The 119,986-nt window shown below is 36.8% G+C and overlaps 1 protein-coding gene across 1 annotated transcript; it reads left to right on the top strand.

The window, feature by feature from the left end:
- Positions 1 to 1,946: 1,946 nt before the first annotated feature.
- LOC109107916 (conserved oligomeric Golgi complex subunit 6-like) lies at positions 1,947 to 78,708 on the top strand. The gene is made up of 20 exons (XM_042739024.1): positions 1,947 to 2,166; positions 4,130 to 4,273; positions 5,202 to 5,273; positions 5,485 to 5,543; positions 36,616 to 36,727; positions 37,072 to 37,154; positions 37,305 to 37,375; positions 37,657 to 37,750; positions 49,983 to 50,111; positions 54,250 to 54,341; positions 55,402 to 55,466; positions 56,137 to 56,228; positions 56,421 to 56,538; positions 57,741 to 57,872; positions 58,327 to 58,494; positions 58,615 to 58,722; positions 71,870 to 71,923; positions 72,353 to 72,432; positions 78,014 to 78,140; positions 78,354 to 78,708. The coding sequence occupies exons 1-20, from the start codon at positions 2,014 to 2,016 to the stop codon at positions 78,372 to 78,374; spliced, it is 1,974 nt and encodes a 657-aa protein (XP_042594958.1). The 5' UTR covers positions 1,947 to 2,013; the 3' UTR covers positions 78,375 to 78,708.
- The last annotated feature ends 41,278 nt before the right edge of the window (positions 78,709 to 119,986 follow it).

Genomic DNA, 119,986 nt, shown 5'->3' with positions numbered 1-119,986 from the left:
AAGCAACGGGAACACTTTTTGTAAGCGAAGAAAACAAAAATAATGACTTTATTCAACACTTCTCTGTGTCTCTCCACATCACCGTATGCTGCGTATGCTCTTCTGTATCATCCACACCACAAGGATGCGCTGTTTCTATGTGTATTTAGCTTTGATTTTAAAGAAAACAGCGCATCCTTGTGGCACGAATGATGCAGAAGAGCATACGCAGCATACAGTGATATAGAGAGTCTAATAACTATTTTTTTTTATTTGCCTTTTTTGAAGCTGCTGTATATATATATATATATATATATATATATATATATATATATGTATGTATGTGTGTGTGTGTGTGTGTGTGTGTGTGTGTGGTGTGTGTGTGTGTGTGTGTGTGTGTGTGTAAAACACAAGGTGGCTGGATTTGCATGCTATTTAGATGAATCTTATAGATGTCCATTACTTTCACTCAATTTAATTTGTGAAGCCCCTCCATAACATCCCCAACAAAATACTCCTGGAGCCGCCACTGACCCCCAGGGGACACAAAGGAGTTCTAGGGGATCAGTAGAAAAGTTTAGTGAAGAAAAAGTAAAATCAAATAAGTAATAAATAAATAATATTGAACTAACTAATTAAATATACTAAACCAACTAACCAACTTTAAATGATAAATAATACAACTAACATAGTTGTGAATTAAAAAAAAGAAAAGAAAAAAACATGATAATGTAATGTGATAAAAATAAACAATAAATATAATGTCATTAAACGTAAGAAACTACATTATTTTCCAAATAATACTTTACACATATTTACATATTTAAATTTTTCAGATAGAAGTTATAATAAATTCACTAAATTAGGACTTGACTAATGAGTGCAAAATAAGCTATTGACTAAAAAGCAGCTTAGGGAGAGTTGTGATAGGGCTGATACAATGGAGGAGCATGTGTAAAGCTCAAGAGATGCTGCTGCAAAGTGGTGCATGCTGGAGGAGTGACCACAGCTGTGAATAATTCACAAAGGCTTCACATCCAGAAACACCACAGAGAGCGTAACCCTGTGACTCACCCCCTTTTTCCATTTAATCCCTCTGAAGAGAAATGGGCTGAAATTCAATTGTTTTTGCCCTCTTGGGTGCAATATCTGTAGTTGTTGTGATTATTCATTGTCAAGGTAACTCCCCCTTTCCCTCTGGCAAGGTGAAGTTAATGCCAAGGCACTGGTTTGAAGTGATTTGTTGCATTTTAACAGCAGTTATAGGTGCCATTGGTTTGGGAATTAAATTGACAGCAAGTTGTGTCACCTCAAAAGACCACTGTTTTTATTGTGTTTGCTAACTTAAGAGTTCAGGTGGTTAATGTTGATGTTTGAGACCTTCTGTTGACTTTTACTGCTATCTCATAAGAATCATTAGCTTCTCCCCACAATGTAGGCAATTTCAGGTTTTATCTTTATGGGGAAAATATTAGCCTATCTTTATGCACATTATTTGGTCCCTTCATGTATGCAAAACCTGACCCACATGCTTACGCATTTATATGGTATCTAACTAAATGAGGATTTACCATATGTTTTAAAGTATAACGTTATCTATAGTTACAAACTTAAAACTCCCAAACCAAACCAACCTTTATTTTTTTATTTACAATATAATTAATAATAGGCTATAAACAATATAAAATATAAAATAATTATTATAATAATATTATATCATTGTCATTATCATATATATCAGATATATATATATATATATATATATATATATATATATATATATATATATATATATATATATATATATATATATATATATAGCCTACATTATTTTATAAGATATGTTTTATTCAAATATATTAAAATGCTTAAATCATTAATGTTCTATTTAGAACATTAGAACATGAAACGTTTCACTTCACTTTTTCCGCAAACGTCAACAGCTCGAGGCCCGGAACTAATGTGTCAACCTCTTGTTGTTGCAGTGGGACGTTTTTCTGGTTACTCAAAACAGCTTCCTGGAGGTTGACGTGGATGTTGATAATGGCAGACACTAAAGCAGAGCTGTCAATTGATGCTTCAAACCTTCACACCTCTAACAGCAGCGGGAATGCGTCCTCACAGCCCAACAACCCTCTATCCAGAAAACTCAACAAGATCCTGGAGACCAGGCTGGATAATGACAAGGTTTGTGACAGTCTGTTCGTATTTGCTAACTTCTTAGATCGCAGTGCACCTGGCACTATAAATAGTTTTCACGTAATTTATAATAATAATAATATAAAACAGACAAACAAATAAACATAATTTCCGAGTAACGTACACTTAATTTTCATTAAAATGTTTTGCAATGATGTGTGTCTGATTCAAACATGGATGATAAAACTGTCCTCAATTAGAGATAGTGCCAAAATGTACCATGATATTATATATTAACGTACACGGTAAATAATATTTCAGTAGCGGGGTGTTCTGCATGTCAAACCCTTAAAGATAAGTACATTTGTATGTTACGTTATAACATGGTGAATCTTCAGGGGTTGGACAAAGTAATATGAACAGTAATTATTGTAAGGGTAAACATAATTTGTGTAGGTTATAGTGAAAAAACAAATGTTTCAATATTATTATTTTTAATTAACTTCTCCTTGTCTATATTCTCTAGGTTGTATTTCAGTGTAGTAAAGGTTGTTTGGGAGTGCTTAGTAAAAGCCATTTGTGAAATAGGGAACCTGTCAGACTTCCACAAAAAAAATAAAAAATTAAAAAAAGCCAATTCTTGGAAACCCGTTTAGCATTAGCATCTTTAACCTTACCAGCCCAATTGTTTGGTGTTTTAAGAATGCGATTAAGTCTATGTACACAAACCTTGGCAAGACTTCATCATTAGTGAGGAATAGTGGGCGAAATGTAAATGATAAGGATTGTGTCACAACACAGAACTACTGCAGCAAAGTGACAGCAAACCTCAGTAATCACATTGACGAGAAGACCCCCCCCCCCAAAAAAAAAAAAACACAAAAAACGAACAAAACGCATAGAACAATGTAAATTTAATATCCAAGAAAGAACACTAATTGCTAGACATGTAATCACAGACATTAATGCTAAAGTGGAAAATAGATGATGTCATGAAAATAAAACCTGGACATTTGGAGCACCAAGATGAACTTCATCATCTACCCAGGCCAGCTCAATCACTGGGTTTGGCTGTTATCAAACCGCAGTTGATAGATTTGGAAGGAAAATTCAAAAATTAAAAATTGTATGAATCTATTCTAAGAAGGTTGGAATTAAATAATAAATAAATATTGCATATTTCCCAGTTGTTGACAATTTTGTCTAACCCATTTATAATTATTGTAAGTAAAAAATACTGAAATTCTCGTACTAGGTATTTGTATGGTACTTCAAGGTACTAAAATAAAGAATACTATGGTACTACCATGTTTCATGTCTAAAAAATATTTTTAGTTTGTTTTGTTTTTTAGTACGTGGAGAAGCATGGTATTATGATGTTTTTTTTTTAGACATTGTACAATGGTAATGTGATGTGTTTATTTTTATTTTTTTCCAAACATAAATCATGGTGCCATATAATGTTGCCTATGGTAAGGGTCAGTAAAGTTTTTTTGTTGTTGTTGTTGTTTTTCTTATGTTTCTTGAGCATCAGATCAGCATATTAGACTTATTTCTGAAGGGTCGTGTGACACTGAGGACTGGAGTAATGGCCGCTGAAAATTCAGCTTTGCCATCACAAGAATAAATTAAAATTTAAACTACAATAAATTAGAAAACAGTTATTTAAAATTTAAATAATGTTTCATGATATTACTGTTTTTACTGTATCTTTGATTGGATAAAAGAGACTTCTTTCAAAAACATTAAAATAATCTTATCAGCTTTTGAACATTAGTCTATAATGAAAAAAATTGCCATACCATCGCTGTACTGTACCATTGTACTACTATAGTACATTTGTGGGTGAAGGTGTTTGGAGTAATATTATTTTGATTAAAACATGCATTATAAATTTTGTAACTGCAGTTTTATCATCTGATGTTCATAGGCAATATGCAGTTGATGAACAAGCAGTGCAGCAGTAAAGATCTTGTTGCTTCACTTATTTCCTTTTTTTGTTTCTTTCTAGGAGATGCTGGAAGCATTGAAATCTCTCTCTGTGTTTTTCACTGAGAACAGTCTGAGAACCAGGAGGAACCTCAGAGGAGACATAGAGAGACGCAGCCTTTCTATCAATGAAGAGTTTGTACGGATATTTAAAGAAGTGAAGGAGGTAAATTCACAGCGACGGTTCTATACAGGAGCTCAAAAATGTTTAATTAAAAAGCATTATATATGTATAATTAAAATCATCCTTTTATATTACATACCATGCCTGTGAGACTTTTTTTAATGATCAAAAATTACTATTATGTTTTGAATTAGTTTATTTTTATATTTTTTATTTTAATTTTAGTTGAAGTCTTAATTTTGTTGTGAGTTTTTTAAAGTTTTTTTTTTTTTTTTTTTTTATGTTTCTATTTAGCTTTCATTTATAATTATTTCAGTTTTAGTAATTTTAGTACTTGTCTACATCTTACAAGGTACATTATATTTAAATTACAAAGTGTATTTATGCATTTCACTTCTGTACTCTAGCAAACACTGAAAATGATTTGGTTTGGGTTGGCAATTAATAGCTTATTTCACTAAGGACATATTAAATTGATCCAAAGTGACAGTAAAGACTTTTACATTGTTACAATAAATGTGTACATTTAAAAAAAAATATGTTCTTTTGATCACCCTGTTCATCAACAACTCCAGAAAAAAAAAATGTATCAAGAAATAAATAACATTTTACAATATATTAAAATAGAAAACAGACAAGTTGAAGTACTAAAATTACTAAAACTGAAATAAATATAAATGAAAGCTAAAGAGAAATATATATAAAAAACAACAAAATTAATCAAGACTTTAACTAAAATTCAAATTAAAACTATAAAAATAAAAAAAATTCAACATATTAACAAAAGCTATAATAGTATATCAATGATAATAAAATAATGCTGATATGTGGCTTTGTAGAAAAGCATCTAAATAAATGTAAAGAAGATGCTATTGAGGTGGTTTACACAATAAACATTTTGCATACAACCTCTGTAGCACTAGTGAACTTCTACTGCAATATAGGACTAGAGTGTGTCTTTCCTCTTCAGGAACTAGAGAGTGTTCATGAAGATGTTCAGGCCATGAGCTCCTGCTGTGAAGAAATGACCAACAGGTTGAAGGTAATTATGCATGTTTGCATTTATTTAGCATATTTCCCTTTTGGAAAATCATAATTTCTTTACTGCAATTATTAGCAGCCTACCAAAGATTATAAACTTAAAAAGCTTGAAAAGCATTTCAAGGGACTGAAGAATATATTTTAATTTATATAGTTTAAGGGCCAACATGCTCTTTGCCCATAACTCAGCTTCCTGTTTTGTGTGTCAACAGGCAGCCAAAGAACAAACCCAGGATTTGATTGTGAAAACCAACAAACTTCAGGGAGAGAAGTGAGTCTGATATAACGATCTAAGGTGTTTGAGTGATAGGAGGTTTTCAGAGCTGATCTGGAGAGTGGGTTTGCTTATGGCATGAATTTAAGCAACATCAAAAGTCCCATTGCTGTTGCACTAAATATCACATGGAATACCACTTGGCCAATCAAATTTGATGAACTAACTGTTACATGTATACAAAGCTAAATGTACAGCAATTGAAATGTACACAACATTGTTATTAGTTAATTTAAATGAATTTTTAAATTAAATTAAAAGAGCATTGCGTTTTTAACACATTTATAATAAATTGAAATATCTGCTGTTAATTTTTAATGAGCAAAGCTGGAAATACCAAAATATACAAAATATTGTATAAATTTTATATTTAGCAAGGATGCATTAAATTGATCAAAAGTGACAGAACATTTATACATTTATAATGTTACAATAGATTTCTATATCAAATCAATGGAGTTTATCACACTGAGAATCTACAATGGCACAAAACCTGTATCCCTGGTAGGCGGAAATTTATATTCTAAAACTTTAACTTGATTTTGCTTCTCTGTTTGCGATCAGACTCGGTGCAGTTATGTGTAAGTATGTATTATATATGGACCAAGTTATTTTAGTGCATTAAAGGGATACTCCACCCCAAAATGAAAATTTTGTCATTAATCACTTAGCCCCATGTCGTTCCAAACCTGTAAAAGCTCCGTTCGTCTTCAGAACACAATTTAAGATATTTTGGATGAAAACCTGGAGGCTTGAGACTGTCCCATAGACTGCCAAGTAAGTTACACTGTCAAGGTCCAGAAAAGGAATGAAAGTCGTCGTCAGAATACTCCATCTGCCTCCAGACGTGCGATCTGGGTTATATGAAGCGACGGGAACAGTTTTCATAAGTGAACAAAACAAAAATAATGACTTTATTCAATAATTCCTCTATTCCTTTATTTATTCAATAAATCATCCGCGCCACAAGGATGCGCTGTTTCTACGTGTATTTAGCTTTGATTTTAAATAAAACAGCACGTCCTTGTGGCGCGGATGATACAGTAGAGCATACTCAGCATATGGTGATATAGAGATACACAGAGGAGACCGTTGACAAAGGAATTATTGAATAAAGTCGTTATTTTTGTTTTCTTCGCTTACAAAAAGTGTTCCCGTAGCTTCATATAACCCAGATTGCATGTCTGATGGCAGATGGAGTATTCTGACGATGACTTTCATACCTTTTATGGACCTTGACACTGTTATTTACTTGGCAGTCTATGGGACAGTCTCAAGCCTCCCAGGTTTTCATCCAAATAACCTAAAATTTTTTCCCGAAGACGAGCATCGCTTTTATGAGTTTGGAACGACATGGGGGTAAGTGATTAATGACAAAATTTTCATTTTGGGGTGGAGTATCACTTTAAAGGGGGTGCTGTGCCCTCTTGGGCTTTGGCGCTTATAATAATCCTTAGGAAAACTAAAGGATCCTGCGCCCTAGTATCAAATCAGCATATTAGAATGATTTCTGAAGGATCATGTGACACTGAAGAATTTCTGCTTTGCCATCACATTAATAAATTAAATTTTTTAATTAGACTAGAAAACTGTTATTTTAAATGGTAACATTTTTATCAAAATTTTTATCAAATAAGAACATTTAAAAAACTGAAAAAAATCATACTGACCCCAAATTGTTGAACGGTAGTGTGTGTGTGTGTATATATATATTTGTGTATACAGTGTGTGTTACTGACCGCAGTAAGATTTTGCTTTATTCTGATGTTTGTGCCTAGATGAAATGAGAATTTTTTTAATTTAATTTAAGAGCTTCTGTCTGCAATTAATGACTATCCAGCACTTCTTCCAGAATGTAACAGTGTCATATTTCTAGTAAACATCACAATGTTTGATTATTTTTAGCAGTACAGCAGAAATAGACATTGTTCTGTTTCACAGCACTGTCAGCAGGTCAGCCTTTCAGAGCAGATGACAACGTATCTCATTTCCATTTATACATAAGAGAAATTGTGCACGTTTACCATTGAGCATCTTTTGATGAGGTCAATGAATCATTCATCATCTTCTGCTGGACACATTTTATCCCTGCTATACTTTAGTATTGCATTTCCAATTAATATTGTCTTATCTGTTTTGGTTCTTGTTGTGAATGCAGCTGATTACAAGCTAGCTGCTGATGATAAGACAATGTGATAAACAAAATTTAATAATGACACTAAGAGAAGAGGATTCTTGTATATGCGACTAGGTTTCTTTTTGACTTGCTTGGTTGAACCAAATTCTATAGGGAAATTTGGGTTTAGTCAGAGACACAAAGTAAAGGCACAGAATGAAAAATGAAGGCTCTAGCTTCAGGGTATCTTGTACTTTCTGCCACCCACAGATCAGGTTTATGGCCCTCACTGGTGAAATGTGCTTGTTTATAGCCATTGAGAGGCTGCCAGTGAAAGTCATTTGGGTGGAAGTGATTGAAAAGAGGGCTGATAGGGCATTGACACTGCTGGGCTGTGGTGTGCCATGTGGTGAACCAATGAGATGCAAAGAAAGACAAATAGCTCTGTTCCAAAACCCAGTGAGCTGCCTTGGTGTCTGCTTTCTATGGGCAGCTGCCTTATAGGCAGCATTTATGTGTCCACTGGTTTGGAGCTGAATGGGTGTTCAGTTTAATCTCTATGGGAGATGCAGGGAAGGCTAATGCAGGGAATTGGGGGATTGACAGCGGATTGTAGCATGCGTTTGAAAAGTTGAGAAATGTAAACATTATTTAAATGTTTGTGTGTGTGTGTGTGTGTGTGTGTATGTATATGTACAGATCCAGGCCTTTTTATGTTGCTGAGCTCACCAGTGTGTTCTTTTTTTTTTTTTTTCTTTTTTTTTTCTCAGAATGTACTAAACTGTTGATTTGGCCACTACTAATGTTACTGCTATCTCTCTAATGTATTTGTTTTATTTTTGAAGCCTAACAATTGTCTGTTTCACTTTTTCTTCGTCTGTTGTGAATGCGACTGCTGTGACTGTTGACGTACGACGCTGCTGACGTGTTCTCTGGTGCGCCCAATAACGAAGAAAACACGTCAGCAGCGTCGTACATCAACAGTCACAGCAGTCGTGTTCACAACAGACCCGGAAGAGAAGAAAAAGCAGAATAAAGTCGTAATTTTTGTTATTTTTGGACCAAAAAGTATTTTCGATGCTTCTATAAATTCCAACGGACCCTCTGATGTCACATGGACTACTTTGAAGATGTTTTTATTACCTTTCTGGACGTGGACAGTATACCGTACATACATTTTCAATGGAGGGACAGAAAGCTCTCGGACTAAATCTAAAATATCTTAAACTGTGTTCCGAAGATGAACGGAGGTCTTACGGGTTTGGAACGACATGAGGGTGAGTCATTAATGACATAATTTCGATTTTTGGCTGAACTAACCCTTTAAAGCTTAGAGTGCACTTTATGACCATATTCATTATATAACTGTAACTTGAAAATGTTTTGGTCAGCAGCTAAAATATTCAAATTTGTGCCTGTATCCAAATATATATGGACCTAACTTTATATATATATATATATATATATATATTATATATATATATATATATATATATATATACGTGCACGCACTCACACACACACACACACACATACACACACACAACAATGCATTTTTTAAAATGCTCACAAAACCAGTAATTGGGAAATATTATTTACATTTAAAATAAAAAGGTTTCTATTTTAACGACTAAAAAATACATAATTTATTCCATTGAGGGAAAAGCTGAATCAGCTATTCAGCAGCCATTACACCAGTCTTCAGTGTCACATGATCCCTTTTGAAATCATTTTATAGAAATCATTATCAATGTTGAAAAGGGTTGTGTTGCTTAATTTTTGTGGAAGCATATTTTGATGAATATACCATTTAAAGAACAGCATTAAAATAATAATTTCTATTTTTTACTCAAACTTAACTTACACTTTTAAGCTGTAGTGTATAAAAAAAAATAATGTAGCACTGAACTATATATATTCAAAATTGACATGTAGTTATTTAATCTGTCCATATTTTGTTTTTTAGTTGAGTTTACTGCAATATATTGTGGGATTGCATTCTTATGAGAGATACAGTGTTGCAGCCTTAGAACCTGGCTTACAGAGTGGTGTTAGAAGGCAACATAACCTTTGGAACAAATGACAGGCATGTATCTATGATGTCTGGGTAGGTTTTTAGGTAGGTTTTCTGATTAGGTTTTGGAACAGATGTGCAGACTTCAATGAGGTAGGAAACATTGTGATGACTCAGAACAACATCTTTTGATTAAGAGATGAACTGAAATGAAAGTTCAGAGATTTGAGTGATTAAACAAGTCTGAGATTGGAAGAGGAATTAGTCCTGTTGTCCACTGTATCTATGACCTTGTGGAACGGCCCCTGATTTTGGCACCAGAACAGATGCTGACAGCTGTGATGGACAGTTGGCATTTCTAGGCTCTATTGCCATCAACCATGTTGTGTACTCATCCAGCAGAAATGTTTGACTAAATCCACAGAGAGACACACAAAGACAGACAGGTGGGAGAGGAGAGAGAGAGAAAGAGAAAGAGACATTGATGAAACTATGATGGGGTCATTTTTCTGGATTGTATTGTAATGGAGCGCTGTCAGGAAATATTTGTCCAGGCCAATAAAAATGCTTAGCATTTGTTTTGTGCAATTCCCTGAGGTTTCAAATTCATTCATGTCATGGGGACATGCCATGAAAAACCAAAATTCCATTCCTCTTTTTTCTGAAATAAAAGTGTGGTCTAATGAATGCAAAAGCTTTCTCTTCGAAAAATTGCTTGTTTATGATGCCACAACCATTATGTATTAATCATTACTGAAATTTGCATAGTAACAACTATTTCACATTCAGCTTGGTCCTCTCAGATCAAGGGTTGTCCAGTTCTGCTCTTGCAGGGCCAATGTCCTGTAGAGTTCCCTATCTGTCGGTCACTACAAGTTATGTCGTGATGACATAGGGGTTTCACTTGGGAGCCCCAATCCTCTCTGACTTCAAGAGAAAACGGCAATGAAATTTGGCTAGTGGATTTTGCATACCTGAGCCACTCCCCATGCATACGGGTATAAATAGGTGACAAGTGCATCCACTCTTCAGATTTTTGCTTCGGAGCCGAGTGGATGATAGTGCTTGATCTCCACAAAGCCCTTTACTCATCTGACTGGAAGAAGCTGTTCCACGTTGGCATTACGGTGCAAACAGCGGTTACCCTGTCATCAGCGATTCCCCAGGAAACTTCAACTAAAAAGTTCTCTAAAAGAGCAAATCACGGTCAGTTCACATCTTTTAAAGATGCTGTTCTGTCTGTGTTCTCTTGGTTGCGGTCATTACCTGTCCTCTGTTGACAGACAAGATTGTTGTCTTCAGTATCTGGGCATCCAACATGCTGAAGCTGTGTTCGTGGATGATTCATGCATTCATTGTGAGTGAATGAGCATGGTTTCGCAGCAATCTTGCCTCTCTCTCCTTACGGGAAATGGAGCTGCACCCTCAGCCTCTACCTGTCCTGGTTTCCCTGTCATGAGCAAGGGACCGCCGGCTAGAGCTCTGGAAGATCTTAAGGTCACAGTGAGAGCTTCTCCACCGGGCATGTCTCTGTGGACCTCTCACTCCTCCTGCAGCGAAAGTCCCATGCGGCTTCCGAGTGATTTTGCTGCCCAGGCTCATGATGGTCCCAGCATTTTGTTCGGTGCGCCGCCGGAGGATTAGATGACGCTCACGGCATCGGGGGATAGGCTGTCATGCTCCGACGATGAAGATTCGTGGGGCTGCCCCCTCAGGTGTTCTCACCACCACCGAATCGGACCCGGAGCTGACGGCCTTGCTTGCCCGGGCAGCCATGAGAATCTTGGCTGGATGATTGGTAGGTGACACCCAAAAATCCAAATACTATACTCCTATACTAAAAGCCTGATTTGACTACCAATCTGACAGTCGAATATTCGCGGGGTTTTATGATTATGCCATTTTGACTATATGAGGGAGCTCAAATGTCTGATTTCACATAGAACTACCTGTTTTCTCCCAATAAGTAAATACAGCCTATTATGATATAGCTGTAAATAAGAATCTGAAAAGAAAGAATCTTCAATTAAATTTTTTAAAGTACTTGAATAAATCCAACCACCCCTACCGATTTATGTTTCACTTTCCATAATCCGTGACCGACAGAGGAGCATCTTGGTGGCAGGGATTTAAAACTTTAACAAGACTCAAACTGACACAGGCAGAGACTGGACTGGACTGGCTTCGGGTCAACTGGGAAAAGAGCAAACTCTCTCCCATGCAGAGGATCTCTTTTCTTGATGTGGAGTTAGACTCGGGGCCACCAGTGAGAGTGCCCAGTCAGTTACTTCAGAGTCAGAAAATGGTATCTCTGAAACACTTTCAGAGGCTCCTGGGGCATATGGCATCCGCAGCCGCAGTCACGCTGCTCAGATTAATTCATATGAGACCACTTCAACTCTGGTTACACTCCCGAGTCCCAAGATGGGCATGGCGTCACGGTCCACTCCACGTGACCGTCACGCCAATGTGTCGCCACTCATTTAGCCCCTGGACAGACTTTGCTTTTCTACAGGCTGGGGTGCCCTTAGAACAAGTGTCCCAGCATGTCGTTGCTACGATGGAACCTTTGACTGCTTTGGCACATCAACTGCCTTGAGCTGTTGGCAGTGCATCTTGCCTTACGGCAGTTCTGGCCATTGCTACAGGACAAGCATGTGTTGGTCCGCACGGACAAAACTGCGGCAGTGTCGTACTTCAACCGGCAGGAAGGTCTATCTTCATGTCGCATGTCGCAGCTTGCTCGTCATCTCCTCCTCTGGAGTCAGACGCGGCTCAAGTCACTGCGTGCCGTCCACATTCCAGGGGAGCTCAATCGTGCAGCCGATGCATTCTAACGACAGCTTACGTTCCCTGGACAGCTCACGTTCCCTGAGGGAATGGCGACTCCATCCCGAGACCATCCGGCTGACCTGGAGACGATTTGGGGAACCCCAGGTAAACCTTTTTGCTTCCTCCAGTGAGTTTTCTCGCACAGACACTGTGCAAGGTCAGGGAGGATGAGGAACAGCTTTTGCTGGTTGGGCCGTACAGGCACAATCTCATCGTCAAGTTCCAGAGGGGTGCCAGAAGTTTAACCCTCTGAGGTCTAGGGGGTTTTGGGGGCCTGGAGAAATTTTGACATCCCCTGACTTTTGTGCTTTTTTCAGTTGCTTATAAATAGATACATGGCTAAAATCTAATAACACTGTATTCAGTACAAACTATGCTACAATAATATGTAAATAGCATGTATGTACATGATTGTGTTTTTGAGAATACGTTTATGCGTGGTTAGTAAAAAACTAAAATTTTGAAGTCACTGAAATAAGGTCATAAAACACTTTGAGAACATTTGTTCACAAGACTGTCAAACCTGGAGCTTGTAGCCTAGAATTTTTGCTTCAAAATGATGTGAAAATCATCTTGTTTACTCACTCATAGAAAACAATAGATTGATTTAAAATTTCGAAGACACTTTTTGTTTCAAAAGGGCATATGTGAGTAGGCGTCAACTATCATGAATATTAGTGTGATTCACACCTGAGAAGACAAAGTCCCACATAATGAGCTGCATAATGAGCCTTTCAGTCAGGTTAGTGACTGAGAGGGAAGAGTTACAAGAAAGAATGTGAGGACAACATAAATGTATATATTTTTATGTTTGTAGTTTGTTTAGAATATATTTAATTATCCCACAAAATAACTTGAGATTCACTTGTGAGTGCAGTTAATTAGGAACAATCAAAGCTGACTTTCATCATTACTCCAGTCACACAATCTTTCAGAAATCATTCTAATATTCTGATTTGTTACTCAAAAAAAAAAACATTTATTATTATTATTATTATTAATAATTTTGAAAAGAGATGATTTTTTTTTATTAATTGAAAGAACAGCATAGTTTCTAACATGATTATTGTATTTATTATCACTTGTGTGCTAAATAAGTTATAGCTAATATAAGTCAGTATATATATATATATATATATATATATTGTGACGGGACGAGCCAACGACAGACACAGTGGGCGTGGCGTCAGGCCTCGGAGAGGTTTTTATTTAACAAAAAAAACCAAAACAAGGGGGAATAAAGTGTCCAAAAGGGGAACAGTGTCCAAAACAACAGGGAATCTGGTGTCCTCGTCGTGCTGCGGGGTTCGTGGGGGTCTGGCAGTGTTCATGGAGGAAGGGTCCAGGTAAGGGGCGGAGTCCGGCGGCCGCACGCGCTCCCCTCTTCGGTCCGGGGCGCGAGGGGCGCGGCGGCTTCTTCTAGCGGCTTCATCCTCCTCGCTGGCCGCGGCGCTTCCAGGGGATGGACGGCCCGGCATCCTTGCCCGACGGCCGTGTAGACGGGTGCGGTTCTCGACCGGACCGCGGGTCCCGGCAGCTCACGTCTCTGGTGGCGCGGGAGTCCCTCAACGCACCCTTCCTGGACCCACGAGGACACCAGCTGTGCATGCACGGGGAAGAGACCGGTCTCCCGAGGAGAGGCGCATTGGGCTTTTAAACAGCGGCGGTGATGAGGCTCCATTTCCTTCAGGTGTGCCCCATCACACGCCGCCAGCCCTGACTCGTCCAGCGCCCCTCCTCTCTCCCACACCCACTCCTATCGGGAGCCTGGTGAAGGGCGGCGATTTAGGACGGGGTGCCGGTGATTATCAGGGAGGAGGCAGCTGACTCGTCACATTCCCCCCCCCCAAGCGACATCCCCGTCCTCAGGGCGCCGCCCACACGGGGAGTGCTACCTTCCTCAACCAGGCCCCAAAACGGTCGGAGTGGGCGGGGCGGGGATTCCTCTCCGGGCAGTCCTCCCTCTCGCAGCGCGCCGGAACAGGGACAGAGAAAACGGGATTTAGTCGACAGCCTCAACCAACCACAGGGTAAAATGACCGTAAAAGAGAAGTCACTTACCCCTTTGTGTGGTTGGGAGGCCGTCTCCTCCGTTCCTCCGTCCCAGTCCGGGTTACGCGAACTTTTTGCAAACGAGAGGGAGTGACGTCATCAGGTGTTTCCCAACTGCGCTGTCTAGGCTCCGCCTTGCCCGCATTCTCCACCACTGTGACGGGACGAGCCAACGACAGACACAGTGGGCGTGGCGTCAGGCCTCGGAGAGGTTTTTATTTAACAGAAAAAACCAAAACAAGGGGGAATAAAGTGTCCAAAAGGGGAACAGTGTCCAAAACAACAGGGAATCTGGTGTCCTCGTCGTGCTGCGGGGTTCGTGAGGGTCTGGCAGTGTTCATGGAGGAAGGGTCCAGGTAAGGGGCGGAGAGTCCGGCGGGCCGCACGCGCTCCCCCTCTTCGGTCCGGGGCGCGAGGGGCGGCGGCTTCTTCTAGCGGCTTCATCCTCCTCGCTGGCCGCGGCGCTTGCAGGGGATGGACGGCCCGGCATCCTTGCCCGACGGCCGTGTAGACGGGTGCGGTTCTCGACCGGACCGCGGGTCCGGCAGCTCACGTCTCTGGTGGCGCGGGAGTCCCTCAACGCACCCTTCCTGGACCCACGAGGACACCAGTGTGCATGCACGGGGAAGAGACCGGTCTCCCGAGGAGAGGCGCGTTGGGCTTTTAAACAGCGGCGGTGATGAGGCTCCATTTCCTTCAGGTGTGCCCCATCACACGCCGCCAGCCCTGACTCGTCCAGCGCCCCTCCTCTCTCCCACACCCACTCCTATCGGGAGCCAGAAAAATGAAATCAATTTACAACGGATTAAAAAAAATAATCAGTAAAAAATAAATACACACACCACATAATATATATATATATATATATATATATATATATATATATATATATATATATATATATATATATATATATATATATATATACTTACTGACTCCCAGCTTTTAAATGGTATAGTGTATATTGTTACACTTGGAGTAAGACTGGAGTAATGATGCTGAAAATGTAGCTTTGATCACAGGAATAAATTAAATTTTAAAATATATTCAAATAGAAAGCAGTTATTTTAAATAGTAAAAATATTTCACAATATTACTGCTTTAGCAAATGCAACTTTCTGTATTTTGGATCAAATAAATGCAGGCTCATGCGTCATGTTGAAATATATAAAGGAACATCACATACCTTGCATTTCCAAAATGTATATTGTTTATGTGCTCTGTAGGACATACTTTTTGAACAGACTTTGAAGAGATGGGAGTGTGTGCCTCGCTTGGTCTTAGCTGTGTTCCAGGTTCCTGAGTGGGCTGCTTATTTGCATTGACTCGCTTTGCAACAGGTTATTATTTATCTGAAATAAAAAAGTAAGCATGCTGTTTACGCAAATAAACTGCATTATTAACATTATTGTGATGGTCACTGATACTATTAGTAATTTACAGGAAAAAAAAGAACACAATTACCACATTGTTAGTGATTTACAGCTTACTTGATACACTTTTTTTTTATTTATACTAGGGCTGTCAAATGATTAATCACGATTAATCACATCCAAAATAAAAGTTTTGTTTACATAATATATGTGTGTATACTGTGTATATTTATTATGTATATATAAATACACACACATGCATGTATATATTTAAGAAGAATATGTTATGTTTATATATTAAATATATTTATATATAATATAAAATATAAGAATATAAATATATAAATGTATATACATGTAAATATTTTCTAAATATATAATTTATGTGTGTGTATTTATATATACATAATAAATATACCCTGTACACATACATATATTATGTAAACAAAACTTTTATTTTGGATGTGATTAATCGTGATTAATCATTTGACAGCCCTAATTTATACCAGAGCAGATACTGATGAACAGAAGCTTAGTTACATTCTTGAAAACACAAGCATGGTTTGTATGAAGGCCTGTACAATATATATAGTTCAAAACATATATGGCTATATTCGTGAACAGAGAATAGCCTAACTCAGTAAAGTTTTGTCTAATCATTTTTACTGACATTAAGCTAGCAACATTATAACTCATTACTTTTATATCGTATTGCTGTCTATGTTATAGAACATAAAAAAAAATGAAAACATCCTGGCATCGTGAAACATTGAGATGATGTAAATGAAACTTCATAATGTTTCACCTGATTATACATTTAGTCAGGAATTATAGTCTGGAAAAAGTCTAACTAGTAAAATGTGTACAAGTTATATGAAAACTAATACAAGTAGATTAATAATAAAAAAGACTTACTCATGTTTATCTCTGCTGGGTCTTCTTTCTGAGGTGATCCAAATTTTATTCCTCTCAGCGGTCTTATTGAGTTGAATTATGTCTTATTCCTCTCAGCGCGAAGCGAACAGTAACATTTAAAAAAACGTGAAGTACAGTCTCGTTGCTTTGTTTGCTCTGATGAGGGCGGTTACCAGCACAAGCTTCAAGATTATAATAACAATAGCGCGCTTGGCGTGTGGGCGTGGTCGCATTAGATATAATGAAGGGAGACACGAAAGACGGACATTGCGTTGTTTTCATATGGATTACTTTATCACAGAATATTTGTTTTTGATAGCACTTGCTTAGTTTAAAAGTAGACATGTCAAGTTTTCTATAGATCTATCTCTCATGTCTCTGTGTTGAGTATTCACTGAGTTACAGTTCATTTTATTGACGCGTTTCTAAATTAAGATCACCGCAGACCAAGGCTGCAGACAGCGCACCTTGTTTGTTTTCTTTATTTTATAAATGCACAAAGTTTTGTTGTTATTATGTGTGGATACAAATAAAAGAAGACCCTTTACAGATTCGATTGATGTATTGCTCTTATCTGTACGATCAAAACTGAAAGTGTAATTTAAGTTCTTTTCGGGGTTATCAGGAGAAAATGCCTCAAAACACGTATCCGCGTTAATCGACTTCAGAGGGTTAAATCCTCCTAGGCCACCCCTGGTGCCCTCCTGGGATCTCTCTACTGTCCTGGCTGGCCTTCAGAGGGATCCTTTTGAGCTGCTGGACTCAAATTAGCTTATGTTCCTGTATGCTAAGACAGTGTTCCTGACTGCGCTCACTTAAATCAAGAGGGTCGGGGACCTCCAAGAATTTTCAGTGAGTGAAGAGTGCCTTGTGTTTCGGGCTGGCCTACTCTCACATTGTTCTGAGACCCCGGCCTGGATACATGCCCAAGGTTCCCACCATGCCCTTTTGCAATCAGGTGTTGAGGAGGCAGATCCAGCCTTGGCGTTGCTGTGTCTCGTTAAGATCATTGCGCATATACGTGGACCACACAACGGAGATGTTATGTCCCCATGCCACAAACTTGAACCACCGCTGTTTGCCAGGGAAAAGTTCTCAGTTCCTCAGCATAAAACCTGAAGAGTGGATGCACCTGTCGCCTATTTATACCCGTATGCACAGGGAGTGGCTCCGGTATGCAAAATCCACTAGAAAAATTTCATTGGCGTTTTCATTCAAGTCAGAGAGGATTGGGCTCCCAAGTGAACCCCCTATGTCGTCACGACATAATGTCTCCATTCCCTCCATCAGGGAATGAGGGTTGCATACGTAAACTCTGTGCTTTGATGTTGCACTCATGTCTTGTGGTTGACAATGTATTGCCAAGGTCGATATATGGTCGATGTATTTTTTTTTTTTTTATTAGCATCAGACGATTTTTTTGGGGGCTGGGGGGCTGATTGTGTCAGTTGCGGACCATTTATTTTGACAGCTCTGTGAACAGAAATGTCTGAGCACACAGAGCTCACATTCTCCATCTTCATTAGTAGGCTATACTGTCTCTGTTGAACAGTTCTGTCTAATAAATTATTAGTCGTTGATGTAAACATTATCAGTATCCGAAAAAACAATTATAGCATTTGCTTTTCTATTATAAGTAATAGAAAGGCAAACATTTAAATTCTTTTCATTTACCATCAGCAATCATCAAATACAGATTTATATTATTTAAACAATTCTTTGAATATCTAATAAACCTTTCAAACTTTGTCGATTAGAGCTGTGGGATCTTCTGAAGTGTGCAATTGTAGCCTGCCTAAAAACGTGTGTGTGTGACGGTCCGTCTGTCCATGCAAATTGGATGGAAACAGGAGGTTTGTGCTGTTACTAGACATGCATGATCGACAAACATTAAACCCTTGATGCTCTATAACCAGTTGGCCATTATATATTCATGTCATATTCACCATGTGCTGTATGTGAAACTAGCACTATCTTGTCTTTATTTATTATTTTTATTTTTTATTTTTTTGTGAAAATACTACAATACGATTACAGAATTCTTTTTATAGAGTTCAATTATTTTTTTTTCCAAGTATTCATTTTTAAATTATTTATTTCTCATTTAGTAAATGTTACATAAATATATATTCAATTTCAAACATTATGCAGGTATTCTGTCCTGCGTTCTGAACAAAGCTTACTGAAATGAAGCTCCATCATTCATTTGTGTGTACTTAATGCGATTCACTTTAACTTTACTGCGTAACAGAAAAAAATTAAATAAAAAATACAAATTTTAAAGTGATTAACCAAATTCACTGATATTTTCACATTCACAAGCAATAACTTACACATTTGAATAACTAGGCTTTTATCACACTTCTGCATTTAAAAAGGGGAAGCTTCAAATAGTAGAAATGCAATATTTCCCATTAATTATTTGAAAGTAGCTGATTTAATTATCTTAAACGAGTCATATCCTCTGGGTTTGAGTGCATTGATTGGAGATCAACCAAAACAAACATGCCGCACCAATAAAAACAATAACATTAAAAATAACTTTTAAAAAGTGTATTCCGATTACTCCGCCGAGAGTACATTGAGCAGATCCTTATTTATCTCATGACTGTTGTGACACTGGCAGTGCTGATGGTCAGTGTTGGGCAGTGCTGATGGTCAGTGTTGGGCATCACATTACTTAGTGATGCATTACTGTAATTTGATGACTTTTTTAGTAACGGAGTAATTTAACGCGTTATAATTTTCAAAATAGTAATTAGGGTATAGTTACAAGCCGAGGTCTCTATACGTTACTGCCACGTTACATTGCTGACAGAATAGAGCGTTTTATAATCTAGAGATTGTAAAAAGGATGTAGCACACGTACTGTGAGTCAAGTGCCAGTGGATTAGAGACCTGCCCCTGCGAGACCCGATGCAACATCTGCGCGGGACAAGATGGGCGAGTGCTGGTGCGAGCGGGTAGACACTCTTGTGTGTGCGGGATGCGGGAGATTTTTGACTGCCGCAAAATAGAAATATCTAAACACAAAATATCTAAAACAAATAAATTGTTATTCATTTATTGCACAAAAACAACATGAACTAATATAAAATATAAACAATTAACAGATGCGAGCGTATGCAGAGTTTCTATTTAGGCTATAACACGTGTTTGCAGCATTGAGCAATGCAGTGCTGAAATTTGCGTGCTCACGAATCCTCTCATTATAACACACGAATTGTTTGACAAAGATTCATTAAGATTCATTATGCATATATTTATTGTGTTATAACAGATATTTGTGAGATTGTGTTGAACTGAGATGTCTTTTAGAGATTATAAATGCAGCGCTCTTTGCTGACATTCTGCCAAACCATGCACGCAGCCGCTTACTTTAGCTAAAAATAACTTTTCTGTGTTCTGTGAATGTTGATGCTTTAATAACAAATATTTATCAGGAGCATGTATGCTGTGATTTAATAAATTTCATGGAGAAAAAGTAATGTAACTAGTAATGTAACTAATTACTAATTACTTTTGAAATAAAGTAATCAGAACATTAATGTGATTACTTTTAAAAGGAGTAATCAGTAATTTGATTACATTTTCAGAGTAACTTGCCCAACACTGCTGATGGTTGCCTTGCTCACATAATGTTGCACATTTAAAATGTAAGATTATGCATTTGGTAAGCTTTTGTGTAAGGCTAAATACACAGTTTGAAATATTGATGTTTATTGTCAAGTTCAACCATGTTAGTATAATTTTATTAAACAGCAGGTCAGATGGTATTTTAAAGTGTCCCAATATTGTATTGGAATCCCCTACATCAGGTTTAAATGCATCTAAGGTCAGAAAACATTGTAATTTTCTCAGAATATACATTTAATATTAGAGTCATTTGCCAATGATTAGGAAATGATTCGTTTCAAGCAAGTTCGGAGCAAGCCCCTCCCTTCCTCAAGCCTACTCTGCTCTGATTGGTCAGCTGGCCAAACCTGTTGTGATTGGCACAGAGATGAGTCCTTGAGCCAGTTAGCCAGCATTACCATTGACAAAGCACCTTTACATAAAACAATAATATAGTCAATCCGTTCTTATAATGACATAAAATACAAAAACACTTATGCAAGCTAATCGTGCCCACAGCTAAAGTTTAGCTGCTAAACTGTGAACACTAGGTGGATACGTTAGCCGAGTGCTAACGTGACTAACTGATTAAAAAATACAGTTTGTAAAACAAAATATGTCTACTGTAATGTTTGAAGAACGACAGACAAAACACGCTTGGTCTTAACTTTTAATCAGAATGCAGAACAGTTGTATCACAGGAGCACCAGCCGAAATCACTCATCTCTCCCGCATTAACCCTGTAACTGCCAGTGCAGCACAATAAACAGCAGTTTCACAATTATTATAAAGTCTGTGTGCTACACTACATTCTTTATTATTAAACAGTAATTAGAACAACGTCAGTCTACAATAATCAACATATTCTTAGGTTCACTGCGAATTTTTAGAACTACTTCAGTAAGACAGTAATATCGTGCTTTACCTGGAAACCTAAAGCTGCACTAGGTATACATCACATATTGGCACAAAAAAAATTATATTTTGAGCACTCAATTGAAAATGTACACCTAACGTATCAATCGTACTACTTACAGGTCGTGGTTCAGACAGCTTGTTAGTCCAAATTAAGAAGATTAGAAGCCAACGAAGATAAAAACCCAGATTAGAGAAGCAGTTCTTGATAAAATGACAAGCACACAACAAAAGGCTCGAATTGTATTTCTGTGGTATCCTTGAACACCGAGTCTTCTCAAAATGAAGAAAATACACTAATAGCAAAAGTGTTTGTGGGCAGATCACACTCTGTTTGTATTTCGCGGGCAGGCGGGGATTATGCAAATGTGTACCCAGTGACGTACAGGCAAACAGGCAAAAGAGTCGAAAATATAACGACTCGTTACGGCGATTCAGAACCGACTCTCTCTTTTGAGAGACAATATCTTTATTTATCATGCATTTTTTTGATTAACAACTTTGCAGATTGTTTTCATTTAAGGATAGCTACGTTATAAACTGCAAAAGAGAGATTTTTCAAAAACCCATCTGACCTGCTCTTTAAAATTGCTGACTGGCCATTGACAATAATGCAGGCAGAAATTTGATTATGCTACTAATCTAAGCCAGATGTGACAAAACAGGCTGTGTAAAAAGCATGAAAACAACCCATATGCCTTAACAATATGCACTTGCATAGAGAAAGCGATTGCACAGCTCTGATAGCATAGTTATATCGCATCAGCCTACCACAAGAGAATGTTACACTTCTTTTTTTACCGTTGTTATAACTTACGGTCATATCTACTCTAAGAGTTAGGCAGTTAAAAACAAAATGGCATGCTTTTACAGACTAAGCTCCTTTATGGCAAGTCATTTTCACATCTTTGAAACTTCTTTCAGGAAGCTATTTCAGTCATATTAGTACATCTTCCATGTCTTTGAATAGGAAAATACAAAAAATGTAAATCTCCAAAGCTGTTCACCAAGCCTACTAATAAAATGTCATATGATTTTTCTTATATTTCATGACTATCCAATGTGCTTGTGCAGTCCTAAGCGTGTCACACCGACTGTTTTTATAGCAACCAGAGCTTCTGTCGGCAGCTGCAGTGACACGATGACTTTACCGATAGTGAATGGTTCTTTTATTTAGAAGACGGAACTGTTTTGTGTTGTCCCATTCATAAGTAATATGACTGCACCGTCTTTGTACAGGTATATCTAAAATCACTTACACATCACAGATGTCAAGCCTGTTCTTTTACTGATTTCCAGTTATGTTCTTTTACACTGTGCAGTTTTTACATCTTAATACAATAGGAAACAAATAAACACTGTACAGAACAGCATGTTTTTACCTTTTTAAATTAAATAGTGTGATATCATATATCACCTTTATATCGACTATCAAAAAATAAATATTGGTTGACCACTGTGTTTTGCAGCACCTCACACATGACACTGATATCTTAAAAAGTAGTTCTCAAAGTAATCTCCAGCATGTGAATAGTACAGGAGTGAAAAACTGCCCAGTTTTCAGGGTCAGCAAGAGAGTGGAAAATTATGATTATGAAATCATAGATTTCATAGATTATGAAAAACTTAATTGTGACTGTGATTGAATAACATTAGGTGGACTAAAATGCTAAAAAGTGTAGGATGAACTTACTTTACATCTAAAAGTATCTGTTTTAATGCACTGTCCCTATGGAATCACATTTGGTATTCTATGAATATAGACTGTCCCTTCTCCTTATGTTGTCCTACTGTTCTGTTGGGGCATTGCCTGTCTTAGTGACATTTTCATCAGACAGATGGGATTGTGCCTTCTTGTCCGCCTGCTTTTTAACCCCAGAGGGACAACTGTGCAAGGGACAGGTCAGGACATGGCTTGTCATGCTTTCATAGAGGACAATAGTAGGATCTCAAATATTAATACACACCTGCTGGTGCACAGTTTTCTAAATCTGGAGATCACCCTGCCAGATGTCCTTTCTGTATCTGATATTAAAAGAGAAAATTGTGTTGCAAAAGTACCTGTAAAAAGAGTTGAGTATTGCAACATGCATTAACTTATTAGCTTTTATAGCTCTTCTAACTAAAATAATGAATTGATGTTGAGGCTGAAGTTTGTGAGAGAAATGATAAATTAATGAAGTTTTGATTCTTTATTCTGGAGTGCTTTGCTGCATATTATGTATAATGTCATCCCGCACAAGCCCCCACTTTTTGGCATCTTACAGTGTGCTGTACCAAGTCATCTTTATTTATCTAGCGCTTTAAACAAAAAAGATTGCGTCAAAGCAACTGAACAACATTAATTAGGAAAACAGTGTGTCAATAAGGCAAAAAAAAAAATAACATGATGTTTTTTTTTTTTTTTTGTACCAAAGATGTCGGAAGTACTTTGATGTCAGTGGAAAAGTGAGTGTCATTGTTTGACTGTTTTTGACTGTTGCATTTTAAAATAACTACAAATACCTAATAGGTTGTGATGGCAGACATGGGTTTGCGACAGCAATAAAAGCTCCAACTCAAGGTCAAGCAAACAGACCAACACCTGGCTGAATTGTTTATCCACAACCTTCATCACTACCTCTCATTGTCACTTCCTCATATCATTTAATCTTTAGTGGTGTTGAGAGACATTCTCAGCAAGAGGCAGGAAGTGATAATTCTGAAGGCTGTAGCCTGTCACCTGTTTAAAGTCTGAAGTGACATGTGATGCATCATATGTAATGCCCCCAACTAAAGATTTATCTAGTCTACTATTAGTCCTTCATTTTAAGTCCTTAGTTCACTAGTTGCACATTTATGATATTAATTTAATGTGCCATCATATTTATGTTCTACGCTTTCAGAATTCTGTGGGACACAAGCAGGACAGAAACCATATCTTGTCTAATATCTTTGTCTTCTCCTGATGTTCTAAAGGAATAAACGTCTAAAAACCCTGAAAAAACTGTGAACATGGGTGAGACATGAGTGAAGATTTGAGAAAAGAAATTGTGTCGTAATGTTAATGAAAAATAGCATTCAGAAACACACACACACACACACACACACACACACACACACACACACAGAAAATAACTAACTAACTAACTAAAATAAATAAGAACAAAATAATCCAACAAATAAACAAACAAAAAAGGTCATGTCACCATATATGGTACTGGGGCAGGGGCAGTGGCACAGCCCTACTATGTAAAAATAAAACAAACAAACAAAAAAAAAATATATATATATATAGCAGCTGTGTTAATGATCTGACGGTCACAGACTGTGTGACTTTGCTAATTCCTGTTGACCAATCGACAAATTAAAATTTAGTCGACTAAGCCTTTTCCCGTCAGCTAGCGTTAAACCCTATCTACAGTAGGTAGACATCCAAAATGGGTAGTACCGCCGCGCGTACCGCCGCCGCAGGGCCGCGGCGTTAACTGCAAATCAGTCGCGTGTTAAAATCATTCGCGAAACTACCGCCAGGTGGCGCAAAGGGACGGATTGCGAACTGAATGTAATTGTAAAATGAAAGGAAGACGTTAAACAACAATAACATTATAATATACATTATAACATCCTTAAACGGCATTAAATAAATAGGATAGTCTTAGACTACGGTCTACTCGTCAAAAATTTAAAGAAAGGCCTTTACACAAAGGCTCTTATGCATGCTATTGTTTTTAAACAGTCATTATATATATATATATATATATATATATATAATATGGATTTAAATTTTTCAATTCGGTTCAGTCTTGGTTAAAATAATAATAATAATAATAATCTTCAGGTTCCATTTGCAGAGCGAAATGAGAACGGTCCAGCATTTACAAATAATTCTTATTAACTCTGTTATAATTCTTGATTTTTCAAACTGCTAACACTTTGCATTTTTGAATTATGCCTTTACTGTGTGACCAATAATTGTGAATTGTGACTTTGATCGCGCTGGTGCCGTTCACCGAGCCATGCGGCGCGAGCAGCGGGCCACTTTGGCATAATTTTGCTAATTATGATTTTTTTCCCATCGATACTGAAACACGTGTGAAATCCAAAGCCTATTTTACCTAATAAATAAGAGTTTAGCTTCAAATGGGCAACATGTTTGGATTTGTCCCGAATGAGAGAGATAAGCCCAACCTTACATTATGTATCGCTTTAAATTATTTTAATTATTAGTTTTTGTTGTTGTTTATAAGCCTATATTATTATATGGCCTGCTGCAATTATATTTATCCATTAGAATTATATATTTGTAATTCTTGTTCTGTTCTGATAATTTTTTACATTTAAAGGATTTGTTGTAAAGTGAAGGGAACTAAAAAGTCATGTTGGTACATTAGCCTATACAGCATTATTAGGCCTGCCGTTATTATTTCTGAATGTAATAAAATGCAACTCTCACAAATGTAATTTATTTTTTAGCGTGTTTTCGTGTATGTTTTTATCCAGCTTTATTTTTCCATTGCATCTAAAAATGACTTTGTGCATCACATTCACTTCGTGAACAAAACAAATATAACTTAAGATCCGCCTCTCGCATTGCTCAGCTGTGGACGATTTCAAAATGTTTGATATAAAGGTTGCGGTCACATTTTATACAGGAATTGTTCATTTAAAAAAAAAAATAAATAAAAAATTATATTGTTAGTTTTATGCTAACATGCAATCAAATCTTCGGATACTATATAAGATACAAGTTCATTTAGGCTATTTAACATGCACTGTGACATTTTACCGTGTCATATAAACTCCTTGAGTTTTTTTTAAAGTCAGTTTAATAGTATTGAAGTTCAAGTTGAATCTAGTATAAAAAAGGTTTTAATTGCTTAAATTAATTCTAACAATAAACAAACTATCATGAAAATCTCATCATACAATAATACAATACCATATATCCCTATCTGAAACCAAGCACCCCACTTTTTTCTTTTTTAAATCTATGAATCGCTCGCATATCTCCTACAACCTACAAATAAGGGCTAATAGAGGTTCTTTCTTTATTTATTTATAATGTTTATTCTTGAAGAAAATAAGTATTTATTATTTAATATAATAAGGGACGATCCAAATATTTGTAATGTAGGCCTATATCTGCCTGCAGTTAAAAAGTTATATTTGTTTTGATTCATCCATTTATGTAGGTTACAATTAGCCTATTCTAAAAATAAAAATAAAAATAATGTCATAAAAAATACCATCGGTCTGAATAAATTTTACCATTATAGAATTGGGGTAGTAATTTAGAAGGTGAAAATACAGTGAAATTACAAATGGCATGGGATTTTGAAGCATGACAACTGAAGGTCTATGTAACATTTTCCTTCAGGCAGACTAAATGTTTTCCTGCCTTGCTAAATGTTGGGTTAGTTTGCGCGAGTCCCGCGCGCTGTGAAGCGGGAGCAGCTTACGGAGGATTCCGCTTGGTCTTAAAGCCTTCTGCAAACGCCTACGTTCACAAATAACAATGATTTTGGCAAAAATAATGATTAATTATAAATTGATAATTTGTTATTATTTTGGTCTAGTGAAAATAATAATATGGGCTGCGGGAAAATAATGAATAAAAAGAGTAAGGCTGTTGTGAGTACAGGCATGTTTCAACCCAGTAACATGACAACACAGCGTTCCTCACAGCCAACAAACAGACCGAATTCAGTTCAGCTGGAGGGGGCTGGGGGGTAGTTCTGTATAACTTGTGGGGATCGAGATAAAGGTGTGAATCTCTTGCTCTTTCATATGGACAGTCTTATGAGGGTTTCAAACTTGCAGAACAGGTTTTAGGACAACTTTAAAGAAAGGTTTGATTCACTTCAAATGTTGACTACTGTATAGCGCAATAAAGTGTATTAGTTAGGTATTATAACTTAATTTCAGAGGAGGTTGCCTTAACTTAAAAAAAAAAAAAAAAAAAAAAAAAAAAAACGGTTGCATTAGGGCTGGGCGATAGGCCTATGGCCTAAAAAAAAAAAAAATTTTCACACAAAAAAATCCGATTTACAATTTAAATCGATTTTTTTTTTTGCCTCCCTACTTAAAATCAATATTCAAATGACAAAGGAATTGTTCAAAACAAGTTTTAATATAACAATATATTCGAAGGGTTGTGAGTTCGAGTCTCGGGCCGGCAGGAATTGTGGGTGGGGGGAGTGCATGTACAGTTCTCTCTCCACCTTCAATACCATGACTTAGGTGCCCTTGAGCAAGGCACCGAACCCCCAACTGCTCCCCGGGCCCCGCAGCATAAAAATGGCTGCCCACTGCTCCGGGTGTGTGTTCACAGTGTGTGTGTGTGTGTTCACTGCTCTGTGTGTGTGCACTTCGGATGGGTTAAATGCAGAGCACGAATTCTGAGTATGGGTCACCATACATGGCTGAATGTCACATCACTTTCACTTTCACTTTCTTTTTAATACTAGCCCATCATGCATCCAACCATCCACTCGGCGTTAAGAGCTGTTCAGATTAAAACTGGCAGCTCCGCAGTGAGTCAGTGTCATGGACGGAGGACAGACCAAGTGTAGGCCTAAATCAGTTTTCTAGTCTATATTTTCATCTCGTTATGTCACTGGTTTAGGTTATGTATTTATTTTTATTTCTTATATCAGTTATTTGTAAATATAGCAGACACTGTCTAACCGTGTCTACACCGGACGGCCTTGTTCATATAGGGCGAAACATCTCTCTCACTCGGCAGTACAGTAGGCCTATGTGAGCGGAGTGGAGCAGCAACAATTTCCCTCCACACTCCTAGCATTCAATAATCACTAAGCTCCGCGGTTCATTGATACCAGAAACACTGCTCCGCCTTCACTCCGTGGCTAAAGTTGAAATGTTATGTTGATACTATAAAAAAAAAATAAAATAAAAAAAAAAAAAAAAAAAAAAAAAAAAAAATAAATAAATAAATAAATAAATAAATAAATAAATAAATAAAAAAAATTATAGGAGAGTTTCAAAGGGGATTAGGCTATTGTGTGCAAACTTTTTGTCCTACCAAATGCCAAACTAATAAAATTGTCAGCATTAAAAGGTATAATTGCTGCTTTCTGCTGCGCAAATTGGTTTTGTAATGAAAATAACGATTTTTTTAACATTTCGTCAGTTTATTTATCTACAGATCGATGCATTTGTTACAGATTTCTGCTCATTCAAAATCAGATACAGATGAAGTAGCCTACTGTAAGATTACATTTGTTTGAATGCATTATTGCGACAGCGATTACGTGTGACTGTGCTGTATCTGTTTAAATCATGCTTTAACCCGAAAATAATCAGTAAAAGGAAGACAAATTCCTTGAGAACTAGCCTTTAACATCCCGCTCGACTATTGCCATCATTATAATCTTCTGATCGGAGAGATTATGTGTATCAAGCTATAGCTAGCTAAATATATTCTTGCTAAATATGCAGTTATATTACGGGCTGTTGGCATGACTTGTACTCGTGATGGAGCGGTGCTGGAGCGAGTGAAAACCACGACGCTCCTGACTTTTAAAAAATCCGCTCCTTGCTCCAGTGAGAATCACTCCGCTCCGCTCATACTCTGCTCGGCAGCGTGTCTCAAACACGCGGGGGAGGCTTGAGCCCAATCATTCTCGAAACATAAAATATTTATTTTATTTCAATTTTCGTTTTTGTGTTTCAGAGGAAAAATCTGTGTTAAGGCATCTCTCCATTACAGACCGTTCTGAAAGAGGAATTTATGCAAATGCGTATAAAATTCTTTAAAAATTTTAAGAGATGTCTAGAGGGTATTTAATAGGTCTGCTTCCCACGTAAGATTTTTCTATAGTCGTTCATTTGTCATTATTCAACTAACCGCGTTTATATTAAATTTACAACTATAATCCAGCCTTAATATATTCCACGCTCAAGAATATGCATTAAGTTTGTCACAAAGCACAGGCAGAAGTAGCCTAATAATTATGAAAAAGGAGACATTTTAATTATTTATTAATAAACAAATGTTTTCTTGTCGGCTGCAAGATTAAATTCACAGTGCTGACTCTCTCCACATGGACGCGCTTTTAAAGAGAAATACAACCTTCACAGATTACATAATGCTTTCGTTTTGAATTGATTCGTTTAAAAGACATTTCAAGCTTTCTGTAGATATATTTCTCATGTATGTGAGACACCCAGATTTTCAGTTATTTCATTATTAGGAAAAAAATCACGTGATCGAGAGGGCGCCTCCCTGTCATGCATGCGCATTAATAATTTTTGCACAAACACTTGAATATGAATAATAATTTACATTTTGCATAAGCATTACAAAGTAAATAATTTTTTTACATGCAATTATCCAAAATAAAACCAAACAAGATTTGTAATGAAGATAAAATATGTAGACAAATAAGAATAAATGCTGCACGTGCACTCAGCTGCAGAGCAAATCTTGCACTGATATTTTACGGAATATTATACATTTTATATTATGCATTTAAATGCGGCTGCAATTTATTTATTTATTTTATTTATTTATTTTTACTTTACTTAAATTATATGAAAGCAAGCAAAGAAGACTCATTTAAAATCACTGAAGTTGTCAATTAATGAAGCTCTTTTTTTTACATCGTGTGTACTTTGTTGATAAGTGAGGACGTTGTATTAATCCATCCATTCTTTAGAGTTGCAATGATTTAGTTAAATCGTGCAAGTTTAATTTATTCGTTTCTTGTTTTAATTAGGCCTAAATAATGGGAGCGAAATTATACAGTGCCTTACGTTTTACTAAAATAAAGATAATTTATAAAACACGCAAGCCTAGCTCATAATAGGCTACCACTTTTAATGCTCCGATGCAAAGTAAACCACATTTTCTTTTTTAATAATATAACACATAATTCATATTATATAAATAATACTGCACACTATTTAAATGTGTCTAATCTAAAATATGGTGTAGAGAAAATATAAGCACAGGCTCATAGGCTTGACATTTATCCTGCTTGAATTCGTTCTTAGAAACGCACATATCTTCATAAGGACTAAACTTTCATCTGTGAATATTAAATATATTTTTCTTTCATTTTCTCCCCGACTGCAGTCAAATAAAACACTTCAGTGAGGCAAAGCTGACGTCTATTTGCGAAAATGTGCTTTGATGCGCTTGTTTGAAAACTTGTGATTAAAGCGCCACTCAGCGGTCAAAAGCTGCAAATGCACTTTGCAGACGCCGCGGCGGCGGTAGAAACGACGTTTTGGATGTCCACCTACTGTAGTTACTCAAGATTAGCAGCAGATAGTTCACTACGATATAACTTTTCTGAGAAACAATGCTCTAAACCAGGGTTTCTCAGTGGCAAACCAACATTCCAACCCAATATTCACAAAGCTGCTGAGACAAACTTTTACTAAGGAATAGACAGAAGTCTTAAGCTAAGAGTAAGTGCGGGTTGACCTCGTTGATATGGATGATGTCAGTGTACTTATTAACTATCCACACAGTGATTGGCTGATGGTCTCTGTCAGAGATTTATTCATAAATAAGAAATATTGTAGAGCGCAATATTATGTTTCCATATTCGAATAAAGGTTTTAAAATAAAAATGTTAAATTGGCAAATTCAAATAAAGATTTTAAAATGGAGGCTGACTGTCACTGATTAAACAATTAGGATATACATTCAGCTAGTTGGCAGTCTCTTATATGTATGCTTCTCGTAAACAATTAGTCAATATGCATTAGGGCTGCCCTTGACTAAAGATTTTTCTGGTCAGCTAGTAGTCATTCATTTTAAGCATTAGTCGACTATTAGTTGCACTTTTTTTAATAAACCATATAAATCATAATAATGAGCCTTTATATAGACTAATAAGCACTCAACCGCACGCAAAAAAAGGCTTACGCCAAATCTAATATACATAAATGTTTTAGGGAAAAACAGCAGCAAGTATACTGCATTAACATTTTAATAATTTATTGTTTTAATAATTTATTGTTACATAAGTGCTTTCTGTTTTCAGTTTAAGAGATGAAGTCGGCGACACTGACTCGTCATCTCCGCAGAAGGTGCCTGTATGCATGATTCATACGGATTACATAATCTGAGAATATTTGTTTTCTGTTTGAATTGGTTCATTTAAAAGTTTCACTCTCTATAGATATATTTTCCATGTTCATATGTCTCTATAGATATACGAGTTTCGAAGTGCTCAAGTTCACAGCATCCAAGACGGCAGAAAGCGCATCCTTAATTATTTTACAAAACCGCAACATTTCGTTGTTATTCTGAGTGCACACGAATAAACGTAGCATCTTTACAGATACAAAAGATACATTACTCTTATCTGTATAGCCAAAAATAACAAAGTATTTTAAGAGCAAATGATCGCAGCGGCACCTCCATCTGTCATGCAGTAGCCCAAGCCTGCTACTGTTCAGCTTCCACACTCCACACAAACATGTGACTTGCGCAATTTTTTCTATGCTAAACTTAGATTTGGCTGCCATGTAAAGTTGCTACTACATACATATTTCAGATGATAAGCCATATTTGAGGTCGATGAATGTTAGGTGAGCATATGGATGTCCTGGATTTCGCCACTTCATGTGGATTTTTTTTTCTTTCTGCAACTAAGCGACTAATAAAATTTTGGTAATATGCATATAAACAGCCTTTTAATTAGCAGAGTAGAATAATCATGGCTGATAGTAAGACATGCAAACATGAAAGAAAACCAAACTGGACGTGAGAACAGCTATATATTAAGGAGATAATCAAAAATTTGGAGTTGGGATAACCTCCAAACCAAAGCCGATACCTTTTTAAAAGCTCATTATCGTCAAATGTTTCTAAAATGTTTATATTCCGAGGTAGATTGTTGGCAACAGCCAATTTAGGATAGTTCAGATTTGGTCTTAGTGATTTAGGAGTCCTCTTCACTACTCCTAATGTTTCACAGATTTTTAGTGAAATACTCTTAAAACAAAAATTTAGGATTCCTAAATTTAGGACTGACACACCCATTATTTTTACTGTTTTTTTTCTAAATCGGCGAGTTATGAGCTACTTTTAGCCTTAAAATATTTTGTGAATACGGGCCTTGGTTTCTAAAGGGATAATTTTAAAAGTCATTTGATAAAATGTGGTTTCTAATTTGATGTCCCTTTCTTATGTAGTAATATTACTGGGGATTTGCAATGAAAATTCTGATATCCAGAAGGGCCCGTTATCTGATTGTGATAATTAAGCTGAGACCTTATTACCAACCCACACAAATGTTCTGTCTTTAATACACCCCCATACACAGCAAATAAATGAAAGTCAATAAGTAGGCAAGCCTGCTGCATTGTGTTCTGGGCTTCTGCGGATGTTATTCTGGGTTGAGGCATTGATTAATGTCTTCACCGCTCATTTTCTGTAATATGTTGTGCTTGATAATCAGTAGGTTTGATTGGAGGAGGCGTTAGCCTGAGGAACGAGTCACACTTTGGATGGTTCTTTCAGCGTTAACAGATCAGACATCAATAATTCATAACATCATTTATCAGCCGTTTTTCTCTGTGGTAACAAGGTTATTGTGGTGCATCATAAAGCTTACAAACATTATTAAATAAATGTATTGTATAGTGGTGAAACTATCTATCAACTTTGAGCTCAGTATCAGTGAGAGTGGCTTTGCTTTCAGCCACCAGGCTCAGATGATTGATTTGATTTATTTATCATTTTAATTATTTGTTTTATTTAATGCTTTTCCATTCTAATTTTTAATTGATCAAAATTATAATTACTTTGTATCCAAACTACCGATAATTTTAAAAGCTTCTGTCACATAAACTATCAATTACAGGAAAACCAAGTACAAATACTGGCATTTTCTGTCAGATCAGGTATCGGTCTGACGAACCGATCCAAATCCAATATTGTGCTTATACTATTCTCATATACTATTCTCTATTCTCTTATACTATTATACTAGTCACTGTTAAGCCCCACGAAAGCACAAACACAGTATAGAGCACCATAAACTCAAAGTTCTGGGGCTCATCTAGTTGTCCTGGTCTCCGCTGTCTTTCAAGGCTGTAGAGGTCCTTTCTAGGTGCTGATCCACCATCTAGTCTGGATACGTACTGGATCCGGGTGACTGCAGTGACCATCTGACCTGATCTGGTGACTACAGTGACCTTGGAATAAGAGAGAAACAGACTAATATTAGCGTAGTAGATGCCATTCTTCTAACAATGTAGCAAGTACATCGGGTGTTATGGGAAGTGTTCCCGGTTCCAGTTGACCTAATTAATGCAGCCTAAAAATCCTTTAACGGATTTGGATATTAGAAGCGTGTTAGTGTGTTAGCCAGGTTAAAGAGATGGGTCTTTAAACTAGATTTAAACTAGATGGGTCTTTAAACTAGATTTAACAATGTTAGGTAGGTTATTCCAAAGCTATAATAATAGAAGCTAATATAAAATATTAATAAATATTACAATAGTATATAAATAACACTATGACAGAAGTTTAATCTTTAGCTGAACTGTTCCTTATGGATGCGTACAACTCCAGTTTTCTTTTTCAGCAATCTAGTCTCTTTGTCTTTGGGTTGTAATTTACATCATCTCTGACATTTATGACATCCCTCAGACAAACACACAGCCTGCAGAGGTAATCTGTGTGTAGCAGGGAAATACAGCCATTTAATGCATCTTTCATCATATGTTCTCATTGTTCAAATATTTTAGGTCAGATAATATCTTTCCCCTGACCTAAAGCAAATGTCATATACTTTATTGACACTGGAAACAGGCAATATGATCCCAAAGCAAGCCCACACGACTAAACGCATTCCCTGCATGCTTACATGTTTCCTTTAGCATGTTAAACATTGTTACAAGCTCATAGCCATGGGGAGAGTTAAGGTAGCATAATGTATTTATTAAGGGAACATCGTACAGAGAGAATGATTGAAGATGCCCTCAGACTACAGAGTTTTTGCTAATTATGTGAATATGAAATGAGGGCTCCAATGCTGCCATGTTAATGTTACTTATAAATACAAATACTTTAAATTACTTTAAAAACATTTGCGCTACTATAGCTGTTGGTGTCTTGGGAATAATATGCTTGATGTTTATTGGCGAGGTTTTTGTCAGATTTTAGCAGTTGTCCTTGTCATCAGATTCTTCGCATGTTAACTTTTACATTTTTTTCTTTGCATTTTGTGACTTATCTGCTGTGCATGTGAAACAATTTGAAACTTTAACTGAAGCATTTATTGTGTTGTGAAATATATCAATATAGTCATAAAACAAAAATTAAATGAAATAGGACAAATATACAGTGGTGTGAAAAAGTGCCCCCTTCCTGATTTCTTTTTTTTTTTTTTTTTTTTTTTGATGTTTGTCACACTTTAATGTTTCAGATCATCAAACAAATATAAATATTAGTCAAAGATAACACAAGTAAACACAAAATGCAGTTTTTAAATGAAGGTTTTTATTATTAAGGGACAACTCATCCAAGAGGTCACAAAAGACCCCACAACAACATCCAAAGAACTGCAGAGATAAAAAAAATACATAAAGTTTTTCAGATGCAAAAGGCTTATTTAACATGACATAACTGTGTGTGTGTATTGACCATTCAAGTGCAATAAAAATTTAAACAAAACTGAATTCTCAATCGTATGCTGTCTGAGAGACACATTCTCTGGGTGTGTTATTCATAAAACTTTCACATTCACTCACAAAAGACTTGTAATGTTTTGCAGAAGTTTTGCAAAGTTTTGCATTTCCCTACAAATTTTGAGGTCCACTCACAAGACTGAGATTTTGCGTTCGCTTGCATTGAAATATATATTTTTTTCACCCATCACCATGCCCCTTTAGCAGCTCTGTAGCTTTCCCCAAACAAGGTAGAAAATAGGCAATCTCTATTTTTTTTCTACAACAAATTATCATAAGAATCTATTAGAACAGATGAAGCTTTTCGAAACTTTGAATGGACTAAACCAATTACCTGGCAAAAGGATTCGCTCAAAAATGTTGCACGCTGCAGGTTCAAAATCTCACTAGGTCAAAGGGATGGAGGACTTTTATTGCAAAATGTCAAACTGGCTGTTTTTCTGTTAATCGTATAGTGATGTTTTATGTCATTACATGTATTATGTTTCATTAGTATTACTTTAACATTAACTAAGAGACAGTATCTAATTACCAGCAGCTCCACAAAATAAATGCATGGTCTGAGTACTAGTAGGTGGTGAGAGGAAAGTGAAGAAATGAAGGAGGGCTGAATCAGCAGTGAGTTGCTCTCTGAGGACATGACTGCTATTGTTCTGATGTCATGCTTTATAGATGTTCTTGTTCTAATAATGTTGCCTCGAGCCATCTTTCCTTGTTTTAGTGTTCTATAATTCCTTTTACAGTTCTCTATCCTAATAGTGTTATGATGGGCGATAGACTAGTAATATGTTTATTTCAGGAGTTTGAAGTGTGAGTATGGGTTGTAGTTTTGACAAGAGCTTTGGTGCCATCTAGTGGTTGGCTCAGAAAAGTTGCTTTGGATAAAATTTTCTATCTTTGTATGTATATAAGTATGCTGTTATTTGAATATATATGTTTACATAAATGTAGGCGGTCATATCGCTGAAGCTCAAACCCAAGACTGCTTGCACACTGAAGCTAAGCAGGGCTGAGCCTGGTCAGTACCTGGATGAGAGACCTGGGAAAACTAGGTCACTGCTGGAAGAAGTACTAGTGGTGCCATCAGGGGTGCTCAGCCTGTGGTCTGTGTGGGTCCTAGCACCCCAAAATAGTGACAGGGACAGTATAGTGTCAAAAAGCACCATCCTTTTGATGCAACGTTAAACCGAGGTCCTGACTCTCTGTGGTCAATAAGCTGGTGTGTGGTGGGCGTTCTGGTGCAGTATAACTGCCTTCACATCATCCAGGTGGATGCTCCACATTGGTGGTGGTTGAGTGGTCCTGTGGCTCAATGGTAGAGCATTGCGTTAGCAACGCAAATGGTTGTGGGTTCAATTCCCAGGGAACACGCATACTGGTAAAAAAATTGTATATCCCGAATGCACTGTAAGTCGCTTTGGATAAAAGCGTCTGCTAAATGCATAAATGTAAATGTAAGAGAAGATTCACCCTTTCTATGTAAAGCACTTTGAGTAACCAGAAAAACGCTATATAAATGTAACAAATTATTATTATTATTAAACCTATTAAAATAATTATTAAACCTTCTCTCTTTAGTCAACGGTTGGAGGTTCGAGCTCAGGTGGCCCAGGCATTCCTGACAAAGTTCCAGCTGTCTGCCACTGAGATGGCAACATTACGTTCCGCACGAGATGGTCCCATCACTGAGGTAACCTCATGTTATTCTACAAAAAAACTGCTTGTCATTGCCCACAAAATTTTAATTGAGAACCAACGCACATAAATTAACCATGAGATTTGATTGGCAACATTATGTTCATCTTAAAATATAATTAATAAAGAAATAACAAAAAACATAAGATATTTAATTTTTTAACTTCCCATTAAAAAAAATAAAAATAAATTCTCAGCTCAATATTCAAACTTTTTTGTAGGGTTACATTACACCAGTAAAACTCACAAATTAAATCATCCCATGCCGACTACTTCAAAAATAAGTTCAGACAGAATCATCTCTAGTATTAGTGTATTAACTCTGTGTGTACTGTGCAGGACTTCTTCAGAGCACTGAACCGTGTGAAGAACATCCATGAAGATGTGAAGGTCTTACTGAGGACTAACCAGCAAACGGCAGGGTGAGAGAGAATACACTAGAATAGAATAGAATTAAATAGAACAGAATAGATTAGAAATGATACTAAAAATAAAAGAAAATATAAGTACCATCTTGATTCGCACAGACTTTTTGCATGTAGATGTTCAGTGATGTCTGTGCTTTATTGCAGACTGGAGATCATGGAGCAGATGGCTGTGTTACAGGAGACCGCATACGAGCAGCTCTATCGCTGGGCTCAGAGTGAGTGTGTGCTCTGGACCTTACATAGACACACACAGACACACACACACACAGCGGAGGCGAGAAGTTTCTGAAATATAAGCACAGTTGCTGCTGCCAGAGAATGTGAAACAGAATACTGACTCATAGCTTACAGAATTATTAATGACACTTCTGTTTTACATGATGTACTTTCGTACTATGTTTTAGTTGCATAATAAAAAATGTAATAAGTTATTTATGTGTTTTAGTATTATAGGAGGCCTTATAGATGTTTCTGTGTCTGTCTTTGGTGTCTGTAGATGAGTGCAGAGGGTTGACTCAGGAAACATGTGATATTCCGCCAGTGTTGAGTCAAGCTATGGAATCTCTCCAGGATCGTCCTGTTCTTTATAAGTGAGTTCTGTCCCTTACACACACACTTCTAGTGCCTATAGAGCATAACAATACACATCTTTTTTCAGCAGCGATGAATTTCATTTTCTTAGTGAAATCATTCTAAAATGCTGATTTGTTGCTTTCTTATTATTAGTATGCTGAAAACAGTTGTGCTACTTATTGTTCTTGTGGAAACCATACTCTTAGTCAAACTTACTGACCCCAAACTTTAAATTTGACAACATTAAATTTTAATTAATTCAATTTAAAAACTAAATGAAAGGGAAATTCCTGGTGGAATGACCTGCCTAACTCCATCTGAGCAGCTGAGTCCTTAGCCATCTTCAAGAATCAGCTAAAAACACATCTCTTCCATCTTTATTTCACCCTCTAACTCTAGCACTCTCTATTCTAATTCTATTCTTTAAAAAAAGAAAGAAAAAGATTTAGAATAGATTTGCACTCTATTCATTTACTAACTGCTTGTTTTCTTAAAAAAAGAAACAACAACAATAGCTTCTCTATTCTTTTTGTATTCTATCTACACCAGTGATTTTCAGTCAGGGGGGTGCAGTGACACTCCATGGAGGGCACGATATTCAATTCACAGATTTTATGATTAAAATGTTAAATTAATAATAAAAATAACAGCACCATCTCTCATATGTATTCTGTTTCAAAGGATTCAGTTCGATTTGGTGAACTGGTTCGACAGGTTCACTAACATGATCTGGTTAAATAGAACGGTTCGTTCACGATCCGGACATCACTAGACGAGACAAAAACGAGAAATTTGTTGCATGCAGTGGGGACATAATTACTGATTATAATGACTTATACTGTCTTTTTACACATTGCATTGTGTATCTTTTTACATAAACATAAAACCATATCTGCATTTGCGATCAGAGAAACAACAAGCCTACTCTACAATGCTGGAAACTCACGTTTGAACCATCAGTGGCAAATTATTTAAATATAAAAAACGTAACGTTACTTAAGAAGTGAGTCAGAAGCGCCAGACTGTCCTTGCAAAGTTGGAACTGCCCAACTTTATAGAAACAGCCTTTGTGCCACAGACGCATTGTAGGCTACTGGTTCAGGAAACAGTCCTCATGCAGCTGGTTATATGCAGCACTGAACGTTTTAATTGGAGGGGGCATGTTTAAGTCTATCTTTAATTTGTTTAGTTTGAAAATAATTACGTGGAATTAATAAAATGTAATAACACTAGAATACTAAGGTTTTTTAATAAAAAAAGGTTGGGGAGTAGGGGGACTTGCAGTATTGATACAGAGAGGAGGGGGACCTTGGAGTAAAAAAGGTTGAGAACCACTGATCTACTCTGAGAAAAAAAAAAGATTCAGTGAATTTACTACATTGTTTAATGTAAGTGGTTGCAATCAATTTATTTTAGATACATTTAAATAAACAAATTTAGTTGACTAACTTTCATAAAAATAAAAAATAAATAAATGTAGCTAAAATAAATTGTTTGCAACCACTTATCTTAAAAAACATTTAGTATAATTTTTTTCCCTCACTGTATTTGTTTTCTTTTTATTATACAACTAACAAAAAGCAAAAAAAAAAACAAAACAAACAAAAATAACATCTAATAGTAGTTTGCTCTGTTCTTTTTCTATTATATCTATTTTCTTTTTATTTATTATATAATAAAAAAAAAAAAAAAAATATATATATATATAAGCACTTGCATATTGTTCTGCTAATATATATATATAAAAACCTTGATACGTGTACTGCTTTAGGCTAACTGAGACTTGTCATAGCACTTGCATATTGTTCTTTTGTTGATTTTGATTGCTTCTATTGTCCTCATTTGTAAGTCGCATTGGATAAAAGCGTCTGCTAAATGACTAAATATAAATGTAAATGTAAGGGTGTGTCAGGTATGTATACTGTACCTTTTACCTGCAGTGAATAAGACTGCAGTTCTATCATATATAACACAAGGTGTCAGTCTCTTCCATTCTTTTAGAAGCAGTTTCCTGTGTTTAGTGTATCTTCCTCCAACTGTCTGTACATTATAAATAAAATGTAAAAGAAAACAACTTTGTTGATTAGTGTTTTTGAGCTGAGCCATGTCGATATAATGGAACTTGGTTTGAATGGAAGAACACAGCCAGAAAAATGACATATTCCTACAATGTAAATAAACTGTCTTCAGCATGTTTTGAATTCAGTTTAAATTACATAACATATTTTTGGTGAAGCCCACACAGGTTGTAGATTGTTCATGCTTTTACTATTACTCATACTTAGGGATAGTCATTTGAACAAACCTCTAGCCAAAAATGCTAAATATCAACGTCCCACACAACGCTGGGTTACGAAAATTAATGATACCTCAAATTGTGTAGTGAAGAGGTGATTAGACACATAAAATCAACCTGAACCATATCTAGAGACCTGAAAATCACAGATAGAGACTAACTAACTTAGGCCAGTATCTATCCACCCAGAAGACCCTAGCAACAACTCATAACACCACCATGGAAAAAAGCCACAACATTTTAGCATCATGATGGCCATTTTTGAGCTCATATATATATATATATATATATATATATATATATATATATATATATGTATATATATATGTATATGTGTGTGTGTGTGTGTGTGTGTGTGTGTGTGTGTTTATATACATAGATATATATATATATATATATATATATATATATATATATATATATATATATATATATATTTATATATATGTAACTATGTGAATGGAAATAAAGTGAACTTATTGGGACTTGCATTTTGCAGTCCCAAATGCATGTTAAACAGTACATGCAGAGATGGCATTTGTGTGGAACAGCATACACTGATCAGCCACATCATTAAAACCATTAACAGGTTATATGTTTGTATTGTTATAATGTCACCTATCAAGGGCAAAAAGTAAATAGTCAGTCCTTGAATTTGTTGAAAGAAATGGGCAAGTACAAAGATCGGAGTGACTTTGACAAGGGCCAAATAGAGATGGCTAGACTACTGGGCCACTTAAGTGGAGGCAGTGTTATGCTCTGGGCAATATTCTGCTGGAAAACCTTAGGTCCTGGCATTCATGTGGATGTTACATTTACACGTACCATCTATTTTAAGATTGTTGTACACCCTTCATGGCAGTTGTATTTCCTGATGGCAGTGGCCTCTTTCAGAAGAATAATGCACTCTGCCATACTGTAAAATTTGTTCAGGAATGGTTTGAGGAACATGACAAAGAGATCAATATGTAGCCTTGGCTTTCAAATTCCCGGAATATCTCAATATGATTGAGCATCTATGGGATGTAGGCAAGCATCAGCACTTTGAATTTGATGCGAGTGGCTACTGGTAGCCAGTGTAACCTGGTGAGAAGAGGAGTAACATGAGCTGTTTTTGGCTCATTGAAGACAACCCTCGCTGCTGCATTCTGGATCAGTTGTAGAGGCTTGATAGTACATGCAGGCAGGCCTGCCAGGAGAGCATTACAATAGTCCAGTCTGGAGAGAACAAGAGCTTGGACAAGAAGTTGGGTGACTTGCTCTGACAGGAAGGGTCTAATCTTCCTAATGTTGTAAAAGGCAAATCTGCAGGACCGGATCGTTGTCGCAATATGGTCTGTGAAGCTTAACTGATGATCCATCACAACTCCTAGGTTTCTGGCTGTCCTGGAAGGAGTTACGGTTGACGAACCCAGCTGTATAGAGAAGTTGTGATGTAAATGATGGGTTAGCTGGAACCACCAGCAGTTCAGTCTTAGTAAGGTTGAGCTGAAGGTGATGGTCATTCATCCAGCTAGAAATGTCACTCAGACAGGCTGAAATGCGAGCAACTACCGTCAGGTCATCTGGTTGGAATGAGAAGTAGAGTTGAGTGTCAACAGTCAGCAGTGATAGGAAAAGACATGCTTCTGAATGACAGATCCTAATGACGTCATGTAGATGGAGAAGAGAAGTGGTCCAAGGACTGAGCCTTGAGGAACCCCAGTAGTAAGTTGTTGTGACTTAGAAACTTCACCCCTCCAAGACACCATGAAGGATCTATCAGAAAGGTAGTAGTTAAGCCACTGGAGTGCGGTTCCAGAGATGCCCATCTTTCTGAGGGTGGACAGGAGAATCTGGTGATTAACGGTATCAAAAGCAGCAGACAGGTCCAGCAAAATGAGTACTGAGGATTTTGAAGCTGCTCTTGCCAGTCGCAGGGCTTCAGTAACCGAGAGCAGGGCAGTCTCAGTTGAATGGCCGCTTTTGAAGCCAGATTGGTTTCTGTCCAGGAGGTTGTTCTGTACAAGAAACATAGAGAGCTGGTTGAACACAGCTCGTTCAAGTGTCTTTGCAATGAATGGAAGAAGGGATACCGGTCTGTACTTTTCCAGAAGTGCTGGATTTAGAGATGGTTTCTTCAGCAGTGGGCTTACCCGAGCCTGCTTAAATGCTGAGGGAAATGTTCCAGAGTGAAGAGAGGAGTTGATAATGTGAGTAAGTGAAGGTATGACTGAAGAAGAAATCGCTTGAAGGAGGTGAGTGGGGATCGGATCAAGTGGGCAAGTAGTAGGATGACTGGACAGGATAAGTTTGGAAACATCCGTCTCTGAGAGTGGAGAAAAGGAGGAGAGAGTGTGCATTAGTCGTTGTGAAGTTATCCTCAGTCTGCGGTGTGGAGAATTGGTCACTGCAGTTTTCTTTACAAATAAGACAAGAACCATCAAAGTCGTCAGCTGTAAGAGTCGATGGAGGAGGAGGTGGAGGCGGATTAAGTAGAGAAGAGAAGGTTTTGAAAAGTGTCCGAGTGTCACAACAGTTGTTAATTTTGTCGTGGTAGTATGATGTTTTAGCAGTGAAGACGTTTGCAGAGAAGGAAGAGAGGAGAGACTGATACACACTGAGGTCGGTAGAGTTTCTTGATTTATGCCATTTCCTCTCTGCAGCCCTGAGTTTAGAGCGATGTTCACGGAGAACATCGGACAGCCAGGGGGCAGATGGGGTGGTGCGTGCTGGTCTAGACGACAGTGGGCAGAAGTTGTCCAAGCAAGAGGTAAGAGTGGAGCAAAAAGTGTCCGTAGCACTGTTCGTGTCCAGAGCTGAAAACTGCGAGAGTGAAGGAAGTGAGGATGAAACCACAGAGGATAGGCGAGAGGTGGAGAGAGTGAGCGTAGGTTCCGTCGAAAGGTGACCTGCGTTGGAGCGTGTGCCTCTTCAGGAGTAAGTGCTAGGTTAGCAGTAATGAGGAAGTGGTCTGAGGTGTGCAGTGGAGCAACTAAAGTATTTGTCCACTGAGCAACAGCGCGTGTAGATGAGGTCCAGTTGGTTGCCTGATTTGTGAGTCGCTGTAGTAGACACTCGCTTGAGATCAAATGAGGCGAGCAGAGTGTTGAAGTCAGCAGCCTGGGGTTTATCTAGGTGGATGTTGAAGTCACCAAGCAGTACCAGAGGAGTACCATCTTCAGGATAGTTTAATAGCAGCACGTCCAACTCCTCCAAGAAGTATGATCAAATGCGGCTGTGAAAATGAATCTGCATTGTTAATCCTTTTGATCTTTTATTTAAAAAAAATTCACAAAAATCTAACCTTTCATTGGATAATAAGAATTTAAAATGGGGGGAAATATCATTATGAAATAAATGTTTTTCTCTAATACACATTGGCCACAATTAAGGGCACCCTTTTATTCAATACTTTTTGAAACCTCCAGTTTAATAGCTGTCATTCAGAAACATGGCTTTTCATACCATTGCTATGCTGATGACACTCAACTCTACCTCTCATTCCATCCTGATGATCCATCGGCAGCTGCTCGCATCTCAGCTTGTCTAACAGACATTTCTTGCTGGATGAAGGACCATCACCTTCAACTCAACCTTGCCAAGACAGAACTGCTTGTGGTTCCAGAAAACCCATCGTTTCATCACAATTTCACCATCAAGTTAGGCACATCAACTATAACTCCTTCAAAAACAGCCAGAAACCTTGGAGTTATGATTAATATATATATATATATATATATATGACAATACACTTCACTTAAAGCAGTTTCTTATTAAATAAACTGTATTGAAGTTCTTCAGTCAAGAGCAGTGAGTGATTTTTCTCTTTGTGTTTTGGTGTTTAATTAACATTAAATTAATTGTTCACCCAAAAATGAAAATTCTGTCATCTTTTACTCACTCACTAGTTGTTTTAAGCCTTGAATGAGTTTTTTTTATTCTGTTGAACATCAAAGTTATTTTAAAGAGTGTGGGTATCCAAACAGTTGCTGGTCCCAAGTGACTTCCAAAGGGGTGTTTATTATTATTATTTATTTATTGATTTATTGATTTATTTATTTATTTATTTATTTTTACTGCTATCAAAGTCAGTGGAGACCAGCAACTGTTTGGTTACCCACATTCTTCAAAATATCTTTTTTTTTTTTATGTTCAGCGCAAGAAAGAAATTAATACAGGTTTGGGACAACATGAAAGTGAGTAAATAATGACAGAATTTTAATTTTTGGGAGGGCTATTACTAGTTTGGCTTTAACCCTTTAAACCCCGCACGAAAAAAAAAATCATAATCAAATTACTTAGCAAGCCCTGAATGAATAACACAAAATAGGTATAATTTTGAAGCTTATAATATCAGCTTTTTAATGAATGTCAACTATTAAGGAGCACTGAGCAGTCCCTCTAAACCCCTCTGCGAAAATATTACTAATCCTATTTTTCAAACCACTGCCTTGATCAACAAAAAATGGATATCATTTGAAAGCTTAGAGTCTGCTTTACAATGCATGTAATCGCTTTGATTAACTCCAAAGTAGTGCAGAGTTATTTGCTGATAAATGACAAAAAAATAAAATCGTAATCGTAAACAATATTTTGTTTGTTTTTTTTTTTTTTTTGCCAGTAGCCATAGGCACTGATTTATGTTTCTGCCTGGTTTCTGGCCCACCCCCAACTTGATGTGTTTTCTTTTTTTTCTTCTTATCATTATATAAAACTAATTTTCACCACTGTTTCCATGAATAACTGGGCTAAGTTATCATACACAACATATTTAATATGTTCTAATATTTCATTCTCATTACTCAGTATTAAAGGGGTCATATGATGTTGCTAAAAAGAACATTGTTTTGTGTATTTGTTGTAATGAATTGTGTTATGCGGTTTAAGGTTCAAAAAACACATTATTTTCAACATAATGTACATTATTGTTACTCCTCTATGCCCCACCTTTCTGAAACACGTACATTTTTAAAAAGCTCATTGGTCTGAAAAGCAAGGTGTGCTCTGACTGGCCAGCAGTGCGTTGTGATTGGCCGAATACTTCAAGCGTGTGATGGAAATGTTATGCCCCTTAACATACGGTCATGCCGTGTCCTGGTGTTCTAACAAATAATGCTACCTATCAGATTATGCTACCAATACTGTATTTATCCTACTGTAAGGGTAGGTTTAGGGTTGGGGTAGATCAGCAGTTCTCAATTCCAGTCCTCACGCCCCCCTGCTCTGCACATTTTGTATGTTTCTCTTATCGCTTCAGACGTTTGTTCTATTCGAACGTAAGTGCCCTGCGAAGTGGACATCACAGGATATTCTGCCAGGATTCCAGTTCGAAGTGAACTCTTTTGTAATGGGTTTTATTGTTTTTGTCTTGTCACGCTGATGTTCTGACCGGGACATGCACCACAGTATGGCAAGGGGCTTAACATTTCTGTCACATGCTTGAGGCATTCAGCCAATCACAACGCACTGGATAGGTAGCCATTCAAAGAACACCTAACTTTTCAGAACAATGAACTTTGTTCAGAAAGGCGGGGCATAGAGGAGCAACAATAATGTATATTATGTGGAAAATAATGTGTTTTTTGAACCTTGAACCGCATAAACACGTTGCACTACACCAAATACACAAAATAATGTTATTTTTAGCAACATCATATGACCCATTTAAAATGCCTTCAGGGAGTCAAGGGCTAAACAAAAAGGCCTGTTATGTTACAAAATACTGTAACTTTTGAATACTTTATGCTATCACCACGAAATCGAAACAAATACAGCTAACATGCCGGGGGAACATCATCAAACAATAATTTTCCTCCTACCTTATTTATGTCCTGAGATATTGTCAAATAAGGCAGATATGACACCCAAATTTTTCTTACATTTTGTCAGCTATTTCTCAGCAAGAGAATGTCCAAATGAAATAATCCCCCCCCCCCCCCCCCCCCTGAATGCACAGAAAGTTTTCTATCAAACGATACCAACCTTTTGACTCTCCTTGATACAGTGTTCGAGTTATGAATCATTATTATTGTGTATGTCACTCGAAAAAAACATCAACTTCGGTGAGGCAAAAATGCCCTCAGGGTTAAAGCACATGCAGTAATGTACTTTTGTGATTGCGATAAAGTGCAGTGTCCCGTGAGTTTAACTCAACCGCTGAGTTAACATTTGATGTATGTCGCTTTGTACAGTATATTGGGACGGATGCGCCAGAACTGCAACTGATAGAATGTGCGCTATAGCATGTTACTACAATATTTCTTCAAAAGCAGATCGTGGAAACATTTTAGTCATCCACAATTAAAAATTGTGATATCACACACTAGGTGCATGATTATTCGGTAAAAGGGCACAATCTCGATTCAAACACCCACGCAATCTCATTTCTCAATGACAATGATTTGTCTGTGTCTGTTAAACCTTTGAAAAAGTCTTACCGGAACATTCAAATCCTGCATATATATAAATATACAAATATTTTATGTGTTTACATTTTTATCAATTAAAAATTATGCTAATTGAACACTTTTTAAGGGAAGTCGTGGCCTAATGGTTAGAGAGTCGGACTCCCAATCGAAGGGTTGTGAGTTCGAGTCTCGGGCCGGCAGGAATTGTGGGTGGGGGGAGTGCATGTACAGTTCTCTCTCCACCTTCAATACCATGACTTAGGTGCCCTTGAGCAAGGCATCGACCCCATACTGCTCCCCGGGCGCCGCAGCATAAAATGGCTGCCCACTGCTCTGGGTGTGTGTTCTATGTGTTCACTGCTCTGTGTGTGTGCACTTCGGATGGGTTAAATGCAGAGCACGAATTCTGAGTATGGGTCACCATACTTGGCTGAATGTCACATCACTTTCACTTTCACTTTTAATCCGACTGCAGCAATTAATATTTTGTCACAGCCTTTTGTAAATTACGCATTAATTTGTTATGTTCAGAATCGTGGTAGAATCGTGATCTCTATTTGAGACAAAAAATCATGATTCTCAGTTTATCCAGAACTATGTAGCTCTATCACGGACACCCCTTCTGTGAACTGAGCTGCTCTTTAAACACTGTGTAAATGAACAGTTCCACTCTTTACACTGAAACACACAGCAAAAAGATTGCTTTATAGACTTCTTTAATTAAATTGGAACCTTTGATTTGAAATTTAGAATTTTCATAATATACAGTGCCTTCTGAAAGTATTCATGGCCATTTTTTTCACGTTTTGTTATGTTCCTGCTTTATGTTAAACTGCTTTAAATTACTTTTTCCCCACATCAATCTACACTCCATACACCATAATGGTAAAGCAAAAAAAACTTTTTTTTTTTTTTTTTTTTTGTTTTTTTTTTTTACATCTTTGCAAATTTATAAAAAAAATTAAAACTAAAATTATTCCATTGCATAAGTATTCATACCCTTATCTGGGACAGTTGAAATTAAGCTCAGGAGTATTTATATTGCTTGTAGATGTTACTACACTTAGAGGGAAGTTAACCTGTTCAGAAAAAAATTATGATTCACTGAAGGGTCACAAAATCATGTAGTCTTTGTTACCCTTAATGGAAGAAGTTTGAAACAACCAGGGCTCTTCCTAGAGCTGGCCTCTTGGCCAAACTGAGCAACTGATGGAGAAGGGCTTTGGTTAGTAAGTTGACCAAGAACCTGATGGTCACTCTAGTTGAGCTCCATGATCATATGTGAAGATAGGAAAAATCTACAGAAGGACCAACATCAATGCAACACTCCACAAATCTGGGCTTTATGGCGTTGTGGCAAGACTCAGTCCTCTCTTCAGTTTAGACACATGAAAACACACTTGGAATTTACAAAAAAGCAAATAAGATTCTCTGGTCTGATGAACCTCAATTATATCATGTTTGCATCATGTTTGAAGGAAACCAGCTCTGCTCATCACCTGCAGAGTACCATCCCAAAAGTAAAGTGTGCTGGTAGCAGCCTCATGCTGTGGAGCTGTTTTTCAGGGACAGGGACTGTGGGACGCTTCAAGTCAAGTCAAGTCTGCTTTGTTGTCAATTCTTCCACATGTACAGTACATACATACAGAGAATTGAAATTGCGTTACTCTCAGACCCTTGGTGCATACAGGTAACACTAACAGTAGAACATTAAATAAAGATAATAAAATATAAAGTACAACTATACAAATATACAAATAGGTCATGTAAAAAAGAAAGATAAATAAAGCAGCACAAGGCACATGGTAGATAGAGTGCAAACCAGTAAAGTAAACAGTGCAGATATAATGATTGTAGTGCAAAAGAGCTTATTCAGTCTGATTAAAGACAGTCTGATTCAGAGTAGAAGGAACACTCAGTGCAGCAAAATATAGAGAGAGCCTTAATGAAAACCCAGCCCAGAGCATTCAGAACCTCATATAAGGCAGAAGTTTCACCTTCCAATGGGACAATGACCGTAAGCACACAGCAAGAGTGGCTTATAGACAACTCTGTGAATGTCCTTGAGTGGCCCAGCCACAGCCTGGGATTGAACCCAATCAAATATTTATGGAGAAACCTTAAAATGTGCATCTGCCCCCATCCAACCCGTCAGAGCTAGAGAGGTGAAGAGATGAAGAGAAGAATTGCAGATAATTGCCAAATGCTGATGAGCAAAGCTTGTCGCATTAAATAAAAAAGACTTGAGACTGTAAAGCTGCTTCAGCTAAATATTTAGTTAAGGGTATGAATACTTATGCAATGTACTTTTTAGTTTTAATTTAAATAATTGTGCAGTGCCATTTGTTTATTTTAATGGGAAACCCTGCTTTAGACAAAGTAAATATTTAGTGTCACATTTTTGCAAAGTTACACAGTTGTCATGTTTCATCTCATTTCCTTGTCGATACTTCCTGTGCTGACAATTTGTGAAAGCATCATTCAGTAGATCCAAAATATTCAGTTTCTCTCACTGTTTGGTATTTCTACCATTTGTAACACTTCAGTTTATCTTTTCATAGACCATACTGTTAACCAAGGTGCCGCAGTACCGTCATACATTTAAACATTGGCTTGCGCATTTCCTTTCCGTGTTTCTGAGTTTTTTTCCTCACACACTTTTATGTTTTCTTGTTCTCTCTCTCTTTGTGTTTGTGTGCCCATGTCTTTTGTCCTGCACTCTTACTCCCCCCTTTTATCTATGGGAGTCCAAGGCCAGAGGAGAAAGAGTGAAAGGACAGGGCCTCCAGAGTTCCTGGAATCCATGCCAAACTTCTACATCCCTCCCCTCCTCCCTTTTTCTCTGGCTGCTGCAGTCAGTACTGTTTAGTCTGCACAGGGCCATTCTCAGCCCGTAGATCAAAACACAGCCACGTTTCCTAACTGCAAACGGCCCCTCCATTGTTTTTGTCTCTGTGTGTGTGACCCTGGATGTATCTAACGTAAAGTATTTTTCTCTTTCTGATTTCAGTGGCTGTTCCGAAGGTCTTGCAATATCTGTTTTGTTTCATGGCCCATTTAATCTTATTTTTACTAGAGATGTACAAAATGAAACTTTTTAAAATCAACTAGTCTTTCCGACTAGTTGGTCTTAAGGATGTCCTGCAACATTTTAGGATTATGATCATATGCATGTGCTATTGTGTTCAAAGTTGTTGCATCTCTAAAGTCATTCAAGGAGGTCTGCAGTAGGACCCTCAGAAGTGCAAGATTTGAAATCTTGCAATCTTTGCTTATGAGACCTCAGAACTCACAGCACACTGGTCCTCACCCAGGGTGCCTTAAGATGACTTGACAAAATAAGCATTTAAATAAGATAGAACTAGGAATAAAAATCAGGAAAACCTGGATATATATTAGTAATAAATAATAAACGAATACATTTGGTTTTTTTTTATGAATTTATTTAAGAAATGTGTTTTGCTGGCCTAGACTGCATTTATTTTAAAAGTAAAAAAAAAAAAAATATATATATATATATATATTTTCATATTTAATTCTCACTCTTTATTTTCATTCTCTCAGGTACACACTGGATGAGTTTGGAACAGCTCGGCGGTCTGCCGTGGTCCGAGGCTTTATCGACGCCCTGACCCGCGGAGGAATGGGCGGCACCCCAAGACCCATAGAGATGCACTCTCATGATCCAATGAGGTAGAGTCTACAACAAGTGCACATCCCAACCCTCCCACCCAATAATTCCATTCAAAAGCTTGCAGAAAGACAATAGATGACATTTTCTCTTCTGTCCGCTAAAAATAATCACTTCAAACTGGCTATAATTGGTGGGTCATTTTGAGGGCCACGCCATTGTTAGCAGCTAAAAGCCTCTCCACTGCTGATTAACATCTTCACACGCAGAGCCGCCATGCTCCTCTGTGTGCCACATCTCCTGAAGCTGAAAATTCAATTCAGTGTCTAAGCACATTAAACCCAACCTGATTCTTTCAGGGAAGTGCTTCCTCTTTCAGAGAATTACTTAGTGCTGGTTCAACGAAAGGTCGGCTGTTGAAATCTATGGATTGACACACGCGCTCCAGGCCAGCACCCCGTCAAGCTTTCGAACGCCCTCCTGCCCCATCCCTTTGGAACCTGAGGAGAGAACATGAGGTTCTTGGCAGAACGTCGATAAAAGTGGGAAGCGTGGGTTCTTAGAACAGCACTTTCCCCCGCTGTCTGGTATTAAAGGATATGGACCCGACGTAATGATAGCTGACTGTGTGATGGCCTCAAATCTCAGGTTATCTATAACTCTATTAGATGTAACTACAAATCTAGAAGACAATCCAAATAATTGCCATTCAGTTTCTGACTGTGCAATTCAGCACAGTACAGTTTTTTTTAATTATGTTTGCATCACATTAAATGCTCAAAATATACGCTATTTGATGTGCACATTAACAAAGGCACTCAACACGTGCACTAGAGTTCAAAATGGCTTTGTATTTGATTAAACTAGAGTTGCAAGTATCTTTTAGTTCCCTCAAATAAGCACTTATCCATGTGGGTGTCTATTGTTGTCTTCAGTAGTTTGTTGAACGTACATTGTATGTATACAGGGGCGCAACTGCACATTAGCCAAAGGGTATGCAAGATTAGTGTTTGCCCATTTACCATTTCCACTTTGTAATGTAGTTCCTTTCACATGTTTTGCTAATGGATTTCTATTTAGACATTATAAAATCACAATTATAGCATTTAAAAATCTCTTTTTTGTCAAAACTCAGCTTTGTTTTGTATTGAAGTTAGGGATATGCCAGTATCAAATTTTCGTGTTGCGATTAATTGATAATGCTTTTATCACAATACACGGTATTATCATGATATTGAAATTTAGTTGCAAAAAAAGTGTTGTCATACAGTTTAACAGGTTTAATTACTTTTTTCTTATATCAAAAATAACTGAACATTAAAAGCTGCAGTCCGTAACCTTTTTTTGGTTAAAGATTATACGAAATCGATATTTGAGCAAGTACATAACCAGTCAGTGTTCAAAACTATCGCCTTAATTTAGCCCGATTCACAACGGTTATCTTATAATAATGTTTTCTGTTTTGAGTGGTACTGGTAGGTTTTCAAGGGAAATTTGGGCATTCTGCCATGTCATTACGTCACGTCTGTAAACCTGAAGAAGTTGTCCCGGCTACTAGGCTATCGCATTTGAGGATCCTGCAGGTGGCAGATTGTTTATAGCCTTTTCTCACAGCAGCTAGAATAATTAAATGTATAATTTTGATGGCGGATTGTAATCCAGAAAGGATTATGTATTTATGAAACACATGTGAATGAAATGAAATTATATTCCAGTTTTAAATGTGCTTCTGATTACAGATAGCCTGGGATTACACAAGATTTGTATTTTAAAGACAACCAGTTCAAAGGGAGCATAATTAGCTTTTGGGGTTAAAAGAATTTATTAATATGAAATTCGAATGGTATGACAATTAGAGATTAATGTTAGACTGTACAGAAATTGAAAAGTCACGCAATGCTGATGTTGTTAACATTAATAATTTTGAGAATAAAGTATAACAATGATAATTTGCACGGTTTGATGTGATATGATCTAACCTATCTTTAGATTAAACCACCATAGGTAGCACGATTTATAGTAATGCTTTTTTCCTCAGTTGGTCAGAACAAACGTGGCAGACTTTTTAATAACTTGTTCAGATGAGAATATATGGTGAAAATTCTTATTTGGGTCATATATTCCAAGATGTAGGCTAGAATCTCTGATTGCAAAGTACAGTAAATATCCACATTGGTGCGGTGACTGACTGCCACACATACTCCTCAAAATATCCGCGCTGGAGCCGTGCCGGAGCACAACCCACATTAGGAAGATAATTTCGCAAAAAGCTGCAATTGCAGGTTTTCAAACAGAGATGGCGATAAAGAGGCAAAACTTAAGGACTGCAGCTTTAAAGGGGTCATATGACATTGCTAAAAAGAACATTATGTTTTGTATTTGGTGTAATGCAAAGTGTTTATCTAGTTTAAGGTTCAAAAAAATACATTATTTTCCACATAATATGCATTATTGTTGCTCCTCTATGCCTTTCTGAAATACGTTGATTTTTACTAAGCTCATCATTCTGAAAAGCAAGGTGTACGCTGATTGGCCAGTTGTCCAGTGCATTGTGATTGGCCTAATACCTCAAGCGTGTGGCAGAAATGTTTATCCCCTCACCATACTGTGATGCCGTGTCATGGGCAAGACAAAACCAAAAAAAACCTTTACAAACGAGGCATTTTTTGCATCCAGTGGGGACATAATTACTGATTATAATGACTTATGCTGTCTTTTTACGTGTTGCTTGCTTATCACGCGGCGTAAACATAAAACCATGTCTGCATTTGTAATCGGAGAAACGACAAACAACAAGCACTACTCTGCACTGCTTAAAACTCGCGTTTGAATCATCAGTGGCAAATTCTTTAAATATGAAAACGTACTTACAGGCTGTGAGTCATAAGCGCCAGACTGTCCTTGCAAAGTTGGAATTGCCCCACTTTATAGAAGCAACCTTTGTGCACAGCCTTTCCAGATTCAGGAAACAGTCCTCTGTAAAATGCGCTGCACACATCTGAATATTTGGGTTGAGCTGTTCTGGAACAGTGTAAACACAACTTAACCACTGATTTCTAGTTGTGTCCTCTTTTGGAAGACCAATCTAAGTACAGTAGTTTCCCTTTCACAACGAAAAACACAGCGTCTCCATGACATGGTGGGGGCAGCAGCAGCAATACTACAGCAAGAATCAAAGTTACACCTTCTTTCTTTGCATGAACATTTGGGCGGTGTTATGCAAATCTTCCCACACAGTGACATAAACCGGTGGGGCCTGTTTAAACGAGGAGTTTTAGGAGGGCGTGGATGAACTATTATAAAGAATATCTCTTTGGGTTTGAGACTTAAGTCTTTGCAACTTTAGGGATCTTATCTATGTTCGAACAGCTTGTAACACTCCAAAGAGAAAGCAAAACTTGAAATTGCATCATGTGACCCCTTCAATAAGTTTATAGTAAATACATTTTTGAACTCAATAAAAATGCTAAAAACCGTTAAATAAAAATGTTTCATTACATTATTTTTAACAAACAAGCTTTTGATTATTTGGAACGTTTTATTAAAGAAGATTTTCACATAATGATTTATGCAAAATGGCGCCCCTATGCACTGCATATACTTTTTGCACCACTGTATGTATGATTAAGAAGATCTGACTGTGCACATACTATGATGATGAGGAAATTTGCATGTTGTGCACTATATGCATATCCTAGCATACATGTAAAAAACTAAATATACTTTGGGTTATTGGGTTAAGGCCATTACGCAACAAGCTAACAGTTGTCTATTTTTGGACTGTCATTAAGTCTCTGCTCAGTTTTTATTGCATGTTCCTTACCGTCTGCACAAGTTGGACCCTGTCTCTGGCTTTTTGGCCATTTGAGCATGTTGAAGCAGCAGTTGCATTTTGAGCAGTTAGTAAGAGAGATCAGTCTGGTTGGCTTGTTTAACTTGATGAACCAGTGCACAAGAAAACCTAAAGTGAAGAAAGCAAGCAAACTACAACGTCAAGAGGGCACACAGATGGCTCTTCTCATTTTACTTCTTCCTTTTAATTTCATTTTAACAACCGTATGAAAAAGCTAATTTAGGGGCCTTAGAAATTTTTTAATCAAATATGATATAGAAGCCTTTATAGAGGTAAAGTAATATTGTGTATGGGTTTCCATGCATTTTTATCTTTGTTAATGCTTATACATACAATCATCCAACCAGGTATGTTGGGGACATGTTGGCATGGCTCCACCAAGCCACAGCCTCAGAGAAGGAGCACCTGGAAGCCTTGCTCAAGCAAGTTACAGTGCAAGGTACATGTCATTCCACCTAAATTTCATACCGCACAAACACAGTGTATACACTGGAAGAGAGCTTTTCTAGTTCAGAACTAGTTTGCTTTCAATATGCACAAATCTGTCTACATTTTTTTTTTTTTATCACTTAACTTTTTTTCTGTGCATCTAAACATTAAAGATATCATATGTAAATAGATTTTTCTAGATTTGTTACATATTTAATTGTTATTTAAGTTTAAGTGAAAATTATTTCACTCTTCGTAAGTCAGTTTTAACATGAATGGATTTCTCTTGAAAACCAAGTGGGATGCATTCACCCATTGTACAGTTGCTGAAGGCTTGCCTCCATTGTTAAAGTGCGGTCGTATTAGCAAAACTGCACTGTAAAAAAGGTCAGTTCCGATTACAATAGGAATCTGTGAGATTTTAACTTTCACACAAAGCCAAGATGGTCTTGCAGATTTGCTGACTAACCATCAGAAAATTGCTTGGTTTTTAAATTGATTTCTGTGTGAGCTGTGCTTCATACATCTCTAAGCTATTGACCTTTTATTGGCCAAAACTGTACTAATGTGACCACACCTTAAAGGGATAATTCACCCAAAAATGAAAATTCTGTTATTAATTAGTCACTCTCATGTCGTTCCAAACCTGCAAGGCCTTAGTTCATCTTCAGAACACAAATTAAGATATTTTTGATGAAATCCAAGAGCTTTTTGATGCTCCAACTTGTAAAATTACAGTTGAACCACTGATGTCACATGGACTATTTTACCAATGTACTTACTACATTTTTTGGGCCTGGGGACATTTCAGTTGCATTTCTATCTATGGAGGGTTAGAAAGTTCTCAGATTTCATCAAAAATATCTTAATTTGTGTTCCGAAGATGAACAGTCTTATGTGTTTGGAACGACATGAGGGTGAGTTATAAATGACAGAATTTTCGTTTTTGGGTGAACTAACCCTTGAAGACCACGCACATTTTAGAACTGGTTAAACTCATGTTGGGGTTATACTTGTTTTTGTGAATGTAGTTGAGTTGTAGATCAATTTGTTTTGCTGTGTTTGTGTAGGGGTTGAAGAAAACATGCAGGAAGTAGTTGGCCACATCACTGAAGGAGTGTGCAGACCACTCAAGGTGAGATGGAAACAGTGTCATTAAGACATTAAGACATTAAGATATTTAAACTTTTACCAGCCTGAAGCTGTGGCATACAGTAGTTGGTTAATAATTGTGCTTAAGTGCTCAAATGGGCAGCCCAAGTGCAAATTCCGCTTGCAACATATCTCAGACCACAAAACCAGTCATACGGGTAAATTTTTTAAATTGAGATTTTTACATCACCTGAAAGCTGAATAAATAAGCTTTCCGTGGATTATAGGTTATGGTTTGTTATTATTTATCCAAGATACAACTATTTGAAAATCTGGAATCTGAGGGTGCAAAAAAATCTAAATATTGAGAAAATCGCCCTTAAAGTTGTCCTTAGCTTTGCATGTTACTAATCAAAAATTAGGTTTACGGTAGGAAATTTACAAAATATCTTTATGGAATATGATCTTTACTTAATATCCTAATGATTTTTGGCATACAAGAAAAATTGATCTTTTTGACCCATACAATGCATTATTGGCTATTGCTACAAATATACCTGTGCTACTTTTGACTGGTTTTTGTGGTCCAGGTTCACATATTTGAATGACTAATATTTCAGCAAACTATTTACTTACTCAACAGGAAATAATGAAATCAGAATTATTATTATTATTATTTATTTTATTTTATTTTATTTTTTTTTCTCTACCAGGTGCGAATTGAGCAGGTTATCATTGCAGAGCCCGGTGCTGTTCTTCTGTATAAACTTTCCAACCTGCTCAAGTTCTACCATCACACTATCAGGTACACAAACATCTCTGCGAATGACTTTATTAGGTTTATTGTCTTTTTATTGTATTTTATACTACATTTGATGGAAGACAAATTGTTCCTCTTTTACTGAAGAACAGAGATCCAAAAATATAGATCCAGTTTATTGCTAGAGCCTATTGCAAGATGCTCCAGTTTTTCTGAATGCGTAAGTCTCTCTCTCAGTGGTATCATGGGTACCAGTGTTTCCTCTCTGTTGATGACCATTGATGAGATGCACATGCTCAGTAAGAAGATGTTCTTCAACAGCCTTAGTCTTCACGCCAGTCGCCTCATGGATAAAGTAAGTACCTTTCAATTTTGTTTTTGTTAAATAAAACTAGAACTGTGGGGTAATTGAAATAAAGCTGATATAAATATTTAATGAAAAGCTTAAACTTAAAAAGTTAAACAAATTAGAAATGTTGCCTTGGCAAATATGTAAGTTCAAATACTAAAATCACTAAAACATTCAAATAAACTCGTATATAGATATTTACAAAAAACAAAAACTCATAAAAAAGCACATAAAATTCTTGAAACTTGATATATAAAATAATATATATATATATAAATATAATAATAGTTTTCAAACAATACTTTTTTTTAATCTCTCCTTCTGTTCTAATGTTCCCACATATCTGAAAAGGTATACAAATTCAGAATTTTTTACTTTTATGTCAGTAAACCAGTAAACAATGGCTTACCGGCCAATGAAAACACTTTAGCAACTGTCTAAATACAACCCAGAATACACTAGCATTGAGGTGCTCTAACACAGCATCCTACCCTTATAGCTCTGTAGTAATCAACATAACAAATGTGCGCAAATGTGCCTCACGGTCATTCATCAGTTTGATTTGGTATTTAACAGGCTGAAAAAACACATTCTCATACCAGGGATTTTAAATTATCTCCAAAATATCCTTGAACACGAACAGGCTGGTAAAAAAAAAAAAAACAACACTTCATTGATAAGTGGATCAATAACCAGAACAAGATGGCCTCTGCTCTACGCTTCTGAAAGAATTATCGCCTTAGCAGCACTCTAATCAAATCACCTCAGGTCTAGGACGTTACGTATCACTCCCTGACGCTACTCGGTGCCAGGAACATAAGCCTGTGCTAATAAGCTATATTAGAGGCAGCAGAGCTCTAGTTAGTGTCCGTAAGCTGGGTGTTTATTAGTCAGCCTTCAGAGGTGTCAGTCCCGCTGTCAAACATGCCTGGCTTGATTTTGAGGGTCTTGAATGGTAAATACCGCTCTTAAAAGTCAGAATGTATTGAGTTAAAAATGTGTTGTCAGGGGGTCAGTGACATGATTCTCTTTTTGTGTTTGAATGTATTTAAAAAACAAACAAACAAAAAAAAAACAGTGATATTAATACATTCTTTCAATGGACATGTTTTCAGTTTTCCTGTGAAATTTATACACTATATATTACTTTTTTTTTTTTTTTTTTTTACAAGATTTTTAAAAGACTTCTTGTTTTCTTGTTTTCTCAGGTAGAACTTCCACCTCCTGATCTGGGTCCCACTGCCTCCCTTACTCAGACTCTGTCTCTCCTTAGGGAGGTTTTGGCCTCCCATGATTCATCAGTTCTGCCTCTTGATGCCCGTCAGGCTGACTTTGCACAGGTGACTTTTCTTTTCATGGTTTGTGGCAAAATCCAGTGTGTATCCACCTTTTAGTGACTGGAGTTTGGCTGATATAAAGAAAGAATCAGAAAGAAATGCTCACTGTTTCTGATTTGTTTGTCAACTTTATTTATTATACATTTATTAAATGATTTTGTGGAAGAAGTAACGTTTTTTTTGTTGTTTTTGTTGTTTCATGCAAGAAATGAATCAGTTGTCTTAATATATTTGTATTTATGTTTATGCATGTGTAATATTATCAACTACACTAGCAGACTGATAATATTACACACTATTCCAGTTAGGCATGAAGTACTTCACTCATATTAATGTCAGATAGATACATTTATGCCACTGTTTTTTTTTTTTTTTTTTTTTTTTTTTTTTTTTTTTTTTGTTTTGTTTTGTTTTTTTGCTTTTTGTTAATCCCATCATCCTCAATTCTGTTTCTCAGGTATTGTCCTGCATCCTTGACCCATTGCTGCAGCTTTGCACGGTATCAGCCAGTAACCTGGGCACAGCAGATATGGCCACCTACATGGTGAACTCCCTATACATGATGAAGACCACACTAGCGCTCTTTGAGTTCACAGACAAACGCTTAGAAATGCTGGAGTTTCAGGTGTGTTACATTATAAAATTATAAATGATAAGATAATATAGATAAGTTAAAATTGTGATGAGTCAGACTGAGTTAAAATGTAATACATTTGTATGTATTTTTATTGGCCACTTACTCTAGATTGAGGCTCACTTGGATACTCTAATCAATGAGCAGGCATCTTTTGTGCTGACCAGAGCTGGGCTTAGTCACATCTACAGCTGTGTCCAGCAGCACACTGCAGAGCAGGTGAGAATAAATGTGAAAACCGCTTAGGATTAGGTAAGGAAAAGCTTTTCTTGAATAGAAAGGGATGCTTGGGATGTGCAGTTCAATATTTTGTATCGGTATCAGTCCAATATTAAAGATCTAGTACTATGTGTTATGGTTGTTACTGTCATGCTCTAAAAAAACAAAAAAACTGTTATTAAAAACAATTCTAGTTTTTCTAAAGACTTTCTGAACTGATTTGAGCTAAATAAGGATATTATTATCTTTTAGAGCTTTCACAGTAGAATCTCCATAGTTGTATTTCCATTACTGATTCTGCTATTTTCCTTTTTTAACACCATCACTTGACATTTCAACAGCTTTATTTGAGGAACAGACAGTATATTAAGCTGTCAAATTTATGTCCCCGGAAACTCTTCCCCCTACTGCAGTTGTCACGTCATTCTCCATTCAGCATTCAAATAGCATGTTGATTTCGGTTATGACAGTGAACAGGCTAAAACTCTATCCAAGATGATGCTGAACCCACTGAATCATTCTCAGACATAATGGAACCACTTGGGAGAGAACTGTCAGGACACTTTGCACAAAAGAGGACAGTGGTACAAGAGGAATCATTGTTTTACATGTGAAAATATTGCAACATTAACACAGAATTTAAAAAAAAAGAAGGGGAAAAAAAGACTTGTGATAAGGTCCCTGAAATAATCAGGCCTTCACTTTTAGTTTTCATTTTGTGATGTGATTTTTTTCATGGTTGTTGTCCACACCAAAAATTCCTACTGCAGGGTTTCCGCGGGTCTTAAAAAAAGTCTTAAAAATTAAATTTAGTTATATCAAATTTAAGGCCTTAAAAGTCTTAAATTGTACAAGAAAGTCTTAATTATGATTTCAAGAGGTCTTAAATTTGGGGACGGTAAGACCAGAATTGCGATATGGCTGAATATGATGATTGAACTTCAAAAGGTTGTGATTTATTGAAATAAACATGAGCGCTGCATGTTCAAAGTCCGGTGCTGCGCTGCTTTGTGTACAGCTGTTACGGGGAAACAGTTATATTTCTACCAAATGCTCCACCTGCTCTAAGAATGAATGAGCATTTTCAATAAAACAACTGTTCAGAGTTCAGACCAATGCGAAAATCGACCCATGTTTTTACCCTTCAAGCATGCAGGGCTGAACTGGTGGATTAATAAGACAATGCATTATCAAAATCTAAACATATGTATGGTCTGCAAATCCTGCAATAATATAATTGTTGTTTTAACTAGCCTATGTGCGATTTGATGATCCAGTATATCGCGAAAACCATACAAAAAACCTACAGAGTGCGCGCATACATTAGGTGATGAAGTCTAGCAGGTTAGACTAGTGCGCATGCGCATTTATAGTGCGTTCTTTCAGTGCATTAATATCACACAAAGAGTGCCGTTATTTTTCCCCAAAAGTCAGCATAATTACAAATGTGATATTGATTTTATACAACAGTTCGATAAACAAGAAGTACATTTTAAGAGACTTACATTTTAGACACCGTATTTCCTGTTTTTAGTCTATTTCTTCAACAAAAATCATTCCATACACAGCCACACCACTGTTTTGTGTCTCTGAGCAACACGAAGGTGTTTTGTTTCTGAATGAATTACCACTGTAAATGATTCAGTTCAATCGCAATGACTCACTTAACAGTGACTTGCTGCCACCTACTGGCAGTTTTAATTGCACATTTAAGGTACCTTTTCATTTGTAAAATAATTTCAAACATCAGTTTTCAATGTTTTATGTTTAAAATATCAAAACATTATTTATGTATTTAAAGTTAAAGTACTCCATGTCCCTCAGAGCTGCATTTAACAGTGTATAAATGCATCTAAATGACACTTCTAATGCCGCTTCTGTGTTTCCTCTGCATTGCAAAGATCAGCTTTGTTGATGCTGATTTCATTTGCTTGGTAAAAGCCCAAATGCAAGAATTTGACTCAAAACATGGTGCACACTTTTAGAAAAAAATGGCGTAAAGGTAAAAATAGCTATAAAACTTGTTGGAAATGATTAATTTCTATTATTGCTGTGAACTTACCACACAGAAGATGAAGAATATAAAAAAATTCAGGAGGCAGCTGTTAGCAAAATTAGAGATAAGATATCAGCACAATAACACACTGTAGCAAAATATTATCTAGTTACCGTTATCAATAAAATCCTAGAAAAATATTGAGATATAATTTTTTTGTTGATATTGCACACCCCTAATTAATGTTATTAAATTGGTATAATATTTTATTAATAATAATTGTTTAAATTAACATAATAATTAATACTTTTGACTCATCCATTTTCTTAAAAATGGTTTAAAGGCTGAAATGTAAAGTTTTGCATTTTATAAAACATTTTGTTTTTGTGAAACTTTTATCTGAACTGTAAATTATGCTTTTAACAATAATTTTACAGTTTTGTATGGCACTATAGACATTGCCCTACAGAAACCCTGTACTGTAACTAAAGAACAATTAACTATTTTTTAAAAAAATTTATTAAAGTCCCATATTTACACAATATTAAATATTTACTCTCTCTCTCTCTCTCTCTCTCTCTCTCTCTCTCTCTCTATATCAACATTTATAAAAAAAAATTACATACATAGATAGATACATACATACATACTTACTTACTTACTTATTTATTTAGTTTTAAATGGTAGTGTTTTTATTTAAGCCTCTTACTCATCTTATTAATCTTTCTATCAGAAAGGGCAGTTCCCTGATAGTTGGAAAAAAGCATTGATAAAGCCCATTTTCAAATCTGGGAATTCAGATGCTATGATTAACTATAGACCAATTAGCCTTCTTCCAGTTCTTTCCAAAGAGTTGGAGAATGTTGTATCAGAACAATTTTTGCATCACTTAGGGACTAATAATCTTTTAAACCCTTTACAATTTGGTTTTAGCCATAACCATTCTACAGAAACGTAAAGTGAGAACTGCCTGGTTCCCACAGTGAAGTTCAGTGGTCATGAAGTTCTTATATCATGATTATTGAGTGCTGAAGATGTGGGGGGAGTTGTGCTATATCACTGGTGTCATGAATTCACACACTATTGTGTGATGTAATAGAAAAACTTGAAACAGTAGATGCTACCCTCTCCTCATTCCCTATTGATTTTTTACCATGACAATGACTGTATACAGTGCATTCTTCTAAGGTGAAAATCCTTCAGTGTACAAGTGTTTCACATACCATTATCACTCTTGAGCACCTGTGGGAAATTTTGTAGAGACACTGGCCATTAAAGGTCAGGGAATTTAAAGAGGTTGACCTCCAGGAGTTAAACAGGACAGATATGACAATTTGTCATGATCTTGTACACTCAAATGCCAAGAAAGGTCAGAACAGTATACTTAAAGTTATGGAGGACATATTAAGTACTAGGATAGATAGATAGATAGATAGATAGATAGATAGAAAGATAGATAGATAGATAGATAGATAGATAGATAGATAGATAGAAAATATTTTATGTAGTAACAAGACAGCTTATGTGTTTAACAAGTTAATGAGATAGATATTCTAATACTGATCAAAATAAAAACTCAAAAAAACATCAACTTTGCAATTGGCAGATACTCAAAGCTGCTGTATTGTTACCATTATTGGACATGAAAAAGTGATACTGAGACATCCCTAATAACAACTTCAGCTGGCTGCTGTAATACAGTGTTTGACATGATAAAATCCAGACAACTCGCCTTCTCTCTTTTTGCTCAGTCGCCCGCTCTAAAACTGCAGAAGTTTACCAGCGTTACGGGAATTATTTGAATTATTCACAGGTTCACAAGACCCAGAAATAAAGCTTTTAAAGAAATTCTCCACAGAGCAGCTCATTTACTATTATTATCAGTTATATTAGTGCTGCTTTTATGATGGCCTGAACATTTTGAGTGTTTCTTGCAGCTTATCAAGGGCACAGGAGCAAAAGTAATAAAATATTAGATATATTTTGTCAGTTAATGTGAATGTAAACTGTAAACATTCGTCAAGTTGTCTAATGAACAATATTACATGGTGAAAGAATTCATTTGTAACTTTTTTTCAGTCATTATTTGTATTACATTATTTTTAGTTTCATGCACATAATACGAAAGATTAATAATAAAAATATATAATTATTACTAATAATTGTAATTATTTATTGAACAGCTGCTCTTGCTGCTGTTTTGTAAAAGCAAGATGCTATGAGAGGCTATTTGTTGTTGTTATTATTATTATTATTATTATTATTATTATTATTATTTTACCACAGTTAAGGGACTCTAGGTGGGAAAAATGCAAAATGATGTGGCTTATTACTTTAATAGTATTTTGAAGTTTGTGACATTGTAACTTCTGACAGTTCCATCTTTGAGCTCTCAGTTGCAAAACACCATTTGTGGCCATCTTTCCCCTTTCATATCAACTCCATCACACATGCACACACTAATAGCACACATTACGTCCTTATTATCTTTCTCTCATTTCACAGGAATAGTCTCTATTGTTTATATGTCTCCTGTTTGGGCCTTATTACCATGGTTACCCTATGGTTAGAGGCTCATTAATAAAATCACATAGTGCAGATTTTCACTCAAATTCATCACATGGCAGGAAATGGCCTAAGACTGAAAAAGAACACAAAATAGATCTTATTCTGTAAACATGATTACCTGTCCACATCTGTGTGCACATTTACAGCAGCCTGTGCATTTACAGATTAGACAGAGCAAAGTATTTATTTTTGTTTTGTTGTTATTCATTAATGATTTGGCTTCACAGAGCTGATGTTCAGGGCATTCAGCTTCTCTCTAAAATTGTATGACGTATTATACAGTGTTAAAATTTATTTATGTTGTAAATAAAACAGATTATTGGAATAGGTTACTTGCCATTTCTAAGAACAATGAATGGCTCTCATGAGCTGATTTTTTTAATGAATCAGAAAAATACAGTGGAACTTATGTAGAAAAGAAACAACTCTTATGATCCAATCTTTTTTAGTGATTCAGAAATATACTTCTCAACCAGTGTAGTTTGATTCTCAAATGAATGAATCATATGAGCTGATTCTTTTGAGTAAATCAGAAACATACAGTGCAGCCAGTGTAGATGTACTGTATTCTTCTTCTGAATCAAACACATAAAGTTCAACCAGTGTAGTCCATTGCTAAAATGAACAACGCTTAGAACTCATTTTTGCTTTTAGACATTTATTTTAGTGAATCAGAAACGCAGTGAGACCAGTCTAGTCAGATTCTTAAATTAATGATTTTTCTGCTAATGAACTGGTACAAATAAGCCCATTCTCTTTTATAAATCAGTTAAACTACTAAATTGTTACTAAAAATGTACTACTTTCATTATGACTTGAATTGTTACTGTTTTATGTTGTTCCTATGGCTTGTGAAACTTACTCTCTTTTATGGGTGTTTGAGTTCACAACCCAGCTTTGTCTTTTGAGTTCAGCTAAGAAATTGTCAGGTGAAAAAGATTCCAGTGAACTTCGTGACTCTTTTTGACATGTACAGGCACTTTAAGCAAGGTGTTATATTACAGAAGACAGGCAAGAACGCAGAAGCATTGAAGTAAGCACAGGTTTGTGTGGGTCTTGGCAGAGGAGTGCAGTCTGGGCATTTCCACGCCTGTCCTCATCACACACCCCCGTAAAAGGCTGGCGTGTGACTAAGCGTCTTTGGACACCTGCTGTCCACAGCACAGGGCACAACTGTCTCGCCTACTGCATCAATGTCTTCTCTGTCCACTCATGCTGTTAATTACGGACTGTCTCGCTTTATATGGCACATGCACCCCACAACAGACATGATTCATGAATCTGTCCCTCAAAAGCCAACTTTGTGTCTTATGTTGATGGCATCATTTTAAAAACGTTATGACCCTCCAAATTGTGTGTACAATAAATGGACCACTAGTCACTAAATAAAGATCCTGCAGATGTTCGACACTCATAATGAATCTTTGTCCTCTGTGCAACTGTTGCAGTAACATGTTGTGCTAAAATGTGAAGTTCCTAAAACCATAATGAGAATTATTATTTTTATAATAAAGTACCTGGACTTCACGAGAGGTTGTGCGTTACAGCACTTCAAAGTGTCTAAAACTTAATTGTATTAAAAATCTGTGTAATAAATGTCCCGTCATAGTTTACTGCTGTTATTAAGTGGTGGAAAAAGCAATATGGTAAAGGTAAAAGTAAAAAGTAATTATTTTATATTTATATTATATTAATATACAAAGTTGATAATTATTTTAATGTTATTAACTAATAAATGGCCAAGATTATATATGATATATGTTCATCACTTTTTTCTTCAAATAAAACATAAAAACCTAAAACAATAAAATAATATTTTTTTTATAATATGGCCCAATATTGTTCCAATACATTGAACGTAGACCGAAGACAACAATGAATAATAAGTAGTACAATTTATGATTAAAGCTAATCATATCGAACAGTTCTACCACCAAGTAAAGGCGTCATCACATTAGCGAATATTGGCAAATTTTGCAAGCAAAAATAGTGCCATTAGAGACTTAATAATTGCTGCATTACAGAATGTGTCAACTCAATTCATAATGCAACACAAGGATGTGTTGTATCCTCAGTGTTGAACCGCTGCACACTGTACATGGTCAAGTGGACCTTTGGTATACGTTCTATACTTAATTTCTTAATTTCTTCTATATATATATATGTGTGTGTGTGTATATGTGTGTGTGTGTGTGTGTGTGTGTGTGTATATATATATAAATATATATATATATATATATATATATATATATATATATATATATATATATATATATATATACATATACATACAGTACAGGTCAAAAGTTTGGAAACATTACTATTTTTAATGTTTTTGAAAGAAGTTTCTTCTGCTCATCAAGCCTGCATTTATTTGATCAAAAATACAGAAATTTTTTTTTAATATTGTGATATATTATTACAATTTAAAATAATTGTTTTTAAATTTATTATACTTTAAATTATCATTTATTTCTGTGATGCAAAGCTGAATTTTTAGGATCATTATCACATGATCCTTTAGAAATCATTCTAATATGATGATTCATTATCAAAGTTGGAAACAGTTCTGCTGCTTAATATTTTTTCAGAACATGTGATACTTTTTTAAGATACTTTGATGAATAAAAAAAGAAAGAAGCTATGTTTTTAAAATATAAATATTTTGTAATAACAATATACACTACTGGTCAGTAATTTGGGGTCAGTAATTTTTTTTTTCGTTTTCTTTTTTTTTAAATAAAATCAATACTTTTATTCAGCAAGGATGTGTTAAATTGATAAAAAGTGATAGTAAAGAAAATATATTATTAGAATATATATTATTAGAATTTTTTTTTTATTTTGAATAAATGCAGTTCTTTTTAACCTTTTATTCATCAAATATATTAGCAGAACTGTTTCCAACACTCATAATAAATCAGAATATTAGAATGATTTCTAAATGATCATGTGATAGACTGGATGTTACATGTGACACTGAAGGCTGGAGTAATGATGCTGAAAATTCAGCTTTGCATCACAGGAATAAATTATTTTTTTTAAATTATATTCAAATAGAAAACTATTATTTTAAGTTGTAATAATATTTCACAATATTACTGTTTTTTCTGTATTTTTGATCAAATAAATGCAGGCTTGATGAGCAGAAGAGACTTCTTTCAAAAACATTAAAAAAAGTAATGTTTCCAAACTTTTGACCTGTACTGTATATATATATATATATATATATATATATATATATATATATATATTTTATATATATAGAAGAAATTAATATATTAATTAATGTATTAATTAATATATACACACACAGTGAGTATGGAAAGTATTCAGATCCCCTTAAATTTTTCACTATTTGTTATATTGCAGCCATTTGGTAAAATCATTTAAGTTCATTTTTTTTCCTCATTAATGTACATACAGCACCCCATATTGACAGAAAAACACAGAATTGTTGACATTTTTGCAGATTTATTAAAAAAGAAAAACTGAAATATCACATGATCCTAAGTATTCAGACCCTTTGCTCAGTATTTAGTAGAAGCACCCTTTTGATCTAATACAGCCATGAGTCTTTTTGGGAAAGATGCAAGAAGTTTTCACACCTGGATTTGGGGATCCTCCGCAATTCCTCCTTGCAGATCCTCTCCAGTTCTGTCAGGTTGGATGGTAAACGTTGGTGGACAGCCATTTTCAGGTCTCTCCAGAGATGCTCAATTGGGTTTAAGTCAGGGCTCTGGCTGGGCCATTTAATAACAGTCACGGAGTTGTTGTGAAGCCACCCTTCGTTATTTTAGCTGTGTGCTTAGCGTCATTGTCTTGTTGGAAGGTAAACCTTCGGCCCAGTCTGAGGTCCTGAGCACTCTGTAGAAGGTTTTCGTCCAGGATATCCCTGTACTTGGCCGCATTCATCTTTCCCTCGATTGCAACCAGTCGTCCTGTCCCTGCAGCTAAAAACACCCCCACAGCATGATGCTGCCACCACCATGCTTCACTGTTGGGACTGTATTGGACAGGTGATGAGCAGTGCCTTGTTTTCTCCACACATACCGCTTAGAATTAAGGCCAAAAAGTTCTATGTTGGTCTCATCAGACCAGAGAATCTTATTTCTCACCATCTTGGAGTCTTTCAGGTGTTTTTTCATGTGTCTTGCACTGAGGAGAGGCTTTCGTCGGGCCACTCTGTCATAAAGCCCCAACTGGTGGAGGGCTGCAGTGATGGTTGACTTTCTACAACTTTCTCCCATCTCCCGACTGCATCTTTGGAGCTCAGCCACAGTGATCTTTGGGTTCTTCCTTACCTCTCTCACCAAGGCTCTTCTCCCCGATAGCTCAGTTTGGCCGGACGGCCAGCTCTAGGAAGGGTTCTGGTCGTCCCAAACGTCTTCCAGCAGAATTTTTTTTGTAACCTTGGCCAGAATGTACCTTGCCACAATTCTGTCTCTGAGCTCTTCAGGCAGTTCCTTTGACCTCATGATTCTCATTTGCTCTGACATGCACTGTGAGCTGTAAGGTATTATATACACAGGTTTGTGGCTTTGCTAATCAAGTCCAATCTGTATAATCAAACACAGCTGGACTTAAATGAAGGTGTAGAACCATCTCAAGGATGATCAGAAGAAATGGACAGCACCTGAGTTAAATATATGAGTGTCACAGCAAGGGGTCTGAATACTTAGGATCATGTGATATTCAGTTTTTCTTTTTTAATAAATTTGCAAAAATGTCAATTTAAAAAATGTGTTTTTTCTGTCAATATGGGGTGCTGTGTGTTCATTAATGAGGAAAAAAAATGAAGTTAAATGATTTTACCAAATGGCTGCAATATAACAAAGAGTGAAAAATTTAAGGGGGCCTGAATACTTCCCGTACCCACTGTATATATACAGTCGAGGCCAAAAATATTGGCCCCCTTGGTAAATATGATCAAAAAAGGCTGTGAAAATTCATCTGCATTGTTAATCCTTTTGGTCTTTTATTTAAAAAAAATCACAAAAATGTATCCTTTCATTGGATAATAAAAATTTAAATTGGAGGGGAAATATCATTATGAAATTAATGTTTTTCTCAAATACTCGTTGTTCACAATTATTGGCCCCCTATAAATTCATATATATATATATATAATATATATATATATATATATATATATATATATATATATATATATATATATATATATATATATAGTATATTCCCATTCATATTCACAATTTTGAGCACTCCAGCATGATTATAAACATGAAATCATCCAGCTCTGGCTTCCTGTTTCACAGAAATATAAAGAGGAGGGAAAACAAAGCCCAAATTCCCTTAATCATCCATCACAATGAGAAAAACCAAAGAATATATTTCTGATGTGCAGCAAAAGATAATTGAGCTTCACAAATTAGTAAAGTCGCTTTAAGAAAAGACCTAGAGCAGTGAAAATTCCCATTTCCACCATCAGGGCAATAATTAAGAATTTCCAACCAACAGAAAATGTTACAAAACTGCCTGGAAGAGGACGTGTGTCTTTATCGTCCTAATGTGCGGTGAGAAGGAGAGTTTGGGGCTGGTTCAGAAAACCTTTAAAAAAAATTGTCAAACAGAACCTACATCAACACATGTTGTTTGGGAGGGTTACAAGAAAAATTTTCCTAGCTCATTCGAAAACAAACTAAAGCATATTCAGTTATCAGCCATGACTGGAACTTTAAATGGGAATGGCTTGATCAGATGAAGATGAAACTAAAAAATAAGCTTTTTAGCAGCAAACACTCAAGATGGGTTTGGTGAACACAGAGAAAAAAAATACCCCATGTGTACAATGAAATATTCTGCTGTATTTTTGATGTTGTGGGCCTATATTTCTGCTGGAGGTCCTGGACATCTTGTTTAGATACATGGCATCATTGATTCTATCAAATACCAACAGATAAAAAATCAGTAAGTGACTGACTCTGTTAGAAATCTTATAATGGGCCATGTTTGGATCTCTCAACCGTACAATAACCCAAACAAAAACCTCAAAAACAACACAGAAATGGGTCACTGAACTCAAAACCAAGCTTCTGCTATAGCCATTCCACTCCTCTGACCTGAACCCTACGGAAAATGAGAGGAGTGAACTGAAGAGGAGAAGCACCAACATGTAGCTGGGAATCTAAAGGGTCTGGAGTGATTCTGGATGAAGGAATGGTCTCTGATCTTTTGTCAGGTGTTCTCTAACCTCATCAGGCATTATAGGAGAAAATTTAGACCTGTTACAAAAAGACAAAAAGTATTGAATAAAAGGGGGCTATTAATTGTGGCCAATGTGTATTAGAGAAAAACATTTATTTCATAATGATATTTCCCCCCATTTTAAATTCTTATTATCCAATTAAAGGATACATATGTGCAAATTTTTTAAACAAAAGACCAAAAGGATTAACAATACAGATGAATTTTCACAGCCTTTTTTGATCATATTTACCAAAGGGGCCAATATTTTTGGCCTCGACCATCCATCCCTCCCTCCCTCCCTCCCTCCCTCCCTCCCTCTCTCCCTCCCTCCCTCTCCCTCTCACTCTCCCTCCCTCCCTCCCTCCCTCTCTCTCTCTCTCTCTCTCTGTGTGTATATATATATATATATATATATATATATATATATATATATATATATACATACATACATACATACATACATACATATATACATACATACGTACATACATACAGGTGCTGGTCGTATAATTAGAATATCATCAAAAAGTTGATTTATTTCACTAATTCTATTCAAAAAGTGAAACTTGTATATTATAGTCATTCATTACACACAGACCGATATATTTCAAATGTTTATTTCTTTTAATTTTGATGATTATAACTGACAACTAAGGAAAATCCCAAACTCAGTATCTTAGAAAATTAGAATATTACTTAAGACAAATACAAAGAAGGATTTTTAGAAATCTTGGCCAACTGAAAAGTATGAGCATGTACAGCACTCAATACTTAGTTGAGGCTCCTTTTTCCTGAATTACTGCAGCAATGCGGCGTGGCATGGAGTCGATCAGTCTTTGGCACTGCTCAGGTGTTATGAGAGCCCAGGTTGCTCTGATAGTGGCCTTCAGCTCCTCTGCATTCTTGGGTCTGGCATATCGCATCTTCCTCTTCACAATAACCCATAGATTTTCCATGGGGTTAAGGTCAGGCGTGTTTGCTGGCCAATTAAGAACAGGGATACCATGGTCCTTAAACCAGGTACTGGAAGCTTTGGCACTGTGTGCAGGTGCCAAGTCCTGTTGGAAAATGAAATCTAAACCTCCATAAAGTTGGTCAGCAGCAGGAAGCATGAAGTGCTCTAAAACTTCCTGGTATACGGATGCGTTGACCTTGGACCTCAGAAAAGACATTGCACCAACACCAGCAGATGACATGGCACCCCAAACCATCACTGACTGTGGAAACTTTGCACTGGACCTCAAGCAACGTGGATTGTGTGCCTCTCTTCTCTTCTTCCAGACTCTGGGACCTGGAAATGCAAAATTTACTTTCATCAGATAACATAACTTTGGACCACTCAGCAGCAGTCCAGTCCTTTTTGAAGCGAGACGCTTCTGATGCTGTCTGTTGTTCAAGAGTGGCTTGACACAAGGAATGTGACAGCTGAAACCCATGTCTTGCATATGTCTGTGCGTAGTGGTTCTTGAAGCACTGGCTCCAGCTGCAGTCCACTTTTTGTGAATCTACCCCACATTTTTGAATGGGTTTTGTTTCACAATCCTCTCCAGGGTGCGGTTATCACTATTGCTTGTACACTTTTTTCTACCACATCTTTTCCTTCCCTTCGCCTCTCTATTAATGTGCTTGGACACAGAGCTCTGTGAACAGCCAGCATCTTTTGCAATGACCTTTTGTGTCTTGCACTCCTTGTGCAAGGTGTCAGTGGTCGTCTTTTGGACAACTGTCAAGTCAGCAGTCTTCCCCATGATTGTGTAGCCTACAGAACTAGACTGAGAGACAATTTAAAGGCGTTTGCAGGTGTTTTGAGTTAATTAGCTGATTAGAGTGTGGCACCAGGTGTCTACATTGAACCTTTTAACAATATTCTAATTTTCTGAGATACTGAATTTGGGATTTTCCTTAGTTGTCAGTTATAATAACCAAAATTAAAAGAAATAAACATTTAAATTATATATCAGTCTGTGTGTAATGAATGAATATAATATACAAGTTTCACTTTTTGAATGGAATTAGTGAAATAAATCAACTTTTTGATGATATTCTAATTATATGACCAGCACCTGTGTGTGTGTGTATATATATATATAAATTATTTTATATATATATATATATATATATATATATATATATATATATATATATATATATACATATAAATTCTTTTTTTTTGGTCTCTTTAAGTGTCATATAGCAGCTATGAATTTGGTTAAAATGTGAAATCTCTCACTTTGTGTGTTTTCAAGCTGTTGCACCTGTTCTTTCTCTTCTTTGTTTGTGTTATTTTTGTGCTGCAGGCTGTCTCAGCTCACGGAGCTGAAGAAAAGTAGTTGTGTGTTTTTCACTTATGGTTTGCTGTATTCTCCCTCTTAGGGTCCATTGGCCAACCTCCCTGGAATGGACAGCACATCCTTAAAAACATCCATGGTGAGACCTGTTTCTTTATTAAGTTCTTTTGAACAGGACTAGTTTTTCTTCAGAAGGTCAGATAAATTCATGTTTTCAGATGTATTTTGTGATTTATTTATTATTATTATTATTATTATTATTATTATTATTATTATTATTATTATTATTATTATTATTATTAATCTGCTCTGAATTGAAAATGTCATGCTTTCCTCACATGACCTGCGAAACAAATTACCTAGTGTTTTTCAGCTAACTGATTTTAGATCATTGTGGTTTGAGACCATTTACCACCTTTCTAGGGAAGGTGAAATCATTAATTTTTAGATTAAATCACAGACGTCTTTTGTTAAAAACTGTAAATCAACAAAACAAATCCCTTCCAAATAGTACTTAGTTTTATCAAGTCTTTTCTTTGCCTTCTTGTTTTGTCTGTTGTCCTCACAGGTCCAGTTTGACCGTTATTTGGCCTCTCCTGATACGCTTGTGATGCCGCAACTCAACTTCCTGCTCAGTGCTGCTATCAAGTAGGAGTCAGCTCACATTTAATTTAATTCAATTCAAGTTTATTTGTATAGCGCTTTTTGCGATACAAATCATTGCAAAGCAACTTTACAGAAAATTAAGTTTCTACAATATTTAGCACACATTCTGTCCATAATACAGCCAGTTGCAAAGAACATGAAGCATTTTGTTTCAAAACAATTTTACAATTACACACTTTCCCCCTTTTATAAACAAAGAGCTCAAGAATGTTGGAAAATGGAATGATGGAAAATGGAAAGTTCACAGAAAATGGAAAGTTCACAAAAAATGGAGGCTAGAAAATTTAATCACTGCCATGTCAACCCATACCTGTATAACTTTCTTCTGTGGAACTCAAAAGTAGATGCAGAATATCTAAGATGCTTAATAAATATAAGGTAGGATTTGGGATATTAAGCTATAAAACTGATTAAAAGAAAAAAATGCCAATAATACTGTAGAGGCAATATAACTTTCTTCTGTGGAACTCAAAAGTAAATGCAGAATATCTAAGATGCTTAATAAATATAAGGTAGGATTTGGGATATTACGCTATAAAACTGATTTAAAGAAAAAATGCCCATAATACTGTAGAGGCAATTTACATATAGTATACAAGTACAAAAAACAAAAAAAGAAACTTGCTATGTGTACTGCATTAGGCTGACTGATACTTGTAAAAGCACTTGCATATCATTGCTCTTCTGTTGATTTTGATTCTCCCATTGTCCTCATTTTTAAGTCACTTTGGATAAAAGCTTTTGCTAAATTACTAAATGTAATGTAATGTAAATGTAAAGTACAATTTCAAAAAAGGTGTGTTTAATTCTAAGTGCGAGAGGGTAGAAATCATTAATGAAAACCTCATGGTAAACCTTTACAATAATATTTCTACATAAACTACAGTTCAAAAGTTTAGAGTCAATAAGACATTTTAAGAAATGCATTCTTTTATTTAGTATTAAATTGATCAAAAGTGAAAGTAAAGTCGTTAATGATGTTGTAAAAAGACTGGTAAGTTAAATGCTGTGCTTTTAAAACTAGGGCTGCTCGATTATGGAAAAAATCATGATCATGGTTATTTTGGTCAATATTGTAATCACGATTATTTAACACGATTATGAGTGGGTTCAAAACTTTACAAGAGTTATTCTAACAGCCTACTACAGAAATTTATTAGGCCAATTGAATGTAAAATAAAACAGCATATTCTTCTCTGTAAGAATTAAACATGCTTTGTTTCTTATTGATGGTACAAAAGTCCTTAATTCATGAGCAGTGAGTGATTTTTCTCTTTGTTCTTTTTTATATTTGATTAATATTAAGCACAGAGACGGCAGAAGGAATATTAGCCTACTTGTTGTCACTTTAAGAGCTGCACGATCCAACACAGACATATTTTCATTCTCAGCTGTTTACACGAATAATCACCAACTTACTTGTCCGTGTTCTGATCCATCTCTGAGCACATACACAGAACAGCGCATGACATTATACATAAATCACCTTTCTTCTCACATAAACATTATCAAGCACGTTCCATTTTATGAAATTCACGTTACACGATTTTATTGATTTGCATGTGAAATTGTTTTTTTATGGAGGAGCAAAAGCCCACCACTATAAAGGGGGCAGAATGGGGCGCAGTAATCGTTTTTCTCGATTGTTGTATTTTCATAATCGTTTGAAGCTGAAACCGAAACTCAATTTCGATTAATTGCACAGCCCTGTTTTGAACATTCTATTCATCAAAGAATCTCAAAAGGTTTTTCTACAAAAAAATATTAAGTAGCACAACTGTTTTCAACATATTATTTTCAGAATGTTTTTTGAGTACCAAATCAGCATATTAGAATTATATCACGTGACACTGAAGACTGAAGTAATAGCTACTGGCAATTCCGCTTTGCCATTGCTGGAATAAATAAGACTTTAAAATAAATTAAAATAGGAAACAGTACAATTGTAATAATATTTAATATAATATTGTTACATTTAACTGTATTTGTGATCAAATAAATGCTTCCTTGCTATAAGACACTTGTTTCAGAAACATTTAGAAATCTTTACCAACCCCAAACTTTTGAATGGTAGTGTAAATTAACAATGAAAATATTTATTGGTATTTTGCACTTAAATTTTAAGTTAATCTTAAGTGGAACTGGCAATTTCAGTCAATTGCTAGCATAGAATATCGCCCCTTTTTTGTAAAAGTGCACATCACATTTTCAATCCTCAAATACAATTTAATTGAACAGTTTGGTTCTTGTCTGAATTTTTTGTCACATGCATTTGTTTACTAGCTGCCATTTAGCTACACGACTTCTTACTACTCAGTCACATCCAACCTAAACAAATAATGTTTTGGTCCATAAAATCGATCTGGCCGTCATCACATTAACGAAGCGGCGATGAGCATGAGAGGTTTCTCGTGCATTTGTCATGGCTCTGTTTCCCCCTCTTCCTTGCAGTTGGTGCTTTTAACATCAGCACATCAGTGTGATGTTGCTATTTGAGCGGTAGAGAGGCGCACACACTGAGTCACATTGTTACTGGGAAATGTAACAGGCTTGAGGAGCACTCACTGTCCCTCAGGTTAATGTTCTCTATTAATGGAGATGGACTCGTGCACAGGCTTGGCACAACTAATTAGCTCCTGGTCCATTTCTCTCTCTCTTTCTAGCTATCTCTCCCACACATAAACATGCCACACGTGACTGAACACTGCATGAGATACAAAGACAAAAAAAAAGGAGATGGATCCGTTTGCCCACACATAATTTTGTTCTGTCCATGTCATGTTAAAGAGATCAACCAAATATGAAAATCAGACTTGTGTCTTTCAAAACTTCATGAAGTAATTTTTGCTGAAAATCTTGATATCTGCCCACGTTTTCATGTCTGATTCATATAAGAATTGTTCTTTTGGGTGGGGTATTATAGTGAATTGTTGGATCCAATTCACAAAACTCTTCTGAATGATTTGTTTGTGGATTTGACTGATCCTGTTATCAGATTTATATTGATCCAGTTCCTCACTGATTAACAACTCTCTAGAATAAAAGATTATCAGAGAGTATTGACTGTTATCCACTGATAATAATCTATTTCTTGTACAAACCAAGATGGCTTCTGAAGAAATATAGCACTATACTCTCACCGGACACTTTTTAGGTAGGACACTTGTTCAACTGCTGACTAATGCACAGACATGGCAAGACAATTTGCTGAAGCTCAAATTGAGCATCAGAATGGAGAAGAAAGGTGATTTAAGTGACTTTGAGTGTGGCATCATTGTTGGTGCTGGGCGGGCTGGTCGGCTTTCGCGGTGCGGGTTCCCAGTTTGTGTCCGTTCTTGGACCATTCCATTTACTTCCACTGAAGAAAAGGTTGTTCCAGGCCAAAACTGACTTTTTTCATATTAATCGACCAGTATGCAGAAAACTATGTCACTATATCATCATAAACACAAGCGTTTTTGTCTTAAGTGAATGTAACGAATGAGAAAGAAAAGCATGTACAGTATTTTTAGCCCTGCGTGAATTCGGTGTTAAAGAGACAGCAGCCTATAAATGCGCACCCTGTCATTAATGTTAATCAAAGAACAAAAGAAAATCATTCACTGATCTTGACTGAATATATTTAATAACTTTAATTAATCTATATTTTATTTATGAAAAGAAAACTATGCAATGTTTTTAAAATTTTAATTACAGTTTCTGTACCTGAAATTTGGTTCAGTTGTATTTATTTATGCTATTAATTGATTTGTTTGTTCCTATTTTATTACTGACTGTTTACTTGTCTTTAACACTTTAATATTTTTAAATTATATAAATCTAGTTGTTTTTGCTGTGGTATTTTTTTTAAAAGCATAGGCAAAATTCCTCTTGCAGTGTTCTGTAGGCTGCTGATTTTTGCTCATGATATTCAGCTGCAACAGAATGCTTTGTAAGAAGACACAGAATAAATGTTTGACATCTAAATGTTTAACTTAATTTTTTTATATTGGATTTTTATCTTATTAGAATCGAAGCTAGGAATCAATAAGAAGCAGAATCGATAAGCAGAATGAGAGACACACCATGTCTCAAATCTAAAATAATCTCAACTGACTTCTTGAACATGACAATGAGTTCACTATACTATACATATCTCAACCCAATAGATCACCTTTAGGATGTGGTGGAACTAGGGATTTGCATCATGGATGTGCAGCAGATGCTATCATGTTAAGGCCCGTTCACACCAAGGACGATAACTATAAAGATAACGATAAAGATATAGTTCTAAAAATCGTTTTCAGTATTAAAGAACAGCAGCGTCCACACCACAACTATAACGATAAAGACAAAGAAAAACGATATCGTTGGAATCACTTTCAAAACGATTTTTTTTCCAGCTGATGAACGATAAAAAATTGACAGCCAATCAGAATCCATCCTGTTGTAACGTGCTCGAGAATTTAAAGCGCCAGACGAGCGTGCGCTTAGAATAAACAGAAGATATCGTTCGCTGGTGTGGACGCTAATATCGTTATCTTTATAGTTATCTTTATAGTTATCGTTCTTGGTGTGAACGGGCCTTTAATATGGACTAAAATCTCTGAGAAATGCTTCCAGCACCTTGCTTAATCTATGGCATGAAGCATTAAGGCAGATCTAAAGACAAAATGGCATGTACCTTATAAAGTGGCCGATGTGTAAAATGAAGATATATGAAATACATTTATGATAATTTTATAGTGTGTTTGCATTTGCCTTTATGAAGCTTGCCGTCCTTTTAATTTAAATCACATGGAAGAGAACAACATTTTGTGTTTCAATGGAAAATATGACATGTTTGGTACAACTTGAGAGTGAGTAAATGACACATTTTATTTTTGAGTGAATTTAAAGCAAAGCCTTAATTTGATATGAGTTATATTTATATATGACATAAAGGTTCACATGCATGTTAATTGCTTATTTAGTATTAAGACTGCAGTATATACATATGTGTAGCTGTACTAGCAGAAGTGCATCTATAGAGGGCAGTGTTACAGTTGTCCTGAACTGAACCCAGGTCAGTGTTTTGTGTGGCTCTACTGTCTTTGCTCACTCATCCAGCAATATTCGGACCAGTTTATGTAGTTTTCAATTAGCTGATTCATGTGTGATGTGTTTCCAAGAACCCAGATCAAAGGAAGTACTCTCAAAAACCAAAACGGCATCAAGTTATGGCTACCAAAGTGTTCCTAGAGTCATTTGTCTAAGAAGTTGTTTTGACTCACTTAGTTTGCTCAGTCACAAAATTTAAAATATAGTTGTCAAGTAAGCCTTTACTGGTTTACTTACTAATCATGTATGGAAAAAGGTTTCAACTGCTACTTATTTTATTATTTGGGAAACTCGTGTCTAACATGATACATGAAAGTGTAGTCAGTTACAATAAATTCATGGTGTTGTCCATTTTATTTAATTACAATGATATCAACAGTGTGACATGAGTACTGTAATGTGATCTGTTACTAATATACGTGAACTCAAATTGAATGTGTAAATTTAACAAAGTATTCAGAATAATTCTTTCTCTGTCTCACAGGGAGCAGATCTTCAAACAGTCCACAGAGCTGGTGTGCCGTGCGTATGGAGAGGTGTACAAAGGTGTCACCAACCCTACAAACGCCTATAAAGATGCAGAGTCTGTCCTGCACAGAACCCCACAGCAGGTACAAACCCTGCTGTCCTGAAATGTGCCACACATGACAATGACTTCCGCACTCAGTGTTCTGGGACTGACACTGAATTCAGGTCACAAGACAAGACCACATTCAAATACTCGTCTGGTGATGGGGAGGGGTTTATCATTGTTAATCGTTAATTGTGTGAAACAAAAACTCTTCAGTGATAATGAGTATATTACAGAAAAATTATCTGTCTAGATTTCTCAAATGTTGCTCTGAGGACGCTGCTGTTTGCCTGAGGAAAGGAGAGGACAGCTCACACTGAGAAAAATATTTGTTTTTCCTTCCCATGTGAATGGAGATCTAAACTAGCAAGCCCAGGAAAGCAAACTATAGACCATTTCATTGCCACATACAGATTCACATGCACTGAAATACACATACAGTAATTTCATTATATACACAGGGGCTTTTTGGTTCACCACCACAGAGGCCTGATATGACTCGGCTTCAGTCGGTGATCAGAAACAGGCTCTTTCTTTCTTCCCTTTAAATCATATATATATATATATATGTTTTTTAAACTGCATTAAAATACACACTTAAAAGTTCACAGACTTGTCTGTCTCACAGTTTTTTCCCCTCAGCCTCTTTTGAAAGAGATAGTTAAAAGAAATTTTGCGGCCACTCAGCGGAGAAGTTGACCAATGGGGAGAAAGTCGAAGGCATTCTCTCAGACAATGGTGCTTTCATGTCAGCGGCCCAATGGGCAGTCACGCCATCATTTAATTGCCTACAAAACGCCTGCCAGTGCTCGTTCATCAACTAAATTTAGCAGAACACTGAAAAACAGAGGAGAAAAAAGCAGCATTACTCTCTGACTATTAATAGAAGTTTGTACCAGTTCTGAAATGGAAGCCGACAGAATAGTAAAGCCTAGCAGAAGTGCAGGGTGACAGAGAAAGACCATTAGGATGTGAGAAGACTACAGTGAACTCAGTGTGTGAGAGTCGCTGGGGGCCACATGGCCTCTCATCTGGTGGAATATTTTGAGCGTGTCACATGGCCACATTAAAGTGACTCTCCCCGCAGTGCCCATAGCTAAGATGCCCCTCACTTGCCTCACATTCAGCTCGAGGCTTTCAGCTAGCAAGAAGCAAAGTCAAGTGAAGTACAAGTGCGACACTGTGGTGTACTGTGAAATGGGTTATGAATATAGATGACTATTTTTAGCCCAGATCACATCTGTGGGAGGCACGGAAACCCATTTTGGTTATCACACAGCATCTAAACTTGCAACACATCATCTGAACTGGAAACATTTTGTGTGCGGTGCAGGGTCAGTCTGAGTAGGTTTCAAAAGCGCATGCTTTTTCTACATTCATGGGTTGCAAAAAGTATTTGAGCACTGAAGTGCAGTGGTGTAATACGTACATTTTACCCGGAAAAGCCTGAAATGTGAAATAATAGTCAGAAAAAGTAATTTTTTGAAATGGTATGATTTATTGAACTCTTAGACAAAAAATTAAATAATAATAAAAAAAAGTCATTTTTTATTTAAAGTAAGTAATATTAATTAACTACATGTACTTATTATGGTTAGGGTTAGGATTAGGGTTTGGTTTAGGGTTACTTGCATGTAATTATGAATAATTAATTGTTATTATAATAGTAAGTACATGTAGCGTGTAACAAGGACACCTTAAAATAAAGTGTAATAAAAAAAAAATCTGATGTAATTTTTGACTTTTATACCTTTTTTTATTTATATACACTATATATATATATATATATATATATATATATATATATATACACATACACACACACACACACACACACACACACATACACACACAATACTTTTTACAATACAGATTGTGTCAAAGCAGCTTTACAGTATTAAACAGGAAAATAGTGTGTTGAAGGAACCAAAACTCCATCGTTCTCCTCTGGCCAGATGAAACCAGCAGTTTTATTCCAGGCTGCATCAAAGTCAGATTATGCAGAGGACTCCCCTGGTTCCCGTACAATGTACTTGTTGTGTTCATATTGTATTGCAAAACATTTTTGCTGCTATAGAGGTGGAATATGGGTAAGGTTAGGGACAGGTTTGGTGGTATGGGTAGCTTTAAGGATGGGTTAAGGTGTAAAAGATGGAACAGTGATGTAATTACATGCAGATATTTTTTAAATTATAAGTACAATGTAAAAACATGTATATACACAATAAATGCATTATACCAAATGATTAATTCCAATGTAAGTACATAGTAGTTAAGGACTAAAAAACTCTATAGTATGATATAGTGAGAATATGGAGTTTATAGCAAGGCAAAGGTGGGAGCACTTTCATATTTTCGAGATGACAGAGAAAAGAACTTAAAATGCTCTGTCACTTTTGACTGGACACATAAATGTAATACATCACTTGAATCTGTAAAAAGGGTCTACTTTTGTTTGTGTGGGCTCACCATATCATTAAAACTTTGTGCTTTTGTTAATACAAAACAACTGTCCTAATGTACTGTGATTGATCAGCTAGGGAAGTATGGTAATATATATTACATTCTTTCTTGTTGTTTGTTTTTTTTTCACCTGTGGTGTCTTAGAATCCTTTTTTTTTTTTTTTTTTTTTTTACTTTTTTTTTAATCCCCTTTCAGTAAATGTGGTCCTTAAGTGTCTAAATACTTTTTTGGGCCACTGTACAACACTACTTTGGGCTTTAAGAGACTATATGCAATTATAGGGTTACTCCATCCCCAAAATGAAAATTTTGGCATTAATCACTTAGCCCCATGTCGTTCCAAACCTGTAAAAGCTTTGTTCGTCTTCGGAACACAATTTAAGTTATTTTGGATGAAAACCGGGAGGCTTGTGACTGTCCCATAGACTGCCAAGTAAATTACACTCTCAAGGTCCAAAAAAGTATGAAAAGCATCGTCAGAATAGTCCATCTGCCATCAGTGGTTCAACCATAATGTTATGAAGCGCCGAGAATACATTTTGTACATGAAGAAAACAAAAATAATGACATTATTCAATAATTAGTCTCCGCTGTGTCTCTCCACATCACAAAGAGACAAACGAAGCTTTTACGGGTTCAGAACGACATGGGGTAAGTGATTAATGACAAAATTTTCATTTTGGGGTGGCTTATCCCTTTAAATTTATTTTAAGTTTCTTCCTGTAGGCCGCACTGTACCTCCATAACTCTTAACCTTAAATGCTTTTAAATGTTACGCTATGAGACGTTATCTAAGCGGGGTCAATACTGAGGTGTTGTGATGACATCACGGCTGTGGATATACCTCTGGATTCAGATCTAGACTAACCCCACCCAAACACGTCCAAACCCACAATCAACACAGACTAACATAGTCCAGCAAATGAAAGTGGATGTGGTCCTTATATTGTAAGCAGATGAGTTTTGTTGCTCAAAATAAGTTATAATTTAAAGGGTATTATCTAAGGACCTTCTTAATGCTAGTGGTTTGTTGCAACAGGTTGCAAGTCACTATAGAGTTTGTTGTTTGTTGGATATAGAGCAGCATTATTTTAGTAGCATTGATATACTACTGTGTATATATATATATATATATATATATATATATATATATATATATATATATATATATATAGTATTTAATTTGAATTAGATTTTTTTTTTAGATATATATCTAATAATAAATTATTATAGAATAGATTTTCTATCTGTTTTTGGAAAAGAGACAATCACATTGACAAATAAAAATCAGCATATTTTGCGACTAAAATAATATGTCAAGCTTAAAACTTCAAACGTGAAACCTTAAAACTTTTTTTATTTTTTATTTTTTAGACTGTTAACACTGTACAGTTACAGTTATTATTATAGTTGTTGTATGTCATTTATTATAATAGTAAGTACATGTAACATGTAACAAAGACACCTTGAAATAAAGTGTTACCAGGTCTTGTATTGTCTGCTCTTGACTCAAACTCAGGTTGTTACCACAACAAGTACACAAATACCACCTACGAACATAACTCTTTTGATTGGTCGCCTGTTATCAGTTTTTTTTTTTTACACCTTCGCTTCCCACTAAAAGGTTCGTAAAAAGTGCCTGACTGTGTTATAAACATTTATACCTGTTCATGTCGTTGAAAGTGTTCTGTGTTAATGAGCATTACACCAGCTGGTGGTTTGGGTTTGCACATGTATCACTGTGCAATGAAGCACATAGCCGTGTTTAACTAGACGCACACATGCTCATTCTTTCCCATTAGCACAAGTTATCTTGTGGCCTCACCAATGTGCAACAGGTGTTGTGTTCCATTGACAGGTGTAAGAGGAACCATTAGGGTTAACACTTCAGTGCACACAGCTGACATATCCATCCATCCATCCATCCATCCATCCATTTCTCTGTCTGTGCTGTCTTAACCAGAAATGCCCTGCATTTGCCCTTTTGACCTACTTTGCAGTCAAGCCAGTTTCAGTATACATTAAACTGGCTGTTACACCTGGCAGGAGATCAGTTTTGCTTGGAACACTTTGACCCATAGTGTGTCCCAATTCACTGTAATATGCACTAGGTTTTGAGTGTGTTCTTAGACAATATGTGATGTGATCATTTTGAATAGGACGTCATGGAGTCGTTTGTGGGGTTGTTGTTAACTTAAAGTAAAATTATTAACATTTATTTTTGTTAGTTGAAAAAAGTTTAAATAAAATAAAACTGAATGAAAAAGGCGACTGAAGTACTACATTGATTAAAACTAAAATGGAAATAAAAAATAAAGTTAAATAGAAATATTTTTGACAAACTAATAAAAATCATAAAATCACTTCTATATAAACTGTTTTGTGTAAGTCTGTTTCGAATTATGTCACACTTATTACAAAATTCCAATAATAAACATAATTTGCTCTCTTTAATTTGTGTGACAGATTTCTGTAGCCTCCACTGGCAGCACTTAGCATTCGCAAACCAATAATCTTTTTCTTACTATACATATACAAAAAAATATACTAAAATATACAAGAAAAACATAAATGAATATCAGAGGGTTGAAAGATGCAGTACAACTTCTATATCTCTCATGCATATTTATTTGCCTTTATTTAATTTTGAATTTCATTTATTTTAATTAAGTTTGAATAAATCTTCTAATTCTGTCATTACAATGCCTGAAAACTGTTTTATAGCATCCACTGTATTAAATAATTATATATTGACAAATATTTAGAGCATAAACATAGTAATTATGTCATAAGAAAGCAGAAACTGAAAATATTACCATTTTAATTTAGTGTATGTAATTAAAATGTGTTTCTGGGTCAAAATGATACTGGGTCAGTCTAAAATGTCATAAATCTGTGTCTTTAACAACATACCCTCTTATTCATTCTTTACACACATGAATAGTATGCAAATAAGAAATGGTGCGTGAGCGTCAAGATTTGGGTCAAACTGATTTTGGAAGTGCACAGAAAGGCCAGCTCAATTTGATGTGATAAAGATGTTCAATAGGAAGCAGTGGTTAATCACTGAGTGGTGTTGGACTTTGTCCAGGGCTGCCACGAGCTCTGGGTGATGTCAGGCATTCTTCAGACTGAATCCAATTGATATCTTGATCTGTAGCATATCTAATTAATTAAAGTGAAATACATCTAGTCTATCAGTGTCAATAATACTGATCTGTTTCCAAGGCAATATCAGAGGTTTGTTTAATCTTCTTCAATAGATTTGTGCATTCCTCCTTGTTCTTCCCCATTCTTCATGTTTCTTCGAAAGTGCCTGGGTCCCACTTTATATTAAGTGGCCATAACTACTATGTACTTGCATTTAAATTAATAATTTGGTAAAATGCACTTATTGTGTACATACATGTTTTTACATTGTACTTATATTTTAAAAATGGCGTCCTGAGTTCGAGTCCCGGATTGTGGACCTTTCCCGATCACGTCCCCTTCTCTCCCACTTTGCTTCCTGTAAACTAACTGTCCTATGATGGTGGGGGTGGGGGGGGTGGATTTTTTGTTATATTTTAAGTTTTGTCTGGAGTCTTTCTTTGGTTTTAGATTTTATTTTGATTTTAGTGTTTTTTTTTTTTTTTTTTTTTTTTTGTCTTAATCCTTCTTAAGTTTGTTACTGACCCCTAGTTAAACACTCATTGAAAGGGTTAAGCAGCATAAGAAGGACATATGGAGTGGAGTGCAGTTTCACCAAAAACATTTATTATGGACTCAGAAAAGTAACGAATGTACACAAACTCTCACATATCATATTAAAAATAAAAACAAAAGAACATACAAATGATATAATACTCAAAATTATACCAAAACCAATACAACTTCACAATAATCTTCACCTTTAAAAGGGGAAGACGGCAAAACAAGAGGCAGCACAGCAAAAGAAAAGGCAACTTGTACTCAGCAGCTGACAGGGCATGTAGATTCAGTACTTGTGCCCTTTATTATCATAATGAATGACATCTTAGTGCAAGAGAGTGAGAAAATAAGCTTATCTAATGTAACATGAAACAGAGACATGGTGTCCCAGAGATTGTAGCGGGAAGCTCAGTGGAGCGCTATGGTCTCTTCTTCATGTGGTTATTCATTGCTCTGTCAGAGAGCCAGTCGCTCGTGGTTGGACTAACTCTAAAGAGCTGTAAAAAAAAAAAAAAAAACATTGCCTGCATTTCTGACACTCTAAATGGGAGTGGAACTTTTTATAACACTCTCCAACTAATTTGGACCGCTCAGTGCCACGTCAATATTACAGTTTTCAATCTCCCTTTAATTTGAGGACAAAAATAGACGCTCTACTTTTGCTTAGGAGAAAAATACTTTGTTTTTGCACAGTTAACATTTAGATAAACACATTAGAGATAAGAATCACAAATGAGATATCATTAATATCTCACTTGCTTCTCCTATACGCAGTGAGATTATATGAAAAGCAAATTGAGATTCATTTCCTAGCTCTATACTCTTATGTTGTATGTCAGCAAATGTCTCAAAGGTTTTTAGAAGAAACACCTGAGACAAAGATGATACATAAACTTGATCCCAACAATCTCAAATTTTGCTTATCCTGGAAATCATAAATTTCAATATGAATTAAAACCTCTCATAAAAGTATTGTAGGAGAAACGTTTGAGAGAACCATGATCTCTATTATTTTTTAACCTTTATTTATATAGTGCTTTAAAGATTGTGTCAAAGCAGCTTTAGAATGTCAAACAAGAAATTAGTTTGTCAATAATGCAAGAGGACCATAACAGAAAATTTTTTCCAGTTAAAGTCAATTCATTGATGATTCAATGATTTCATTATCCAGTTCAGCTCTCTTGTAATAGTGTCAAGCGTCCCCAACTAAACTAGCCAAAGGGAAAAGTCTCAAGGAACCAAAACTCCATCAGTGACAGAAATGTTTTTTTTTTTTTTAAACCATTAAGTCTGAGATTAAACAAAAAAATGGAGACATTAAGTTCAGAGCTCTGTACAATCTCACGTGTTCTCTAGAGTTTCAAAATAGATCTCAAGTGTCTAAAAATATTTTCAGATTTGAATACATGAGATATGAATATCTCAGTATGAACTCAACATTTCTCATTAAATTATCCAAGCTACTATAAACAATATTTGTACTGTATGTAAACAATTTGTCTTTCTTTTGTCTTTCTTTTGTCATCTTTTTATTTCTCCTAAGGAATTTTAGGAGAAACATCTGTGACAGTGTTTATACAGTATTCACACTGCACAGTACAGCCGGACGCCCCTCACAGTGCTTCAGAATGCTTTTACTGCACTGTACATGCCAACGATGCCCTATTGTGCAAATATTGTACTTTTGATGCCAAAGAATTGTGTTTGTTTAGCTAATGTGAACACTTTGTCCGGATTCCTGGAACCTTTACAAAACCACTTACATAATTTCCAAATAGTGCCACTTCAGACCCTGTTTTTGGCTCTGTCGTGGATCATTGTTGTGCTTTTTTTCTCTCTGTGATGCTGTTATTGTGTTTGTTGTTGTTGATTGGCAGGAAGGTGGTGACGCAGTTGTAAATATTCAGCTCTGAGAGCTCCGGCTTAATCTCTCTTGGCCGGAGTCATGATTACATGGTGTACTACATCAGAGGGCTGATAGCAGAGTCGGGTTACTCATTCATGACTTTATGTCTGGCAGTGTAAAACCATGATGTTGACAGTTACTTTCACCATAACAGTGACTAATTGGTTTATAAATATTAATATTGTGGTGTTATAAGAACTGCCTATATATTTAATTCAATAAATAAATTAATATAATATATTACTATATCAACCATGACCTTGAGCTCATTTTTATCTAATATAATAAAATATTATATTAGTATATAAAGATTCAGTATTAAAAAGAAGGATTTAGGTGACTATATATATATATATATATATATATATATATATATATATATATATATATATATATATATATATATATATATATAATTTAATAAAGCTTTTTTATTTGTTTTAATTTTAAAACTTTTAAAAGTTGATTTGTTATTTTTAATAAAATAAAAAGTATTTAAAATATTGGTCTTTATGCTGTTTTTTTTAAATGCATTTTAAATATGAAAAATATTTTGCTTTTATTTTTAAGGAAATTTTAAATAAGAATTTGGTTGTTTTTGCTAATATTTTTGTTTTTGATTGTTACTTTTAAATAAAATTGTATAATTTTTTAGTCAAGTCACCTTTATTTATATAGTGCTTTTAACAATACAGATTGTTTTTGAATTTTCAGTTCAAGGTAGTTCATCACTGAATTCAGTGATGTCATCATCCAGCTTAGTTAATTTTAAATAGTATCTGTGCAATCAAGTTGACGATATCGCTGGATATTAAGTGTCCTCAACTAAGCAAGCCAGAGGCGACAGCGGCAAGGAACCAAAACTCCATCGATGACAGAATGAAGAAAAAACCTTGGGAGAAACCAGGTTCAGTCGGGGGGACAGTTCTCCTCCGGCCAGACGAAACCACCAGTTCAATTCCAGGCTGCAGCAAAGTCACATTGTGCAGAGGACTCATCTGGTTCCTCTGGTCCACAGTGTTATTCCTGCTTCCTGCTTGCTTCCTGCTTGCCTTGCTGCTGTTTTGTGATCGTAGCTCCATGTAGCTTTGTTTTTCTGTAGAATCTTTATATTACTATCACTCTCTGTTGTTTAAAGTGATAAAATATAACTTAATTCCCACCATATTTCTGATATTATCTCTCAATCTAATCTGATTAATTTGATCGTTCACTTATTTTAAATCCGCGAGTGCAGTTAGCACTCGTTAGCTTGTCATTAGCGTTTCCATTTGTGCCTATCGCTGTTTTCTTTCCTCCTCTCCTCTCTCTCGCTACTCTCTCTCTCCGGTTTTTCACAAGTTCATCAAACAACTGTGGTAAGAATCTTTCATCAAGCACGGTGAGTAATGGCTTCTCCTGCTATTGTTATTTGCACTGCTTGCCACATGTATAGTCTATCTATCTCTGTCGGTGACGAAGGATTCACATGTGATAAATGCAGGAAAATAGAATTAGAGACATGCATCCAAACTTTAATTGAGGACAGTAAGAATGTGAGGGCTCTAGATAAGGCTTTGGATGCGTCTAGCTCAGGGAGTCCTGTACATTGTTCAGTTCCGGTAACAGGGCCTTTGCAGCAGGGCAACTGGGTGACTGTGAGGCGGCATAGTCGTGGGTCTAAACACCACTATTCTGTTCTGATCAAAACATTAAACAGGTTCTCCCCACTCAGTGATGCACCCACTGAGAAACCTGATGAAAGTGCTCTAGTTATTGGTGATTCTATTGTATGGAACGTGAATATAGAGACACCAGACACCATAGTCCAATGTTTACCGGGAGCCAGAGCGCCTGACATCTTAGCAAATTAAAAAGTGCTGGCTAATGCTAAACGTAAATACAGTAAGATTGTTATTCACGCCAGCGCTAATGATGTTCGACTTCACCAGTTGGAGATCACTAAAAATAACATTAAAGAGGTGTGTGAACTTGCAAGCATGATGTCAGACACTGAAATATGCTCTGGTCCCCTCCCTGCTTACCGTGGTGATGAGATGCATAGCAGATTGTCATCACTCAATGGCTGGATGTTTAAGTGGTGCCCACAGAATAACATAGATGGTGGATCAGCACCTAGAAAGGACCTCTACAGCCCTGAAAGACAGTGGAGACCAGGACAACTAGAGCCCCAGAGACAGATCCCCTATAAAGACCAGATCACAAATGACCACCCGAACAAGACCATAGGAAAAAGATGATTCTTCTGCACAATCTGACTTTGCTGCAGCCTGGAATTGAACTGCTGGTTTCGTCTGGTCAGAGGAGAACTGGCCCCCCGACTGAGCCTGGTTTCTCCCAAGGTTTCTCCATTCTGTCACCGATGGAGTTTTGGTTCCTTGCCGCTGTCGCCTCTGGCTTGCTTAGTTGGGGACACTTCATTTACAGCGATATCGTTGACTTGATTGCAAATTATTGCACAGATACTATTTAAACTGAACTGAGCTGCATGATGACATCACTGAATTCAATTATGAACTGCCTTTAACTGTCATTTTGCATTATTGACACACTGTTTTCCTAATGTTGTTCAGTTGCTTTGACGCAATCTTTTTTGTTTAAAGTGCTATATAAATAAAGGTGACTTGACTTGACTTGACTTGACTGTGGTCTTGTCCCGGTGGTCATCTGGGAGACAAGGTCCTCACTGGGGATCTGTCTCTGGAGCTCATCTAGTTGTCCTGGTCTCTGCTGACATTCAGGGCTGTCGAAGTCATCTCTAGGTGCTGATCCACCATCTGGACTGGATACGTACTGGATCCGGGTGACTGCAGTGACCATCTGATCTCTTTACTTTATGTAAATAAAGTAACACTTTATTTTGATAGTCCACTTTAGACATTCTGCTAACAGCAAGTAACTATGCAACTACATGTCAACTAGCTGTCATTGGAGTATTTGTAGATTGTCTGTTTAATATCTTCTAACACTTTATTTTGATGGGTTCACAACATACATCATATTGACTATAAGAAACTTTGCAAATTTAAGAGACTATTCAAGTCATTACAACAATAACTACAAGTGCAAATACTCAAATACTATAAACAGCTTCATCCTTTCCACTCTGTTTTCTGCTTTGTCACGCAAAAGTCAGTTCTCCTTGTCAACAGCTTGCTGGTGTAGATCTATATCTCAGGGACATGACAAGTCAGGTAAATTGTTGTGCTGTGTCTTGTGGGTGTCAAGGTCAGTAAATAGACAGAGCAGAGATGACAAAACAGAAGGAAAGGGAATATGCTGTAGAACCATTTCCCACTGTGATACTGGATCATTTATCATGCAACCTGTTTCTTTGGTCATTAGAAGGGTTAGAATAGCTTAGAAGAGCACTCGGTGGGGTGCTGACCAACTGAATTAAGGAAAGACAGAAAGGCTGAGGTTAGAAGAGGAGGATGGGTAAATGCAGAAATTCTGCCTGAGAGGCCTTTAAGAGGGAAGCAATCACCCTGGTTACTCAGTAACCCGGAGCAACAGTTGTCACTCACCTCTCCCCTAATACCCTTCACCCTCAGGCCCACGTGAAGAGGGACTGCTCTGAACCAGCCAGCTCTCTTTCTCTCTTGAATGCTGGTTACCCTTCAGGGAGAGACTTATAGAGCCTTCATGAAATGCCTAAATCTCTTTGATCATAAATAGACTTCCTCCTTGTGATCTTTGCAATTGTTTTCAGGGCTGGGTGTGGTGGATCAGAGCGTTTATTTAAATGACAGCTTGTCAAATCAGTCAATTCTTCTTACGATTGTGTTGACGTTCTGCATTTCAATACCAAAGCCATAATACAGCGAAATATGCACGGATAGCTTCACCACATGCACTGTAATCCAAAGGCCCAAGAGGTTTGTGTGACTCACTGGAGGAGTGGCATGGCTTTTGTGCACTAGATGCATGTTGGTATTTTGTCTCACACACACACACACACAAGTCCAGACTAGCACAGGGAGGTGGCAAGAGGAAACAGACTTAACCAGTCAAAGTTCTGAGACTGCTTTCCACAGCCAGGGAGGGTGCGACTGAAGGCTGTTCGCAGGCCAGGATTTTGACTAACCCGCAGAATGGTACAAACACAAAGATTCTGGTGAGGGTAATTCCATTAGGACTGACTCAAGAATAAAAGAGCTGCTTATGATGGATGCCTCAATGTTTGCTGTTTAGTTTTCTATGGTGTTTACTTTTCAGGTTGAGAAGCACTGTGATGATGATGATGATGATAAAATGTTGCGGGACTGTTTGGGTACACCATGTGTGGAATAGTGATTTTAATATTTATTTGATGCCATAGAATATTTTTAAAAATGAATATATAAATAAGAATAAATACATTGCCTTTTTTATAGTTTCTGTAGCTCAATTTCATCCAGGTCATGAGGGCACATTGCAGGATGTTCTTGGGATAATAAAATGTAAAGTCATAAAAAGGATAATATATTTGGTTTTGTATTAAAATACAATATATTTACAAATGTGTAATAATGTAATTTTTTTAAGCACAAAAACAGCTATAAAATGATAATAAAAGTAAATATATATACAATTATTTATTTGCTGGTTTATTTACAAATGATATTTTGCATTTAAATATGACATTTTAATAATTATAATATGTACAATAAATAATATTATGTAAAACATTAGATAAAAATTGACATAAGAAACGTTAAACCCTTTCTGAATTTTTTACTTTTCAAATCTTCTTAATTTTTCTAAATGAATATTATACTTATACTCAAATATATAATAGAGCTTTAACTGAACTTTGAACTTTTTGTTTACAGAAAAGTGTCTGTGGCGATTTCTGGGTGGTTGAATATGCTGTTTACCATTACTCTTGTTTAACCTTTTGAATTATATAAACATTGGAAATCATATGAAAACAACTAGAGACAGAATATGTAATTCAAGAACAGTATTTGTACAGTTTAAAAACTCAGATAAAGATGTTGTGGTCTGCTGCTTTAAGTCATGTAACAAAAGCAGGCTAGAAATGATTCAACAAATTTCAGGTTAAGCAAGTCATGGCTGGAAAACACTGGAAATTTGCCACATACTATATGTAATGGGGAGGGGGACTTAACTGAAACAAAGTAAACTTTCTCTTACATCAAATAAAGCAAAATTTAGATTTAATAGTTTAGATTCAAAGTTGAAAAAATAAACTTTAACTTTTTGTTTCTTGGAAAATGAACCAAATGGGGAGAATACAAAGTTTGGCCCAATCAAAAGCTCTCTAAAATGACCACATAAATGCATAAGCTGATGCTATGGAAATCCCACATTTCTTTCCTGGCGCAACATCAATAATGGTCTACTGAACAAAAGCTATATTCACAGACTTCCCTACAAAGAGCAGAGTAAAGACAATAAGCAAAGCCATTACAACAGGTTACTGTCCACCGCCGCTGTGAAAAGACTATCTCACGCTCTACATGACTCCTCGTTTTGTTCCTTTGCCTGCTCCGCTTTGGACAGCCATGTAAATGAATGGCCGTGGGTGAATCACACATGGATGGAGATTAAGTCTCGAGTCCTGACTCACAAGATGAATCATGCAACCTGTTGAGAGCCCAAGTCATCAGAGCAGCTGTCTCAACACAACGAGGTTACGAGCCTTCATCGGTACTCGCGGTGGGGTGTGTTTTTATGGCTATCAATCTGTGGGCGTATTTTGGATTTTTGGCCTGAGAGAGTTCAGCTGGTCTTTTTCAAAATATCAGATGAACTCGGTGGCCACTTCGAATCAGGTTGAAAAATAAACAGTTTTAAGTGTCTGCTCAGAAAAACATGAACATTTACCGGCTAAGAAATGCTTCATATTGTTTTAAGTTACTGTTACTCAGGAAACGCTCTTTTAAGGTCATTTCCTGCCATTCAGCAGCAACAGATCTCCACTCACTTTTGGCCGCGAGTCCCTAGCTGGCAAACACGCTCCAAGCTGGTTTTGAAAATAAGCTTGGTAAGCAAATAATAATTGTTCCACCATGGTACATTGGTAAATAAAACCTGGAAAAAAGATAGCATTTGGAAAAAGTGTTATTCATACGCAGTTGTGTGCAGTATAATACAACAACTTTTATCTTCAGAGTTTGTAATTCATAAAAAATATTTTATTGTATTTTTGTACAATTTTTACAAATTAATATAAAAAAATCATTTCATTTTTGTCTATTTCATCTTTAAAAATCATGCAAATAATTTGTATATTATATATAATATATTTTTTAAAATATATTTAAGTATATGTTATAAGAAATATGTATTTTGTATAATATTAGAATTAAAATTTAAAATGAATTTTTGAATTGATAATAGATTTTAATACAAGATTATTAATTACATCCAGACACTTTTCTATAGCAGCAGCACTTTTAGAACTTTGTTGTGGTCATGTACTGTGGCTATGAATCATATCAAGAGAGACCAATAGAAATGGGTCCAGATTCATATTTAGTCCTGCTTGCTGGTCGTTATAGAAACCGTTGATCAGATGGTCCACCGAGCATGTGAGTCAGTGATGTGACTGCTCAGATCTCATCTGCTGTCACGAAATGAGAAGAGAACGCTGCTGATTGCATAATTGCCATCACGACTCATATAATTACTTGCCATTTTAACAGATGCTTTTTTTCGTGCAAATCAAATTATAGTACACCAACTGCAGCCATCAGGAGCATTAGGGTCTTGAAACCAAGAACGATTACTGAGAATGTAAAACCAGAGGTAACTCTATAGAAAGACTACTGGTGATTTTGTGGGATGACTGATTTTGTGTCTGCATAATGGATTTACATGTGATAAAATGTTTTAAACAGTGCTGAGAATACTGTACTTTTATTAATAAATCACCTGTAAATACAATTTAAAAATTTATTAAACTGTAAACAAATTGTAGATCTGTCTTTAAATAAGTATAATTATTATAATTAAAATGTTCCTATGGATAAGAAATTCTATCTCAGCCGTAAATGTATATAAGAATTTTATTAAGCTGTGAATAAATTATACACAAATTATAACTCTGTCTTTAAAAATGAATATAGTTAATATACAGTAATTAACATTTTCTTAAGGATAAAAAAAAAAAATCTCAGCTGTAAATATATAATTAAAATTTGTTTTTCAGAACGTTTGTTTTTTGGCCATTGACTAAAATTACTGTTTAACTGACTAAAATTACTGTAAGCTCCCTCATCAATTCTTTAATCGGTTTTGAAATGAAGAGTAACAGTTTCTATTATTATTATTGTTATTATTATTATTAATAATAAAATAATAAAAATAATATTAAATTTTTAACAGTTCTATGTCTCATAAGATAACAAAAACTCATTTAGAATTACAAAATTATATGGCAGCAAGGTAAGAGAACAGATTAATCTGCTGCTGTTTCAACACAGTCTCGACTATATAGTTGCTGAATTTATATTATTATTATTATAAATTTTTTATTTATAAACTTATGAAACTAAGCTTTAAGGTCCACCACAGACCTAACCTTTAGTGGTGTGTAACAATGAGATTGTACAAACATAGTTGCAAATTTCCATGAGAGTGTGTTGGCTACTTACTGTAGGTCATCATGTAATAAACTAGTCATTCTCAGTCTCTGTGACCTAAACTGTTATGTTCCTCATTTTATATACTAGAAATGATTACTCAGACTTTGGATTATAGAATCCTATGACGTTGTGTTGAGTGATGACGTTAAATGCTGGGGAATCTCCACTGCAATTTCACAACTCTAATTTACTTGAATGAGTGTCGAAACGTGTCTAGTTGACCAAAATATCTGTACTAGTCATTACTAACAGTTGATTTAACTTCAGTAAAGGAATATTTATAGAGTGCAACAGAACTTTTAGTGGGAAGCAGGGCTTTAATTCATCTACCGTGATTTGATTTGGAAAAGTGGGCATTCAGTAAGGAAGATGCAATTAACCTTGATTAACCGTAATGCCAACCATAATATGTGTTCGCTAACACTCTTTTTTTTTTTTCATATAAATTGATCAGAAACCCGATTAAGAAGTCAGTAACACTTTTTACTGTCACCCAACCAGCCCTCCAGCTATTTGCTTAACCTGATCACAGATGCGGACCAGGGCAGGATCACTTCTCACATACATCCCGAGAGATACAGTACAATGTATCCTGCTTAGACTTGTTGGTCTGAAGCGAATCCAAATCCTGCTGATATCGATCAAGTCTGTTGTCTTATAGTAGCTTATAACTTTATCATAGAACTCAATTAATTACTAGAGCGATCAGGCTGAGTCAGACCTCTCTACAGTATTTTATATTGTTTACTGTAACATCAAATGGATCAGGTGTTGTCAGGAATGAAGGTGTCGGGAATGAAGGTTTATAGTTGTAGGTGGAGATGTTTAACTTGGTTTGAAATGAGTAACTCGTCATCTTTATTTTGGGGAATGATTAATTGACTTTGACTCACAGATCAATGGACCTAGCTTCTTTCTTTTTTTCTTTCTTTCTTTCTTTCTTTCTTTCTCACTTAAATCTCATTTTATATGCCTGTTTATCGCTAAGTACTTATCTCTAAGTCTGTTCTTATGTGATTTGTTTTTTCTTACACCACACCTTAGATGATGTATTGTGTTTAATAGCATTCTGTTACTGAAATGATGGTGGTGAACATTAATTTAATTTATATTTTACGTTCACTTATAGCTTTTTATTGTATGCTTACCTTTATCCTATTCATTTTGTGTTTATGTAATTTTATGTATCTTAAATACATAATTGAATAATATTTGTACACATTCATTTTTAAAATACAGTATTTAAAATACTCATTAGTAAAATAGACGATAGATAGATGTATGGATGGATGGATGTATGTATGTATGTGACCTGCCTATTCTCTGCTCCAGACCACAGGCCATACTTAACAGTATGAGGCTAATGAGGGGTTAGTATTTCAGCTCAAGGGCTCAAAGCTCTCGAGACCTGGCCACGGCTCTCTTACTGTGGCCTGGATTCAGCGAGCCAAAGGCAGGCCGTGTTAATTAAAGCAGACTGATTCTCCTGGGATCCAGGAGCATGAGAGAGAGACAGTGTGTGTGTGAACAGGAAAATGCAGATACCTCTTCTTTGAGGCTATTGGAGTTTAAATAGTCCACTCAGAACAGCAGAGGTGCATGCTAGGTTAACTAATTCATTACGGGACATTCTGTGCAATCTTATTCCTTCTTACGGTAATCTTAAAACAGGTTATGTAAAGTTTTTTAGTACTTTTTATTACATTTGTAATAGTGAATGTAATATTGTAATTCACTCAGCTTGTATAATACTAATGCAGCTTATCAGGGGGCACAATGATCCTCCGGCTTCACAAAGTCTTTGTTGGAAAAGCTACAAGTTAATCTACAGTCAAGCTACTTGACCAAATAAATAAATAAATAAATAATGTTATAAACTACAAAATAACTTACACTAAATATGATGAATAGCAGCATATAACTATTTCATTGCAAAACTGAGGATATAAAATTTTCATTCATTCATTCATTTAAAGCAGATAAAAAGCCACCCAAGGAATAAGTAAATCATTTATTTATTTGTTTGTTTGTTTATTAATTCACTCACTCATTCAAAAACAGAAAATATAAGAACAAACAGGAATATATTATTTTTCATATAATCCATTCAAATTAACTGATTCACTTAGTTGCTGAAGTGTGTCCACAATACAATGTGACATAAAAACAATTCTTATAAGAAAAATGAACTTAATATAATAAAGAAAACATCCCTCCACAAATTGAAAAATATTGTTAATAGCATTACTGTTTAATGTTACTACTCCCCAACACTGGACAAAGTCTACTCATACACACACATACATACATACACACAAACACACACACACACACACACACACAAATGAAAAGAAAATGTGACATATTACAAATAAAATACATTCATAACAAACACACACAAACCATCAAAAAAAAATATTTTGTAGATATGTTTTTGTAGATTAATAGATTATATTACTAAGTAACCCTCTTATATCCTAAGACACATTCATGTGGCCTTTTTTTTTATCAGTGTAACCATTAAAAAAGTCTCTGGCTCTGTGAATTTCAGCAGTGACCCTGATGCATCAACGTCACCTTTCATTGGTGCAGCCCTATAAGTCTTTTAACCATTAGCATGTTCACAACTTTGTGAGCTGAAGAGCCCAGTGCTTTGAGTCTGTCACAATAGGTTGCGTTGTAATTTCTTTCTAACCAGGCGCTGATGGACTGGTTTGGAAAAGCTCCTGATAGAGGAGGAAAGCACATGTGCTGTACAGCGTAGCAGGTGGCAAGCTCTGACTTGACAGCAATTAGATGTACAAATCTTTGATTAGGCTCATGGGAGCACAGTCATTAGTGCAGCTGAGTGCTTCCCTATCTCTCTCTACGTCTTTCTCACGCATTCATCACCTCTTTCACTGATATTTTAAATCATTCATCAACCATCTTCAGTTGAACTTCTTTGTGTGTGTATGTGTGTATGTGTGTATGTGTGTGTGTGTGTGTGTGTGTGTGTGTGTCAGACATGTGATTTCTGCGTATAGTTTTGATTTCATAATAATAGGATGAATATATTATTAAAAAAAACATTTGTTAATATATTCATAAAATGTGAATAACATATTGTCTAAATATATTACTACATATACATATTTAAATAACAGTCTAATATTATATTTGTTAATATTAAATTGTTACTTAGTGTTCTTGGTTATAATGAACCTTGGAAACTTCCAAACATTTAACTTTTTAAAATGTTTTATATTTTTTTGATATCTCTATAGTATAGGGCTTTTACTCCATAAACAATGTATCACACAATGTATTTTTGATCATTAATTACAATAAAAATAAAGAATTTATTAGCTCTTAATTAATTAAAAATATAATTAAAACTATATCTCTAAATCAATACAGATCATCCTTTAGCTAGATGTTTGGTCTTACTTTTGTAAAATTAATGCTTAAGAAAATAGCTTCAAATAGAATTGTATTTGCACTTATGAAGTAACAAAGTAGATAGAGGGTATAATAATGCGTAATGACTACCTTGAAGACGTGGGCTGTTTTGGGAGAGTTGAATTTTGCAGCAAATAACTGTCATTACCTTCAAGATAACAGTTTGTCTTAACATTAATGGCAGTTTGTCCTGCTTTTAAGTGCTTTGGAAATGCCACTTTATTTCACAAGGGAAGTTTGTCACAGACATTCTCAGCAATAAAATACATAGTATTTGTATTGATCATTGAGTATACCATATACAGATTTTTTTTTTTTTTTATGTATCAGACAGCATTAAATTCAAAAGCACAATGAGCACAAAGTAGTTAGCTTCTCTAAATAAAATGAATGAAACATTTATTAAATCATGATTAACTGTTAAATTCTATAATATTTAGTCAAAGTTTATTATAGCAGACAGTGGGTTGACATTAAATACATTTATAATGCTAAGATTTCTATTTCAAATGCAGTTCTTTTGAACTTTCCATTCATCATAGAATCCTAAAAAACAAGGTATCAGTTTCCATAAAAATATTAAGCACTACCTTTTTTCAACATTGATAAAAAGAAATGTTTCTGAGGAGCAAATCAGCATAAGAATTATTTCTGAAGGATCATGTGACACTAAAATCTGGGGTAATGATGCTGAAAATTCAGCCTTGCCAATCACAGCAAAAAAGTATTTTATTAATAATAATAATAATAATAATAAACCACTTTAAAACTTAAAAATTTTAATAATATTTTACATTATTCTATTTTTTGGATCAAATAAATGCAGCCTTGGTGAGAATAAGTAACTTTTTTCAAAATCATTAAAAGTGCCAGATTTTTGACTAGTAGTTTATACCACCCTTGCAAGCATTTTTATATATGAAAGCTACTGTTTTTTTAATAACCACACACACAATACAGCTGTCAGTTGAATCCCACAGAGGCAGATTATGAACTCAATTAGATTTATGAGAATTAAAGCTTAAAATATGTAGTTAAAAATATTATATTAAATGTAAATATGAAATATTATATTTAAAATTGAGTAAACTGTCAGGCTGATGATATAGTAATAACACATTAGACTTGATTACAACCTGTTCATTTAGATGTTACTACACGACGCGCATTTTAAATGCTTTATACAGTGTGCTTTCTTTAGTAATGCTCAAACTAACGAGTCCCTTTTGGCAGTCCATCACCTCCAAACTTTAGCATCTCCCTCGTTTGCTAATTAGAGCTTCAGGTCTTTCCCGATTCACTTTTTCCCAGGTGTGGGGTTCACTGTGGACGCCTCTCACCACGGAAACCAGACTTGGATTGCCCAGAGGCCAGCACACCTCTCATTACTCATCTTAGAGCATTACTCAAACAATACACGGCCACATTTCCCAATGTACAGCTGGTAAATACAAAGTCAGTTTGTGATAGCATGCTTTCAATTTCAAATGTCTCACTCACTGTCTGACATGTACAATTGTCTGTGTAGTTGTTAGATATATGATGATCTGATGATTTCAGCTGTGGATCTCGGAGGAGGGCCGTCAACTGTGCTTTGCTCTGGATGTCTTGGATGCATGCAAAATTGCCACTTTGTAAAATAGTTGGTAACATAAAAGTTTTCCACACAATGCCAGTGGTTTTATTTAGAATTTAATTCACTTGTCAGACATGGCAGTGCTTCAAACCTCATTGATTCTTGAGGGTCACGTGACTTAACATAATGACATCATGACATAAGCACCATAAGGTTTGATGATTCGACAAGTTGCCATATTTGATTTGAGCTCTGCATACTGGAACTTATTGATTTGATTTGAATTGAAAGCAAATAATCACTTAAATTTTTCCCTGTTTCTCAGACTAACAGAATTTTCCACTTTAAAGAGCTTGAGGACTTAAAGCATCAGGAGACAAAACTGACGCTCCCCCTATAATAAACAGAATATTATTGTCGCTTAGTGTGGGCATCAATATATCATTATAGTTATCATAATTATTGTTACCTTTCTTGATATGAATGGGCTTTAACACATTAGGTTGAGGAAATAACCTTTTTCTTATCAGGAACCTGAAGTTGTTGATGGGTCTTTAGATAAGTTTATTTGTTCTAAGCATCATCTCTTATTAAGGAAAAGTGAAGCCCTGGCATTATAAAAACTTACAGATATTCAACTATATGGCATTATAAAAATGACTAAATGATCTCTTTAATGAAGAGACCCTTGCTAAATTTAAATATATGTGATTTAATAATGAAAATCTTTCAAAAGGCCCACAGTTCAAGGTTAATTATCCTGCTCTGATTAAATATGTCATTTTCTGTAGGAAGGATTGTTCTCTGCTGTTTTGCTGTTTCTGCGCTCAGTCGTCTTTTTTCTGGGTTCTCAATGCAACAGCAGTGAAATTCAGCAGCACTTTAGACTTTATTTTCACACAGAGGTTGCCATCATCATAGGACACATCCCAATATAGTTGGGATGAAATGATCCTTATAACCATATTTAACATTATCACTCATAAATTCAACAGTGGTGTGGTTTACATTTCAGGGGGCTGTAATTTCCACCCATTAATGTTAAGCAAATTTAAAACAAAATCTAACACTCTATACTGGATTATATGGTGAGAATATATTTTGCATTAAAGTCTATTAATCATTTTCTCTGTATTTTCACAGCTTCCCGATACTGCCAACCAATATGCTGTTTGTTTGGCTAAACCATTTTCAAATCCCCCTTCATATGTTTTCTAATAGACTCATCCTCCTTTTTAAAACCAAGCCAAACCCGCTAATCATGCGATCAGGCCAGCGCTCCGAGCTACGCATGCCTTTGCACATGGCAGGGCAAATTAGAGTGTCTCCCGCAGTCTGGATCTCTAATTCAGCAGCAGCAGGCCTTCATCTGTCCCATGAATTACAGCTCAACGCTTCCCGCTGTGCATCCCGCTTGGCCTGGCCCTTCGGCGCTCACACAGAGAAACTGCAGCTCAGGGAACGAGCATGCAGACCACATGAGATCAATGAGACACAACCTGTGGTAAACACCTTTGAAATAACCATGAGGCAGTTGAGGCAAACTGGGTAATTCACATCATGGCAGTGTAACCCATAGGTCAGGCATGGTTTGAAGTTTTGCAGATGTTACTAATATTGGGGGACAAATAAAATCAGTTCCCTTGATTTTGGCAAATGCCTGTTTTGCTTCGAAAGATGTCACATTATTAAATATAAGACAATATATTAGAGATTTTCTAACATTTGTTCCTGTATGGCTGTAATCTCCATCCCGTGATGGCTGTTCTCGCTGGAGATGTTCCTCAGGGAACATGAGAAGCCCAGAAGAGAATCTTAGGTTAGACCAACCTGAGCTGTGGAGCCATGACTCACTAAACTTTTAATAAGCACTTTTATTTTTTATTTTTATTTTAAAGATCTGAGTCATTAATGAACTGACTTCAACTGAAAAATTGAGTGTTTACTATTGTTCTCTCGCATTATCAACACACTAGTTTCCTGTTTAACACTGTGAAGCTGCTTTGACACGATCTATATTGTATAAAACACTTAAACTAGGTGAATTAAAAAAAAAAATAAATAAATAAAGGTGACCAGTATGACTTAGCTCACGCAAAATATTCAAACTCACATTACACCCTTTGAACATTAAATAAAATATATAATCAGTACCTGAGATTATCATTGTCATAGTTTGTCCAGCTGTAATGTCACAGAAATAGAAACCATTTGTAAAATAGAATCCCTGTCGTGTTTCAAGCCTGTTTAGGACAAAAACTCTGATTTACAAATAACAAATTTTCATCCCCATCTTCATTCATGGGAGATAGAGTTTTTATTTTCTGTTATAGTATTTATTCCATTAGCTTAGCAACATGGTGTGTTTTGCAGTACTGGGTTTGCACGAGTTGTGCTGGGTTGTGTCAGGAAAGGCATTCGGCATAAAACCAGGGCCAAAGGCTTTGCGGATAATGCCACTGTGGCAACCCCAACATGCTGACATCAAAATTTAGGATGTGTAGAGTTTCTTCCTATGTGTTTACTTTATTTTTTTGTGTACAACACCAGCACAAAGTGTTATGTAATATGGATCAAACTTTTTTTTACATTTTTATTTAAGCAAAATTAAAGTATCTTATAGGCTTGCATCTCTAATATTACGTTCAACAGGTCTTCAAATGCTGTGACAGGCTGGGGTCATGGCATTTGCTTCTGTAATAGATTTGTTTGAATAATTCTAGTGCTGTAAATGATGGATCAGATTTGGTTTGGAGTGTTGGTACAGTTTCTCAAACTCTGGTCTTGAAGCACCTGTGTGTGTCTCAGCAGTGGGCGACTCATGAAGACTCAGAGCTTATTTCCCTTCACTCCAGAAATCTGCTGAGGAGGCAGAGACTCACAGCAGATGGGCTGAGATAGAGCCAACATAACATATTTCTCCAGGATTAATTGTTTGGCCCTGTGCTCCGTCTCTCTCTCTTTCTTGTGCATTAGACACCATCAGATTCTCATTGGTGATCAGCTACAGGAGTAGTCCACAACTCCCTCATCTGTATTAAAACAGCTTGACTTCACCCAAACCTGCAGTGTTACAAGAACATTTCACCAATTTTTTTTTAATTCTAGTAATAATTACTCACCTTCATGTAATTTCAAACCCTTATACTTTATTTCTTTGTGGATTACAAATAATAAATAAAACTTCATATATGGCATGTGCCTAGCACACCTCTATTGTACATTTCAGCATACTTAATATACTACTGAGTAAAGTACAAACAGATAAGGTACTGAATGTAATGTTTGGACACTTAATTGCATATTATTTGCAATTAACCTATAATGCATTATAGTTTACATTTTTATCAAATGCAATTAGCTGAACATTGGAGTGTTTTTGACCATATAAGTAGGACTTAAGTGCAACTAATTTTATAATTATTTTATAATTTTCTTTGATACATGGTTAATGTATACTGCATGCTTAATGTACTGACAAGTATTTAAAATACACTTTAATGTCATTTTTATTGAACTTGTATGTTATGTAAGTTATTTTTTCTGTTTAATTACACAGCTATAATAATGAAGTTGCATTTTATTACATTTAATATATTAACTTTAAATCTAATGCTGAAACATGAAAAAAAAAGTACTAATGTAAAACACATTATACATTAAATAATGTGTGACATGCTGGAATCATAAACCTTGCAACTTTTGAAAAACCCATGTAGCTTAATTGAAAGCATGGTCATAAACAGCAGTAGTTAACAAAATAAGTTCACTACACAAATAAATGAATAATACGTAAAAATGCCGTACAAGGACTTCTGGGAACACTATTGTGCGATGACTTAAATAAACCATTTAAATGAGCCGTCCAAACAAGTGATTCACAAAATTGACTTGGACTTCACTGCCAAAAACATTTAACTGATGATTCCTGTCAGCCAGCCATGGATCTAAATTATGTTTTTTAAGCATAGTTTAGTGTTTTTGTAGCGTGCATTCTTTTCTTTCTTACTTATTTCTTTATTTCTTTATTATTATTTTTTTGGCCAGTGTAAGGGCAACTACTTTACTAAATACTGAAGATCAAAAACAGAAAAACATCATTGTCCTCTAACTACCAAATTGCAAACTAGCAAATAACATACAAAATAAAGACATACTTTAGTGTTCATGTTGAACACAAAGGCCTAGCACTGATTTATTAAGATGCTTAAACATGCAAAACATGCACCCAAAAAAACCTCGGACAAATGTGTGACACTAATTAAAAACAGTTGTTGAACTCTATGGTAGTTTTCCAAGTTTGTTCATTGGATTAGAATGCAAATATTTAGCATTAACACACAACTCGAAATAACATGTTTGGCGGTCAACAAAGGTTTTTGTGAGAGCTGAGTGGCATGGTGAAAGTTATATCCTTTACAGTGTGGCAAATAAATTTGTTATTAGCAAACATGCTTGTTATTGGTCAGTGTTGTTATTGGATTTTGAGAGCGTGGCCCATAGCCTCACTGAATGGAGTGTGCTGGAGTAAAGTAACAAAGCAGGGGAAGGAAACACGCTCACACACGCACGGTTGTTTTTGCTTCACTACGAGGTGTTGTTTTCAATTCTTTGCCACCCACGTGGCATGTTGGAGTGTGAGGAGAGGGTTCAGGTAACGCCATGTGTTCCCGATTAATACAAAAACAAACACTGGAGGTCAGCAGGCAGAACAGACGCCATTACACTCATTAATATCTACATGACTTTTGACTGGCCTCATGGGCTGGTGCTGTGTAACCATGGGTCCTGCCATTGAGAACACTGTGCCACGATTACAAACATCAGTGGGCAAAGATGGTAAACTCTCCAGATGGGAAATTAATGTTTGCGGCATCAGCGTTGGTTGTTTAATTTACAAGTACTACTGTGTCTATTTAATACAATATATTTCATTTTAACATTTAACTTCCTTATTCATTTTCCTATGTGTTCCTATGTTGTTTTTCTCCTTTCCACTTGACAGATGCCAATATCTAGAGAGCAGGGTGGGTGACACATAATACAGATTAGAGACTGATATATCTGTTGGGCTAATAAATAATAAATCTTTATAGTCAACTGTTAGGTATTTTGTTTATTTTTTTGCTGGAAATGATGATAAAAGGAACAACATAGCTCAAACAGTAGAACATGGCACTAGCAATGCCAAGGTCATGGGTTCAATTCCCAAGAAATACATGAAAACTGAAATGATGAAAAGATGCAAACTGAAAAAAAAAAATGTGTCGATTGAGTTCAAATGGCAGACTCGTTTATCTTGCTACAGCTAAATTCACAGCTAGCATTTTATGTTTCCTAAATACACATAAATTAAATCATATTTTCACAATTTTTGCATAATTTCACAAAATTATGGCTTGGATGGAAATGACAAAAATAAATATAATTAAAAACAGTTCTTTTTTATTTTTTGTACGCAACACGTCACCATTATTACTTATGTGTATAAAACATAAACTTTTTTAAAACAATTTGCAATTTTTAAAATATAATTCTCAATGTGGTGTAAATGATACCTTAGACAATGACAACTTAGAAACAGTCATAAAATAAAAAATAATAATATCAGTAATTTTGATTTGCATATCATTTTCATTTGGTATTTTACTCGACTTTTTTTTTTTTCTCGACTCCCCTTATCTCCCACACCGGCCTTTTTGGCAATGCAGTCGAGTGCTTTGCCCAACAGTACTCGGCTGACCAGAAGCAGACGCAGGCTATCAAGCACATCCTGCCCCTGCGGACCGATGCTGCTTTCACCCCGCTGCCAGCAGCAGCCGGGTCAGCCTGCTCGCCTCGCTGGCTCATTCGGACTGTCAGACTCGGCTATGCGATTCAGTTTGCCCAGCATCCCCCAAAGTTCAGGGACATCCAGTTCACCTCCATGCTGACCAGCATTGCTCCTGTCTTATGGACAGAAATCATAGTCCTGCTGGCAAAGGACGCAATAGTCCCTCCAGCCGATATGTGGTCAGGGTTTTACTTCATTGTAAATGCTGATGTAGAAATGCATTTTCAAAAGGCATCCGTCCCCGAGATTGGTTCACAGCGATCGACCTGAAGGACGCATACTCTAATGTCTCGATTCTCCCTGGACACAATCCATTTCTCTGCTTTGCATTCGAGGAACAGGCATATCAGTACAATGTCCTTCCCTTTGGGCTGTCCTTGGACTGCTTCATATGAGGCTGGTTCAGCACTGGCTTCATGCCAGAGTCCTGAGATGGGCGTGGAAATGCAGCATGCGCCGAGTGATGATCACTCTGGCCTGTCGCCAAGCTTTCAGCCCGTGGTCAGACCCTGCCACTTTTATGGGCAGGAGTTCCCCTAGTACAGGTGTCCAGGCACACTGTTGTGTTCACGGATGCCCCCACCCCAGGATGGAGTGCCACGTACAATGAGCATGCAGCCCTGGGGTTGTGGATGAGCCCCCATCTGCATTGGCACATCAATTGCCTTGAGTTGCTTACAGTACATCTTGTGCTGGGCCACTTCAAAATGCTGCAATCATGTACTGGTCCATATGGACAACACTGTGACACTGTGCCAGGGTAGTCTACGCTCCCGTCGTATGTTGCAACTCACCCTCCATCTCTTCCTATGGAGTCAGAAGCATCTGAGGTCGCTTTGTGCCATTTACATTCTGGGCCTGCTCAATCGTGCAGCCAACAAGCTTTCATGGCAGCATGCGCTTCCGGGAGAATGAAGACTCCATCCCTGGGTGATCCAGCTGATATGGAGACACTTCGGAGCCATACAGGTAGACCTGTTTGCCTCTCCAGACATGTCCCATTGCCAGCTGTTCTATTTTTCTATATGGGGGGAACCTCAGCACAGATGCACTGGCACACATGCCTACGCAAGAATGCGTTCCCCCAGTGAGCCTACTTGCACAGACACTGTGCAAAGTCAAGGAGGACGAGAAGCAGGTCCTGCTAGTTGCACCTTACTGGCCCAACCGGATCTGGTTCCCGGAACTGATGCTCCTCACGACAGCCGCTCCCTGGCGCATTTCTCTCAGGAAAGATCTACTCTCTCAGAGACAGGGAACCCTCTGGCACCTGTGTCCAGATCTGTGGAACCTCCACATGTGGTCCCTAGAAGGGACGTGGAGGTCCTAGGTAATCTACCATCAATTTGGCAAGAGCACCCTCTACGAGGCATGCCTATACCTTGTAGTGGAACCTGTACGTTGAATGGTGCTCTTCTCACCGGGAGGACCCCTGGAGATGCCTGATCAGAGCTGTACTTTTCTTCCTCCAGGAGTGGTTGGAGCGAAAGCTGTCTCCCTCCACCCTAAAAGTGTATGTTGCCACAATTGCCACACATCATGATTCTGTAGACAATGAGTCTTTGGGAAAGCATGACCTAATCATCAGGTTCCTGAGGGGCGCTAGGAGACTAAACCCTCCTCGCCCTAACCCAGTACCCTCTTGGGATCTCCCTCTGGTGCTTACGGCATTGCAGATGGCTCCTTTTACCCAGCCCTAGCTTTGCTCTGTCCCATTCGCACTTTACAACTATATGTGACAGATATTTGTAGAGCTGCAGACTGGGTGACACCAAACACATTTGCTAGGTTTTATAGCCTTCGTGTAGAGCCAGTGTCCATTCATGTACTCACCTCAAGTAGGTGTCTCACTTGCTGCGCCATTCCCCTCTACGGACCGGATACGTGCGCTTATTCTGCTCTTCAGTTCAGTGCACCACGCAAGGCAAACCCTTGTGGAGTTCCTCTCTCACCCTCGGTACCGGACGTGGTGGAGAGTCCAGCGCCAGGCCTAACATTTGTAAAGCTGCCTGCTAATTAACCCCTGTGCTAGGCTAGGTGCCATATGTTGTGATTCCCACGGTGATCCCATGTGTGTATTCTTCTACGGCATGGTTCCCCTCTTGGTGAGCCTGTGTCTTTCCCTTGGAAGACTCCGCTCTGCCATCCCTGCCTGTGTTGCCTCCCTCCTAACTGAGCCACCTCAGAGACATTCCATATGTTGTACTGCCCTTATTGCCCAGTCCATATGTGTAATCTCCACATAATACCTCCCTGCGGGCAGGATGTGGATTCCGCAGTGTCCCTGGAAATGGTACACTTTCCCAGTGTTATCCAATAAGTCTTACTGTATGGGTCTAGTGGAACAACAGTCCACGCACTCTCTCCAGATAAGCCCTGTTCTATCTTCCACCCCAGTTGCCACGGGGGACCAGGTGGCTTACTAGGGGCACTGAAAGGGGCAGCATCCGTGGCGCTTTGGTAGGAATCCGAATTTGTTGGTCACGACGTGACTCGTAGTGCCCAATTGAAAGGGTATGTCTCAGTTACGTATGTAATCCTCGTTCCCTGAAGAAGGGAACGGAGACGTCCCATTGCTAAAGTCGCTGTACTACCGCTGAGCGGCTCGGCTCCTCAGCGAAAACCTGAAAATGAGTTGTACCTGCTGCCTACTTATGCTCGTGTCATGACGAGCAGCAGCTGGATACAATTATTGCATGCCAATGTGCATTGGCTCCTTTAGTTTACACTCTAAGTATATTGGTCTATTGAAGCGAGATCCCAGTTCGTCGGTCACAACATGACGTCCCCGGGAACGAGGGTTACATATGTAACTGAGACATTTCTATGGTTAAGCCCCCTCAAAAGGGAAGAGAGTCATGAGACTGGTGGTGGGTATCAGCACAGCACCACCCCTGAGTCCCATTTCTGCCTCACGTGTAATCATCAGTCCGCTGCATCCGTGTATTGTGTGATATTAATATATTATATATAATTAATATATTAATTATGGTTATTAATTACTGTAATTTATATGAATATTTACACAGGAAATTTGCACACTACTGAACATGTTTGTACTTTTTTTTCCCTTCCTTCTCTGCTAATGTCTCCACTGCTAAAAGGACATACTGTCATAACAAAAATTAACAATTCGTCTAACTCTCGCATGCTCTTTAAAACATTTTTCTCGCTCCCTTGTCCTCCTCCTCCCCATCCTTCATCAACTCTAACAGCTGATGACTTTGCCACATTCTTCATTAATAAAATTAAAACCAATAGTGCACAATTTTCCACACACATTCTGTCAAGTAGTGTTGTTTTTGGAGGCCTGTTTTTATTTTAGTTTTAGTCTAGTCTTTGTGTGAAGCTGTCATTTTAGTTTTTATTAGTTTTAGTCACGTTCATACTTTTTTTAGTCTAGTCTAGTTTTAGTCAACGAAAACTGATGACATTTTAGTCTAGTTTTAGTCGACGAAAACTGATGACATTTAGTCTAGTTTTAGGCGACGAAAACTGATGACATTTTAGTAATGCCATTCTATTTAACCCAGTCAATATAATAAAAGTACCTAGTAGTATAAACGAAACCAACATTTTCTTTTAGCCAAACCCATTTCAAACAAGGTTATCTGATTATATTATTGTTACCTTATAGACTCAAGAATACATCCATTCCAGACACGGAAGACACTCTGATTTGAATTTACAACATTTATTTTACCAACCAAACATGTTAGAAGTACACACACATAAATTTAGATAGAATAAATAAAAACAATAAATAAAATAAAATCTGCTAATTTTTCTCCCAAATCTGCTAATTTTCTGCTTCTTATTTGAAGTACTTTATTTTTATAGTATAAAACAGAATTAGAATTCCTTTAAATATTAATTATAAACTATTTGGTAAGAGTTGTCTTGTGTTTGATGGGAAATACAAAAATACAGAACATTTTGTTTCGTCTCGTTTTCTTCAAAAAAAATGAAGAGACATTTAAGCATAGTTTTTATTTTGTAAACCACATTTAGTCTCGTTTTTATTCGTCAACAATATTGCATTATACATTTATTTATAGTCATCTTCACATGACCAGCATTTACATTGTGTCTTGTCTCATTTTCGTCATGTGATAAAGGTCACATCCACCACTACACTCATACAAACATAATTCACCAAACCAACACCACTGTCAAGCACATATTACCAGCAAACATACACTTGTTCACATCCTTCTCTTCACTCTTAGAGACATAAGTCTCCAAACTCATCCCTTCTAATCATCCTACTACATGTCTGCTTGATCCTATTCCATCTCATCTCCTTCAAGCCTTTTCTCCTGCAGTTGTACTTGCACTCACTCACATCCTTAACACATCGCTTCACACTGGTGTTTTTCCCTCAGTATTTAGACAGGCTTGTATAACCCCACTACTTTAAGAAACCCACCCTTAACCCATCTCTTTTAGAGAACTACAGACCAGTTTCCCTTCTTCCTTTCATTGCAAAAACACTTAAATTAGCTGTGTTCAACCAAGTCTCTGCCTTTCTCAGATAGAACAACCTCCTTGATAGCAACCAGTCTGGTTTCAGAAGTAGACATTCAACCGAGACTGCCTTGCTCTCAGTTGTTGAAGCCCTAAGACTGGCAAGAGTGGATTCCAAATCTTCAATACTTAAAGATCCTCCTTGTAACCCTATTGGGCAAAGGGCATCTCAGGAACCACACTACAGTGGTTTGAGTCTTACCTTTCAGACAGGTATCTTGGAGAGGTGAGGTGTCCAAGTCACAACATCTAACTACTGGGGTGCCACAGGGCTCGGTTCTTGGACCACTTCTCTTCTCTGTCTACATGGTATAACTAGGTTTTGTCATTCAGAAACATGGCTTTTCACATCACTTCTATGCTGATGACACTCAACTCTACCTCTCATTCCATCCTGATGATCCGACGATAGTTGCTCACATCTCAGCTTGTCTAATAGACATTTCTTGCTGGAAGAAGGACCATTACCTTCAACTCAACCTTGCCAAGACAGAACTGCTTGTGATTCCATCAAACCCATCATTTCATCACAATTTCGCCATCCAGTTAGGCACATCAACCATAACTTCTTCAATAACAGCCAGAAACCTTGGAGTTATGATTGATGATCACTTGACTTTCACAGACCACATTGCTAAAACTGCCCAGTCCTGTAGATTTGCTTTATTCAACATCAAGAAGATGTTTATTTCGGGAACATGCTTCACAACTCCTTGTTCAAGCTCTTGTTCTGTCCAAGCTGGACTATAGCAATGCTCTCTTGGCAGGTCTTCCAACGAGTTCTATCAAACCTTTACAATGAATCCAGAACGTGTCAGCAAGATTAATTTTAATGAACCAAAAAGAATGCATGTCACACCTCTTTTTATCAATTTGCACTGGCTACCAATAGCTGCTTGCATACAATTCAAGGCATTCATGTTTGCCTACAAAACCACCACTGGCTCTGCACTCCTTTAACTAAATTCATTACTCAATCCGAGCAGCTGAATCCTTAACCATCTTCAAGAATCAGCTAAAACACATCTCTTCAATCTTTATTTGACCCTCTAACTGTAGCACTCTCTTTTTTAATTATATTCTTAAAAAATAACAAAAAAAACTGTTCCTTTTAGACTTGCACTCTATTCATTTACTGCTTGTTTTCTTAAAAAAAATAACACTAGCTTGCTATATTCTTTTTCTATTCTATCTGTTTTCTTTTTATTTATTATATAATAATAAAAAAAATACTTGTTATGTGTACTGCCTTAAGCTAACTGAGACTTGTTATAGCACTTGCATATTATTGCTTTTGTAGCTTTGGAAGAAATTGTCTGCTAAATGACTAAATGTAAATGTAAATGTAAATGTGCAATTTCTTTGGTAAAAAAAAAACAAAAAAAAAAAAAACAAAGATGAAGATACAACAAGGTGTTACTATGACAGATAGTCATAGGCCCAGACGGTGTTACACCAGCCTGTCTGAAATCCTGTGCTGACCAGCTGGCCCCCCATCTTCACACAGATCTTAAGCAGATCACTGGAGCTGTGCGAAGTCCCTTCATGCTTCAAACACTCCACCATCATCCCTATCCCAAAGACATCCAAAATTACAGGATTAAATGACTACAGGCCTGTGGCTCTAACGTCTGTGGTCATGAAGTCATTTGAAAAACTGGTGCTGGCCCATCTGCTGGACATTACTGGACCCTTACTGGATCCTCTTCAGTTTGCCTACAAAGCAAACAGATCTGTGGACAATGCAATCAGTATGGGACTGCATTATGTTCTGCAAAATCTAGACAGACCAGGGGCTTATGTGAGGATCCTGTTTGTGGATTTCAGCTTGGCTTTCAACACTATCATCCCAAACCTCCTCCTGCCCGAAATAACTCAGCTCTCCGTGCCCACCTCCGTCTGTCAGTGGATCACCAGCTTCTTGACAGACAGGCAGCAGCTAGCGAGGCTGGGAAAACTCACATCCAGCACCCGATAATCAGCACTGGAGCTCCTTGGGGTTGAGTTCTCTCCCCACTGCTCTTCTCCCTCTACACCAATGACTGCACATCTAAAGACCCCTCTGTCAAGCTCCTGAAGTTTGCAGACGACACCACACTTATCGGACTCATTCAGGACGTTGACGAGTCTGCTTACAGACAGGAGGTTAAAGAGCTGATCCCTCACATCCAGCACACTCCCTCTTTGAACTGTTGCCATCTGGTCGACACTATAGAGCTCTGAGCACCAGAATGGCCAAACACCGGAACGGTTTCTTCCCTCAGGCAATCCATCTCACGAACAATTGACAATAACTGTGGAACACACAACACTATTTATACACTCATACACTTATTTATCTAACAAACATACTTAGTCTACACTTTAAATTTGCACATAATATACCTGTACATACAAAACAGTCTATTGTAATATACCTGCACATACAATTGTCAATTTGTATATTTGTATTCCTTACTTATTCATTCTATTTTTTATTCTTTTATTATCTGTGTTATTGTTCTGTCGCTGTCATTCTGTTGCACTTCGGAAGATTCTGTCACGAAAACAAATTCCTCGCAATAACATACCTGGCAATAAAGGTCATTATGATTCTGATTCTGATGAGTGTACACTTAATCAGGCTAAATTTTATGGCAATGTTAATATGAAACTCAATATATTTTATGATTTATTTTCATATCACTGAACATGTGACTATCACTGGCCTGTGGTCTACAACTATTTTTAAAAACTGGTGGGCTGCACTGGCTGTGAATGTACAAAAAATATGAATGTAGTACTTGAGGCTTGAATTACCCTAACAGTTGGAAAATCCATTATAACATAATTTGTAAATATAACAAGGGGCATGGTTAATCAATTTTACAATGTCTTTAAATCATTAATCACACTAAATTGATGGTACATTAAATTAACATAATTTTTTAGACCAGTTTTTAGAATTAGTCACAAGACAAAATACAAAATATGTATCATCATGACACACACACACACACACACACACACACACACACACACACACACACACACACACACACACACACACAATAAATAAATATATATATATCACCCTGAGGTGAAATAATTCTCAGCTACAGTCATACAGATGAACCTGTGCCATTTTTGTGAAATTTTGTTGGTTATTAGCATGTGGCCAGATATCTTTCACTTCCCCAGTGTAAACTCCATGACCTTCTTTAGAAATGGTCTTTCTTAGATAATGCAGAAATGCTGGATCATTTCAAAGTGATGAAATATCACTGGCACATGCAGCAGTGTGATTCCCGCACGCTTAGGCTCCCAAAAATGTTTTTGTCACCTATTTTAACTTGTTTTATTGGTTTACAACGTGCAGTTAAAAAAACCTTTGCTGTAGTTAGTTTTGTTGTTTTGTTCATGTAACATGAGGTGCTGACTGGAAATTCAACAGGAGTCTCCTAACCGCACAGTCTTCAAAAGAGGAAACATATTAAGTTATAGTGCTGTGGTACTTCCAAAATACCACGTTATGATCTACCATGAGACTCTGTCTGCACGGTCTCATGCACTTTCCGTAAGAGAACCAGAGACTCATGCCACACCATGACCAGCACATGGACTGAAAGAGTCAGGTAGATGGAAGAGCTTTTCCAAACAGTGTGAAAAAAATCTCCCATAGAAAAAAAACAATTTGCAGTATGAATTTATATCATCTATTTACAATGACTTTTTAAAGTTGAGGAGCAGGGTTTGCTGCAAAACTGCTTTCCCATCTGCTTTAAAGTGACAGTTTACCTAAATATGCTAATTCTGTCATAATTTACTCATCAATTAGATTATGTCATTCCAAACATATATAACTTTTATTTTCCACTAAGTAGATGTTTTGCAGAATGTCTAAGCTGCACTTTTCCATGCAGAGAAGGAGACTGGGAACTGGGGTTGTCCTGCTTCCAAAAATGTTCAGGTGATTGCAATTATCAAACATCATTAGTTATTGCATGTTGCATGAGTGATCTTATGACATGCTTCTGAATATTTGCAGAGTCCCACTGCAAGAAATTTGTTATTTATTGAAAATCTTTTTTCTCTGCTGCAGATCTCAAAGTTTTTACAAGACTTGTAATATTGTGCATGGCTTGTTTGGACTGTTTTTTATGTTACGTTGGTTGTCTTTTTTGTGTCTTGACTATATAAATCACCACTCACTTAAGTTGTATGCAAAAGAGCTGCTTGGACATTCTGCAAAATAACTTCTTTTGTGTTTTAGATATTATGAAAATGAAATCACAGACTCAGTGGCACTTGTAACATCACTCATGTTATTTTGCAAGATTTTTCCCACCCAGCCCAGTGATCATCACACTGTGGGAAGTCAATTGAGGACAGCAGTCTGGGATGCCTCATCTCTCGTCACACAACCGTCTACATCTGCTTCTCTTTTTTCTCATCCTTTACTTTCTCCAAGTGAGTTGATGTATGTGCTAGTTCCCTTTCAATTGGTCACTCTCGACATCACGTCGGCCAACGAATTGGGATCTTGCTTCGAGAGACCAATCTACTTTGAGTGTAAACTAAACAAGCCAATGCACATTGGCATGCAATTATTGCATCCAGTTGCAGCTGATCACAGTGTGAGCATAAAAAGGCAGCAGGTGCAATGCATACCAGCTTTTCGCTTCAGAGCTGAGCGACAACATCATTCTGCTCCATCCAGTATCTTCTAGTAACTACTTCTGGCAGTAGCATGGGCGGATTGAGGGTTACTTTCTTGAATTCGTTCAAGGGCAGGACGGCGGTCCCACTGAAATTATTTCAGAGGCTCCTGGTACATATGGCAGTTGCAGCGGCACTTACACTGCTAGGGCTATTGCATATGCGACCGCTTCAGCACTGGCTTCATGGCCGAGTCCCGAGGTGCGTGTGGCAGCGCAGCACTCACCCGGTCCAAGTTACACCGGCCTGTTGCCAAACCTTCACCCCGTGGTCAGATCTTGCATTTCTCCGGGCAGGAGTGCCCCTGGAACAGGTCTCCAGCCATGCTGTGGTTTACACGGATGCCTCCACCACCGGCTGCGGGGCCACATACATCGGGCACACAGTGTCGGGGGTATGGATGGGCCCCAATCTGCACTGGCATATAAATTGCCTAGAGTTGTTAGCAGTGCGCCTTGCATTGAACCGTCTCAAAGGGCACTTACGAGGCAAGCACGTGCTGATCCGAATGGACAACACAACAACCATACGAACATCAACCGACAAGGTGGTCTACGCGCACGCGCCCATCGCAACTCATCTGTCACCTCCTCCTTTGGATTCGGAAGGTTCTGAGGTCACTTCATGCCATTCACATTCTGGGGCCTGCTCAACCATACAGCTGATTTGGAGACATTTCAGAGCCGCTCAGGTAGACCTGTTTGCCTCTCCAGAGACCTCTCACTGCCAGTTGTTCTACTATACAAGGTCAGGGAGGACGAGGAGCAGGTCTTGCTTGTGGTGCTGTATTGGCCCACTCGGACATAGTTCCCTGAACTAGTGCTCCTTTGCGACATCCCCTCCCTGGTGGATTCCTCTGAGGAAGGATCTACTGACTCAGGGACAGGGCACCCTGTGGCACCCGCATCCAGACCGCTGGAAACTTCATGAGTGGTCCCTGGATGGGACGCGGAGGTTCTTGGTGACCTACTAGTTCCCTGAACTAGTGCTCCTCACGACAGCCCCTCCCTGGCGGATTCCTCTGAGGAAGGATCTACTGACTACAGGATGGGGCACCCTGTGGCACCTGCATCCAGACCGCTGGAAACTTCATGTCTGGTCCCTGGAAGGGACGTGGAGGTTCTTGGTGACCTACCCCAAGAGGTAGTGGACACCATCCCTTTGGCGAGAGCACCATCTACAAGACACGCTTACACCTTGAAGTGTAACCTGTTCGTCGAGTGGTGTTCTTGGTGTTCTTGTCGAGAAGACACCCGGAGATGCCTGATCAGGGTCGTGCTTTCCTTTTTGCAGCAAGGCCTGGAGCGAAGCCTTTCTCCCTCCACTCTGAAACTCTATGTCGCTGTGATCGCTGCTAACCATTACCCCGTGGAAGGAAAGTCGGTAGGTAATCAGGTTCCTTAGGGGGGCCAGAAGGTTAAATCCTCCCCGGCCTCCCTCCATGCCCTCTTGGGACCTGTCTCTAGTGCTTAAAAAACTACAGCAGGGCTCATTTGAGCCTTTGCACTCTTTGCACTTGAAAACTCTGCTCCTGCTTGCACTGGCCTCCATCAAGAGGGTAGGGGACCTGCATGCATTTTTGGTCAATGATTCGTGCCTAGAGTTTGGGCCGGGTGACTCCCAGCTATGTGCCCAAGGTTCCCACTACTCCCTTCAGGGATCAGGTGCTGAACCTGCAAGCGCTGCCCCCGGAGGAGGCAGACCCAGCCCTAGCTTTGCTCTGTCCCGTCCGAGCCCTGAGATGCTACGTAGACCAGACAGAAAGCTTTAGGACCTCAGACCAGATCGTTGTCTGTTATAGAGGCCAGCAGAAGGGGAAGGCCATCTCTAAGCAGAGGATGGCGCACTGGATTGTGGATGCCATTACCCTGGCTTATCCACTCAGGTTGCGATCTCACTCTACTAGGAGTGTTGCATCCTCCTGGGCTTTGGTTCATGGCTCTTCGCTGACAGATATTTGCAGAGCTGCGGGCTGGGCGACCCCAACACATTCACTAGATTCTATAGCCTTCGTGTGGAGCATCCTCCTGTGTTCTCACTTCAAACGGGTTGTGGAAACTATTCCAGAGTGTCTGTTCTGTAGGCCCTGTCGAGCTCCTTCATCCCCTCGGCAGCAAGACGTGGAGGAACATCCGGCGTCAGGCCTTTCTCCCGATGAATCCTTGAGAACCAGTAGAAGGCTGGGTTCCATATGTGAGATCTAAGTTGATCCCATATGTGTAAGGTCCAAGGTATAGCCTCAGAGGCCATGTTTCCCCGGCAGACTTCTGCCATTTCCAAGAGGGTTTCAATTGCCTCCAATTGTCCATATGCACTTAAATGGATGTTCATATGCGTATTTGCTCCCAAGACCTCCTTCGGGAAGGATGAGGCTTCCGCAGCATCCCTGTTCCAAGTGGAATGGGTATGTTTTACCAGTGTTATCCAATCTCACTGAGTGAGTAGTGCTATGACAACGGTGAGTGGTCATCTTGTTTCAAGCCCCGGACTACACCAAAAAAGGGTGCAGGCGGCTCACACAGAGCACTGGAAGGGGTTGCATCTATTGTGCTTTGGTAGAGGATCCCAATTCGTCGGTCACCGATATGACATCGAGAGTGACCGACTGAAAGGGAACGTCTCAGTTACTTATGTGACCCTCATTCCCTGAAGGAGGGAACAGAGACATCATGTCCCGTCGTCACGGCCACTGTACCACCGCAGAGCGGCCAGGTCACCGGCTTGGCTCCTCAGTGAAAACCTGGTACGCATCGCACCTGCTGCCTTTTTATGCTCACGCTGTGATCAGCTGCAGCTGGATGCAATAACTGCATGCCAATGTGCATTGGCTCGTTCAGTTTAAACTCAAAGAAGATTGGTCTCTCGAAGTGAGATCCCAATTTGTCGGTCACCGACATGACGTCTCCGTTCACTCCTTCAGGGAACGAGGGTTACATACGTAACTGAGACATTCTCTTTCAGTCTGTCACTCTCGACGTTATGTTTGTTCTTGGCAGATCGTGTGCAATTTAGGGGCTGAATGCTTTTTCAGAGTCAGTAACTGGCTCCATATGGAGAAGCAAGGTGGGGTCTCGTATCCAGCCAGCAGAATGAATTCAATGTAAAGACTGCATTCATATGTTTACCACACAAGATGCAAACCATACGATGACTTCATATTGTATGAAGTCCCCGTTTTGCAAACTCTTGGGTTTAGAGGCATTTTGTACATTTTTTTGTACATTGAAGAAAAACAAAAACAAACTAACAAACAAACAAACATCTGTTTCTGGCAGTATTGAGGTGTTTGTTGCATAAAGTTTTGAATTACATGGTTGTTCTTTTACTGCAACTCCAAATTTGATGAGCATGAAAGATAGCAGTTGTTTAATCCCTAAAGTTTTACCAAGACTTCAAATGAAACATCATTATTTACAGTTTTTGTCTTTAGTATTTTGCAGTTTTAATGAGTTAATTACTAGTATTGTAATGCAGGTTGTAGAGACAAAAAGTAGAGCAGGCACCAACTGAGCTGATTTATTAGAAACAAAAAGAAAATATGAAACAAAACCAAGTAACTCAGAAAGGACCATTAAGAACCAAATTAAGCATGCAAACTATACACCCAACAATGGACAAGACCTGATGAAGAATGCTGAAAGCAAAGGCTTAAATACACACAGGGTAATTAACTAGCAAGAAACAGGTCAAAACAATCTCACAATAAAAGGTGAACATAATACAGGAAACAGGAAACAGGAGCAGATTACAAACTAAATGTCCAAAACACGACCAAAACCCAAAGACACAGAAACCACAGATACACCTTAACGACTGTGTAGCAACCCCTGTGAACTAGTGATGGGAGAAACAAAGCTTTTCAAAGCTTTGAATAAACTAAACCAATCACTTTGCAAAATGATTCAGTTTCAAAGTGTTCGAAACACCAAACACTGCTGACCCCTGCTAATCAAAATAGTGTAAATGCACGAAAACTCAGGCCAAACATACATGAAAAAGTGTTTACAAAAAATTGCAAATGATTTGTTCAAAATATAATCTATCAAATGTCATTCTAATCATCTTATACCATTAAATATTAAATCTAGGTATAATGTTGTTAAATGTTGTAGGTATAATTTATCAATTTTCAGGGCTTGTTTTGTCTGTTCTATGGGTGGCTCATCTAAACAGGCCAACTACTTTTATTCTGTTTAGTTATACAGATGTCTCATCGAAATATCTGCAAATATAAAAAACTGATCCGAAATCAGGTAAAAACTATAGACATAAACACCCCCAAACTATTGCCATTGGTCGAGCCAATGTTGCTACGTTGGGCTGGTTGGGAAGTTCAAAAAAACAAAGAAATGTTTTGAAAGTGCCACAGAGACACATTGTTTCATCTTTCCAGGGGATTCAACCTCCAAATGCTTCAGCTGTCTGCATAGTAAACATAGTAAAAAAAAATAAAAAATACACACATTGCCTTTATATTTTGTTCCTGAGCTTTTTGCTCAATAATGCAGGAGGTTGTTGAAAATAACCTGAAAAACCACTTTAAAAGACTCCAGACTGTACCAGCGTCACACATGTGTCCTTATGTAACCTGTCTTGCTTTGTGCCCTCTGTAATGTAAAGGCCATATACTGTATGCAGTTGGCTGCCGTCCACACCAATCTTACGCACATATGCAGAAAACTCACACGAACTACATTCCACAGGAGCTGCTCATAAGGGGCCTTCAGCGGGGTGGCGTCCCTCCTCCCCGCACTTCCTCCTTCTCTCTGTCAACACACAGTTTTAAGAGAATGCTGGACCACACTGCAACACAAAGGACTGAGATGGAGAGAAAGGCAAAAACTCAGGAATGACTGAGAAAAAGTAGTACTGTAAATGTCAGTTCTCATATTGCATCGAGCTTTACCACCTGTTTGTCTCCCAAAACCCAGCTCAAGTCCTTGGGTGACCCACTTCTGGGCATTTCAACAATCATTTGTTGGATCTTAAGAAATATATATTGGATAACCCATATATTGGATCCAGATAACTCTGTTGGCTGGGTGTTGTCCAAAAGCAGAGAGATCAGGGCACAATGTCAAGATCGTTCTAGTGACGCAGACCAGCTGGAAGCCTGAACCATAATAGAAATCCAACACCCAGACCTGGAGAGAAGTGCAAAGAGAAAAAAGTGCCAGTTAAGCACTTTTTTCCTGGCGTCCTTTACTATCAAAGCCAGGACAACGATCCCCACTGCTTTTCACACGATTGCTTTCCACAGGACCATCTGGCTCCAGAAACCCCCAAGCTGATCACATCTCAGTGCTGAGGAGGAGCCAGAAAGAACCCAAAGCCTGAAATGGGGTGACTGAGTTCATTCTGACTAAAAGCAGAGGGCTATTTCAGGGAGAACAGTGAATGCGCTCCACATTGTACAAATTTTGATTAGAATTTATTAGTGAAAAATATCCAGCAGCTCCTTTAAACACACAAAAACAGGTTTTGCATTGTAACAATTTTTACATCTTAACAAATAACTGATACTTTAGACACAGATTTAGATTTTTACAAAAGATTTCTTGCCGAAAATTCATACCCCCATATGTACATAAATGACATCTTAATATATATTCAACTAGAAAAGTTATTTTAAATTGTAATAATATTTAACAATATTGCTGTTTTATTGTATTTCTGATCAAATAAATGCCTCCTTGGTGAGCATAAGAGATTTTTTTCCAAAACTCTTTTTAAAAAATATAGTCTCGCCAGTCATGGTAGTAATTTTTTTTGTTGTTCAACTTTTCTTCTCGAATTAAAATGTAAATTAAAAATTAAAAGTAAAATTGAACAAGTATAAAAGCAGAAGTTAAATGTAAAAGTATAATGTTATTTTTTTTATATGAATTTCCACATTAATAATACTCATTTTAACGGCTTTGCAATGTAAACATAATATAGGATATAAATATTTACATTACATTTACATTTAGTCAATTAGGTGACACTTTTATCCAAAGCGAGGATAAAAGTAACTTTTACTTCCAAATGAGGACAATGGAAGCAATCAAAATCAACAAAAGAGCAATGCAAGTGCTATAACAAATCTCAGTTAGCTTAACGCAGAACACGTAGCAAGTTTTTATTATTTTTATTATATAATAAATAAAATGAAGAC

The sequence above is a fragment of the Cyprinus carpio genome, chromosome B15 (assembly GCF_018340385.1).
Source record: "Cyprinus carpio isolate SPL01 chromosome B15, ASM1834038v1, whole genome shotgun sequence".
Taxonomy (NCBI): Eukaryota; Metazoa; Chordata; class Actinopteri; order Cypriniformes; family Cyprinidae; genus Cyprinus; species Cyprinus carpio.
Note: the sequence above shows the minus strand (reverse complement) of the source record. Positions and strands in the feature narration are given on the sequence as shown.

Coding starts and splice junctions, on each gene's coding strand:
- LOC109107916 (XM_042739024.1), top strand. CDS start 2,014: ATGTTGATAATGGCAGACACTAAAGCAGAGCTGTCAATTGATGCTTCA. Junction 54,342..55,401: donor CAAGCAAGTTACAGTGCAAG/GTACATGTCATT, acceptor GTGTTTGTGTAG/GGGTTGAAGAAAACATGCAG. Junction 56,539..57,740: donor CCAGTCGCCTCATGGATAAA/GTAAGTACCTTT, acceptor TTGTTTTCTCAG/GTAGAACTTCCACCTCCTGA.